At 39.5% G+C, this 144179-nt stretch overlaps 4 protein-coding genes and 1 non-coding gene across 7 annotated transcripts; 2 read left to right on the top strand and 3 right to left on the bottom strand.

Moving 5' to 3' along the window:
- Positions 1-37867: 37867 nt before the first annotated feature.
- LOC121849202 (small integral membrane protein 30-like) lies at positions 37868-39406 on the top strand. Its single transcript, XM_042335421.1, has one exon. The coding sequence runs from the start codon at positions 37922-37924 to the stop codon at positions 38105-38107; it is 186 nt and encodes a 61-aa protein (XP_042191355.1). The 5' UTR covers positions 37868-37921; the 3' UTR covers positions 38108-39406.
- Positions 39407-41388: 1982 nt separating this feature from the next.
- On the bottom strand, positions 41389-41461 carry trnaa-ugc. The gene has a single exon. It is a non-coding gene; the product is annotated as a tRNA-Ala (tRNA).
- A 3352-nt stretch (positions 41462-44813) lies between these two features.
- On the top strand, positions 44814-45974 carry gpr85 (G protein-coupled receptor 85). Its single transcript, XM_007894713.2, has one exon. The coding sequence runs from the start codon at positions 44827-44829 to the stop codon at positions 45952-45954; it is 1128 nt and encodes a 375-aa protein (XP_007892904.2). The 5' UTR covers positions 44814-44826; the 3' UTR covers positions 45955-45974.
- Positions 45975-58655: 12681 nt separating this feature from the next.
- Positions 58656-69740, bottom strand: tmem168b (transmembrane protein 168b). 3 transcript variants are annotated; one of them, XM_007894562.2, is made up of 6 exons: positions 69595-69740; positions 68955-69063; positions 65624-66910; positions 64162-64304; positions 63331-63605; positions 58656-60337 (listed from the first exon to the last, which is right to left on the bottom strand). In XM_007894562.2, the coding sequence occupies exons 3-6, from the start codon at positions 66758-66760 to the stop codon at positions 59790-59792; spliced, it is 2103 nt and encodes a 700-aa protein (XP_007892753.1). In that variant the 5' UTR covers positions 66761-66910; positions 68955-69063; positions 69595-69740; the 3' UTR covers positions 58656-59789. The 3 variants fall into 3 exon arrangements, with proteins under 3 accessions (XP_007892753.1, XP_007892755.1, XP_007892754.1); XM_007894564.2 differs by having other exon boundaries at positions 65624-66896; XM_007894563.2 differs by having other exon boundaries at positions 69607-69740.
- Positions 69741-75112: 5372 nt separating this feature from the next.
- bmt2 (base methyltransferase of 25S rRNA 2 homolog) lies at positions 75113-123044 on the bottom strand. Its single transcript, XM_007894561.2, has 5 exons — positions 122884-123044; positions 115917-116058; positions 105441-105611; positions 86039-86153; positions 75113-78676 (listed from the first exon to the last, which is right to left on the bottom strand). Exons 1-5 carry the CDS (start codon positions 123038-123040, stop codon positions 78047-78049), a joined length of 1215 nt encoding a protein of 404 aa, XP_007892752.1. The 5' UTR covers positions 123041-123044; the 3' UTR covers positions 75113-78046.
- Positions 123045-144179: the final 21135 nt, after the last annotated feature.

Here is a 144179-nt window from a genome sequence, read left to right as displayed (position 1 = left end):
AAACATTATTCCATTTTGATATCCAGCACAAAAACAAGAGTTTTTGAATGTCATAGATATACATAATATACATATTATAAACACACACATATACTATATATATACATACACACACCATAACTTACACCAAGGTAAATATATTACTTTTGGGAATCAGACCATTCCCCTAGGAAATAAGACTAGGAGGGGTTTGAAACCTATGAGAGTTTTTTGGGGGAAACAGGTTTAATGGCCTTTTCTCATTTCAATTATTCTTTTGCTATATTTCACCTTGTGTTGTCATCTTTTTAGTTGCAGTTGATCAGTTTTTGCTGATTTTTAGGTTGGCAAACGCAATATTGATCTTCAGTGGAGTATCTCTCCAGCCTCAAGCATACTACTGCTGCAGCAATACGCCTCTCACATATTCCACCCCTTCCCTGCAAGTGACAGTCATTGAGGTTTCTCAGGCCGCTTCTATTTGCTCAATTGGATATTTGGGAGGGGATTACAAGAGGTGGAGGTTGGAGTGGAGTATAAACACCATGGTGGATTAGGTGGGCCAAATGGCCCATTTTAATTCTCAACCATTCCATGTGATTTATTTAAATGTGCATTAATCCCCTTGCACAGTCACTCAGGAGCAGAGTGTCAATCTTGCCAGCAATCGTCAAGTGCGTCTCAATTGAATTTGCACCAGAAACCTTTGGCATTTCATGGACTTAATATTTGGTACTACTAGTAAGATCTGTGATCATAACGTATTTATGCTACATGTTGGTTGAGGATTTTCTCACAAATCCACAGAACAGTATCAACGTTCCCTCGGGTCCTCTCCCCCCCACACCACGCAAGCTGTTTTTTAACGTTGTAAAAAGTCAAACATGCAACCTTTAGGAATATTGAATAACAAAATGTCAATGCGAATGCAGAACATCAAATGTAGTCTGTTTACCAGAGAAGGGTGGTTCAGCCCTGATTTGAACAATGTGGAGCAGAAAGTGTAAACCAGGTTTCATGCGCTGTACCATTCAAAACACTATGGCTCCTGGGAGCAGAAACACAGCATTACTTTCAGACTGGTCTTTGGAAATCAGATCTTTCAAGATTTCACTGCATTTGTTTTCAAAAATAGATTTAAAGCAAACTATGTCTTAGCCAATAAGTACAAAGGTCCTTTGGTCTTCAAAGGTGCAGGCTCAATTACAGAGGCTGGCCTGGCTCCAATAAAAAAAGGCTGAAATCATCTAAAATTTGGATATTGTGTGCTCCCTACCACAGTCAGAGTTTGCATTTAAATAGTTTTGTATTAAATTTGGTAGGTAGCAAGATTGTTTTTCAATCACATTGGGTTTCTGAGATCATTTTACATTATTGTGCTGAGGGCAGAACTATATTGTTTATCAAAAATGACATTCACTTTTATTGTTCCGAGCTCCTTGAGGGGCTGGTATTAGGTGGAAAGGACAAGTGTACGAAACACACTGTTGGCAAATACAACAGCTACAGATCTATTTTCATTACAGAAATGAAAAGTCTTTGCTTTTTGAAACCTTTTTTTAATCTTTAATTTTAAACATTTTTAAATTCAGAACTCTAATGGTGAGGGGAGCACTGCATCTTTAAGATCTTTATAGATCCATCACTCGGTGAATTATTTTTCCAGCATGATTTCTCAGCTGCCCAGTGAGCTCATATTGCAATCCAACATCACATAAAAATAAAAAAAAGCACATCACATTAGCCGCTAACTGACCATAAACAATCAGGAACGTGGTTACAGATGAAAGCTGCTGTTATGGAAGACTTGTGTATTATGGTGAATGATCCGCAACACAAAAGAAATGTTAGCCACCACTATCTGAGATAAGGATTGGGGCAGAATCAATCACAGATATACTGATGAGCATTTGTTAAATATATACATGGCAAATTTACAGTCGTCTGAGGTTTGTTATTGAAAATAGAGCACCCGTAATATTTGCCCCAAGTTTTTAAGAAATCATGCAATAATAATAATACTTACATTTGATATAATATCTTATTGTTGTTGAGATGCAAGGATTTTAATGGTGTAGTGACTGTGTATCTGTAGGCAAATGAGGCAGTCAATTTTCCGCACAGCAATGTCCATAAACAGCTATGAAGCGAATAACCAATTTTATTTGGGAGATTGTTGGCCAACTGAGCCAGGCTGGTGTTTAACTAAGGCAGGGTGGCACATAATAAGAGCATAAAAATACACACACATATTAGACTATCAATTCTGTTCCTTCACCACCTATTTGATCAGCAACTTCAACCCAACTGATTATTCTTGCAGGGAACAGATTGTACACATTCCCAACGGTAATCAAGCAAACCTCCAGAAATATTCTTCCATTCCAATCTTTCCATTTTTCAAACTTGGTCCCTTCGCCTCTCGGACATGGTAAGGTTGTCCTCATCCAGCAGAACAGAAAACATTGTGTCCACAGAGAATTGGTTCACTCCAGAAAAGTCACAGTACCTGTCTGTGATTTGTACTGTCTCGACAATTGATGGCAAGAGGGGGAGAAGCTGAGCTGGTCCCATAGAAATCAGTCTGAATCTATCATAACCTGAAGGACAATAGGCCTTCAATCCAATAACAGAGGACCTCTGCAATCGATAACTCACATCAGATTTAACTGAATCATGGAGTTTCGTACAAGAATCTCTGGATCAACATCTCAGATACAAATTATGTTTTTGACTTAGTTCCCTGGTAAATATGCATTGGGATTTTCTTTTATATTAAATGTTTAAAATGATTTAAAAAATGATATGTTTTAAATATCTAGGGTCTGCAATGAAATGACATTCATCATGTACAACACCTTTGCCAGGACATCCACTGAATGGTTTCACCACAACTTCTCGCAGCTGAAAACACACACTGGAAAATTGCACACTGATCACATACACCTGGCAGATACCAGAAGCACAACCTATATAATAGGCGTTAAGTAATTTTGAATCCTTTGCACTTGTAAAACTGCTTGAAATTTGGCCAAGAAACATTTAATTTATCTCTCACAAATTCTTAAATAATTCCATATGCCCTAGGGCAACGTAACTGCGTTTTTAACCCTTGATAAAAAATTCCAATCTGTCATAAGTGGGAACAATCACATAAGAGGTAACATAAATAGAGGGGAGGAGCAACATGCTAGAAGCTGGAAACAGTAAGAGAGTGGTAAGAAGAGACATTGGATTATAGAAAGCAATTACAGTCTGTGATGTCTAGTTAGAAAATAGGTCACTCCAATCTAGTAGATCCAAAAATACAGGCAGAGATGTTCCTGTACAAGTTTCATCTTTATAACTGCCAAGAAGAGTGCAATTAGAATTCCACTCTACCTCCCATTGAACTAGCTGGAATCTCACTGTACTGAGGACAAAGGCAAATGGTGTGAATGTCAAAATAAACCAGGTCAGAGAGGTGTGATTTTATAATACCATCCAAAGTAAAGCAGATCGATGGAAAACGCAAACAGTGCACAACTGTACTCCATCAATCAAAGTGTTCAAAATGGAGGATCCTTTATTTGGAGAGCTTCACAATGGTAGCACAGATTGTTTTCCTTATTCTACATGAGCTGCAGCATGATTATTTGGTCTTTAAACATCAACATTGTTGACTCTTGTCAAAGTTCTTGTTCTTTGCATGTGATGTGAAATTACGCCAGCAGGCAGGCACAGTACTAAAGGAAGATTAATGCAAAAGTCCAATTGTGCAGCAGCCAGCTAGTGAATGGGCCCCGAATATTGGGTTTACACTGACTTTGAGGCTTTGCTAATAACAATGCCATTGAGGAGATGATTACAAAATGCTTGGGACATGTTAAATCAAGTGTGGGACATGTGTTGATCCTCGTCTAGCTACTTGAACAGCAGCAAAGAATGAATATGTATTTGGAAACTATCAGACATTTAGATGAGGTTTGTAGGATGTAGTCTTATTTTATTTTCTCAGCAGGAATGAACATTTAAGTCATTATATTTCAAGAAAAATGCTGATGGGCATGTCAGGGAGATGCTGCTTGTTAAAGAGTCTCTTGTCATTAATAATACATAAATACCAGTAATCCATTCTAATTTCTGACACATACACCTTTCTCCCAGTTACTTTATAATTAGTGTTGGGTCAACCGGAGCATGAGATTAATTCTAACATTTCCCTTCCAAAATAATTAATTGACATAATATTCAGCTGTACTACTGTACTTCTCCAATCACTCCACATAAATAATATTTGTCGGCTGGCTCAGTTGGTGGCACTCTTGCCTCTGAGCCAGAAGATTGCTGTTCAAGCCCCATGTCGGGACTTTGAACTCACAGATAAGACTGACAATGCAGTGCTAAGCTGAGGATGTATTGGATTGTCAGAGATGCCATCCTTTTTGGATGAGACGTTGAACCGAGGATCCCATCTATCTGTTCAGGCGGACATAAAAGATCTCACGGCACTGATTGAAAAGAGAAGGCAATATCTCCCAATGTTATGGCCAACATACCCCCAGATAAAACTGGTTATTAACTGGAGTCCTGTAGTTCAGTGGTTAGAGCACTCACCTCGCAAGTGAGTGCTCAAGCACTCGATCAGTTCCCGGCAGGGCGAATTCTTGGGCAAGTTTCCTTACTCCACTCGCCTAATAATAATCCATCAAGAAAAAAATATTAATAATAATTTGGTCACTCAATTGACAACTGTTTGTGGGACACTACTGTATGTAATTGGTTGCCGTGTTTCACCCACAAATATACAGTCAATTCACTTTACAGTATATTCTGTGAAGTGCTTTGAGACGTCTAGAAGACGTGAAAAGTGCTATATCAAATGCATGGATTATTATTATTCATTTCAGGCTGTTTGAGGACCTTACTGTGGGTTTCTTTAAACATGTTGGACCATTTCTATTATTCGAATGTTACATTCCTTGTTGCAGTGGAGATTAACTACTGCTCATTCTGACCAACCTATGTTGACACCAATTAAGATGCAGAAAATGCAACAAAAAGAACACAGATAACATAAAAAGTGCATATATTTTGTTATTCAGACTCCAAAACACAATACAATGCAATTTACATTCATACAGTGCCTTTCACATCAGGAGCACATCTCAATTGGTTGTGCTCCCTAGTTGGGTGGAGGAGCTGAAGAATGTGGGGTGGGAGAAAGACGCTAGAAAGTGTTGTCAAAGAGGTAGGTCTTGAGGGGGTCTTTGAGAGAGGGGGCAAGTTGTAGAGACTCTGGGTTAGAGTTCTAGAGAGCGGTGTCAAAATGTCCAAAGGTTCAGCCACTCATGGTGGAGCAGATAGGGTGAGGAACATGAAGCAGGTCAATATTTGCTGAACGAAGGGAGTGGGCAGGTTGGTAGTGTTATAAATGTTTGATTGCATGCAAAATTTTCCTTTAGTTTCTCTGGCAGGTTTTTTTGTTGCTTGTTTGCACCCAGTTAAGCAATTACTTTGTGACAGTGAAAAGATACAGCATAAACATATCACATCAGTCTGCACCTTCCCTTTCTATTAGTTTTGTTTGTAAACAAGTATTTGGAGGGAAACTTTTCAAACTAAACAGGAGAACTCCTGTGGCGAAGTGATTAATGCAGCTCTTGAAAACTTATTTACCAAGTCCACAGGAAGTATATTCTGGTTGAGGCGACATGCTGGGAAAGACGCAGAGAAATTAAAAAGAAAACACTCCTTCATATTAGTAGAAATAAAAGAAAAAACTGCAAACCTTGAACAAAGCCAAATAGCTGGAAATCCACAGCAGGTCAGTCAACATCTGAAAGAGAAAGCCCAGTTTAGACTGAGGCCATAGCTCTCACTTCAAATGAAGGACGATGCTCAAAGTGCCCATGTATTTTTCTCCCTTAGACACTGCGCTACCCGCTGAGCATACCCATCATTTCCATTTTTGTGTTTCATTCCCACTCTGTTAGTTCAGGCAACCTCCAGAGAGCAAGAGGAATCTCCCAGTTCTCATGCTAAAATATCTGAGTTGCCTTGTGCAATAAATGTTTAATTTTTTTGTGACTGCACATTACAGTCACCTGGGCTTCAAATGTGGCCCTCGCTACTCAGTGCTGGGTGTTTCAGACAGTGGGAAGAGTCGTGTGGATTGACAGTCGTTTCCTACAGAAATTTAGCTCTTCTAAAGTTGTGCTCCCGAACACCTTGACAAGTTTAAATTGGAAGTATCTCCTGCCACACACTGAAGGAGACATTTGATTTGGTTGTATTAGTTCAAATACCCAAAGGGATATTTTACTGAGTCTATTAGGCAGGGCACAGCACTGGTTCGTGCCATTCAAATAAATATAACACAATTCACATTCAAACAACGCCTTTCACGGAGGGAGGATGAATCAAACCACTTTAAAATATTCATAAATGTAATTTAAATCAATTTCCAACACACTTTTAAAAAATGTGCTTTGTGGTACTGCATAACAAAGTGCACATGATTAATAGGATGGCACAACCACCCCCAAACAGTATTAAAGTTCAATCAAAATTCTGTGTAAATGTTTAAATTTGCAAATAAATATCTACCTTTAAGGTACTTGAATGGCACCGGCCTCCTGCTTGTCCCTCACACCCTCCGCTGCACCACTGGAGGTTGCGCTTTCAGCTACTATGCCCCGAAACTATGGAACTCTCTCCCTCAATCCCTCCCTCCGCTTGCCCCCCTCTCCCCTTTTTCAAGTCCTGCCTGAAAACCTTCCTTTTACGATCACCTCCCCGCCCCGGAGTCAGGCTCTGACACTGTTAAAGGCTCCTAGACCCTACTCTGCGTGGAGGGTGCTATATAAGTGCAAGATGTTATTGTAACTTTAATGGCGTGATCTTTAATGTTCCTTCTTTATTTGAATGTGAGGAAAGCTCTTCAGTCAACCTGGAGAGTATTTCCACAACGGGAACAAAGCAGGGAAGATTCACTAATATGTCATCTGATTGGAGAAAATGGGTCCCCTAAATAAAAGCACTGTACCCATGGCTACAGCAATGATCTCAATGTCAAAGACAAATAGAAGTTTAGGCATTCTTAATGGGTTCCTCGCTATAAAAAGAAGGGCTAAGCAAAGACCCCATTCATTATAACTTCTGTGAACTAGGCAGCAATCCACGAGATGAAGAGAGAGGGAAGGAAGAAAAAGTGTTGCGAATATGAAACAGGTCGTTCTATCCTACTCAGTCAAAAAATCTGCTTGCCATCAAGTCGTAAGATAAGATAATAAGATGTGATACTCAGATGGTTTACTTCTTCCAATGCAGCACTGTAGGTCAAGTGGGGAAGACTCTGATTTAATATTTCTTCTTCAAGTTACTTCAATCACAAAAGCACTGAATTAAAAAATCATTATCAAAGGCGCTGTCATGTTAATTTTTTCTTTCCTGATGGCCTCATATTTAGATGCATATAATTTTAATGATGAACAAAGTAAGCTTATTACAGTTACAAAAAGTGCTCCTTACATATCTTATAGCACAGTTTTTAAATTATTTAACAGAAGATTACACGGGTTAAAATAAATACTTTTGCATTGTGGGCTGGAAGTAGTGAATTAGTGATATTCTAATATCAAATATTCTGATATTTGTAGTGATATTCTGTTCCCTTCAACAACAACTTGAATTTACATAGTGCCCTTCACACATGGTAGCATCTCAGAGTTAAGTTTAGTAAAGTAATTTATATGTGCTTATAAACAAATGGAATACAATTTAAAATTATATAGAATGACATTAAAAATGAAAAATTAAGCTACAAGTTTAGAAACATTACATCGCTTTAGAAGATCCCAGGGACAAATTCACTAAACTTAACTAATGGAGCAGAATAGTACACACCCCATATCAATAAATTTTCTGTACATAGGCAATGAAGCAAAACAACCACTTAATTACTGGATACATATTCTCGTGAACGGGAATTGGCCAAAATCTGAACATCTTAAGTATTTTTTATAATTTATTTTGAGACAGGGCTGCCAAGGCACATTTAAAATGTGTTCATTTTAATTTAAATCCTCTATCTTTGTGCTGCTGCACACATATCAGCCTATGCAGTCTGGAAGTAGATTAATGATTTATCCAAATATATGAATTATCTCTGCTTTTAAGAAGTTGATTTAGATTTAATGCTCCAAAGATTTGGACTTCCTGCTTTTGTTAATGCCTGATAAATACTGTCATTTTTCTTTTTAAACATATATCAAAAGGGAAGCTACCAACCAACATATGTTTATACCGTAGCTTTTTATACTAATGTATAACCGAAAAGTTCTGCAAATGAGCCCATTCTTTGCTTTTTGTAGCAAACTTATTCTAAACATCCTCAAGCCAAATGGAAACCCACAAAATTTAGTACTATTTGTAATCATGTTTTGTTAACTCACAATAATAGCATATAAGATAGTATGGTGCAAAAAAGGCTCTTCAACTCACCGTCAACTGAACTCTACAACCTGCACACCTATCATATTGCAGATCCCTCTTTAACCACTTTATTCCGCACAGACAATCCCTAATGTCCAATATCTTTTGTATATTCAACTATGAATATCTGCAGGGTTTAATGCTGGCCTACTTCTCTTCACAAATAACATTTCCCATCCTTACTAGTGCTCATAGCATAGAAATAATCACAGGCTTTTGAGTATTTGTTCAACTCAGTTGGAACCAACCTTGATCTTATTATAGAAGAACATTAGAGGCTACAGTTCAATATGTTCACTATTCAAAAGTGCTTTCCGTTTTGTAAGCTAAGAAACATGAACAAAATCAACAAACACACAGAGTTGGACAGTTTTCAAAATTGTATGTTTATTTACTTATTGTACTCAACACGAAAACATGTAATGCTACACCAAGAAATGTTCTGCCTTCGAGCTCTCATTTTGAAATCATTCAAAATCAATATTCTTGGATAGTGTTAGCAGTGATGTTGAATATCCCCAGAACGTTTAACACAGCCTGCAGGCATCAGAAGGCAATCTTAATGGAGGCAACTGAAGAATAATAGAGAAATATAACTTTTTTTTCACATAGAAGTACACAGATTGTTACAGCATTGAAACAGGCCATTTGGCCCAATTTGTGCATGACTGTATTGATGCTGAACACAAGCCACCACCCCTCATGATCCCCTCTCCCAAACAACCTCTATTACCTTTTCCCATATAGGCCTGACACTACCTTATTCTTTTGCTTCATGACACATCTTTTGATCAGTACACTGGTATCAGTGAGTGAAAGATTCACATCTCATGGAGCAGGGTGTGATGTAACATTTAAAATAAAAATAACTATCCTTACATTGTATATAGTGCCTTTCATGTCTCATAGTGGTTCACAGAATATACCATAAAGTGTCGTGACTGTGTATCTTGTGGGTGAACGTGGCAGCCAATTAGCGCACACCAATTAAGTGAATGAACGATTTTATTTGGAGAGCATTCAGGGACACAAAATATCATTTTTAGCTGACTTATTACACTGAAGATACATTAAAACTAATGATAGGACGGCACAAAGAGAACCATTGATTCCATTCAATACATTTCTGTTTGGAACAAATTATCTGCTACAAATCAGAAAATACACTGAAGCAGACAAGCATAATATAACTGCTGGAACATGGACACAAGAGTTAGTAATAGTAAGAAGATAAGGAAACGTACATGAGAAAAAGACCAACAAACCAACCACAATTTGTGCTGTTGAAGATTCTACTCAACAGAAAGAAAATAAAAATATAATAATAATCCTTGCATTTGATATAGCACATTTCATGTCTTTTTTTTTAGACGTCTCAAAGCGCTTCACAGAATAATAATATACTGTAAAGTGAATTGACTGTTTATTTGTGGGCAAAATGCAACAGTCAATTGCACACAGCAGTGTCCGACAAACAGTTGTGGATTGAAGTGACCAAATTATTATTGGTTTTGTTCTTGAGGGATTATTATCAGGCATGCGGAGTAAGAAAAATCTCTTGAGGGGGCGGTATAACCTCTAAGAAGTAGCTTCATGTCATTGTGTCTTCACATCAGTGACAGTATGAATCCTGCCTGTGGGACCCTTTTAATTACTTTTTTTCCCCCAATGCAGATCCAATCCTCACAACACTTGACAAATGCTTGTGGTATAAACATCATCAACATAATCTTGTACAGTTTGAAAATTGTGGTCAAATCAATCAGGCAGAGAAAAAGTCTGTAAAGGATTTTAAAGTTCAGAACGAATTTGCATAAAAACTTTTTGTTAAATTAGACAGGATCCGAGCAACCAATGTACAGTATCTTTTCAGAAATAATCCCTAAATGATTGTTTGTGGGACACTACGGATTGGCTGCCATGCAGGATCGCTGCTCTTTATAAAAAATGTGAAGCAAACATGTGGAAATCCATCATCACTGTAAAGCGCATCCAAACCAGACTGACTGACTGCCATCTACACAGAAATTTCCTTATGTCTGAAATGGAATTCATACGCTCTTCCTGGTGGGACGCACTCTCCTAATTCTGGAGATTATTAGGCACATGTTGGCGAGAACCAAGACTTGGAAACTCCAGAGTGTGTGTTAAGTTTCCTTTGGTGTTTAACCAGCTAATACTGCATAGCTTACCATTGGGACCGCTGTCTGACAAGCTTCCTGCTGGTCGTCTAGTTACCACCACCATATCCATTAAGAATTTGGCTTGCAGGATTAATAGGAGCTGGGTGGGAAGAATCCCTGTCTTCAGTGAATGATTTTACCCTCCAAGTCATGGTGATGAAACGGGATGGCTGCATTGGAGAACTGGAAACCTACTTAGCTCAGGAACCGGACTACCACAAAATATACAGTCAATTCACTTTACAGTATATTCTTGTGTGCCTTGAAATGTCTTGAAGATGTGATAAGGCGCTACATCAAATGCAAGAATTATTATTATTATTATTACTGAGAACACCACAGAGGATTGGCTTGATTCTGACATTCTGTTGTTAAGCGTGTCACTTTGGAGTCAGCTCAGCTCCAAGGAGACCAAACATACCTCACCCATTCCCCCCCGCCCACCTCATATCATTGCTGTAAAGATATTAATGCTTAGCTTCATGTTAGCTGATGGAAATATCCTGATTTAGCAGTTGATATTTCTACAACATGATAAGAACACACAAATAAAACCTGTGATAGAACTTCTGTACACAACGTGACTGATCTTAAGGGGAGGATAAAATCCAATGGGTGATGTGTGATATTTGGTGAACAATAACAAAGAATTTTGTGAAAAGTCCCCAGACATAAGCTAGAAGGCAAAAGGAGCACTCATGTATGTCAAGACACATCATTCTTCAATGAAAGGTAAGACTTCTGCTGATTTTTATTTTGAATGTGTTTATTTAACTTAGTAGCCACAGGTAAAATACTGTACAAGAGAGGCTCAAAATGCAAAAATCGAAAAACGAAAAAAGATTCCTTATTTTATGAAAACTTGTATTTTGTAGGCGAACAAAGTGGAAGTTGCTAAAATTAATTTGGTAGGATCTAATACAAAGTCAGATATGTTCAACACAGCACTTCTGATCCTTTTGTTGAGATAGTTGCTTTTTCTTTCTTGCCTTTTACTTGAAGTTTGGTTTACAAATTGCAATGATAAATAAAAAGGCTTACAGTATTGTTTAGATCTTAAATAGAGATTATATTCAGAATTGCTTTTTTCTGCTCAAAATTTGGCCATTATCCATAAAACTAATCCAACAATTTGAACCCTGGACCCTAAATACTGAAAAGCTGTGAAAGCTGGTGTTCTCTCCCAGACTATTAAAATAATCTATGTATCCCACTCCTTGTGATCTCTCAATGTCTTGCAAACTGCAAATTCAGCATTTCCTAGTCGGCTGACTGTGACGATTTTACTTCATTGGTAAACAGTTGCCCTCTTTTTGTTAATTTACAAAAGAGAAAGAGAAATGCTAACACTTCTTACAGTGTCTCTTATTGAAAATAAAATACCGTTTCAAGTTTTTTTTGAAACCCTTAAACAGTTTAACATTGAATGAGTGTCAACTGGAATCAGTTTAGACTGGCAAGTTATTTCTAGTTTGTTTTCTGGTACGTACATCTATTTATGCCAAAAAAATTACAAGTGTGGTCATTTGAATTTCCAATCAAATCATGTTTCAAATCAAATTCTGCAAAAATTCCTAAGAACTCTTAATAACTGTTACAGAAGCGAGTTGATGCTAAGTGAGTGTAGGGCTTATTATTAAACTGAGCTTTTATTTCCTCATAATAGATGTTCATTAGACCCGCAACTTTGTTCTTCCAGGTCTGGCCTCCTCCTTGTCCCCTGAGTCCTGTGCTCCACCCTCAGCGGCCGTGCCTTCAGCCACTATGCCCCAAGGCTCTGGAATTCCCTTCCTCACTCCCTTCGCCTCGTCCCCTCTCTTCCTATTTTCAAGTCTCTGCTGAAGACCTTTCTTTTCGACCGCGCCTTTAGTCACCTTCCTCCCCTTCCCCCTGGCTCAACCCCCAGATCCGTTACTGTGAAGCGCTCTGAGATGCCGTCCGGCGTGGAGGACGCTATATAAATCCAGGTTGTTGTTGTTGTTATAACATGACACTAACTGTTCAAAAATGGCAGTCACATTTGATGGTAATTGTCCATGAAGCTCTTTGAGATGTTGATAATAATAATTATCCTTGCATTTGATATAGCGTATTATCACGTCGTTGAGACATCTCAAAGCGCTTCACAATATATACTGTAAAGTGTATATTTTGTGGGTGAAATGCAGCAGCCAGTTGTGCACAGCAAAGTCCCACAAATAGCCATGGAGTGAATGACCAATTTTTTATTTGTGGGGATTATTGGCCTGGGCACATGTTAGTGTGATAAAATGGAAAAATAAACAAGAGATCTCATTATCTTATGATAGGATGTTATTGTGTATTAATAACTGGCTCAGCATCATGCTCTGCCACTGTCTAACACTCTTTGACCGTGCCTTCAGCTCCCCTCTCGACTCTCTACCTTCTCCTCCCGCCCTCCCTTCCCTCCCCTCATCCTGACCATTTCCCCCTTGCTCGGGTCCTGACCCAACTGTACAGCACCTTGGGACATTCTCCCGACGTGAAAGGCGCTCTATAAATGGAATCTTGTTGTTGTTGTTGTTGTTGGGATGCTACCCTGTTATTGTTATTTTACATTTCAACTCCCACCTTTTCAGTCATTTATTTTTCCAGGTTGGAAAGTGATCAGCAAGTTACTTGGGAACCTAGGTATTAAGGCATATGGAGAAATGTTAGGGTTTTTACATTGCAATTAAACCTGCAAACTGTCAATCCAAGAAAACACTGAATATTTTTTTTTCTCAGAATGCTTAATAGAGTCCACATGGCTACATTTTTCTTGCAAGAAAAATGATCTTCCCTTTCTGGGACCCATTCAAACAAAGTTAAGCCACTTACAAAAGCCATTTGTCAGATTGTTCATCGGCAGTACTTGCAGACTAGAAGTTAAAGGAATGGTGCAGACTCTTGGTATTCAGCAAACAAAGATCTGTAAATGTTTAGACGCCAACTTAAAAAGATCTATCTGAATTCTCTTGTCATGAATACAGCCTTTTTCCGCCATAGATTCTCCAATTCATTGTTAACTAACTGACACTGGATCCTAATCATCTATTGTACAGGAATTCCTCGGTTTAGTAAAAATCATAATCAAGTGTTTTGTTATTGTACAAACATGATGTGCAAAGATGAAACAAATGCATGAATAAACTGTTCAAAATGTTTTTGTTTTTTTGCTTTTCTACTGTGCAGACAAATGTCATTTGCCCTCATCCAGGTCTTGAGGTCTGACAAACAAGCTGATTTCTGTCAGCTTGTCTTTGAGACGTAAAGGTATGGATGAGCGCAGCTGAATGTCAACAAGATGGAAACCATACTCCTTGACTCTTGTCAACGTCTCCTGTCCTGTGACTCTGACGTCCTCACCCTCCCAGGTCTTTCCCTAAGACTTACAAACCTGAGCATTGGCAAATCTTTCCTTGTGCTGAACAACTTTTGCATAGCTTGACAAGTCACAGAGACACTCAGCTTGAATCTGCTATGCAACATTGTGCAAGCAGGGTCTCCTTTGAGCTGAACTGACTCAAGGTGACATGCCTGGCAATGGAATGTCGGAATCGAGCCAGCCCTCTGTGGCGGTCTCGGTAGTCCGGTTCCTGAGCCAAGTGGGTCAGTAGTATTCCAGGGCACTGCAGATGACAGCACAGCCAGCCTGGCTCATGGGCAGGACCAGGTATGGCAGACTGGGGGAAGGAAATCATCCCGCTCAGCTGCTGTTAACCCTGCAAGCCAAAGTCCTAACGGGTAGGGTGGTCCCAGCTGGATAAGCAGAGGAAAAGCTTGCCGGACAGCAATATCAATGGTAAGCTATGCAGTTTTAGCTGGTTATACTTCAGTACTACCCCAACACACACTCTGTGGGCCCCAAGCCTTGGCTCTTGCCAAACTGCGCCTAATAATTTCTGGAATTAGGTGAGCAGGATCCAGGGCGAGAGTGCGCATTCCATTCCAACAATCTATCTCTGGGATTTCCATGTGTAGGTGGGATGCATGGAATTCTCAGTTTCATTTGAATACTCTTAAGCATGGTGATGCATTTGTCAGCACACTGTGCTTGATTTATGTTACAAACCACCACCAATAAAATGAAATCAGATATATTTAAAGCAATGCACAGGAATCAGAGGTCCTCTAGAGATTTCAAGTGAAGCCTGCTGCCTGTGCAGAAGCAGAAACGTCTGAGATGTTGAGCAGATCACTCCAGACTAGGAAATTCATCCAAAGATCAAAGCAGAAATGTGTTATCGTAAACCCAACCAGCTTTGAGATTACAAATGAGATTGATTTAATCTCCAGGTCAAAAACAATGGGAAGTTTATTGAGAGATTTGATACTGTTCACAGGTGACTATGAGATCATTAGAAGGTACAATGGAATGTCCAATTCATTTGCCTTGGTTAGTAGCTGCTCAACTACTGATGCCAGATGCTTAGAAATGGAATTTGAGCAAGTGACCTGGTCCTGGAGTGATGTGATAGTAAGAACTTTGTTTAGAAACTTTAAAAACTGATCAAATTAAAACATTTTTTTGTGCAAATGCAGAAATGTAACCAGTTTTGAAACTAGGAGTAACACATGACAGTCAGATTTCTAATGAAGTATGCATAACCTCTGGTGTTAAAAACAGTTTACAATTCACTTTACAGTCTATTCTGTGAAGCGCTTTGAGAATTCGAGAAGACGTGAAAAGCGCTATATTAAATCCAAGGATTATTATTTAACCATACAAAAATACCTCACTTCTTCTTATAGTATTTGTGCCTCAATAAGTGTATAATCATTTGTCCTTGTGACTACAGCAGGTAGTAATATCGCACTTCTGTGCACCAAACTCATGGATTTGTTATGATAATAATAATTATCCTTACATTTCACCCACAAAACACACAGTCAATCCACTTAATCATATATTCCTATGGAGCACTTTGAGACATCACGACAATGTGATAATAAATGCAAGGATTATTATTTTTATTTGATATAACATTGTTAAGATGTGTCAAAGCTCTTGTTAGCATGAATACAAACCAAAGATTGCCTTTAGATTTCAGAATACTCCGATTTCAAGAATAATCAAAATGTTGTACCTCATTGAAATGGTTAACATTTTCATACATTCGAACTGTGCTTATTGTGGCTCAGTGCGTAACAGAACTGCATGGAAGATACAGTGATTAAATCTTTTATGGCAATAATTTGCTGAGCAGCATGGAATGACTTACGATAAGATAATCTTTATTTCCCCAATTCAATGTTGAGAGTTGTTTCAATGAAAAAATGTTTTAGATACAGTTACCATAAATATTCATCTTAACTTGATTATTTTTATTTGTGGGTCTTCACTTATGCAGAATAATAATCAAATCATTTACCCAGCAACGGAGGTGTTTGGTAAAGTGACTGTTACACACCATTTAACGTCAGGATAAAGATTTATCAGGGAATTCGGCAGCTTATGCAACAAAGAAATCTGCAATGAAATGGAAATGGTCTATGTTCTTTGCACTCCCCAACCCACGCTCCCCCACCGTCGTTTTGAATGATGTGACTAAAATGTACTTTCCACTACTTCACTTTTTCCTCTCCACAAAACCAACTCCTGTCTTATTTGGGAATTACCAAACTGTTCTGGAAGCTGTTCAAAGATACAGACTGTGCATAGGTACAGATGAATATTGTAAATTATTTCCTCTCTGATCATTGTGGAGTGTGCCACCTTAAAGCACCATCAAGAACCGGTAAAATTCCTCATGGTTTAAGTCCTCACTTTTGAAACTCATACTTCTCTGATGTATAATCTCTGGATGTGAAGCTTGATTGATGGGGGGTGGAGGGGGGGTGGAGGGTGGAGTCAGTAGGGTGGGTGTTCTGGAAGAATGAGATCAGATGGGCCGAAGGACCTTCTTCATCCGAACCAATCTTGTGAAGTGAACACTCATACAAGGACACCAGATGGCTATTTAAAACAAGGCATTCTAGATAGATGGATCAGACCGTCTTTCCTGACAGCAGATAGCTCAGATGAAATAAGATCCTGAATCACTCTGTGAAAGCTATTGTGCTGTGCAGCACAGACATTATTAGAGAGGCAGTGTGGTAGCTTGTCTACGTTCAGCACATTCACACGGAGTTGCACTATAGTCCACTGGCTAGGAGTCAAGTTCTGCAATGACACATTTAGTTGCTGCAGCAGATATGTTCTTTTGTTTCGTAATGGCATTGATGCACAAAAACGATAGTCAGCTAATCTATGTACGATTACATTTTTGATAGACGCTGTGAAGAAATTCAAAAGAAGCGACTGTCTAAAAGGGGTGAAATCATACTCAGACAAGATGAGGGTATGATTTTTGGTGGTTCTTTCAACACTGGGCGAACCTTAGAAGAATAAATAAAGCCATTTATTCAAAAATAGTTTGCCCCAGGAGTGCTGGAAGATACATATGGCAATAAAAGTGGAAAAGTGTTTCATTCAGCAGCACTGAAGACATTCACCTGGATGAGTATAAAATTGATTAAAAGACACAAATTTACCAAAATCTTGTGTGTAATCGGGATTCGCTAAATGCAACACTCATACTTGATTTTATTATCTCTCCTATTTCAGGTGCTATTATTTCTGCCAAAAGCCATTATTTACTTTATCAAAAACAGATCTAGGTTTTAAAATCTGCTTGGACCAGGTAGGATTATAGATGTTTGTAGCATTCCAGGTATCTGTAATAGGAACACAGCATAGACATTTCTCCATTTTCCCTAATTTCAATATGCTATGTTGTCTATTGCACATAATTATATCAGTCATCAGTATTCCCTCGTGAGACATTTGAACTACAAATGGCTGTTCTCAACAACTGCTAATCCATTTGTGGCTCAGCCTGGATCAGTTGGCAGCACTTTCGCAACATAGGTGGGTTAACCCTGAGCTTTAGAATGTTCTGCAATCTTATACAAAGCCACAAGGCTCAGTTGGTAGTACTGGTCTCTGAGACAGAAGGTTGTGGATTGAAGCCCAACGTTAGGACTTGGAACTCATATAATCGAAGCTATAATGTAGTGCTGGGCTATGCTTCGTTAGAGGTACCATCGTTCGGATGATTTAACTGAGGTCCCGTCTGTGCCCTGTTTAGGTGGACATTACAGTTCCCATGGCACTATTCAAAAATAGAAGGGAGTTGCTCTCTAATAACATCCTGGCAAACAATTCCCCAAATGAAATTGGTTATTCTCTTCATGGGTGTTTGCAGAACATTGCAGTGTTCAAATTGGCTGCCGCATTCACCTTCACAACACAGTCATTACAAATTATAATAATCCTGTGAAGCACTTTGGGATAACATCCTGATGTGAAAGGCGACCAAACATAAGCATTAGTATTTATTATTAATCTGCATTGCTTTAGATTGCAAGGAGTCTGAGTGATGAGAAAGTTTGCTTTTTGCATCTTGTCAAATGGCAATATTTTACCACTGGGCAGATATAAGATGTGTAGAATACTGATGAATACAGTGACAAGTAGCATTAAGGTTTCTCAAAGATTCCCACTCTTCTACCAGCTTTCTCTAGACATCCTTACTACATGTTTGCAAATAATAGATTATCAACCAAGAATCTGAAGGTATGCCTTCCTTCACATCAATATAATTTTATCTTAAAATTGTAAGTGTCAGCTTCTCAGAACATTCTGCGCCAGGCATTATCAAAGAAAGGCAAACTCCATGTAAAAACATTCAAAATGCATTATCAGAAGATTTATTAATGATAAAAGTAATATTTCTGTCATTTAAATTCGACTCGATGTGGAGAATGTCTTCAATCAAATAGAGCAGAAATACTTGACCTATTTAAAGGTGCTCTCAGTTCATAGCATTTCAGATAGATTGTCTTCCACTGGATAAACATAACAAAGTATTTATGAAAAGGTGATTTCTTTAACGTTAAATCTGAACAATGAAGCTCAGGTTCTCTACCCCATTTGGGAACTGTTAGGGTAACAATAAGTCATGCATTGACATACGGCAAAGGCAAGTGACTAATAACTGTGGTTCTATTTGGATGATTATTTTGTTATTTCTAATACATTTTCTTGATTGTCCTAGACCCACTGGGATTTACTTCATTATTTTTTCTCTCTCCCATAGAAACAGTAGGCCTCTACCTTCCCCATGCTATGTCTACTTTGGGAGATTCTGCTCTGATGTCTGAACACTCTAGGGTTTCCAAGCCTTGGCTCTTGCCAAATTGCATCTAACACTTTCCAGGTTTGGATCAGCAGGATGCGTCTCTCAGGAGAGAGAGTGCACATTACCTCACCAGATAAACAGAAAAGTCCACATATATTGGGAATTCACACTATTATGATTTGGATATTTATAAGCCTTTAGAACTCTTAAGCCTGGTGATGGGTGGTAAGTTTGTCAAAAAAAACTAACTTGGAAGGCAGAAAGGCAGGACCCCTCCAATGGTCCAACTGAGATGAGGACCTCATTGTGTAGTCAATCGGTTGCACAAACATCACTGCACATTAGCACAACAAGAAGCTCAACCATCAGTCACCCTTGGTTCAGGATTACTGGTGGGATATGAAGCCACATTGCTGCACTTCTTCATTCAAGCGGCCCAAAGATCATAGAGAAAATGTTAGCAACCCAGATTAGAATACAGTGAGTGTCATGGGGCTGGATTTTATTACCATATTCTACGCTGGCTTTGCTTTGGGACTTCAACTGGCATTAAGTTGATAAGTAGCTGATGATAACTCACAGGCAACTGGGAAAAACTCTTTAATGTCTAGTGACAGCCTTTCAACCAACCAGACTGGGGATTTACTCCAAGGTTTTAATCAACTCCAGTGGATAATTGCAATAAAAGATGTTCAAATGAGATGATTATGCAGGAGGAGAAGGAGGAGGAGAAGAAAGGAAGTAAAGGCCACATCACTACTCCTTCATTAGATGCAACACTTCAAATGAGTTAAAATTAAATCTCCCTATTGGGAGATATTTCAAATGGCGGCACATCCATTAAAAGGCCAGGTCAGATTCTGAGTGCCTGAATAATGACTTCAAAAAACAAAAAAAGTCGATCTCTTAAATCTAAAAAGACTTTGAACATTATGATTGAAACTTCAGACAAAATGAACTGACATCAAGATAATTTCTACAAAAAGGACTTCAGTTCTGAGACCTTATCATTTTAGGGTCCTTTGTTTACCTTTATCTGTCTCTTCACCACGAATTTAGGGTAAATCTTGAAACACGAACATCTATCACAAGAGATTTGTTGTGCAAAATGAACAGGTCCATGGTCCAAAGCTATCTTCTTAAAAGCCAGTCAGAAAATGGCAATCTGCAGTGACGTGGTGTGTGGTTCTTCTTTCAACTTTTCAATTGGGAGCAGAGCTCAGAGAGACTATAGAAATACAGACCGTGATGATGATGATAATAATAATAATATTAATAATCCTTGCAATTGATTTAGTGCCTTTCATGTTAGGTCAACATCTTAAAGCGTTTCATAGGATACTCTAATCTCTAAAGTGTAGTGACTGTGTATTTTGTAGGCAAATGCAGCAGCCAATTTGCATGCAGTAATGTAGCACAAATAGTCATGAAGTGAACTGGGGATTGTTGGCCAAGACATTGGAAGACATTCCCTTGACTTTTTGAATAATACCATAACATCCACCTGAACATGCAGACAGGTCCTTAGTTTTAGATCTCATCCAAAGGATGTGATCAATGCAGCACATCTCCAGCACTGCACTGGAGTGTCAGTCTAGATGACCTGAGTTCAATTTCCCGATGTGGAGCTTGAACCCACAACTTTTTGACTCAGAGGCGAGAATGCTACTTAATACCCAGGCTGACACCTTGTAGAAACTTGACTCAAGCAAAATTGAGAGTACCGAAGATATTTTGCTTTAATAGAGACTAAGTGTCATCATGATGAATTCAATCTTTCCCTGCTTAATCCACAGAAACAAATTAGGTTTTCTGTCTATGATTTATACCATGGATTAAAAGGTTAAGATTCTACATAATTTTATAGACCTGCTAAATCTGCTATTTTTTTCAAATTACCAGTCAATTACATAGCTCTCCTTGGTGCCCTACCCATGGAATGAATGCATTGTTATTTGGTGTAGGTGGCACGAGCTTTCACCAAGTACTTACGGTTAAATTCCCAACTAATTATATCTTGTAATGGAAGAATTACTTTCAAGATTCAACCAAAGGTCTTTACCCTGTTTGAATAACCTACATGCATAAAATATGCATTACAACTGTTCTCACGTATTTAATTTAGTTAAAGTGTAAAATTGGTTATTCTTGTCCGTTTCGACCCAGTCAAACACAAGGCATGGCTGCAACATGGCCCATGTTGAAATGTTGTAAAATGCGGAACCCAAGTTGAAAAGATCTGAAATCTTGTGTGACAAGAGCCCAGACTTAACATAAGGTGAAAGCTTCATGATTAGGACAAGGGCTAAACTCAATTCCCATCACTCTGATTAAGTTTGACACTTTTACACAGCAGGAAAGCTAGTTGATGTCAGTTACTTGGACACATGGTGCCCCTAGCATCTGCTTTGTGTGCACTGTTCACATGCATCAATATAATGGGAGAATTATGGGACAGGCTACTCAGCTCATACCCGGTCTGAATAAAATGTGAACATTTTCAGGAATAATTAATTATTTTACAGCAAGTTACAGGGAAATTTCAGTATAGGTCATATATAATAATATAATATGCAGTATATTCTGTGAAGCACTTTGAGACATCTCAACAATGTGATAAGGATTATTATTATTATTATAGGCTCAGCAGCCACATTATATATCGGGGGCGTGAAAAAATGTTATCAAGTCTCCCCTGACAGCACTCCTACATGTTTCACGTATACCATTAGAACAAATAATCCTTTCACTTGATATAGCACCTTGGACATCTTGACAACCTTATCATGTCGTCAAGATATCTCAAATTACCTCACAGGAATTGCTGTAGAGTGTAGTGACAGCGTATTTTGAAAACGAACATGGAAGTCAATTACCACACAACAATGTTGCACAAATAGCCATGAACAGAATGATCAATTTTATATGCAGGAAGCAGCACTGATGTGAGTGTCATAAGCAGTGCTTCTTGTGCATAATGAGCATGTGCAGCTTGCAGGAGGTGTCCTTAGCGGTGACCTGATAACCCAGAAGTCAGACATTTTTTGACTTTTCACTTATAGCAGAGCCACTGAGTCATTGGACCCAGCCAGCTCATCAGTCCTGGAAGCCAAATATCCCTCATTTTCAGTTAGTGTGGGTTCATAGTTGACCATCAATCACAACAAGTAAAGCAATGCTCTATTGAAGTGAACTGTAACAGGATTCACCTGTATTAATCCTGTTAACATCCAAATCCAAAACAATTGAGTTTTAACTTTAAGCAACTCTTTGTGCTATTAACAAACTTTACAAAGACAGGAAACTCCTCTGGACACTGGACATCTTTAATGATCTGCGTTTATAATGTAAATAGACCGTTTCAAGCCACTAAAGTTCATCTACATTTGATATAACTCCAACTACCCAAGAGATAGTGATCATATCCAACCAACAGATGTTATTCTATGATTTAGAGACTGATCCTTTGCAGTTAACTGTGGACAGACACATCACATGACACTTCAAGGAAGGAGAGAACAGAAGAATTTATTTACCTTACCACCAGAAAAAGAATTTCAGATTTAGGTCCATTATTAAACAAGCTGGTCATTGATACTGTAACTTCCACAATGTTTTCCCAGTTATGCAAAATACAACATCCATTGCACTGAAATCAGGTCTATATATAAATGTATGAATTGAAGCACACTTGATCAGAAGCATGTCTGTGCCAGTCTAGTCCTATTCAGGATGCACCAGCTATGCTACACTATCCCTCTAATCTGTTTGGTTATTCATTAGTATTCCACAGAAGTCAGCTAATAAACACCTTGTTATGAGGAACATTTAAACAGGCATAAATTACAACCCCCACCTCCTCCACACTCTCGTGGAAACCCAATGAACACATACAGATTCAAGTTCCTACCTCTTAAGTACCTTTCCTTGACTTCATTGTACCAAACATTACCATATTATTCTTTCATCAGATTTTGTGTACTTATTGCGGTAGACCTAGATCCAAAATGCCACAAAATGTTTAAATATTTATTACATGGCACATAACCTTAGAGCACGAGAATATACTATTTACAAATTCATTTCTAGCTTTCCATGCTATGAACATCACATTTATAAAGCATTTTATCAACCTGACCTCATCATTACAATATAAATTGCCGCTATTTGTTTCATTAACATTCCTATCTTAGTTTGTTGACAAACTCAATTCTGTTTCAAGCACTCCGGGCTGCTATCCTGTGTGAAAGGCGCTATATAAATGCAAGTTGTTCTTGTTTCTCTGCCCCTGAAAGATAACTAATGTGTGGATTGTCCTAGGGAGCCTGGGTGAACCAATTATTTAAAATACACTGTCCAATCACTTACTGTATACCTGCTTTCAGAGATAGGTTATTGACTTTTATTCTTGGGCATTTACAAGGCACATCACTTACAATTGAAATCGATACACATATCCTAAATGGTGTTTGCTTAATAGAAAAAATCAGATAAAATGAACGTTTTGCATGCCATGGCAGTGTTTCAATTAAGGGACTTTGATTGTATTACAAAGGCCATTTCAGATACATTGCATTCCTCACAGAAACTCCAAGAGCATTACACTGAAAGGTAACCATATCTTGTTTTTGCAGAGTTGCAGCGAATGAGGAGGGAAAATGATAACGCTGTGAATTTTGAAACAAATGCATCGCACTGATATCAGATCAGGGTAACTGTTTTCACTACAACCAACAGCAAATACCTTGAGGCAGTCCAATATAAATCTGATGTCCCTAATATTAAATTGCTTAGCATTGCCAAGAAATAGGATGTTTGTGAGATACTGCTATGCACAATTTGACTGCCAAGTTCCCCTACAAATACAATCAGTTCACTTAACAGCAAATCCTGTGAAGCTCTTTGAGACATCCTCATGACACGAAAGGCGCTATATCAAGTGTAAGGTTTATTATTAGGAATTCACTTTTCCGTAGAATAGGAGGAAGGAAAACTGCAATCGTCCTTGTACAGCTTTTGGGGATTACTTGCAGAGCAGCATTGTGATAAGACTGGACAATGCCTAACACTTTTTTTGGGGTCAGCCGGGTGTATGACACATGTGAAAATCCATCACCATGCTTAAGAGTATCCAAACCAAGATTTCCATGCATTGCACCTACACATGGAAATCCCAGAGATAGATTGTTGGAATGGAATGCGCACTCTCTCCTGGAGGGACACATTCTGCGTACCTACTTCCGGAAAGTATTAGGCATAGATTCGCAAGAGCCAAGGCTTGGGGACCCCAGAATGTGTGTTGCGTGTACTGCTGGAGTCTAACCAACTAAATCCGCATAGCTTACCATTGATATTGCCCAGCTAGGACCACCCTACCTTTTCGGGCTTTGGCTTGCAGGGTTAACAGGAGCTGAGTGGGATGACTTGTTGCCCCCAGGGACTGTTTTGCCCTTCTGGCCCTGGTTCAAGAACCGGACCTACTGAGACCGCCACAAAGGGCTGGTTCGATTCTAACATTCCGTTGCCAGGCATGTCACCTGGGAGATGAAGGAAACAAAAGAGAAGACAGAAAAATAAATGTCAATTGACTACTGCATTTGCATGGCTTCAACTGAGAGTTTCCTGAAATGTAAATTCTACTGCAAAAGAATTGCTGAGTTTAATAACTAAGTTTAATAACTGTTACATTTTCCTGCAGCCAAAGCCTTGATTTCTTGTGCGCAATTGGCTGCCTAGTTTCGACCTCAAATATACAGTCAATTAACTTTACAGTATATTCTATGAAGTGCTTTGAGACGTCTAGAAGACATGAAAAACGCTGTATCAAATGCAAGGATAATTATTATTTCTGTTTGCTGTTTAAAATCTACCAGCCTCGTAAGAGTTAAGTGTACCATGCTAAGATGCAACCAAAGTGCTTATAATTGTAAATTATTCAGAAAAAGTCAGCATATTAACACTCAACACGTGTGCACTAGTCCCACTGAGCATATGGCTTTGCCAGCTTCTGAATATATTATGCATGCAATTATACAGCCACAAATTTATATCAGTGTTCATTTTTAAAAATGTTTGATTGATTTTTCCTCTCTGAAAGTAAATCTCGGACAGTGCTTTCCCTCCCTCCCTCTCGCCCTCTCTTCCTCCTTTGTGTGAAGTGTCCACTCTCCAATGCGCACTTCACACTGTGGCAATAGCTGAAATAGGCACTTGGCCTCAGGGTATTGTTAATATAATACTGTCTGTTCCGTCGTCTTGTTCCAGCCACAAATCTTTTGTAGTAATTCAATATTCAGCTGAAGCCTTTCTTAACTTGTTTAAATTTCTAAATTTCTTAATTAAAAATAGGGACATCATTTGCAATATGTAGAGTTGCTTTCAACATTTGAAAAGTCACAATTGCTCTATTATTCACCATTACGTATATACTGTGACATTCTGGTCACTCATCTGGTAAGGTTTTTAAAAAAATATATTTCAACTACAACTAAATGTTAAGCTCAATTTTCCTAGAATTATGCTGCACAGAAACAGGACATTCAGCCCAACTACTCTGTGCTGGAAACATCTCAAAGAGCTTCACAGGTAATTGCTGTAAAGTGGATTTGTGGGAACAGGTATTTGTATGTTTAAAGGCTCATCGGTAGGACAACATCTCTGAGCCCCTCCAGCATCACAATGGATGTCCTCATGAGGGACTTGGATCAACAATCTTTTGAAGCAGAGGTGAGAGTGCTGCCAGCTGAGCTAGGCTGACACTTTCTTACTGTATACAATTCTTGTCGCATTATTACATTATGAACATCTTGGCATTGGAGTGGGTAGAGTCAAAGCAACTACATGGATAGCTGGAATTTAAATCCAGTTAACCATGTATCCACCTTTCATAGCCATCTTAAAGGCTATGGAAGATGGAAATGTTTACACTGAAGAAAAGAAGTCTCATGGAATATCTTATATTATAATAATAATAATCCTTGCATTTGATATAGCGCCTTATCACGTCTTCAAGATGTCTCAAAGCGCTTCACAGAATATACTGTTAAGTAACAAAAACAGAGAGAGCTGGAAAAACTCAGCAGGTCAGGTAGCATCTATGGAGAAAGGAAAGTGAGTCAACGTTTCAGGTCCACGACCCTTCATCAAAACCGTTACTGTTAAGCAAATTGACTATATTTTGTGGGCGAAATATAATAATGCTTGCATTTGATATAGCACTTTATCAAGTCACTAAAATGTCTCAAAGCCCTTCACAATATTTACTGTTAAGTGCAGTGACTGAAGTAATGTAATTTGGAAGCAAACAGCAGCCAATTTGCACACCATAATGTCCCACAAATAGCCAGGATGTGAACGATTAATGGCCAGGACTTTGGGAGAAATTCCCTTCTTATTTGGAATAGTGGTACAGGATCTTTAACGTCCACCTGAACAGGCAGATGAGAACTCAATTTAACATCTCATCTGAAGGGTGGCATTTATGACAATGCAACACTCCTCCAGGCTGCATTAGAGTGTCAGCCTGGACTGTAAACACAACATCCCAACATGGGGCTTGAACCAACAACATTCTGTCTCAGCAGTGAGATAACAGATCAAGAATTTACCAGGGAACACTGGCTGAACTCAGAAGGGAGAACGTGAATAGACTTTTTAAGATTTAATTTGTTTGCACAGTTTGATGAATACATGGAATGTATTACCCAGACAGGCAGTAGAAGCAGATTGTGTTAGCAAATTCAAGAGGGAATAAGCTAATGATTTGGCAAATGATTCAAATGAAGGATATGAAAGAGATAATATGGATAAAAATTAATATTTTTTTAAACAAAGGCATTGCCATATTGACCAACAACAACAGTTAACATTTATATAGCACCCCTTTCACAGCAAGGGGATAGCTCGAAGCACTTCACACAGCTGACCGGGAACTTAAGCTCTGAGTAGGTGGGGAAGGGGGGGTGTTCGGAAAGTGACTAAAAGCGTGGTTTTACAATAGTCTTTTACAGTTTTGTACATTCCTATGTAACGTGTTCTCATTAATCTGTTCAGGTGTACGTTAAACATCCCACACCACTATTCAAAAAGAGAATGGAGTCTCTCCCAGTGTTCTGGTCAACAATCCTCCAAATAAAATTGGTCACTCAGTTCATGGCTGTTTGTGGGACAGGACCCTACACAAATTGGCATCTGTGTTTGTCGACACACAAAAAAACACACAATGGCTGCACTTTTTACAGAATGTCCTGTGAAGCCCTTTGGGTCATCCGCCCAACATGAAAGACGCTATGACAAATGTAAGGATTATTATTATTAGGTTCTTTTTTCTTTGTACTAATCATGATGTGAGACATGTTAGAAAGTTGGCAGAAAGAAACATAAGTAGGGGAATAGGAAAGGATTGAAGTAGTTGTAAAACAATTCTTTGCTATGGAACTTACACTGAGATTTCTGGTTTGAGTAACAGTGAGTGGAGCTTACGAGCACTGGAGTGGGAAGAGCTGTATCAAATTGCATCTCAGATTTTTTCCAGTGAGATTCCAAATTATTTAATAGTTTGTGTATAGTATTGCATTCTAACAAAGTATTCATAAAGTATCGAGATTGAATTATTTGTTCATAATACACACATTGCAACAACACACTGCTACACAACTTGCATTTATATAGCGCTCCTCACACAGGGTAGGGTCCCAGAGCGCTTAACAGTAGCAGAGTACAACGCTGAGCCGGTGGGAGGTGACCATAGGCACGGTCAAAGAGGAAGGTCTTCAGACACAACCTGAGATGGGGAAGGAGGGGCGGGAGGGGGTAGCAAGGAAGAGGAATAGAGGACGAGTGTTCCAGAGTTTCGGGGCGTAGTGATTGAAAGTGTGATCCTTGCAATATTGTGATTGCAGAGGAAATGAGAGTCCCAGAAAAGATAGGCTCACTTTATAAATCAGTGCAAAAACTTAATGTAGCAAAAGTGTTACACTTTACACAGTATGAGATGAAATGTGCAGAAGAACCTTCTTCAACCGAACATTTTGTGATCCTGTGTAAAGTGCCAATATATTTTTTAAATGGTACATGTTAATAGTGCATGGCCCTCACTCGTCACAGCTTGCACTGTTTCATTCTACAGCTTTATGGCAAAAAGGAAAAAACTGAAGACTTACTGGGGAAAGAGCTGGAGAGTCAAATATATTGCTTTCTTTATATGATCACAAGTTTTTTTGGGGTTGTCTCAGAAAAACTGCCATTGTGGAACAGAACTGAAGTACAGATATGTCTTTCAGACGATATTTTCTTTTTCCCTTCAAAAACAGTAGCTACACTTGACAGTAATTACCTGAGAAGCACGATGATAAGTTTTGATAGATAAAATGTTATCAAATAGTAGCTTTCTTCTTTCTTTTTGAGTTATCTGTTGGTTTAAAAGTTAGGATTTGGTTCACTAGTCGGAACATTTTGTTTATTTTTGTTTTGATGCTTGCTTTGCCCAAGCACTGACCATGTTTGATGTGTTTCGGATTCTTTGTTCCAAATATGTTTCATTTGTTAGGTAAACTGTTCACTTTGTTAACTTTGTTAAATAAACAGGGAAGTATCTTGCTTACTAACTGGAAACAAATAGCTTTTGTAAATGTAATGATCAAGGCAACACATACAAACACCTAATACAGGTGAAATATTATTATAGCTCAATTAATTTAACTGCAACAGATGAAGAGTCTGCTAAACTTAGAAACAGACAGATGGCCTTATTCCATAACTTTAGATGATGTAACATCCCAATTTGTTTCCTCCACGAAATGCAACACAGATACAAACAGATGAAAACAACCGCAATGCTGTAGTGGAGGAGAAATCATAAGTGAAAATATGTACTGTAATCATAGTTTGTGCTTATTATTTGCCATTGTTTCGCCAAATAGGTGCTGATCTGTATCAGGCCAAATCCAGCCCCTACTAATTGTGGGCAATTGTTATACTAAAATAATAATGATCTTTGGATTTGATTTAGTGCCTTTCTTGCCTAAACTTCTTAAAGCGTTACACAGGATTTTGGTGCAAGTGTAGTGACTGTGTGTTTTGTAGGGGAATTTGACAACCAAATTGAGCATAGCAACATCTCCCAACAATGCATCAGTTGCCCAGCACGGTATTGGAGTGTCAGCCTACAGTCTGTCAGTTCAAAATCCCAATGTGGGGCTTGAATCTATTAACTTCTGACTCAGAAGCACAAGTGCAACCAACTGAGCCAGCTGCATACTGCTTGACTTGAAATGTCAAATGCCTCTAATTTCAAGGGAGGGGAAAATTCTAAAATGATTAATTACAGAAAATTAAATTACAATGCACAAATCAAAACATGCAAGTTTTCCAAATACCTTTTGGCTGACCCAAAAATTACAAGCTAATCACGCAATATTTTGGCTTTTGCTTTACAATTACATGTTATATGTTAGAATTTTAAATGAAAGTGTCACTTTTTTAAAAAAAATAATTAGAGAGTTGTCCAACCCAGGCATGGCGAAAAGAGTGTGCATTTTCTGAATCTAAAAGCATCAAACCAAATCACCCTGAGCACAGGCAGAAGCTTGGAAAGGATTCAGTGACTCAGATTAGAAAGATGTCAGTGCAAAGATGTATTACTATGGTACTATCAGAACGTCCTTCAGAGATCAATTACTACACTGCTGACGATGAAAAAGAAATAATACAATTTTTAGAATTAAGTTATATAAGGATATCACCACTATACCCCGAATATACCTCTGGAACTCCCTGCTACAATCCCTCTACCTTGCCCTCTCTTTGCCCATCTTCAGATTACACTTAAAGACTTTCCTCTTCAACTGTGCCTACGGTAACCTCCTCTTTCTTTCCAGTCTGGTATCAGACTATACCATTGTTAAGAGCTCCGACAAGCTACCTTTTATGAAGGGCTCTATATAAATGCAAGTTGTTGTATCATTGCTTTAAGATGGTTAGTGATCATGAAAATTCCTGATATGATGCCAACAAATACGGGAAAGCATGACAATCTAATTTTTACTCCCACCTCCAATCACAAAGTTCACTTAAAAAGTATAAGACCACTCTCACTGGTCTAGTTGGTAAAGTCACCAACATAGTATTACGACACACAAACCAGAAATTTGAAGATGCAAAACTGATCTGAGTTCCTTCATTTCAGTTGTGGCAGCAATTATGGCAGCAAACGGGTCAGGGAGGTGGAAATCACTCAAAGTGAAGGGAGTTTCTCCTGGTGTCCTGGCCAAGAATTCCCCAGATATCAATTGTTAATTCACTTTATGGCTTTTTGTGGGACATTGCTGTGTGCAAACTGGCTGCTGTTTTTGCCTACAAAATACACTCACCTAAACGTCACAATAAAATCCTGTTAAGCACTTTGAGATACCTTGACGACATGATAAATGCAAGGATTATTATTATAACATTGCTGCTCCTGATCACTAACCAATGATTTCTGCTGGAAGATATGGACTCTGACTGAGAATATAGCAGCATTGGATACAGAACACAGTAGCATTGGCTGTGATAACCCTGCAATTGATTAGCCTGTCAAGGCTCACTGTTGAGGCTCAATCATATATAAAGGTCACTTGGGAAACTCCCGGAAGGCAATAGCACTAATCATGCTCCAGTGAAAGAGGGAAAAGAGTCAAATACCATCAAGAGAGGATGGGAGGGGGTTATTGCAAATAATTTGTGGGAAATAAACATTAAATAAAAGAACCAGAAGTTTTTACAATACTAAATATTTTTGAGTTAAAAACTCCAAATCTTCAGCTATTTATTATACACCATTTTCCACAGGGAATATCTGGTTCCAGTGGGAGCTTTATCACTACAAACGGTTTAATAGAGTTGAGTTGGCCATCTTTGTTCTGGGTGCAGAAGAAATTATTTCATTTGTCAGATTAAATCTCATCAAATCAGATTCAACTATATTATTAATCCTTGCATTTGATAGGGCTCCTTATTACATCATTGAGATATCTCAAAGCTGCATGGATTTTAATGGGAAGTGTAGTTACCGTGTATTTGCAGGTGAACTCGGCAGCCAATTTTGTGCACAGCAATGCCCCACAAACAACCATCAAGTGAGTGACCAATTGTACCACATATGCTCACGATAGGAAGAAAGGTGATTTTAGCTGCAGTGCAGTGTGAGTGTCCAGGACTCTCTATCGGCTCTGCTCTGTGCACTTCAGAGCATCTTAGCAGTGAGGGAGTTAGAATTACCTTGCATACAGATCACGCAGGTTGTTTTGCTCAACTTCCATATGTTTTAATTGTGTGCCAGTCTCTGTAATGTTAAAAAAAATTAACTGTAACAAATGTGAAATTGCTAATCTCAAAAAAAACTCCTTGGCTTTTAAATCACCCACTAATACCTTGAATCATTGTCTGGTAATCGTAATATCCAGCAATCTATATAAAGTCATAAATATTAACTTGACTTCAGTCTAAAATAGAATCAGACTTTATTTGCCAGTTAACCTTTTCCCGTAACCGTGGGGAAAGTTTAAATAATAGAATGCTGATTATTTCTCAAATTAATTATGTTTTGAAATGCTTCCTCTACAATCTCCCACAAAAATAATTTCTGAAAATTGAATCATTATTTCAAATGATCTCACAGGTGCCAAGCAGAACCATTCAGCAGGATCAAATTACAGCAAGAGGCAAGATCAATCCCTACAATTCTTAGGTATACTTCAGGTAATTTCAATTGAGATGTACTTTCCAGCTATATACTCCTCACACTGGTAATGACAGCTGCATCTACCCTTAGAGAAGATATGGCAAAATCTATGACACAAGCTGGCAACACAACAAAAATCGAATAAATGGTCAAAATTGGGGCTATTCCACAATTCACTCCGGAAGAGCATAAGAGAGTCAAGAACAAGGTGTAAGGTGACTTTAAGATGTCAATAAATGTAACTCACTTTAACCATGTTAACCTGGTTAACAGGATTTTTTAATCTATGTGCACCTTGTCACAAGGTGCCAAATATTTTACCACTCACAACCCCAGCCTAAATGTGTTTTTATTGGGGGTGGAAGGGGGAGAACAGGTCTGAAAGCTAGACACAACCCATGTTACTTTAAGATATTTCCAAGTCAAATCAGAAGTACAATAGTTGGTACACCTGGGCTTGAATCTGCCTTTCGATGGAATGTAAGTCTGCTCTGACTGCCAGTTGTAAAGGGTTCAAACGAAAAGCGAACTTGAGTAGTCTCAGCCCATAAGTTATTGAGTTAACTGGATCTGTGAAAACATATAATGTTCTGATGCAATTTACAACAGCGAGTAATGTATTTCAAAAGCAATCTCCGTAAAAACTCTTAAAGAATAATAATTATCCTTGCATTTGATATAGCGCCTTGTCATGTTGTTGGGACGTCTCAAAGCACTTCACAGGATTGACTGTATATTTTATGGGTAAATCGACTGTATATTTTATGGGTAAATTGACTGTCGGCAAATTTGTAGGGAATATCTAAACGGATGGAATTAAGGTAAATATAACAAAAGTACAGATTCTGCAACATTGTATAAACAATCTTACAAAACATTCTGCAGTTGACAAAGCTGATTAGGATTTTATTTGTCGGCTGATTTAAATGTTCATCTTCACTTTATTTACTTGGACAGCTTATCAGTGCAAATCCTTTGGGTTGCATTTCATTTCAAAAGAAATTAGCTCGTCAAACATTTTGCTTGTCAAACAGTGATGATTAATTTAGAAATGTCTTTTGAGAACTTGCCTCCAGTTCTCTAACTTTCAATTTGCTCTGGTGAGCTACAACTCCAATCTAAATCGTTACCTGCACTGTCTGATGGCATGCAGGCATGAAAATGTACATTAGTCGTTGCATTCAAAGCACTGAAAACAGTATTTGAATTTGAAAAGGGGTTTATTTAAATATTGGCAAGCCTGTGCTAAAATAGGCAATTGCTTCATGGAGATCTCAGTAGGTTCAGTTTGAAGACTCTTAAGAATAGAAATAGATTTTTGTGTCTGTAAGACACCATGGTGACCAAAAAAAAACTAAGACAAAATGCTTTGTCTGTGAAAGATAACTTCAGTGCTCCAATGTAGCAAAAATGTTAGCATCTTTCACGTCAAGAAGATGTTTCAAAGAAATTAATAATAATAATAATCCTTGCATTTGATATAGCGCTTTTCACGTCTTCTAGACATCCCAAAGCGCTTCACAGAACACAGTGTAAAGTGAATTGACTGTATATTTGTGAGCGAACGCGGCAGCCAATTGCGCACAGCAATGTCCCACAAACAGTCGTAGATTAAAAATGACCAATTTTATTATTGTTTTTTGGAGGAATTATTATTAGGCGTGTGGAGTAAGGAAACTTGCCCAAGGTTTCGCCCTCTGCCTGGAATTGAACTCAGGTCTCTCGCTTGCAAAGCGAGTGCTCTAACCACTGAGCTACAGGACTCCACATGCTACTGTTTAAACTCTTGATCAGTAAATGCTGACTTTAAAGCTCAACCGCATGATATGCCAAAATTCGAATGTTTTTGTTATTCCACTAATAAACTTATACTTTGAAAAAAAATTAAAGGTTGCATTTATTTAACAACTTTTATTGAGCAACAATGTCCAAGAAAGCATTAGACAATACATTTGTTGAGACATATGATGAAAGCAATGGTTAGGAAAGGTGCAACCGAGTACATTGCCAATCAATATGGGAAGACTGACCTGCTAAGCTATCTGCTGGTCAGAGAACACAGTGACTTCTGAGAGCAACTAGCTTTCTGCGTATGTTGCTAACTGGACCTGCACAGCTTCTGGAAATAACAAAATCACTTCTTTTACATTACGCCTGATTCTCTGGAACTGCACCAATCTCACATTTTAGACTCTAGAACAGGTCCACGCAATCCACAACCGCTTTGCTCTTCTGTATCCGGTCAGAAAATAAGACAGCCAGTGAACCTAGTGGTAGTAGCGTAGTAGAGGAACATATTTGGGGTGATTCAAGAAAGTTCACAAAGAGCATGACAGAACAATTCAGTCACACTGACAATCTTTCTTGGATATCGCATCAACAACAAAAACAACAAATTACATTTGTGTAGTGGCTTTCAATTACAAGTGTTTTTTTTGGCCTTAGGTTAGTTACCGTTTTCTTCTTTGTTCATGAACATCACAATCTTGTGCGGGTGCTTTCGCATATAATAGCTTACACCATTTTGCAGCTCCCAACAAGCTCAAGCCAAGTACTTTGTTGTGATGCTAAGACAGTTTAGACAATGGTTAGACTGCTCCTGAAGTCCTTTGTTTTCCTTTCTATTTGAAAACTTACTATCACAGCATTGTAAATTTCATGTCTTTCCCATGATTAACCAAGAAAACGTTTTTTAAAAAAAACATATCAGAAGCATCAGCTTGAAGAACCTTCTCCAGAGGAAACACTTTCTCCTCTTTGCCCTAAGGCTGTTGAAGGGTATTGTCACAGCATATTCTTGTCTATTTGGGAACCAGACTTGGGGAACGTTTCCTCTCGTGGCTAGACTAGTTTCTTTTTAATTTTCACTGAATATTCCCTAAATCATCATTTAGGCTGTTTGTGGGAAATTGTTGCACACAAATTGGCTGCCATATTCACCTACAAGATTAGTCATTGCACTTTACAGTGAATCTTGTGAAGTGCTTTGAGACGTGCTCCCCATGTGAAAGGCGCTTTTTCAAATGCAGCGATTATTATTATTAATGCACAGGTAAAGAATGGGTTAAAAGTGTAAGATGGTATAGTAATCTCAACACACTGCAGGGAGGAGGAAGAGCGTGTAGGAATTTATAACACTTAGTAGAAGACATATTCTCCTTTAAGCTATCATATTAAACATAAGCACGTTATCTTCATTATAATAGAACTATCATTCTTGTGGATTTCATTAAACCTGTGATGAGCATTCCCCACTCTCCTCCTTTGAATATTATGGTGTTATCTATCAGAATTTGTTTTAAAGGGGCATCATACTGGCACAGATTTGAAGCTACAGCAACCTGTTCCAAAGGGTAGCAGGTTGCAAGTTCACTGTAAGCTGGAGTATTTATTTCAGATTTCTCAGTGGGAAAGGAAAGAAAATAGAATATTGATCACTTTCATGCAGTTTCTTGCAGCCCTTTATGCAGTGGCAGAGCCTGAGAGCAGGAAGTGGTGAACTGTGAAAGGCAACAAATGCTTAGTCTCCCCCACTGTTTCTTATTGGCATCAGACTCCCAACTGGAATTGGACATCAAGTTATGAACATGTGCAAAGTTGATAAGATTACTAGGGAACAATTTACTCATCATGTCCATACTAACTTTGTGCCTTATGATTTGACAACTTTGCACATGCAGGCAACAAGATATGCAAAGAAAAGCTTTTAATATTTTTGTGCATTGTAAGATTAATCAGAGAAAGGGACAGATTACACATAGAGGTGGAAAAAAATCACAAAGATAAAAATTTAGAAAGAGTGGGAGAGAGAAAGCAACAGTGAAGACAAGCCTCAAAAGCGCCTGGGACATTATTTTCATTTTCAGCCTCCCCTTTATTGAAGGCTTGAGCTGCACCTATACCCTCTCTGTTTGGGACTGACATGGGCAATTGAGTATCCAAAAGTGAGGAGGAGCAGGAAAAGAGTTTTCAGAATAGATTTGAAAAATCTAGTTGTTTACTTCATGTGAGGCCATCAGCTGTTCAAGTCTGGAAATTCCCAGTTGAGACTCATTTCCCCAACAACACTTCATGCCTGCAGCAGAGCAGCTAATTTCAGCAGAGCCTGTCTCCAATAGTACACTTGTGCAGCCCTCCAATTACGAACACAACAGGCCTGCCGATCACATCAGCTGCTTTCTGTCAGAAGCTATTTAAATTCTGTTGAATTAAACACCTCCTGGAAAGACCCTGGTTGTATGACTCTGTGCAAGGATCTGATGGTGGAATCATTCCACATCCCATGAATTGCAATTGGCCTCAACCCATTCACAAGGTCTTCCTCAGGATTGCATTACTGGTTGAGTTGTCGTGGAGTGGGACAGAGGGGTTTGTAATACATGTGCGAAAGATGTAAGATTCATGATCTAACCTCTTCCGCTTCTTTCTCCTTGAGTTCAGCTCTCTCAGCACTTTAACATATTAATGTGGCATTTCCAGGCTGAGTAGTATTTCTCCTTTTTCTGACAGACTCAACTGACATCACCCATTAAAAGCCATACCTCAAGACAGATCGAAACAGCTTGATTCTGTGGTGGGAGGGAGGCAGGGTGGGTGTTCTGGAAGAATGAGATCAGATGGAGTAAATTACAGGAGTATGTGCAAAAGGCATGTAAATGGAACAGAAAAGATTGCTCTTCAAAGGAGCAGTAGAGGCATGATGGGCTGAATGTGTTGTAAATTTATATGATTTCTGTGGGCCAAATGGCCTTTTACATCAGAACCAATCCTATGATCTGGTGAATAGCAGGTTTTCTTCATGTGGATATAAAAAAACCTATTGTCCAGAGATGTCTCATATATACTCCTTTGTGACTTTAGAAAGTCAAATTTCATATTTTTTTATTCACAAGATCACAAGATGGATGAAGGCCTTTTAAACCGATTTGACTTTATTCTTCCAGCATAACCACCTGAATGTCCTCCCATCACAGTATCCAAACAGATATTTTTGGCCAGCATCCTGGTTTCAACAACGCTTCCTGATAACCTACAAAATACACAATTACTGCACTTTACAGAATATCCTGTGAAATGCTTTGAGACATGCTCCTAACATGAAAGTGCTAAATTAAATAAAAGGATTATTATAATTTAACCTGCTCCAGTCATTAATTGCCCTCAGGCTAAAGAAATACTTCCTGGCATCTGTCCTGAAATTCCCTGTTGCTACCCTAAACCTGTATTCTTTTATTCCGCTGTCTTGATGCATCCAAAAGTGTACTCTGAGTTGATTTTCTCGATCCCATTCAAAATCTTACCCATCTCTACAAATCCCCTCTGAAATATCTCTTTTTGAGATTGAAAACCCAGCCCTTCTAACTCACCTCCTCCAGCAGAAGCAGACCTGTTTGTGCCACTCCCTTCTCCCCCTTATCACACAACAACTTCCTTTCACATATCCAATCTTGGGTCAAGAAAACAAAAGGGTTTATGGGCATGGCTGATGGGCAAGTTTTTTGACAAATCAAGTGACCACTCAAAGCGTCATGTTCAGACTGTGATTGATTATTGCATCTAAGAAAATGAACAATCTTACCAAGTTATCATAATTATAATCCTTACAGTTAATGTAGTGTCTTTCACAGGAGGATGTCTCAAAGCGCTTCACAGGATTCACTATAAAGTGCTGTATAGTGACTGTGTGTTTTGCGGGTGAACATGGCAGCCAATTTGCACGTAGCAATGCCCAACAAACAGCCATAAAGTGAATGACCAATTTTACGGAGGGGGCGGTGGGGTTTGGCCAGGACACGTGAAAAAGCACTTTTTTTAAAAAAAAAAGACTCGACGGTAAATATTTTGATGAAGGGCAATAACGACGCTTGACGCAGACAATAGCCCTCGCAATTGGGAATACGTTTGCAAGGTCCACATTCACGCCTTTTAAAGTATGACCGCCTCGGCAGGAAGGCAGAGAGCTGGTGTTCCAAAAAAAAAGACGCACCAACAGTGTCCCTTTAATAAAAAAAAGGGAGAAGAGGAGAGAGAGAGAGAGAGAGGAGAGGGCGAAGTGGAAGCATTTCACTGGCTCAGTGCCCTGCAATGTTGCATGTTGGTAAATTGTTAACAGCGGAACTAATAGCCACAGCCACAACGTGCTTTTTTTTTCTGCAAAGGCTTATTTTTAGATGGATAGATAGATAGATGGATAGATGGGCGTTTCTCCCTGAAATAAAGAGATAGAAAGAGAGAGAGAGAGAGAGAGCATTGGGTTGAAACAGCTGAGGTTAGGGCTTCCGAGGCGGAAGTCGTGGACGGATCATCTGATCGTCAGCAGCGGATCCAGTGGTCCCTCCCTCTCCCTCTCCCTCCCTCTCGTTTGCGAACTGTGCAACATGGCTTCCTGGTGGGACCGTCCGGCCGTGTGCGCGACCCTGACTTGCTTCCTTGGGCTGGTGCCGGCAGCCGAGGCTCTGGACGGAGGGGACGCGGTGGCGCTGCTGCTGGGGATAGCGGTCTGCACGGTGGGGGTGTGCGCGGGGCTGGGCTGGTACTCGCGCAAGAGGAACGGACAGTCGTAAAGAGAGAGAGAGAGAGAGAGACAAAAAGGAGGAGGAGGAGGAGGGGGGAAAGAAAAATATAACCGGTGGAGGAAGGGATCCAACCATCATCTCCTCCCTCCCTCCCTCCCCCCACCACCAAGTCTCACAGCCAGACTCTGCTCACACAGCCAGCAAACCCCCTCTGCAAACCCACCCACCCATCCACCCATCCACCCATCCAGGGTCTCCACAGATCAAGCCCGAGCATCTTCGCCTTTTAAGACTTTTGCACTTCAAAATAAAACACGACTGGATTGCAAACCTGCGGATGTTTTATATATATATATATCTTTTTTGGGGGGGCAATCGCTTATCAGCCTTCCCCCCCCACCACACCTACACCCACACCCGACCTAACGTTACTGGGTTCAACGTTTCGACCTGAAAAACTTTCTCCTCCCCCTCTCCCCCTCTCTCCTCTCCTCTCCCACCGTTTACAAGCAACTGGTTTCGTAGACCGTCCTGGATGTTGGATCAGCAACAGAGCATCTGGATCCCCACCACAGAGGAAAACCAACCCCCACCCCCCCTCCACCCCAAAAAAAACAACCCCCCACCACAGGCTGCTCTGCTCGACCTCTCTTGTGTTTTACAAGATCTTCAAACAAATGACTTGCGGGGGGGGCAGAAAAAGTGGAGAAAACGTTACAATCCGGAAGTGTTCGTCCTGCTGACACAGGCGTTTATTTCGTGTGGACAAGAAAAAAAACACCACCAAACATTCAACCGGTTCAGTTGTCCTCTCTCTCTCTCTCTCTCTCTGAGTTGAGAGCCGAGCGCCCAGACGCTGAATAAAAACCCCATCTTAAGCTGCTGAACTGTTTCCTGACATTCTGAGTTATTTCCAATGGTGATTATATTGCGCACATCTCTGTTACTGAGTCGCTCTTCTTTCGCTTTCTCTTTCTCACTCTCCCTCCCTCCACATAACACACACACACACACACACACACACGTTTATTGGCATCTAAGCTGCAAAAAGAGAGAGAGAAGCCTTTGTTCCTAACCGAGAAGTGCTCTTTCCCTGTGCATTTTTGTAGGTATTATTTTAATGTGAGATCTTACGTGTTTTTGTACCTACAGCATATTGCGAAAGGTTACAGAGAGTGTGGGGGAGGGAGAGGGAATTATTGTGGACCAACACACCAATGTAATGGCTGAAATGCAGTGCAGTTGGAAATGCAGCGAGACTTGTACTATTTCTGGATTTTTTTGGAACTATAAATCACTATGGATGTCGCCTGTGGTTTGTAATAAAATAAAGCTTAAATTTGTAAACGTGGTCTGTTATTTTTTTTACCAATAACTGCTTCTATAAACGCTGCACTCAAGTTTTTAACCCAAACACTAGTTGTAATGTTATTTTCTGTTACTGGTGATCTTACTGGATCACATTGCTTTTGCCATAGGCCCTCTGACTCACTGTTGCTAAGAAAAAAAAGCACAAAACTTGTGGAGTCACTTCCTCATTTTAAACACAAAACCACAGAAAATGTTATTAGAAATAATTCCTGCTATACAAAGGTTTATTGAATGAGATTGTATATATTTTTAAAAAGCTCAATTCAGATTTGCAATAAATAACTGATCTAACAGCACCTTTTCTCTACTTCGCCTACAATATAATTAATAATCCTTGCTGTCCACAAACATTTGAGTGGAAGTGAGTCCCCTCAACAATTACACAATATGATACATGAGTTTACTGTACAAATATGTTCCAAACCAATAAACAAAAATAGAACAGAAACAGGACACCAGGCCTATGAACTGTTTTTGTCTTCATTGTGTACATATATATTGTGTGTATATATATTTTTGGTCAGCTGGGTGTCTGACACATGCGGAAACCCACCTCCATATTTAAGAGTATCTAATCCAAACTGAGTATTATAATCCTATTAATCCTTGCATTTGATCCTTTCCTTGATCTCAGCAAACAGCTTCTCCTCCAGCCCTTGCACCATCTCGTGCTGTGTTCCTCAGGGCTCTGTCCTCGATCCCCTCCTCTTCACCCTCTACATGGTCCCCCTTGGTGACATCATCTGCAGACATGGGGTAAATTTCCACATGTATGAGGATGACAACCAACTCTCTCTCTGCCTCCACCCTCAACTCCAGGACCACTGGCACCCTGACCGACTGCCTGTCCGACATCAAGTCCTGGACGAGGGACAACTTACTTCAACTGAACGTCAGCAAGACCGAGGCCCACCTGATTCACTCGCGCCAGCACCTTTGGGTGCTGGCAGCATCAGCATCAACGGCTCCACACTCAACCTCACTAAGCCAGTCAGGAACCTGGGTGTCTTGTTTGACCCTGAATTGTTCTTTCTCCCCACATCTGCACGATGACCGGCACTGCCTCCCACCACCTCCACAACATGCCAGACTCGGCCACTGTCTCACCCCTCAGGCTGCTGAAACCCTTTCCCATGCATTCGTCACATCAAGGCTCGATTATGGAAACTCCTTCCTTATTGGCTTCCCCATCTCTTCACAAGCTGCAGATCATCCAAAACTCTTGTGCACTCTCACACACCAGGCTCTGTGACGCCATCACTCCTACACTCGCCTGACTCCACTGGCTCCACATCCCTCAGAGGATCGAATTCAAGATCCTCGTCCTCACTTTCAAGGCCATCCATGGCCTTGGCCCCTCCTACCTCTGACTTGCTGACTCCCTACCAACCTGCCCACCCACTCCGTTCAGCCTGCTCCATGTCTCCTGCCGACCCCCCCTACTATCGGTGGCCGGGCTTTCAGCCTCTCTGCCCCCACAATCTGGAACTCCATCCCACAGTCCCTTCACCTCGCTTCCTCCCTTACCTCCTTCAAGGCCGGTCTCAAGACCCTCCTCTTCGATCGTGCCTCCAGTCGCACTTCCACCTCTCGGCCATTCCTCACCCCTACCCCAACCCTCCCCCACGCTCGGGTCCTGACCCCCGACTGTCCAGCACCTTGGGACGTCCTCCCGACATAAAAGGCACTCTATAAATGTAATTTTGTTGTTGTTGATATTGCATCTTATCACGTCTTGGATGTCTCAGAATATACTGTAAAGTGAATTGACTGTATATTTTGTGGGCGAAATAGGTCAATGGCGCACAGCAGTGTCGCACAAACAGTTGTGGATTGAGTGACCAAATATTTTTAAAGGAATTATTACCCCCGGAAAAGCAATCTGCCAATCGATTAACAACTGGATTCCTACCTAGGGTAAACAGAGAGGTATGGAGTAAGGAAACTTGCTCAACTTTTCGCCCTGCCGGGAATTGAACCCAGGTCCTCTCGCTTGCAAGGCGAATGCTCTAACCACTAAGCTACAGGACTCCACAATTCCATGCATTCCACCTACACATGGAAATTCCAGAGATAGGTTGTTGGAATGGAATGTGCAATCTCTCTCTGGAGGGACCATCCCCTGCTTAGCTAATTCCAAAAAGTATTAGGCCCTCGTTGGCAAGAGCCAAGGCTTGGGAACACCAGAGTGCGGGGTTCCAACATTCCATTGGCAAGCATAAGCCCGCTTAATATGTTTGTATTATATCCCATTATTTTCTCAGAATAACATCACCTTATCCAAGTACTACAACACCCCAACGTTTCTCTTTAACGTTTGTACAATGGTTGTAAAATAAGGTTTCAGTAGCCTTGAAACCTGGAGTGGAGTTCATATATCTCTCTCCCACTTTATCTCAACACCTCCTCTCTCTGCATTAGAGAAATTATGTACTTTTTAATTAACTGGAAAATTATTTTTAATATAAAATAGTTTATTCATGTACCCTCACCCTATCCACCCCATCATTGGCTGGTAGGCTTTCAATCATTCTCCCCCCACTTTCTGGAATTCCATCCTGGGAGTCTCCCTAACTACCTCCCTCCCTCCCATCATTCAACATCCACCTCAAGACGTACTCTTTGACCATTCTTTCGGTCATCTTTCCTTCCCTGCTTCCTTCGGTTCCCAACCCCAACTTGGGTGCCCCAAGCCAACAGTGTCAAACACTTTGAGATGTTCTTCTGACGTGAAAGGCGCTGTATTAATATAAATTGTATGTCAGACTTGGTGCAGTGCTTCTGTCTCCAATTGGTTCTTCCATGATTCTGACCTGTTCCACAGCCTAGTTCGGTGCTGTACGGCCTCTTCCCGGGCACCCACAGCGAAACCCGTATCAAGTGTGCCTAGAAAATCATAAACTCGTTAAAAGGAGGCCCTTTGGCACTCCCGAAACCAGGTGTTCTTCTGGCAGAACAAGGGGGTGAGGGTCTGCCTCAGGCTCAAGCTCGCTAAGATCAGGGACTATATACCCAGGGACAAGCTGAAGTTCGGCTCAACCATGGCAAAGGCCAGATGGGGCCTGACCCCGGGCAGGAGCCACTCCTGCACAAACTGCTCAGGGCGCATCCACCGGGTAGCCCACAAGCACACCTAAAATTGACTGAAGTAAGGGTACAGAAGGATGCTCGAGATGTAACTAAAGAGCATCCTGAAAATGTATATACAGTAAACATGTGTGCCTATGGTGCACATCGGGGCGCCTTCTGGAAGCGGGAAGTGCACCTTATCAGGGGTGCACATGGATGTGGTGTACACAGGGGCCACTCTCGACCGTGTTGAAGGCAGCGTCCCCCCCAAAAAAACGTGTGCACAACCTATCTGAGGGGAAGGAATGTACCGCAAACAACGGAATGTTTTTTGTATCGGGAGAAGGGGGAAAAATTGTAACAGAAGACGTTGTGTTTGCGTTTGGATTTCTGTTGTACTAAATATTATGTTTATAAATAAATATATATTTTCTAAAATAAAGTTCCACGGGCTAGTTCTCCCTCTGGCCAGCACACGCCGGCATCATTACGATCGATATACTTATGGATTATTGTACGTGCATCGTGTATATCCCTCTTGCATGCATCTTGGGTCTAATTATACATTATAATAAACAAACCTTAATTACTTATGAGGTCGTTCAGCCAAGCTGCGAATTGCTGGTTGCAAGTATGGATCTAGATTGCGAATTAAAAAATCATTGATTCTGAGCAACTTCGCAAAACATTAACAACCCGCCGGAATACTAATAAAACAATACCATGGACGATTAAGGTAATGTGGCGTTAATAATGCCCCCGCGGAGCAGATGTGGTAAACGTCCAGGACGGTCTGGATGGACCAGTCCGGTGGGCACGGTGTGACAGGGGCGGGCGCGTCTGCGGTCCGTGCCGAGCAGACTGTTGCCACTCGCCATCGGTATCGGCATCGGCGGTTTAACTCACGGGGTTATTAACTACTTATGGCAGCGGAACGCATTGCAAGCAACTGATGGAGATGGGGGGGGGGGAAAGGGTAAGGTGGGATAAATGAGGTCTCTTGAGGCGCTGAAGGTTATCTCTTGCGTGAGGATGGGTACCGGCTGTTTGCTGGGAGGAAACGACATAAATTAGCGTGAAGCGTGTCCCCCACAGAGCGGGGTTGTTGAGGTGGGTGGTGGGGGGGGGGGGGGGGAGGTTTTTTTTTGCATATATGTGTCAGCGTGCGTGCTTGTCAGTGTATGTGTGTGTGTGTGAGAGAGAGAGAGAGAGAGAGATGCGACAGGAGAAGACGCGGCTTGGATTACAAATAGCCTCGGTGCGCAGTCTCGGGCTCAACCACTCTCACTCTACTCACTTCCCAACAAGGCGACCGACAGCAGGAAAAGAGAGAGAGAGAGAGAGGAGAGAGAGAGAGAGAGAGAGGGAGCGAGAGAAAGAAAGAAAGAGAAAGAGATATATGTGTATGTAGAGAGAGAGAGAGAGAGGACAAGCAAATCCTCGCTGCACAACAGCCCTTCCAACAACAAAAAAAAACACCCCACAGGTACGTGTTTTTTTTTCTCACCCCCCCCCCCCCACCCCACCGCCTTTTCCTCTCTGCAAATCAAGAGATCTTTGTTTGATGATAATAATACCAACCCCCCCCCAAAAAAAAAAACCCACCATAGGGGACAAATGCCCATTTTAACGCGGGTTTTTTTTTTGGGGGGGGGGTTGTTGTCGTGGATTTGTTGTATTCGAACATTGTAACGAGGGTGGGTGGGAGTGGTGGTGGTGGTGGGGGGGGGGGTCACCCTTTAGACGTGTGCAGGAAAAGAAGGAGTCTTGTGTGTATTGTGTGTATTGTGTTTGTGTGTCTTTTTGTTTAAGGTTATGTCTAATGGATGATGGATATTCATTTTTGCAGCCTCTTTCCCCCCCCCCCTCCCCCCCCACCCCTTCCTCACCCACCCCCTCCCTCCCTCCTCCTCCTCCTCCTCCTTCCTCCTCCTCCACACTGGGCAAATCATGCATCGAGTATCGCAATCGCTTGGTTATAAAGACGCCTGAAGTGCAATGATGTCCGGGTAGGTAGGGAGAGTTGGTGGGGTGGTGGTGGTGTGGTGGTGGTGTGGTGGTGGTGGTCGTGGTGTGTGAGGAGGAGGGTGGTGTGGGGGGAGATGGAGGAGATCATCAGCTGCTGCTGGATATTTTCTTCCCTGCATTTATATACCCACACGATAGGAGCTGGATGGTGTGTTTTGTGGTGTGTTGCCTCTCTGACTGGCGTTTATGTCTCCATCATGACATGATACCGCACGGCCGTGGCTGAGGCGAATTCCCTCCCCTCCCCCTCCCACCCCCACCCCCCCCCCCCCCAGGAGATCTCCATTGACACCACCTCCATGGCGAACCACAGCCACCCCGACCCCGGCAGCAGCGAGAACCTTCTGCAGACGGTGACTCCGTTGGCCACTTTCTTCAAGCTGACCTCCCTGGGCTTCATGATCGGGGTCGGGGTGGTGGGGAACCTCCTGATCTCCTTCTTGCTGATCAAGGACAAGACCCTGCACCGGGCGCCTTATTACTTCCTGCTGGACCTCTGCTCGTCGGACATCATCCGCTCGGCCGTCTGCTTCCCTTTCGTCTTCCTCTCGGTCAAGAACGGCTCGTCGTGGCCCTACGGCAGCCTGAGCTGCAAGGTGATCGCCTTCGTCGGGGTCCTGTCGTGCTTCCACGCCGTCTTCATGCTCTTCTGCGTGAGCGTCACCCGCTACGTGGCCATCGCCCACCACCGCTTCTACTCCAAGAGGTTGACTTTCTGGACCTGCCTGGCCGTCATCTGCATGGTCTGGACCCTGTCGGTGGCCATGGCGTTCCCCCCCGTCTTCGACGTGGGCACCTACACCTTCATCCGCGAGGAAGAGCAGTGCGTGTTCGAGCACCGCTACTTCAAAGTCAACGACTCGCTGGGCTTCATGCTCATGTTCGTGGTCATCGTCCTGGCCACCCACGTCGTGTACCTCAAGCTCATCTTCTTCGTCTACGACCGCCGCAAGATGAAGCCGGTCCAGCTGGTGCCGGCGGTCAGCCAGAACTGGACCTTCCACGGACCCGGGGCCACCGGCCAAGCGGCCGCCAACTGGATCGCGGGCTTCGGCCGGGGACCCACCCCGCCCACCCTGCTGGGCATCCGCCAAAACCCCCAGGGCCAGGGCATGAGGCGGCGGCTGCTGGTCATGGACGAGTTCAAGACCGAGAAGCGGATAGGCCGGATGTTCTACCTGATCACTTTTTTCTTCGTGGCCCTCTGGTGCCCGTACCTGGTGGCCTGTTACTGGCGGGTGTTTGTGAAGGGCCCGGCCGTGCCGCGTGGCTACCTGACGGCCGCCGTGTGGATGACCTTTGCCCAGGCCGGGGTCAACCCCTTCATCTGCATCTTCTCCAACCGGGAACTCAGGCGCTGCTTCAGCACCAACCTCCTGTACTGCCGGAAATCCAGGTTACCGAGGGAACCTTACTGCGTGATATGATCCCCCCCTCCCACTCCCCCTCCCCCGCCCTCCCCCCCGGGACTCCCGAAGGCCGCGTTCAGGACCGAGAGGAATGGGGGCGGAATCGAGATCGGCGGCTCCGTCCCTGCGCGCCGCGGCACCGCACCGGTGCCCGTGGGGTTGTTTTTTTTTCGGTGCTCTGGATCCGGGGCGGATTTACAAAAAGAGGCCGTTGATCGACGACGACGACGACGACCACCACGACCACGACGACGACGACGACGACAACAAACCCCCCCCCACCACCACCGCAAGAATCAATCCCGTCTTTTATTTTCGGTCGCCCGCACCCGCCCCCGTGTTAACATTCAAGGTATTTCGATGCAAAAAAAAGAGAGAGAAAAGAAAAGGAGAGAGGGAGAGAGAGTACAATGTGGATGTATATCATTGGTGTTTACCTGTTATTTTGGGGTTTCCCCCCCCCCCCCCATTCCGAAAAAAAACCCCACCAGATTTTTTTTTCCAGAAAGGCTGTGGTATTCGTGCAAAAGGTGAAGTCGTTGTATAAATACACTTTTTTTTCTTTTTCGAAGCCATCAGTCGAGTTCAGGCAAAAAATGTTTTTTTTTAAAAAAATCGGTTTTACGTTTTTTGACCCAATGGATAGCGACTCTCAATGCATCGTCGTCCCATCGTCCATCAGTTGGATGGGATACTCTCTGAACTCAACGCCTTGTCATTAGAGAGAGAGAGAGAGAGAATGATGGGGTTGGGGGGGGGGGAGTGGGGAGAATCCAGGTCTTTAACCTGGTGACTGGCATATATAATTGCAAGTGTGTAAAGCAGGTTATTTGTTTTAAAATGCCTCAAACTTGGAGAGAGCAACCTCCCTCCCTCCCTCCCTCCCTCTCCTCTTCACACAGACTGTGTGGATAGAGACGTGGAAGCGATCCCCGACCAAAAACAGATGGTCCTCCATTCGTCGGTTCCTTTAAAATAGGAAACATGGCAGGTTGAGAAGAGGAGGGAAGGGAAGGGGAAGACTTGGGAATAGGTGCAGACTGAGGTGAACCAATTGTGTGTGGCATAGCATAATCTGTGTGCTGCTGGGTGGGGCGCTGCTTTGGAGGGAAGGAGACGAGGGTTTATTAGTAGGGATGTGGGGATGGCTAAATATACTGAAGTTCTTGCTCGATTATCTTTTGGTGTTGAGGGAGTGGTAAGTTTTCCCAGAAAATGTAATGGGTGGGGACTGTGATTGTGTCAGCTTTAGGTGACTGTGGAAGGACTGGGCTGGATGGGGCTAAATGGCCTTTTCTTGCTCCATGCTTTCTCTTGTTTGTACGTCGGTGGGAATGCACTTACAAGTTAATGTTTGAATATGTACAAGTTCTTTCAATGTTTCCTTTAAAACTACCTTTTTTTTATTTGGAAGACACTCAAAATTGTTCCAGTATGTGTTTCCATGACGTCAAAGTGGTTAGATCTTCTGCCCGATCATATTTATGCAGAACAGCACACAGAATTGATGTCTGTTTCTATATATTTTTAGACAGCTGTCATGTCTGATGCAGAGCCTTAGTATCGAACCTTGCACAATTTGTGTAATATTAATTGTATGGATGCACACTATTACAATGTTTCTGTTTGCACATTGTTCAAATCTCGTCTTTTGTGTTCAAACTATGAGATTATTGTTCTATCACAATTCTCTCCAGGTTATAAAATAGGTGATATTGCAATCTATATGATTTGTTTAGTGTTAGCAGGTTGGGATTGTGTGTGAAATGAAATACAGCTGCATCTGCCAAAATATTTGTGTGGGATCTCTTATCAACATTTTGGAAATAAAATGTGTAACACTTATATAATAACCAATTTGCACAACTATAGCTGCTCTTTCTTGATGTCGAAACAATTTTTTTTAGAAGTTTACAAATATGAATAGAATTTCAACATTACTATTCTTTGTAATCAGTCTTCAGCAGTTAGCATCTGACAGAAGTAAATGAATGATTGATGGGAACCACAAAATTTACAAATGGCTGATACCAAAGGTACCCCTGTATAGTTTATCATCATTAACCTTTAGATAATGTAATATTCCTTAAATGTGTCCTGTAACTTGAAACAAAAATATTTTTTTCCTTATGAAAACAAAGAAATTAGAAACTGCTTTTGGGAATTGGGCATGCAGTTATACAAACACGTGCAAGAAATCAAACTCTAAATATATTGCAATTACGGGTAGCAGAACTTATATAATTTGTGACCTTCGACCTTATAGACAAGAGAATCTTCTTTCAATCGTTCTCATTTTTTAAAAAATTTGATCTGTATTTTATTCTTGGTTTGAAGACTGGGGTTTTGTATTCGCTTTTCCTTGTATTGGGCTTTAGGATTGTATAATCAACAATTGCCCTAAGCTATTCAATAACAACAGCAAAATTACATTTGTAAAGCGCCTTTCACGGTGGGAGGATGTCCCAAGGCGCTGAACAGTCAGGGATCAGTTGCCATGGTTCATGGGGGAGGAGTGGGGGACGGACGTGGTGAGCCAGTATGAGGATTGATTGAGCATTGATCGTGGAAGGGGAATTTCAGCCCAACTCAGTTGTGTTGTCCCTTGCCAACCACATGCACCAGCATGGGTTAGTGGGTAGCAATCAAGTAAGTGAAGAGTAAACAAACCTCTGGCTCTCTTTCCTGTTATCTGGGGCCAATAAGGCCAACCTCTAGTGATCTAAATGTCATCCTAGCTGAGAACAGCAAATTCAACAAACGTGATCAAAATCAGGACATTCCTGGTCTGGTTAGTTCAGCTCCTCACTGGGTGAATTCATTTTTTTAATATTGTTTGAAGTTCATTCGCTTATTTTCCTTGTTTATCACATATTTATTTTTATTCCTTTTCAACCAATTGCCCAAACAATGTCTTTGTTTTTAACTTTTTCTAATATTTGCCTATTCTTGTTTATTTGTTCACCAAATCTTTATTTCCTTTGTTTTACATTGTTTCTTTTCAATTGCCTATTGTAATTTTTTTTCAAAGTTTGCAAATTCCTTCATCCTCATGGTATTTTTTAGTTTGAATATTTTTCACTTGTTTTACTTGGGCAAAGACATTTTATTTCAAGGTAAATTACCAGACAAATAGTGACCTTTCATAATGACTAAACAATTTGCTTTTGATCCCAGTACAAATCAATAGTTCACCCCACCCCCCTTCCTGTAATAAATACTACAGTACTTTGGTGTCTACGATTTAAATCTTCAGAAGGGGTCAGTGGATGGCAATCAGATGATTGGAAAGTGAACAAAACATTTTAGGTTTCAAGCAGTGCTTAGCACATAAAAAGATTATCTGAGTTTAGATATCAATAGAATGGCCGAATGAAACAATGCATTCATAGAAGATTGTGGTCCCAATCCCAGTCTCCACTGAAACTTAAACTTGCTTCTCACATGAACGGTGAGTTATGTATTTCAGCAAGTTATCACAGGAGGGCAATAGCAAGTCAAAACAAAAATTATGCCCATGCATTTTATAAGTGTGAAGCACTGTTAAGTTTAATGCCAATTGCCTAGCTAGGAGCAACCTACACACAGGGCGTTGGTTGGATTGTGGAATTATATAAATCACCAAGTTTCAGAGATGAGCCAGGTCAACCATCACCAATGTCATAGATTATTGCAGAACTGCCTGGAATCATTTGTCATACCTTCTGGGATTGAGCTGAGCCACAGTGATGTCCCACTTATCTTTTCTCTCTAGCCTTCCCCTCTCGCTTCACAGGATACATATTATCCTGGATAATGATACTCATACCAACCTCAGAACGGTGAAGGCCTGAATCAACCTATCAATTAAGATGAACGGGTCACCAAGGAGGATATCCTCATAAAATTGCATTGCACTGGCTGGTACACACAAGAACTGTCGGGCTTCAAAAAAAGATTATCTGAGTAGAGAAGACATAGTTAAAGAAGAAATCAAGAATAAAATTAAAACTTGCAGAAATTAAATTAACAATTATTTTTAAGTTGGACAATACAATATATATACAAATCAAGGATCCCACTTATGTACTAAAATAAGGTACTTGCACAAAAGCTCACACTTATCAGATCAACTGCAGGAAAGAAGGCATGTAGGGGAGAAGTTTTATGGACCATTTATGAATTATATCCCTTGCCATCAAAGCAATGTATTTGATGGTCAAAGGTTGTGAATTAAGCTTGCTGTTAAATTGAGTCAGTTTCATAATTTAAGCTAAACCAGTCAGATTTATAGTTAATTTAAAACCATGACTGTCAGTAATTTAGACAACATTAAACACAAAAAGATGAAATTAAGCAAAACTGAAGAAAATGTACTTTTGCTTTTACCTTTTTAATATGTTTTATCTAATATTTCAATGTAGGCCTACAAAAGGCCCAAAGAAAAGGTAATTCCAATGTTAATTAGCAACCCACACTTAGAATTTAAAATGAATAAAAATGAGATATATTCTTTCACATTTCAATTCTGGTGTCATAAGTATTTCAGTACTTTTGAATTACTCATATCGGATATTAAAACCTTTAGGCTACCCCACTGCTAACTCTTTACATGGAGGTGAGATGTTGCTTGAATTAGAGCCAGATAAACATTACATTCAACACAAAACAACTGATTTTGTGAGAATGCCCAGAAGACAATTTAGGCTTTCTAATAAATATTTGAAATGCCATGACAAATTGTATGGAATCGACTGTACAGGTTTTGAATACTTATACTTGCGATTGGGGTTCCATATCATTATATCCAATATTATTATATGTTGTGATCTTAATTAATTATTAACAGATGGCTTGTCCTATTGCTTTGTAAAAACCCTTCACCACTAAAATTCATTATTTGACAAATTTAAATTACTTTGTCTAATAGAATGCATAATTTTACTTTTTGATTGTTTGAATATGAGAATGCTACATATCAAATGCAAGGATTATTATATAAAAGATATAGGACCCAATTTGAATATTGGTGAAGTTTTCAGAAATATTTGATAAAATTCATTGATTTAGTCTGCAGTTTGGTCCTTTATATGGTTTTATTTGAAAGCGATCATTCCTCTTTATTTATTTCTTTAACCCGAGCAAGAACACATCATTTTCAAGAGGGAATGGAGTACTGTCTGAGCTGTGTATTTTGACTTTCCAGTGTTGCACTATGATCAATCTACAGGAGTCGTGATTCTGCAAAATGTGACTTGCCTTTTTATTTCCCACCCCCTCCCCACCCTCCCTTCCCTTGAGATGGACTGGTCTCAAACATTGTAGCCTTCAATCTAGTGCCTGGCCAATAACTGATAAAAATTACTCAATAAAAAAAATGAGTTTGAGTGACACTCAAAACTGATATTCGAGTTCTCCATGCACTGATCTGAATTCTAACGCTGGAGGTTCTGTAATGCCAATCTATATATAGTTCAGAATGACAGTCGAAGTAAGCTAAAGGTTTAATATTTTCCATTACCTCTTCCTGCTGTTGGAAGAGCGACTGAATAGGCCATAGAACTTCTTCTTGGCTTCCCATCATCGGTACCAACAGATGGTGCACTTTTTAGTAATGCAGTGCAGGTGTCCATTTACTTAAGATGTCAGACTCATGCATTGTCTAATACCTTGGCAGATATCTTAAATCAAAATCATCACGCATGCATCTTGACAGATTCAAATGCCAGTCAAAGGCTAAAAAACGTTGCACCTGCAGCCAGAGTGTGAAAATAAACAATTTAAACGTTGTTATCAGTACACTGAGTAGTTACGTTATATTATTTGCTATCCCAGACCCTGCCATATTCCATACTTGTTTACATTAGGATACATTATGTAACACCAAGAATCTAAATGGGGAGGAGAGCAAGGGGATCTCGGGGTACAGATACACAAATCGTTAAACGTAGCGACGCAGGTTAGTAAAGCCATTAAAAAAAGCAAACAAAGTGTTGGGGTTCATTTCCAGTGGGATGGAAATGAAAAGCAGAAGTTATGTTAAACTTACATTGAACCTTGGATTGAGTGGATGCATCACTACACAAGGCTACCCTCACCATCAGCATTGGCAAACATTGTGTAAAAAAAAGTGTGTCCATGTGAAATTTAAGATCAAGTTTCACCTCCAACTATTTATGACAAAATTGTATATTTCACTCACATTACAGACCTGCAACGATTTGATCCTATTCATTTTCTATGCTGTAGCAATACCATCATTAACTCCATTGAGCTGCTATTACAAAAGAAAGGTTGGAAAAATTCAGTCGCCAAAGACTTTCAGGTGAGGTAAAAACCAACTAACCCTCCTGCAGTCTGCAGTTCACATCACCATATTGTTTATGCCTTCTTTCTCTGTTATGCCTCTGTTGCTTACTTTTCGCGACACACTGCAACTCTTCCCATTCCTTAAGTTCTCAGTGATAGCTAACGTACATCATATTCCACTTTTACACAAACATTTCTGCAATAAAATGATAACAACTTTTCACAAGTGAAAATTAGATTCATGCGAAAAATAAAATAAAGCATGCACAAAATAAATAGGAAATACATATTTCACTTACAGAAAATTGTCACTTACAGAAAATTGTCATGATTATTCATCCCACATTTCAATACTTGTGACTAAATTTACCATATATGCAATTACCAAAGCAATTCCCTAGTTATAATAGTTTTAGTGTTTTTTCATTTTTTTATGACTATTACGCAACACTTTGTCCTTGGACCAATAAATATAATGCAAATAAAGGATAAGGGGCCTCTGTTACAATACAACAACATACATTTACATTAATACAGTGCCTTATATGTCAGGAGGGTGTCCCAGGTGCTCGATAGTCAGTCCTGCCTTGGCACCAGAGATGGTGGGAGCCAAGGGCTGGGGGTTGAAGAGAAGAAAGATGACCAAAGGCTTGGTCAAGAGGAAGGTCTTGAGATGGACCTTGAAAGAAGTGAAGGAGGAGGCGAGTTGGAGTCACTCCATGATGGAGTGGGACAAATAGGCTGAAAGCCAACCATGATGGACTGACCATAATTCATTTGTTCTTGTGGTTTTTTTGAACTATATGATCACTTTTGTGAAGAAAAAAATTATACGTAACATGGCTGCATATTGTATGTTGCCGTGTATACGATTGCTGAGAAGTTGTTGAATGTGACATTTTCAAGAAACTTGTATGTATGTCAAAAAGCGTATTATTTCTTCAATAAACAGTAAATAAACAATTGTACAAAGCATAATATTGCCATTTCCCAAGATGTGGGACATGTAGAAATAACCATCAATAATGGTTAAAATCAGAATGAGGAAGAAAAATTTAGTAGCAACTTGATATAGATTAGATGCTATGTTTCTATAAGTTATATTTTAACAAGATCAATTGGCTGTATATCTATTTTCACTTCTCCTCTGGCTTATTTTGCAAAATGTCATTTATACCAACTTTGAAGTGTTTGGGAAATAGTTTTGCCGGTAGGGAACTGTTGCAAAATTGCACAATCCGATGGTCACTTTACCTGAAAGAGGAAAATCTAGGTCAATCTTACACCATTGCACATCCATTCAAGAGGCTCCAGTCTGCACTATCAACAGCTAGACTGAGAATCATAACCTAATACTTTAGAGTTACAACTCTCACTTCTATTTGATAACTATAGGTGGTGGTATGGGAGGAAGGAAAAACAATGAAAGGCTTACTAAAAGTAACAGCAATTTTGTTCTTACAGTTTGGAGATGCAACTTGAGAATATTAAAACTGTCAAATTTAGCAAAATAGTTGATAGGAGTGTAGCACATTTGCATCTGTGGTTCACAGCGATGTAGATTTTGATGATTTTAAGTAGATAGAAAAGGACAAACCCTCCTTCTCAAGCATGAAGTAAAATTGGAAGGTGAGTCACCCTAGATTGATATTCTGCATCCTCCTAACTAGATTAAGAGCAGTACTGGCAAAGGACTAAGCAAGTCCCTTGACTTCAGCCATTGAAAAATAATGCATGGTTTGGAAAGACGTAATCAAATTAAAGAACATTTAAAATAGATTTTATTAATTGAGGATTTTAAATAAGCTTCAGTTACATTAGGACAGAGGAACAAGGTGTTCCCAGTTTTTTTCAGTCTCAGAAAATCATTCATTTTCAAAATTCATTATAAATGGAAATGTATTTTTTCTCAGATGCACTAAAAAATTGTCACAAATACATTTGTAAATATTTTGAAGACTATTTCTAACAAATTTAACATTTCCGCTGAGCAGAGCATTTTTTGGTGTCAGCCAGGTGTCTGACACATGCGGAAACCCATCACCATGTTCAAGATCATCCAAATCAAACTGAGAATTCCATACATCCCACCTACACATGGAAATTCCAGAGATAGATTAAAGCAATTTCCAACACTTACATCAGTTCAAACTTAAAGATAACTCATGAAAAGTTTCAAATAAGTGATGCATTGCAGACAAATTGGTTAATATGTTACTTCAAATTTAGAAGGATGGCAGCGAATTTTGATCCAAAAGAGTTGCGGACAAACTTCTCTAAAAATCTGATTTTCATGTTTAAAGGTTAATTTTCACCGTCGCATGTTGCATTGCTTTGAGAGTAAAGTGCTGGGTAGATGAACAATGGGAAATGATGAACAATGGGAAAGACACATAGAACCCAGCAGGAAATACAAACAATTTATCATCTCATCCCACAGGAATAATTTGTAATCTGATTTGTTCGTGTGATGGTCATTTGATGCTGCAATGCTGCTGGCAGTACTCCAAAGTTTGGCAGAGACGCTGAAAGATAAATGAGATGGTACTGCGGCTTATGTAGGTGCCAAAAATTATAAAAGTAGGTATTTTGTGCCAATGGCTCCAGCGTCAGCAATGCAAGCAGAGACGTGTACTGCCTGCATTTACTTCCAAAACGCAAAAGGCTGAGCACCAGGCCACTTGGCTAACCTGCATGCCATGACCATTTGAAGCAGCTCAGTAATACATGCATCATAAGAGCTCAATATACTGTACTTCCCTATCTTGCCTCCTTTATGATACAAGTTTAAATGACTATAAAAGTACTGCTGCAGTTCTGTCCACAAATACCAGGTAAATATGGTATATGATTGGGAGGGGGGGGGAGGTGGTATTCTCCCCAGTTGCAATTTTGAATTTCATCCCTGGATCCCTCGTAAAATGTTCTTTAACTTTGTTACATCTTTCTATATCATGCGTCATTTCCATAGGTGAAATGATAGCCAAGAGACCTTCAAATCTACTTTATGCGACAGGTAAGATGCAATAATATGCAGCATCAAAGCCTTAATTGTGCACTGATGAGTTGTAATTGGGACATTCCATAACATATGCAGATGAATTTACTTCTGCTATGCATATTCAAGTGTCGTCTCCAATCCCCATTCTATGTAATCAATTTGAAATAAAAGTTTAAGAATCAGCTTGATCCTATCTTTCTGCATGGATAGTTCAGACAACTGCAATTTTTGAGGGTTTTATCCAACTTAAGAACAAGTTATTATATCAGTACTCATGCTCATCTTTGTGCCAGGTATGCTTGGGGTCAGACTCCACCACGATCAAGTGCTCCAGGACGCTACTCCGCATGAAGGACACTATATAAATGCAAGTTGTAAAGAACACATGGAAGTTAATGGTTTTGGATACTTGCTGCAGTTACGCCGAAATATTTCATCAACATTATTCTACATTTTATAAGCATTCTGAACTTTTTTTAACAAATAAATCAATTGTCATTAAATTGAGGGTTTTCAGTGCTATGAAATAAAGATTTATAAAAGTTGGGACATCTAGTGTCACCATCAAGCACTCCCTGCATGGTCCGATCTCAATCTGTTCTGCCTCAGTGTGTCTTACTCTTAGATCGTTATTCCCTTACCATAAAAGTATGAGATTTCCACCTCCCACATCATCTTGTTCATATGGCTTCTCTAATTAAGTTGCTAATTTGATGTCAATTTGTATTGAGTTGTGGGTAGTTTTATGAGCTTAGTCCTTGGCCCACTGAGTGTTATGTTGCAACTGCCAAAATTCATTTCACAAAGCATCGTTACAGCCAGCAGATAAACAATTAAATGTTCACACCATTATTCTGGGCCAGATGAAAGTCCAGATACCAGAAACAATGCATCACCCAATCGCTCCGCAGTTCTGCACTTTTACCACCATAGAATTAATACATTTTAGGTGCATTAAAACATTTAAAACATTGACCATATTTTTCCCTCCACCCTCCCTGATCACAACCCCGCCCCCGCACCCCTCAGCTCGTGTCTTAATCTCTGACTATGCAACACCTTGGGACCGCCTCCTGATGTGACAGGTGCTTTACAAATGTAATTTTGTATTGTATTGTATTTTATTCCCACTTCTCAGTTCATTCTAAATATAAAGAACATTTTTAAAAAATCCAAGAACCTCTCCAAATTGACTTCCCCCTCCACCCCCGCCCCACTCCTTCTAACATAGAGGCAATTTGTTTGAAAATTTAGCTCTCATCTTTGTTGAAAAGGATTGAAGCCTCCATACTCTTTCTTTAGAAAAGCATAATCTATTTTTTTCCAGATTACTGTGGCGATAAATTAATGCTTTTAATGACGTGACTCAAATGGATATGCTTCAGTGGAGAAAAGAACTGGGTTATTTTTGCGGCAGAGGTGGATTCAACCATGTAACATCACCAGCAAAGTTTTGGATTCAAAAAGATGGTAATTTGACCCTTAGTTTTGCCTTCATTTTATTTAAATATTCAGAATAATCTATTGATGGGAGTTGAAAGCTGCCTTAAAAGGTATGAAGGGAAAATAAATTATTCTGACCACGTAACAGATAATAATCCTTGCATTTGGTATTGCACATTTCACGTCAAGATATCCCAAAGCTTTCACAGGATTCACTGTGAAATGGTCTGACTGTATTTACAGACGAATGCATTAGCCAATTTGTGCACAGCAATGTTCCACAAACAGTCATGAAACAAATGACTAGCATTGTGATGGAGAACACTCTACCCAAAAAATATATAAGGAGCTTCAATACATTGATACTTGGTTTCTCAAAACAGGGAATTAATTGAAGTACAGCCACTATGCCCTCAGAGAATGTTTTTTTTATCCAATGATTCAACACAGGTGTGTTCTAACTTTGAAAGATTTTTTAAAACAATGCCAAGTAGCCATTAGCTCCTGGAGCTTTGCCAATTACTACAGACATAATTGACTACTCTATCTTGTTGGCCAATTTTCGTGAAAGAATCGACTCATGTTGAGAGTATGGTACTACAGATACAGGTCATTCATCTGTTTCCCACCCAAGTGAACAGCTTTCATGTTTGAGCCAAGATAATGAGTTTTGGCATTATCTGTGGAGGACATAGCTATGCACAATCTTTTTCTTGCCAGACATTCATTTGTACACACCATTCATCAGAGGTCACTGAACAGCAATCACGATTGCATTCTTGTCCTTTCTATCCTATCCGAGGGTTATAAATACAAACACAAGTTTCTATGTTTCAATGCAACAAATTGGAAATTAAACCGGCAACCTTCTTATTACTTGCTTGGCACATTTTCTCTCCAGTTGAGCTTAATTAAATTATTTTTCTAAATTCAGACACCATTCATACACAGGCTTTTTGATCGGTTTTAGTTTTGTACATTCTTCCTCAATAATCTGACAAAAGTGACATTGTTCTTTATTGACAGCACCACTGACTGCAAACTGTAAATTCCTCTGCATTGCACAGATTGGGCAGTCAATGAAAATATAGTGGTGAGGAGACGTCAATAAGTCTGTTCGCAAACATTGACCCAATATGCGATACTCTAGTCTAAAGCCCCATTCCAGGCAGAATCTATTATCTGCAAAACAGGAGAGATGTGGCCAAGCAATCAGACCTCCATAATGTCATGACCAAAGCAGCCTGTTTGTCTAAAGTTGCAGACACTCAAGTTATAACTCTACCTTTATGTCAGGAACATAAGTTTTGATCCTTGCCCTCGAATGTGCAATCTCTTACTTGTACATCTGTCTATCTGATTCCTTGTTGCAGCTAAGCATATCACATGGTATCTGACAAAACCATTTTACAGTTATCTGATGCACTAAGATTTCTTAATAGTTATATCCTGCCAGAATTTGGTTTGAAATTCTGATAGTATTACAGTCATAGAAGAGTTTAATCTTCTCTCTAATGACTCATCCTTCAATTTATCTACATTTCTTAACACTGAGCCAAAACAGAACTAGACAACAAGTGTATAATCGCTTGCAAGTCTTCCCTGTAATTCTTCAGTGACATCACATCTCATTTGGTAGTGTCCTGGTAAATAGGGTCAGTTAACCTATAACACCTTGCATTTATATATGCACCTCAGAGCTCTTAACCTAAGATTTGTTCAGTACTTCTTAGTAACTGCTCTCATATGGCAACATGACACTTGGAAATAAATTGCAGACATTCAGAATGGTATTCGGGGCGACTTAAAATACCAGAAGAAAATAGTTAGATACAGAAATGTTAAGGCCATTGCAGGCCCCATTTTTTTCATTCCATTACATGTGGAATAATTCAGTGCTGAACAAATGTTTTTTTTTAAAAGATGAACTTTGCAATTTACCATGCAATGAGCACAGACTCTGACGCCTCAAGGATTACAGAACCAATAAAATTAAATCATTTTTTATGTAGAGTTGATAAAAAACAAAGGACCAGAAAACAGATGGTTCTAAAAGAAAGTCTCATCATTACTTCCATACACAATATAGGGCATGTACAACATTTCGATACAGAACTGAATAACAAAATACAACAGTGTGGTATTACAATGGATTTAAGAAATCCCCACAAGGTAAGTAGCTGTAGTAAATATTTTAAATTCTGGAAACTAATGGGGGCACTTTGTTATACACCTTTTAAAAATGGTTAAAATACAGTGCAATAGGCCTTAAACTTCATATTGCTATGTTCCTGGCCATCAAACAAAGTATGACCTGTGGATGTTGTCATAACACAAATGTATTGCCAGGAGCAACATCAAAATGTTAATGACAGTGATGAATGCAGTACATTAGTATTGATGTAGCAAAATTTATCAAATATCAATACTGAAAGTCTTTGGAAGCTATTTTCATGCCAATCAATCTGGATACTCTCTCAGCATTATCATCAATCGCTGCTCCAGTCCACAGACTATTTGTTTACCTGCTAACCAAATTCAATTGAAAGCAATGAAATACATAAAACTGGACAACCAAATCGAAACAATACATTATAGATAGAGGTTTTGAACAGACGTTTTCATCAAAGGACACAAAAGTTAACAAAATTTCAAAAATACATTAGCTTGAGAATCAATTTTAAGGCTCAAAATATTTATTAATGTGTGCTCATCACTTTTCTTACTCCGCTCCCCTACCCAAAATATGTGGGCCATGACATTTTTAAATAATGTATAATTATACATCCACCATTTCCATTTTTGAATTGTTTTCAAATAATTACATGTGTTAGAAGTAACAGTGCGCTAAAAACAGTTAATAATGTTAATACAGCAGCTCCTTATTAACAGAAACACTGCTGTAGGTTAAATCAGCAATTTACAAAAAAAAACCTGTGTCAAGCCTCAATGAACCCTGAAATCATTTGAATTTTATAAACTCCGGCTCTGGGTAAACCAGTAGCTTTTTGGCAACTGCAACCCATTAGCTATTACAATTCTTTATGTCCAGAATCTTTGGGAGGGATGCCTGTTAAGTGCAAAAAAAGTCTCCTTTAGGCATTTGACATCTGAAGAAGTCTCATGATTTCACAAGTTTGAACCCTTGTCCTGTGTCCAGGACTGAGGGTGGGAACCATCTCATTTTCAATCTTTTGAAACATCTGAAGCAAATATTACAAATCCAAAAAAGGTTCAGCCCACCACACCAATCTGCCAAGTGCACGAGAGGATAGGTGATGCGAGGAAAGTATATCATCCAATGTTTGGCAACATCACTGCCTGATGGTAAATGGAGAGTATAGTCACTCCAGGATTTGGAGATGCCATAAACCGCCATTACTGTTCTTCCTTTATCGACCCAGTTGATGATGTTGTCGGAGTTGCAGTTGTACTCTACCCATTCTTTAGTGAAGTCACCTAATTGCGGAAGATCTGCTTCCTCGATATTTACATCTTTGGCCAGTTCTGCACCTTGTACTGCAACAAAATTTTCACTAACTCTTCTTACATCTTTAACCCATGGCAAAGAATTCTCACAGTCCAATACAATTATCAGACGGGAGCAGAAGCCTGCATTCTTCTCCTTCCACCATTCCAAGATTGTCTCCAGCCTCAATGTTTCTCCTCCTACATGCAAACAGGGCAAAACTCAGAATAAAATGAAATCTTGCTCAGAAACAGCACGTTTAACTGATCCCTGCTGAAATTCATCTCATTTTAATGCTGAATGGTGTTGCAACTTCAAGGTAATAATTTGAAAGTGCAAACAAAAGCTGTAATAACCCCACCTACTGCCTGGAAGGAGTGAGAATTGCTCCATCTGTTACTTTTATAAGTACATGACCCAAAATGCAATGTACATTATAACTTTCCACAGTAAAAACAAAAGGTTAACTCGATTATACAAAGGATTACAGCAGGTTGCCATTAGATTTATAAGCAAGCAATCTTTCCTGCATCTTTAACAATACACTTCAAAATGTGCGTGAGAAATTAATTCCAAATGTTGTATACTCTTCCTATTGGTTATGTGTTTCGGCAATCTAAATCTAAACTGGAGGTTAAATGTTCTACAGAAAAATAAACGAGATCTGCAAAACTCTGACTTCAAGCTTAGTTAAATATTAATGGGTTCTTCCTTCTATATATAGTATTATTTTTACAATACAGTAGTCTTATCAGAATAAATGCCTGTGCCAAGATAGATAAGAGATTAGAAATTGAAACTGGACCCAATTTGTTGCACTTAAAATGATGTCAGACACTGTTATCTCTTTATATCTGGCTAAGGGTTAGATAATACATTACAGATATGGGTGGGCAAACAGAAATCTAGAGAAGGAAAACCACACAACTTCAAGCTAAAATCCTACAAGATTTCTAACCTGCACTCTATCCTGCAAGTTTAGACTGACATCCATTTTAAGGATAACTTGTACTTTGGGTTCATATTTAATTAAAACTGTCAAGCTCAATTTACCTGCCATTCTTAATAAGCCTACAGAAAGAAGCAAAACCAACATTATTAGCCTGTATGTAAAACTTAAGACTCAAGGTTTGATATACACTGTATTACAGTTTTCTTTACTAGGGTAGTTGCCCACATGCATCTTTTGCCAGTCAGGTGGGAATGGTGGCCGAGTCATTGAACTCTCCACAATTGTCTATCTTGTCCAACAATTGGAAGCTTGTTTGCAATGGCAAGCTGCAAAGTTTTAGCTGGTTAAACTCTCCAGGAGTACGCCATTACAGTTCACCGCTTAACTCCAGCCCCTCCCACATGAGGATAGTGAGGATAGTTCAAATTCCCCATATGTGGTTTGAATCCACAAACTTCTGTCAATTGAGCCACATTGGGAATAAAGTCTTTCTTAAATCTCATTGGAGAAGCTTCTGTAACAATAGGAACAATGCAACTCTAACTGTCAATCAACTGAAAACTTATAGAAGGACAACCAAAATGCCTACATTCGTGCCTCCCCAAATATCAAATAGGTTGAAATTATCGTTATTCTCCACTGCAGCAACCAGACGCCCTTCACTCAACAGAAAGGAGAAAAAAATCAATATAAAATTTCAAAAATAAATCTTGTTGTGGTAGTTATTTTCTCGTTTTCTTGGCAGTCTGTCAATGCAGTTGTTGACCTTTGACATTTCAGTTTGGTCTAGACTGGAGTTTACATAATTTAAAATAATCCTTGCACTGGACGTCTCAAGGCGCTTCACAGAATATACTGTAAAGTAAATTGACTGTATGTTTTGTGGGCGAAACGCGGCAACCAATTGCGCACAACAGTGTCCCACAAATAGTTGTGGATTGAAGTGACCAATTTATTATTGTTTTTTTTTCTTGAGGGATTATTATCAGGCACGTGGAGTAAGGAAACTTCCCCAAGGTTTCACTCTGCCGAGTATCGAACCCAGGTCTCTTGCTTGCAAGGCAAGTACTCTAACCACTGAGCTACAGGACTCCGATTTTTTATGCAATTTAACTGCAGTGAATAGACAATCATAATCTTCCAACTATTAATCCCACTAATTTATTTTAAAAAAGCTTCAAATCTAAAATCAATACAATCAACCGTCAGGCCGCTGGGTTCTCATTTTTAAAAGCACGACATTGCTTATATTTTTCACAAGCTCTGGATTAATATCCTTAGTACAGTCATGCCTTTTATACTATAAAAAGGGACTATGTTTAATTAAAAAGGTGACTAATAGTTCTCTAATAATATTGGAATATAATATTAGTATGATTGTTGTGTTATAGTAAGGGCTATTTTTATTATTAACTGCTGTTTGAAGCTAACAGCCGCAAACTGCACGTAATGCTACACTTCATATAAAATAAGGGGTGGGGGGGGGGGGAGAAAGAAAGCTTTTTCAAAGATCATAATATTGAAGGGATTACAGTGTCCATCTGTCACACAACATCTGCAGAATTGCAGATGTGTATAATTCTTTTTGTAAAAAGTTCCATAATGTCACAATTTAATGAAGAGCTTTGTTTTTCTATGTGCCAATTTTCTCCAATCCTCTTCTCCTGAAGGAGTTGACCTCCAGCCTCAATGATCTGGGATGATTGTCTCATCACTAACCCTCAAGCCCAACTGTAGCGTTCTACTGCTGACCAGAGATCAACTAAATCAAAAAGACAGATTTGAACTTAGCTCTATGTCTTAGTGCTAGACTTATCAGTGTCTTAAACAACTGGGTCATTAAGAGATCTTTGAAGATTTGTCGAAAGCTGCATAAACCATGAGTTGTATGATACACAATTAAAACTATAAACTTTGCTTTATCACAGGTTGGCCAATAAGACAATACTACAGGTATGGGTGGGAGTCGCATCTCCCAGCAGAAATATAAAAACCTGAGGGCAAAACAACACAGGATATTCAATCATATCCATCAGTTATAGAATGGCACTATGAAAGGTCGAAGAGCCCCCTGTGTTCACTCAGATGAGGAGTGGAAGGGAGATTTTAAAAAAAGGTTTTCAGAAAAAACATTTGAAAGCAATTTATAGATAAATAAGTACAAGGATCAGTGGGATAAAGAAACAGAAATGCTAATTAACTTTCACAACAATCAAGGATAATGTCTTCCCCATACTGTACCTGCTAACGCCCATTCACCCGAGCTGTGAGAATGACCACTGTAATACAGGATGTAGGTATCATGTCTGGGTCCATCTTGTGTACGCAGATCAAGAAATCCCTTTACTTTTGACTGAAGTGTGTCCAAAGAAAGGCCACTGGTAGAGTAGTCACAGCCACAGGTCTCAATCATGTGAAAGGCAAAAAATCTCTGGATAGCGCTTAGCGTGGCTGTGGAACGAAGATTCAACTCTTGAACATGCTCAGGAGGAAGGAGTGTTGGCTGGCCATCAGGACTATTAGAAAAGAAAATAACGTGAGTAACTTCCTGCAAAAACTGTTCATAAGCTAATAAACCACCCACTAAGATGTATTAAGGGCACACTGGCTATTCTGCTTACGGGTTTGTTTAAAGTGGAACAAGACATTATATTGTTAACAACTGTATTCCCTAACTCAACAGCAGATATTCTAAAACAGAAAGACTTGTTTCTCCCACACGGGATCCACAGTAGGTAGGCACGTATCAGTATACAGATTACAATATGAGTGCGCACCAACATATGGTTCAGATCATATTGTAACATAGTTCATACAACTAAAATAGGCTTGACAAACATTCAATTGCAGTTATTGTGCATCCCAACACATTTTATATTAAAGAAAAGTAGCTGTGCAGCTCTAAGGCATTTCAGAGGTACCATTAATAGTACATACACGGCGATACAAATCTTCAATAAGTATAAGTAAAAGCAAAGTTTTAATATCTAGGTTCCTTAAGAAAAAAATTTGCTCAAATTATCTTAAGTGTTGCGATTGTGCATGAACAGTATATATAACAATATAATTTACCTGCAGTAATTTGTAGGGATTACAACAGCATATCCCACACATGTTCCTCCTAAACAATTGCCCAATTCATGAAACAGACCATGAGCTAACGACTCCAATGGTAAAACAACAAGGAACACGCTCATAAAGGTCCCATTTGTTGGCTGCAGTGTAAATAAACAGATGAAACATTTCAGTAAAAAGCACTATTTGATATTTAAAATACAATATGAATTTACATTTATATAGCACTTTTCACATGCTATATAAATGTAAATAGGCACCTTGAATGTCCCAAGCTGCCTAACAATCCGCCTTGGTACCCAATCTGGAGGTAGGAACTGAGGGGGCCTGGGGAGTCGAAAGCACTGTCAAAGAGGTAGGTCACGAAACTAGACCTTGAAAAAAGTGTAAAGGTATAAACCTGAATTCAGAAATGTGCCAATATGTTGTTTTTTTAAATAACAATTTCCCCATTATTTTCTCCCTTCTTAAGGATCCTTGGTTCCATTTGTTGATCAAAAGGACAAATGACAGCAGCCAATTTACTGGCTTTTGCCACTGTCATTTTCACTGGCCTCAAAGTATGATACAGAACAAAAACCCTTAGCGTTTCCTTCCCTGCTTGGAAGTGCAGTATTTCCTAAGTTTGATGAAAATTAATAGATAAATAAAAATACAAAATGTATTTTGTATTTGTAAATAAAAAGAATTCCCTCTATCTAAGTAAGTTCAATACACATTAAAGATGCTGTCCTTAATCCCATTGCATTGTTGTAATTTATTTATAACTAGGAAGCTATTGGTAGACATTCCAGAATGTTCAATATCGCAATTGCACTCTCTAATTTGAAAACTCTGTACCATGTCCCTCATTTCATAATGTATACCAGACCATTACTTTGCGTCATAATTAGGGCTGCAGATTTTTTTTGTAAAAAATGTGGAGCAGTCATGGTAAATAAAGTGAACGTCGCGCGTTTACAGGAATTATCTTGGGAGAAGTGATGGGTATGGAAATGGCAACTATATTTTGTAACTCCCAGCATTTCCAATGTCTAATAGGAAATCCTACTTGTGAGCGCAGGAAGTGGCTGGGCTGTGCGCACCGATCTGCGAGAACAATTTGAATTTCTCGCATTAATCTTGAGAGAGGCTGGCGCATGCGGGTTTTGGCACGAATAAATGAAAAAAAATCACAGTATTCGTGGCATTTTTCCACCATGATAAATCTGTAGCCCTAGTCACAATAAAGTGCTTACAACAACAACAAAATTACATTTGTATAGCGCCCTTCACACCAGGAGGACGTCCCAAGGTGCTGAAATTGCATTTATATACAAATGCATATGTGGTTCTCAACAAAGATTTATGAAAGGAATCCAGTTAAGACTTTGAACTTGTATGTCAAAGTTTTCTGGACATATATGTGGAAAAGAAAAAAAAAATCCTTAGACAAACCATAGCGCTGTTCATTACATACCTGCCAGGAGACTGCGCCCAAAATTGCTGTGGATAAAAGGCTAAAAAGGACCAATCGTTCAGAAATCAGACAAAAATGGCGCATTCCCTTGGATGCCATGACACAATCCAGACTCTTATTGTCTATTCTATGAGTTTGGTAGATCTTTTGGCAGTCATTGAGTTTTGTATGAAACCCCCAGAAGGTTATGAGAAATATTGTATGGCAGATCAACCAGAAGATTCCGAATATGGCAAACCCAGGTATCAAAAAGTACCAATAACCTAAGTCGTTCAGTTTTAATGCAGACAGGACAAAGAATATGAGTTCTACAGAAGCAACAGGAAGTATGGAAAGTCTTCTGCACAGTGTCCGGCCATACAGATAAGGCTTCCATCGTTCAGTAACAGATAAGCCACTGAAGTAAAGATCCAGCAGAGGGTCACAGATCAGGCGGCTGAAATAGCAAGCTAAGGCAAATGGGTTAGTACTAATGTCCAAAGATGGAAAAAACAACAGGGATGTAATCACTGCAAAGGCTATCAAATTTGGAACTGCCAGGAAAGACTTCATCCGTAGATCAATAATTAACATGGACAATGCCAAAACAAGCAAGATGACACTCATGCATTTAGGCATCAGCATGGCAGTGCTGGCTATGGCAAATCCAACTAGTTCCAGGAACTCCGCAGATGTTAAGAGTGCAGGTTGATGTCGGACACATCCACAAATTCTCTGCACCACTGCCCACAAAGTTCGAATCACAATGCTTGTCAGAAGTAAGTATTTGGTGGCTTCTTCCTTCACGTCATATTGAAATTTAGAATTATCTATAAAACTGAGAAGGCCCAGTAAAAATCCAAACCAGAGATGAGAAAGACTCAAGCTTGCTGTTTCCATGGAGAAGTAGTAGTACAATATGCTAGCAATGCCAAGCACAAAGAGTCCGAGGATGAAGATGACAAGCAGCAACAGATTTTCTGTCTTCTCCCATCTGACATACAGTCCCATACAAATGGCCACTAGCAAATTTATATTTGCTAGATAGCCAAGGTATCGTACCGAGGAATGCATATTTGTTTCTCTATTAAGTTCTTCCAGTCTTGTCATGACTGCATAAAGACAGTGGCTCACACAATAACGCAATGATTTACACATGTAATATGATTGTCAAGGGTCTGTCCAGATTCTGGTGATTTTAGATTTATGCAGGTCCGCAACATACAGTCCAGATGCTGTTCGTCGTCTACTGTTCCATTTTTCACGAATAAAGCTTCATTGAAGACTCAGACTCCTAAAAGTGAAAACCTTAAAATAAAACACCACAACTTTTAGAAATAGAAAATGCATATACAATAACCGTGAGTGAGCTGCAAGGCATTAACCACATCAAATGTTTTAAACAATAATAATAATCCTTGCATTTGATATCGTGCCTTATGTCTCCTAGACGTCTCAAAGCGCTTCACAGAATATACTGTAAAAAAATGTAGTGACTGTATGTTTTGTGGGCGAAACGCAGCAGCCAATTACGCACAGCAGTGCCCCACAAACAGTCATGGATTAAGTGACCAAATTATTATTATTTTATTGAAGTATCATTACCCCTGGAAATGCGATCCGCAAATCGACTAACAAACAGGTTCTAATTTCTCGTAGGTAAACACATGTGTGTGGAGTAAGGAAATATGCCCAAAGCTTCGCCCCACCCAGGAATCAAACCCAGATTCTCTCACTTGCGAAGCGAGTGCTCTAACCACTAAGCTACAGGACTCCTGTGTTATGGTTGAAATTTAAGTAATCTGTCACCCAATGAACGAGTCCCAGAATGTATCCTCATCAAAACAGCATTCAGTAAAATGATGTAGTTTAAGTTCTAGAGTACATATAATTTTTGAGAGTTCACATTGGCTCACTGAAAGTTTTACAATAATTCTTCAAAGTCAAGTTTACATCATCTCACTGAAAGTGTACAATCATGGTGATAGAAATTGAAGAACATTATTTCTGGGATTGAAGCTTTCCAGTTCATGGAATTATTACAAGATTTTCTAATCATAAATATGGAAGCTGGGCAGAAACCTTTTTTAAACCTTGAATTTGATTTTATTTTTGCTTGGCAATAAAGAATAGAATGACAATCATTGTAATATTAAGGCTGTTTTTTCACTTAGTTCCACGCAGGTTTACTAGAATGAATAAGGCTCGAATAGAATCAGTCAATTTGGATGCATTCTTAAATATATTAATTGGAATTGTGCAATGCTTCCCACTTCCAAACTAATTTAGGCTACTCGCTGACCATTCAAGATTGGCCACAATTACAATACACTGATGACATCTTCCATTCAAGATCTACAGCTGAGCATTGACTATGACTGGCACATTCACATTTCAGACAATGCACAGATCTTAAACCTAGATGTATAATTAGTGACAGAAGCACATCCACAGAAAGGAGGACTATACAATCACCATCTCTTCACCCACACTGATCCAAATAATATATTAGCTTTATTGTTGTATCATTTAATATGGCAATTTAGTTTTGAAACACAACTCAAATATGAAATAACACTGGACGACAAAATAACCTTTAAAAATACATTGTAGCTTTGTTGGGTTTGAAGAACAAAACTCTTGAATTACTATAGAATATGATAATAGCAACAAATGTAAAGTTTCAATAGTTGATCAAATAAATCAACTTCATGACATTAAGTTGTTCTGGTACTCTACATCTCTTAGATTTGGGCCACATCCCACACCCTCAATCCTCTTCCATCACTGTTGTCTTTTTGGACAGGAAACATTACTCAGATCTAAATTAAACCTTGCTTTTAAATTAAAAAAAATAAATATGTAAATATTTATCCTTTAACATGATTAAATATGAATTGGCATCACTGAGCCCAACATTTTTGTTGGGAGAGGGATAAGGAATGTAAGTAACCACATCCAATTTTATTCAGTTAGATAATATAAAATTTAACAGAATCTAAATCAAAGCACAGATTTCAGAGAAACTGGTGATTCAACGTGGAATATCCATCTTATTGCTATATTAGGACAGATTGCACTTCTGGCTCCACAAACTCCACTTGTTACAATTTCATGCTAAATTTTGAAACAGAAAAAGGTTCACCATATTTCTTAACGATCTCAGCACCATCAATCAGCTCCTTTTATCTACACGTTACCTAGAACTGATTGATAATCTTTTACCTGAAGTAAAATTGTTGCTCGGAAGCTACGCACAAAACAATACTACCCTGAGGAATATCAGCCCTTTCAAAAATGTATTCAGATGGCATCAATTCACAAAGCGAATTGAAATATGACCAGGACATACCTTTATGGGTCGGGCGGGGAGAGGAGGAGGAAGAGGAGAAGATAGTTCTTTCAGGCAATTTGTTCCATTCTTCTTTTAACGTCTTGTTTTATCCTCCATTAATAATGGACTATAGCGGATGGGGGGGAGGGATTAAAAAGAGGAAGGTGTCAGAAGTAATCCTGACTTTTGGGTGCATGTATTTTGTGGGTGAAACGCGGCAGCTAATTGCGCACAGCAATGTCCCACAAACAGTCATGGATTGAGTGACCAAAGTATCATTCTTTTGACGGGATTATTACTCCCTGGAAAGCGATCGGCCGACCGACTAACAACCGGTTCCCTATTTACTGCTACTTAAGCAGAGGCGTTTGGAGTCGGGAAACATGTGAGCAAAGCGAAGGGGCCACTGTCCCCCTGACCCAGGGCTCTGGTGTGGTTCGGCTGAGCCGGGGGGGGGTATGCCTGGGCTGAGGGCCCCGGGCTGAGGGCCCGGGCTGGGGGGCCCGGGCTGAGGGCCCTGGGCTGAGCCGGGGGGCCCTGGGCTGGGGGGCCTGGGCTGGGGGCCCTGGGCTGAGGGCCTCGGGCTGGGGGGCCTGGGCTGGGGGCCCGGGCTGGGGACCTGGGCTGAGTGAAGCCAGGGTCCGGGACGTCTCTTTACCTGTCTCCTGACCTGAAGAGGAGAAGGGCGAGGCGGCGATGTCGGGGCCGGGCCGGGCCGGGCCGGGGGTGTATCGGAGCCGCTGTTGGGAGCCGACCTTCAGCTTCACTCACGCCGCCGCCTCCTCACCAGCCGCCATCTTGTATCGGGGGGGAGGGGCCAGAAGTTAAAATCGTTTGTAGCCCAAACGTAGCCCAACGTGCGGCACCGCCTCGCCACTCCTGCGGGCAGCAGCACAGCGGGGCCAAGAGCCAAGTTAGGTCAGTGCTTTTGAAACTGCGGTCAGGAAAAAGTCTTCTAAGGAGGGGGGGGCGAAGGTTCTGCAGTTTTATTTTTTAAAAGAAACAAAGCGCCCAAAGCCGTTTGGTTCAGAGCCCCCAAGAAAACGCCCAATTGGGCGTGAAACCCGCCCAACCTGACAACGTTGCTCGGACAAACGCGCATGCGCGGCTCAGTGCCAGCTCTTTCTTGTGTCTGTGTCAGAGACAGTGACAGAGACTGTGACAGAGACTGTGACAGAGAGCTGCTCATCTTGTTCACCAGGGGGGTGAAGAGGTCCCTTCTTGATCAGAATCACACGGAACCACACTGCCCGGGCAACAGGCTATGCATTCCTCGCAACAATTTTTTTTAAAAAAAATTCACTTTGAAAAGTCTCGAAGATGTGATAAGGCGCTATATATATATATATGTATCAAATGCCAGGATTATTGTTGTTATTAACAAGCCTGTGCCTTGGTTATACTCCGCAGCAGCCCCCCCAACCCCTCTCACCCCCCATTTCCTTTCCCCAAATGTGTGCATCAGATTTCTTCTTAAATACACTGAATACTGTTTTTTTTTTGCTTCGACCACAGGTTCCGGCAGTAAGTTTCACATTATCACCACTCTCTGCATTATGAAGTTTCTCCTGAATTCCCTTTTTGGATGTGCTACGGGCCATCATACATGCCCTGTCCTATTAGCCTCACCAACAGCCCATTGACACCCAATTTATCATAATATTAATTTAAGAGGAGGTTGAACCTTTCACAGTGCAAAATAATCCTGCCTATCCTCCCAAATGTATCTGCCATTTTATGCAACTTGGTCTACTGCTTGTTCCTCTCTCTTTGTCCTACCATTGGTGAAAAAATCTTTGACACTTCTGATTGTTCCATTCTCTTCCTGCTTTCAAAACCCATTTTGACAATGCTTTGCTTAAATTCATCTTTCCGTCCTCATTGCTTGGCATTGCTGTGAAATGCTTTGAGATATCGTCCTACTTGAAGGTGTTATATAAGTGCAAGCTTTTTATTGTAATAAAAAAATGGGTATCCCTCTATCTCATCATTTCCTTTTGGAATAGGCTTTAGGAAACTAAGCAGCAAATTGAGTTTCTTACAAATCCTTGTGTGTATAAGTATCCAAGTAAGTTTAGATTACTTACTTACGATAAGTCTTCTTAACCTTTGAAAGTGGTTCAACCTCCACAGACGTGTAGCTCATAGCTATGATTATACTTGATTGATTCACTATTTCTTTCAGAAAAAAGCAATTTTACTGCTACTGTAATGTTTCTCCCTTGAGTCTCACAATTCCTTTCAGCAATCAAATAACTGAATGCTTATCTCACGTTTACGACAAAGCAAAAATAAGGAAGCACATCAATTTCTTAAGAGATAAACATCCCAGGTCGTTGTTGTCTCTGTTGGGAGGCATATTTCTGTGTGGTGATTCTACCACTGATAAAGATTCCTAAATTCTTAATTTTCATTTGATCTCAGTTTTGCTTAGATCAATTTCAAAATGTGACACTTAATTTTGCTTTTACTCTGAACACTGTTGAGCAATTGTGTTCTTGAAAGACAATACTGTACACAAGTACAATAGTTAATTTGAATCCCAATCCTGTATAATAATATTTTTGGATTATGGGAGTGTCAGCTTGGACTATGTGATTCCAAGTCCCGATGTGGGGCTTGAATCCATGACCTTCTGACTCAGAAGCGAGGATGCTACTACTGCGCCAGGTTGACAATAATTTCATCTGTAGTATTGAGGTTTGTCCTGTAGAATACCTGTAATCAGATATTAAAATCCGATTACAGGTATTCTACAGGACAAAACTTAATATTAGTTTTGCAATTCACCACTTAAAACTATTCCACAATCATCCTCTTGTAGTGTGTGTATTGTTGCGAGCATGTAGACAAGTTAACTTTCACCTCCAAAAATCTGAAGGCATAAGAAGTAATAATAATAATAGTAATCCTTGCATTTGAAATTGCGCTTTTCATGTCAGGAGGACGTCCCAAAGCGCTTCACAGAACACACTGTAAAGTGAATTGACTGTATATTTGTGGGCGAACGCGGCAGCCAATTGCGCACAGCAATGTCCCACAAACAGTCTTAGATTGAAAATGACCAATTTATTATTGTTTTTGGTTTTGGAGCGATTATTATTAGGCGTGTGGAGTAAGGAAACTTGCCCAAGGTTTCGCACTGCCTGGAATTGAACTCCGGTCTCTCGCTTGCAAAGCGAGTGCTCTAACCACTGAGCTACAGGACTCCACAAGTATTAACTGATCCACATTTAACAGCTGGTTAGTCACAGAAGTTGCACAACACAGGAACGTGTTTACCTTGTGACATTCAGTCAGATACACACACCTTTTGATCTCTAAAATAATGTGTTGAAACAAGCTGGGAACTATGAAAAAGCCACAAACTGCATTATCTGGTCAAAGAGGCCACTATTTAGTGATCAAAGATGCCAAGCAGCAATAGATTGTTGCAGAGGCATCTTTTTGCCACTATGGTGTTGTTTGAGGATAAGGTTCATTAGCCAGGAACGAAAAATGGGTAATTTGCTCACTGGAGCTAGGTGATGATTTTCTGCCATCTGATCCAAATAGGGTTTAGGGAGAAATCTGTTCAATCCGAATGTATCACAGAGACACTAGTTAAATAGTGATGAACATGCCTCTTTATAGTAAAACATTTTTAGTTAGATTCATTGCGACTGTTTTACAGAAGAAAATGCTGATACTAGTTTTAATCTGGATTTTTAGGTTATCCCAGCACTGCCAAAATCGGGTACTAACCATCACTTTCTCATCCCTCCCACACAAAGATTTGAGAAAGCTTGACGTAAACAAAATACCTTCTTCTCTAAGTGATATCTTGACAGGAAAATGTTTCTCGTCAGCCTCAGTAAGAGCAAGGAGGAATGTTGGGCATCCTGTAGTTTTAGTCAATTTCTGAAGTCTTCGTTACTGAACAATAATTTCCATTTTCTGCACAACTGAACTGGACCCCCTGAACTAAAACAGTCAGATTAGATGCTGTTTCTGCATGCTTACTCATTATAACCACTGGAGACCAGATTGAATTTCATTTTTCATTGCTGATGTGAATCATAGTATCTGCTGATTTTGAACTCAGGTCTTCAAAGACAAAAAAACCCATCAATTCAGCACAATGTAACAGACAGGACAAATAAATTTAGTTTACACATCTGGATTACAAACAAGGGTTTTATGTGTATACCTAAGGGTCATAAAAATGCAATTATCACAATGGTGTATGTGTCTTGTAAATTTCAGTTTATTGCCCTAGCAACTACACAGCCGAAACTCAGAAAATTGTAGTTCTGTCACAATGCAATTTTACCATTTTTAAGTGACTGTTACCAACAAGTATAATTTTAAGCACTTTCAGTATGAAAAATTAAGTTTACATACAATAGAAAAATCACATTCTTTTTTTAGTAGGGATGACATTGATCCTACAAACAAAAAGGTGCCACTGGACAGACATTCAGTGAAACTTCCCATCATGTGTCCAACAAATGTGTTGATATACAAATAATAGAAATAATAAAATGCATCAAGTACAAATGAAACAAAACAATGAATATATCTGAATATTTTAGCACCAACGACATCATTCAGCAGATCAACACTTGGGCATTTAGTGATAACAATAGGGTTCAATAGTTAACAAGATGTAACCGTTATATTATCTGCATAAATTATAGCCATCTTCAACTGTGTTTATTTGCCAATGATAGACAGCTTGACATCTAGCTTACATTTTGACCATTTGTGCAATTTTTATCTTTTTTGAAGTAATGTGGGTTAGCTTCTAATACCTTGTGCCTTAACAGGAGTATCTTAAAGAGCTTTCAATTGGTATTCTCTTCCTGACAGCTTACCCTCCAATTAAATAGAACAGCAGCAGTACTCCCCTGCCAATATGTGACAATTTAATTGATTCCAGAGTTCACCTGTAGATGTCATATTATTCAGTATAAGAGAACTATGAGCATTGAGGCATTTTCTGAGAATGTGAATTTCTTAGGAATAATAGTTTTCAATTTGTTGGTGATATAAAGATGTTTTAGATTTCAAAAGGGCTTACTGATGTAAAGTAAAATGATTTTTCCCAAGATGTTGAAAACTTAACAAATAATGTTACAGAACAAACCCAAGTGAACAAAACACCATTTCAGGATTAAACATCACCAGTGATCAATCTTCACAGTCTTTAAACAATAAGTAGAAACAATACAAAACCAGAAAAAATGAGATTACAAGACACTGAAGCAAAAGTGCAATTTCTTTTCATCTCTAATGTAGTCGAAAGCAACCAGAACAAAAACATAAATTCAAAGGATTAAAAGTTCAAAGTAAACTTAAATCAGAACAAATTGAGCAACAGCTGACTGAAATGCACTTAAAAGCAAAATAGTTGTATCCCAGGTTACAAGGCTTTAGTGCAAAACCTCATTATGAGGTAAACTTTCCACAAAATGCAACAGTCAGACACAATTCCACACAGTGGCATTCCTAAAACATGCCATTCTACCTGCTAACCTTTGGCTGGTGAATAGGATAACTTGCCAATTTCTTTTAAAAAAATATGCCGGCAAATGGAATCCCTTTACATTTTATTACAACGTTCAGATTTGCTGTAAATCCACACTATGAAAATCATGTAGAATTGTGCTTTCTGAGAAAAATGTGAATTAAAGATGCATTTTTAATAGATCACCTAACAACATCAGATCTAAATATAACCAGGAGACACACCATTCTGTTACTGAGTAGTTGTTTAATGCTTTTCAATTTAAGATTATGCAGTTTTTCTTTAAAAAAATGGAAATTAGTTAATAAGTAAGCAAACATTGTTATTTTTGTAGACCAAAAATATTGCTCCACATTTACTACTAAATGTTGCCAGTGGGCTTTTACCTGCAACTAAGATCACCTTTCATGAGCCACCAATGAGTCCACCTAAATTTGTACAGCAGTCTTTTCATTAGTCTGCACTTGTGTCTATGCCATCCAATTCTTTTGCATTAATACCTGATCATGCCATCCTTAACAGAAACGTAACAATGCATTGAAGTAGTAATTGAAACTGAACATGATCTTTTAAAGTACTTTCAGTATCAATTAGTTATTGAATTACCTGTACATGAATCCCTCCAAAACAATAATAAATTGGTCATTTTCAATCCACTGTTTGTGGGACACTGCTGTGCGCAATTGGTTGCCGCGTTTCGCCCACAAATAGTCAATTCACTTAACAGCATATTCTGTGAAGCGCTTTGAGATGTCTAGAAGACGTTAAAAGCGCTATATCAAATGCAAAGATTATTATTATTATTTTTGTACTGCAGGTTTCAATGTCCTCATGTCTGAATGCTGTCAATGTACCTGTGAATTTTGGAAATAGAAGTGCTGGAAGCTGGGAAGCCAGTAATATCTGACCATTAAGGATAAAGTGTGGGGGGTGGGGGGGGGGGGGGGGTGCAGGAGAGAGCAAATGAAAATGCCAATATTGTTGTGATCAACATTGTTCAAAACTCTAGAAAGTTGGGAGTTAAACCCTTTATGGAATGCACCAAAATGAAAACTATGATTTCAATTTAAATTGCCCAGAGATTGAGAATTATTGCTTTTTATAATTATACATTCTCTTATATAAAAATATTCAGTAAGAGAAATTTACAGAAATCTGCTAGATATTTAATAAAAGATGTGTTTTCTAAGTTGCATAAGTCATTCCATACACAAAGGGTTAGGGGTCAACTGGTGTAAATATAAATACCGAAGATGAATGTCAATCCAGGCCATCAAATCCAGATGCAGTAGGTTTCACAGATCATCATGAGAATTCACAGGATACTATTCTTGAGCCCACCAAAATAGGAAACGTAGATTACTCATCTTTTAGTATTATCATCGTTCTTTGATTATTTCATATACCTAGGTAGATTAAACAATCCCAAGGATCCATGTCTACTTGATTTTAGACCAAGTCAAGCAATGTTTTTTTTATCTATTTAAAAGCACCATCGATGATTGCATTAATTTAATTCTGACTATGGAATATCTCCAACGGAAACCTTAAGTATTCATTGGAGAGCCATAGAGAATATCTGTAAATCAAACACTAGACATCAATGCTGAGCATGCTAGAACATGGTAAGATTGGAATGACTCATGCGACTTGAAAATACTGCAATGTTGGTATATGCAGGCCATTAAAACCACACACTAGAATAGAAAGCCATTTCTAGATCAAGATTGGCAATATGTAAATTAATGGTACAGAGCTCTGTATGTACCGTTTGGCAGTCTATCACTGGGGATTTCAATGCAAGTTGAAGATTTCTGACTGTTATGTTACATATAACCATTTACAACTTTCTTATAACTAATTGTTCCTGAGTGTTAATGCCACTATTTTGAAACAATTTATTTCCAAAAAAGGTTAATGTCATGTCAATAAGGTATTTAATAAGTTTGAATGCAAGTTATTTTCTGATTTGAAAGCAACCTTATCGTTAATTGAAAAGTGGCCCATCTACTATAAGCAACAAAGCATTTACTATTTTATATTGTACACAAATAATGCATAACCCAATTAAGAAAAAGTCAAGCTTTCAAATTTCATTTTCTTCATAAATGTTTACTTTGCAACCACAGATTTTTCACTCAAGTACCATTCTCTAATAACTGGTCAATATGCATGCATTCCACCTTCCTTGTTTAATGTGCTAGAAAATAACATAACCCTAGGCATTTCAGTAAGAAAAATCTACCAACTATTCACTGATCTATGGAGACAAAGACATCAGAGACACATTTCAGGTATCTGCCCTTGCTTGAGGCCAAGAATGAAGCATATTGGTTTGATTTCCTGTTTTGTTCCTCAATTTACTTGTAAACTTCTTTACCGATGTTGACCACAGACCAAGCAATATTGAATTCAGTTTTGTGCAAGGTCATCATTTTCAGCCAAAGGTCACAAGGACTACATGGCATATTCCTTTCAACAGAATCAATACCAGTTTGTTCAAAAACTGAACAGAGCAAACTGTTCATTAATAAAATGTAACATTGAATTTTGTGAGGCTAACTGCATAATTGTTTGCAGAAATAGTGCGAAATACAGCTTAACTATAGGCAGCAAGTAATGTTCACCTTCTTAAAATAAGTTTGTTTTACTTCCTTACAAATTTGCTATTGCAACAAAATTAGGGGATAAAAACAATAGTTTCAAATTCACTATCTGTCTAAGTAATGTCCCTGGGGGCAACCTGGCTGATAATGGGAACTACATAGGGATAAAATAATGAGCATTATGATAAAACTTGTTATGATCATATATGTAAGTACCATCTTTTTATTTGACTTTGGCAGATTTATGCTGCTGCATGTTTTCCTACCTTTTTGTTTCTATAAATTTGAAATATGTTATTAGGTCTAAAATGCAATCACAATTGATGTGTTAATTGTGTCCAAAGGTTTGCAAATATCAGATTGTGAAATTGATGGTGAAATACACCAAAACAGAGAACCTGAAACTAACAGTGTGAAAAAAGCTGATGAGAAAAACTGCTAATGTTTTCCTTATTGGCCTATTTTCAATTTTGGTCATTTGGGGATTTGCAATTTCCTTGTTGGCGAATCTTGTAATCCAACACATAAAGTTGGAATTAACACAACAGATCAAGTTTGTGAATTTCACATCTTGTACCTCATTGTCCTGCAGTTAACAATTTCATGGCACTGCCACGACTGAAACACTGCAACTATATAGTGGGTAGTGAATTCACATAGATAATAAAACACAAGCATCAGTTACATAGTCTGTGAATTATTTGGTCAGCTTTTTTCTTATTTATGGCGATTTATACTGCTGGGAATACGCGCAACATACTAATGGAGATGCTTCCTTGAGGACATTACCAAGTGTTCCATTTGTTGCATACCCCTAAAATACTTTTATTTTTCCAACATGGGTTGTAGAAAATAAAGTTACCCATTTTGTAAACTCTTCACATTTTCTATGTGCAAACTGTACTGCATGTTCTGCATACAATACAAGAATTAATGCAGCAGAATTATTTTGGCAACACAGCAGCTCTAGTAGCAAATGCAATGGAAGTCTGAAGTTAGCTTAAAAGCAACACTGGGTCTTCCAACTCATGGAACGGGATGGAGCTTGACTGACTCTCTCCTGAGTCTGAGTCATATGGTGCATCAGGTAACTCCATAAAACTGTAAGCTATCTGGTCATCTTCCAATTCAGAACGGACTTGGCAAGTGGTGTCTGTGTATTCCTCTTCATCCATATTATTGAAATCCTGTGGAATATAGAGCATCTCCGGATAATTTCTGCTGACGAGATCACTTGTTGTCTGCAGAGATATTTTCCGAAAAGCCAAAAGGTGCATGTGGGAGAACTTCACATACTTGTACCTTTTGAATCCCAGAGACTCAATAGCAGTCTTCCAGCTCTTAATCATAAAGGCATGCCTGTTTTGGTGAGAGGAATCTGGGGTGATTATAAGAAGCAAGCCATTAAGTGCCAGAAGTTCATGGGCTTTCTTACAGCAGATCCAACGTTGATAAGGGGCAGGGAAGTAAGACAGCAGAAGAGAAAACACAACTATATGGAACAGCTCTCCTGGAAGGGAGTCGATTGGATCTTTTAGCCGCTTGAGAAAGGCATCTATAGTATCTTGAGCAAGCTGAAGAGGTTGCTGCAACTGGAGGTTGAGAAAATCACATTTATAGACACTCTGGAAAACAAAATGAACAATTTGATTATTGTAATTATGATGTAGAAAGTTAAACAATTTTGTAAGGTAGTACATGACACTTAATGTAACAGTAGTGTAAATAGGTTAAATGTGCCATGTAGCTGAATTGTAATTACAGTAAATGTGCCATTAATAAATACTGTTGTAACTCAGTCGACTGGCTCAAATATCTATGAGGCTGATTTATAATTAAGCCTAAAATGATTTCTTCTGCGTTGTCTGTTTGCTGCTGACATAATGTGGAAATGGCACTGATGGCACTTCTTTTGAAAAGTGATTCCAGCAGTACTTCCTGCACAATAGCAGTAACTTGATGACCCAGACATTGGCTATTTTGTAGCTCAGGAAGCTGGTTAGATAGCACTAGACGTTGGATGTGCTTTGCTTCCAGTATAGTACAGATCCTCAGTAGACTCAACGAGGGCAGGTTCTAACTGGGCCACCCTGTGTTATGTTGGCAGTCCAAAGAAATTCCCTGAGATCCTAACGGAAGGCCTTTAAGAGTGGCAGAATTTAATATTTAGATGAAGGGCTATGCCCCAAAGAATAACCTATCATTCTTTTTCAGGTGTTGGCTGACTTGCTGTGGATTTCTTTCATTTCTGCTTTTGTTTTCAGATTACTAGCATTTGTATTTTCCTTTTTGTCATGTAAAAAATACACACAAGGTTACCAAACTTACCAATACCGAGTACACAGTGAGTCGTATTATCCAAACATATTATAGTATGTCAACAGGACAATGCTCACACAGAGAGGACACATTAATATATAGTATTTCCATTTCCATTCAATAGTTGACAATTTCCATTTAGTATTTGATACAGTATTCTGGATGTGTTAAACTAGAACTAAAATGCAAATAGGGTGAGAAAATGTCTAAATATAAAATTCAAGAATATTAGTTTGCAAACTTCCAATAAGAAATTCTAATGTTCACCTTGCAGATCTGTTCTAAACCTAGCTATTGAAAAAAGTCTTCACATAATAATGCTTGCATTTGATATAGCGCTTTTCACACCTTCTAAACATCTCAAAGCGCTTCACAGAATAAACTGTAAAGTGAATTGACACAGCAGTGTCCCACGAACAGCCGTGGATTGAAGTGACAATTTATTATTGTTTTTTTTCTTGAGGGATTATTATTATATTTCTGTTGCAAAACCCAAGCATTGTAAGCACTGTACCAGGTGAAAACGTCACAAAGGGTGTAAGTCATTGTGTATTTGTAGGCAAACACGGGAGCCAGTTTGCAGACAGTAATGTCCCACAAACAGGCAATTTTTTTCTGCGAGTGTGTGTATCTGGGCACACATTAGCAATATTAGGAATATTTGCAATAACTTTCAAAGATGCAATATTTTTTCTTTAGATTTTTTCTAATTATGTTGAATGTTATAGTGCTTTTCAGAACATTTGAGAGTCTACCATTTGCTGATCACTAAAATGAATAATTTACTTATTTATAATGTGAAATCCATTTGCAACCTTTGGAGCATGATAGATACCCTTGGTTTGAAGCATAAAAAATATCAATATCCAACCTGGGCTGCTTATTTATTTTGAAAGGTAGAAAGCAAAAGGAAGAAACATCCAAATAATTAATGGAGGAGGGGTTAAATTCACAAGAAAATTAAGCCTTTTTCAGTAAAGTAGGAGGTTAGCTTCTCAACCTTTTCATTAAATAAAGGAAGTACAGTGTACTGTGAATTTAGAATGGTTCCATTAAAATAATTGATTTTGTACTGCTCTGTTTAATCACACTGCCCCATAAAAGACGCGTTGATTAACCTAATTGATTAAACATTTCAGGATCGTGAAAACGGCTTTATTAATTAACTATTATATTAAACTATAATAAAAGGAGTTACTACTTATTGGTTAAATGTGCAATCAGCATTCAAATGTTGATGCTGGGGTATGTTAAATGGGCCTCTTTCCTCCAGATTGCATTTTTCTGCTAAGATAGACATCAACGTTCGAGCTCATGAATAAACTAGAATTGACAAGTCTGTTTCTATGTACAGCCACATATTAGCATGTTGGTTAGAGCACTTTCCTCGCAAGCGAGAAGACCTGGGTTCGATTCCCAAGCAGGGCAAAACCTTAGGCAAGTTTTCTTACTCCACACGCCTCTGTTTACCAAGTGGTAAGTAGGAGCTAGGTTGTTCAGTCGATTGGTGATTCACTTTACGGGGTAATAATCCCTCCAAAAAANTAATTTGGTCAATCAATCCACAACTGTTTGTGGGACACTGTTGTGTGCAATTGGCCGTCACGTTTCACCCACAAAATATACAGTCAATTCATTTTATGATATATTCTGTGAAGTGCTTTGAGATATCTCAAGAACGTGATAACGTGCTATATTAAATCCAAGGATTGTTCTAAAAATCACAGATCATTGTGATAATGACTGGACAGAATAGACCGAGAAAAATTACAGCAAAAAACAAAAATTTTAGTTGCTAGATTATTTGCACCACTTTCTAATTGCTGGGTGGTCAGTGTTGTGTGCAATAATGTTTGCACAGCGGTCCTAGGCTGTGAATATATATGTCTAAATGATTACTGAGAAAATAAAAGTGAGCCAAGCTGGCATTTGACAGAAATTTTAGCAAACACAATGGTTGCTTGGAGAGATTTAAAAATGTTCAGTGACATTTCACTGGCTTTGAATTAAAAAAAAACTTCAAAAGGTCAAAATTGTAAATCGGTCGCAAATCTGTGAAGAAGCCAATCTTCATTTTGAAACCAAGTTTCCGACAAGTAATAGCATTTTCTGAATGGTGATTGTGGAATTATGTTTTGGGGGACAAAATCAATGTACAAGGTGGAAAAATCTTGCCATTTGTTTAAAACTCATAGGAACACTAAATATACTAGTTTGTTATCTACTGACATTTGAATATTATATATACACACACACAATTGCAGCATATTAGATTTTATAGTATATTTCATATACTTCATATTTTCAAGCTTATCCCAATTTGAAGTAAGATGGAGCTTTGCACATGCAAAATGTAATTGGTGGTGTTCGATGTTGTCATGATGTGGAAGCTCTGACCAACGATCACATCCCGTTATAAGACTGGTCGGAATTTTATGGATCCCAACAACCGCATTGTACTGCACTATAGTAAGGTCTACTGTGGTAAGACCAAAAAAAATCAGTATCACTACAATTACTGTATCACTACAATTACAAGGCCATTCTTCAGCCTCCCAATGTGTGAGCAAAATGCATTAAAAATGCTCTGCCTTGGATACAAGCTTGCTGGATAAACCAGTGCAAAAAGGGTTAAACATTCCGACACCCACATAGGTACAAAAATGTATTCAGAACATTCAGTTCAGCCTTTATGTTAATACATGTTGTTCTCAGAATCAAGTGAGAAGATATGGAGTTTGCATGTTGTTTCCAATTAAAGGCAAAAGAATGAGTCAACAACTCAGTAAAGAATATTCAATATGAGGCTCAAATTACTACATCAGAAATGAAATTAATTTGTCCAATGATCCAGCAAAATAATGTCGAATTTCTGTACAACCAACAGAGTTGGCAAAGATCTGCTGTTGATTACAGAACTTCCCCACTCTCTGTTCAGTTATTGATTTAGTATTCAGAAGTTGCATTGTCAAAATTATAAATACAGACCAGTGAACAGAAAAAGGCAATAATGAGGGGAAAATCTAACAGAGAGGGGTCAGAAGAAGTCACATTTATGAAAGTGAAATTCAAGCAATCTATAACTAGCATTTCATTGCACCATTACAATATAGGTGAATCAATGGCCAACCCTTAGGTTCTGTTTAAGAGTAAAGAACAGCAGGCGAGGCCAGGAAGGATGATCACTGTTCCTGCTCAGCTTCATCACAGCCAGTGGTAGAACTGATGCATGAATCAATTCCATTGAGTCTTTTTCAACTGGGAGAACAGTCATGGCAGATCTCCATGATGCTTAATGTTTTCCTGATAAAACTTCAAATAAATTGTCCTCTCTTCCCCCTCCTGTATTTTTTCTTGGGGGCATACTTTATATTTAAAGCTCATCCCCTGCACAGAGTGTTGCTTTATGATCAATAAAATAATTGCATATTACAGGAATATTCTACACACTGTGCAAATAATTTCCCCTGCAACGGCTGCTGTCGAGTGAGCAGTTTGAAAGCTATAAACACATCTTTTGATTTCAATATTAAAAGAAAATACTGTGCAAAAATCTTCACAGGGCAGGCACACTGTGTTTTCAAGCTCTGTGAAACTGAAGACAGATTAATTTGCTTTTTCTAGGGTAAGCCTTTAATCTATTTTAAAACCATTTATGCAAGATCTTTTGGTGTAATGCTATAAGAATTCTAGCACAAACAGAACAGCTTTATGAGGTTCCTCAGTTCCACAGATGATTATTTCCCATGAAAGATCAAATTTCAAGTAACACATGTGAAGATATTATTATGCATTTTAGGGGCTATTCTTTGCTGCCAGATCAAATGGTGTAGAATGCATGACATGCTTTGACAGCACTCCCTGTTCTGAGTGGCAGCCCGCCCTGTAGTGTGTCCATCTGGTATCCAATGTAATGTTGTTCTCAATCATTGGAAATGCTCAGCTCTCAATTTTGCTTATCAAATTATGGATCAAATATAAATGTACACATGCCCCAATCAGCTACAAATGTACACGTGCAGAGTGTGAATATCAGTTCACAGAAACAGCTGGATGTCAGGATTCGCAAGACCCGTTTCAGCTAGGTGGAACGGGAAGACTTAGTGGTAATACAGTTAAGTAGAAATATTTGGATGGGGGAGAAAGAGGAAGACCCTTAACCTTGCTGCGCAAATGAAAAGCAATGTTTGCATTGCACAAATAATTACTGTCAAGAGGAGTGACTGTTTTTGTAAGCAAATGAGACAGCTATTTGCATCAGTAGTTTTAAGATTTCAGTCGAAACAGATTAAAGTCAGAGTTTAAATTCAGATACCTTAATGCACAAGCAAATCTCAGTATGAAATGTCATCTTTTAAACATGGATTTAACTACTGAATGTATTACACATCATAAAGTATACAAAATTGCTTAAAATAAAATCTAGTTAATCACTGCACTATCAATTCTCTAAGACATTTAATTTAATAATAATAATAATCCTTGCATTTGATATAGCGCTTTTCACGTCTTCTAGACGTCCCAAAGCGCTTCACAGAATATACTGTAAAGTGAATTGACTGTATATTTGTGGGCGAACGCGGCAGCCAATTGCGCACAGCAATGTCCCACAAACAGTCGTGGATTGAAAATGACCAATTTATTATTGTTTTTGGTTTTTTGGAGGGATTATTATTAGGCGTGTGGAGTAAGGAAACTTGCCCAAGGTTTCGCCCTGCCTGGAATTGAACTCAAGGTCTCTCACTTGCAAAGCGAGTGCTCTAACCACTGAACTACAGGACTCCACAATTTCTAGACAGTTTAACGTTTAGAACACATAACTACATAAGAAACAATATGTATTCATTGCTTGGAAGACCAATGTACCTTTTATATTTTGCTGTGTTAGCAAAAAACTGATTATTTCTCTCTCTCTGGCAGACGTGGCTGTAATTTCATGTATCATTTAGCCAAATCATTCTGAACTCCCTCACAGCATTTCTCATCATGCATCATTGTTACTTCTTGGTTCTTAACAACTGCAATAAATCTCATGGACTTGAAAGAAAAAAGTTCTGTAATATCTTCGGCAGATGTAATATTTTTCCAATTTGACATGGGGGAGGGGGGGTGGAAATGAGAGTTAGATAACTAGGGCACCGCTGAGTTGGGAAACAAAGCCACCCTTGAACGAAGATCACTAGTTCTGGGCAGGTTTATTTGTGTTTCTGCTGTTTATCTCATCTAGGGTACTGAACAACTGGCTTTGCAACTCTGGACAGATTGAGCTGTTTTTGGAGCTGTATTAGAGACTGTATTTAGAAATGATTGGCTTTTCTTTAAGTCGTATTTCCTTCTTTCACTTCTTAAAGACATTGATTGTTGCTGGGATACAATTGCATGGGAGCTAACAGCACTCCAGTAGCTCACCCAAGAAGACATTTGTCATAGGCGAGCTTAAATAGTTAAGTGTTAGTAGGTTATCAGATGGGGGTATTATCCCTGGGCTCTAAATGATCCTTATGCAACATCCACATCAGGACACTTAGCAGGAGGATAATTGGGGTTAGAAGCCAGAGATATCCTGAAGAGACACAGGTTGTACTTCTGATTTGACATAATTATTAGAGCTTAGATGGTACAGAAGGTACAACTAGTGCTGAATTTGCAGAAGAAATGAAGTTTGCTGCTAAAACTAAATATGGAATATGATCTCACTATAACTCTCTTCCATGAGGTTAACACAAGACACAGTTGTCACAATAGGTGCAATGCAGTTTTGGAAATTTATTGCTGATCATTTTGCACAAAATGCACATCTATTATTTACCTAATTAACCAACAGAAACTGCTGCAGAGGATGCAGTAATCAAACTTGCCTCTGTGGGCCAAATTAATTAGGCCTCTCCGTATTACAAAAGCAACACAAAGCTGCATCCATAAATCTATTCACTAGTCTGACCAGAAATAAAAACATTCACTATTGTTTGCATAAGACTCTCATAATCTTACAGTGACAGATCTTCACACCATTGGGTGATAACTATGTAATAAATAGTTAGTTAAAATAAAGAGAATTAACACAAAGCATCTCAATATGTTCCTCTTACTGGAAGACATGACAGTATATATATTTTTATATATATATATATGTATATACAGGTCCTATCTCAGAGAACAACAGGATTTAGGTCTGAGATGGATAGTAGCTATTGAATTTAGGCCTGAGATGGATAATACACCAAATAGAAGTATCTTAAAATATATATTTTAAATAGTCTTTAAGGTTAGAATTGTTAGTAGCTCCCTTGATTGTAAAAGGTGTAAAAGCATGGGCTTATGTCGCACTAAGACTTGTTGATTTGAATCTGTGTTTAGTTAGCTTACTCCAGCTGGGGTGGTTGCAGCATTCAGTATTCCCTGAGCTATGGAAAAGGGAGGAAAAAGCATGAAATCACTGATGTGAAAGGCCAAATGTAATTTTGTTGTTGTTGAAATCATGTGGGGGTGAGGATAGTATCAAACTTGGATGCAATAGGTCCCACCAGCCCTCTCACAGCTGGATAGTTTCCCAAAGTTCACTGGGCAAAATAGCTTAGAAAAATGCTTCTTAAATCTTGCAGTAAATTTAATATACTTGGTGTACCAACTAAAATTGCTCAGTGTTTTGTACAACTAACATCACATACCTCTACAGCAGGTACAATGTCAATACCAACTGCCAGAAATTCGTCAAACTTTACAAATGGGTTGAAACAGCTTCCGACATCCAGGAGTCTGATTTTTCCTGAAAGACGCACTAACCTGGAAAAGGAAACAGGTATATTGGATAATTAAAAGCATCAAGATTTCTTTATAATCCCTGCATTTGATATAGCACATATTCTAGACATTTCAAAGCGCTTCACAGAATATACTGTAAAGTGAATTGACTGTATATTTGTGGGCAAAATGCAGCAGCCAATTGCACACAGCAGTGTCCCACAAACAGTCATGGATTGAGTGGCCAAATTCTTATTGTTTTTTTNCTTGAGGGATTATCATCAGGCATGTGGAGTAAGGAAACTTGCCCAAGGTTTCGCCCTGCTGGGAATCAAACCCAGGTTTCTTGCTTGCAAGGTGAGTGGTCTAACACTAAACTACAGGACTCCACAAATTATATTATTATTATGACTTCATTGCATAACTTTGCAACTTATCTCACTATTAAAAGTCAATGTTCATGGGTTAGGTTATTCCGATTCTCCACTCGGTTTGGGAATACAGTGGTAATATAAGAAAAATGGCATTGATACATAGGATAAAAAACAAGTGCTTGTTTTTCACTAAAACTGAGGGTTCTAATGGGATACTCGTGGATAGATCATTGAAACCATCAGGACAAGCAAAGAAGGCAACCTCACTTGGAATACTATGCACAATTTTGGTCACTGCATTACAGTGTAATAGGGAGGGTGTAGGGAAGGGCAACAGGATTGATAGCAGGATTTAGTTACCCAAGTTCTTAGGACAGGCTACAAAAGCTAGGAATGGTCACACTAACGAGAATGCTTTGGGGAGATCTCACCTGGGTATTCAAGATTCTAAAATGGTATAAATAAGCTGAACACAATAATTATTATGTGACATCAAGTCACCCAAGCTACTTCAAACTAAATGTAGGCATTAAACCTTGCCAGTATAGAACAACATAGCTCCAAACTAGCCCAATCTTTCTGCTGCCTGTTGGCCCCTACCCCGTTTGTGGTAGCAGTCCCCAAGAGCTTGACCAATATCCCAACTGAGGCTGATAAGGAACACAAGCTACTACAGTACTCCCGTAACATTTCTGAGTGGTCCAATGCAGCAGTTGGGAGTCGCCTTGCACTGCATCAAATTGAGGATTTATTGTTATAGGAAAAGATGCTGAGAATATTTTTTCTATTTTTAGTAGGTGTACTTGGAACAAAGAGTACTCCCTTTGGACTTCATTTCTTCCCTAATTTCACTATAATTGCAAGGATTATTTTCTGTTCACGCACAAATGAACATATCTTATTAGTGTAATCAAATGTCAACTGCAGGCAAAAAAATTATAGATGCAGTTAGAAATAAATCAAATTCCAGCAACCAAGTTCTGAACATTCCATTTCCCACTTTTGAAATGCAGCCAAAAGATGAAATTTCACACATCAAACCTTCCTAATGGTCTGGATAAAAGTGATCTATGATGAAACATAAAATTAGCAGTTTGGAATCTTCTTAGTTTTATACCCACTAAATGCATTTATATAATGTGCTATAACCTGAAATATAATATGGCTACTAAAAAAAACGACAACTATAGTGCACTGAACCCACTATTCCATTTTATTATGAAGTTGCAATATATAGAGTAAAGCAAATAAATGGATCTGAAGATTAAAAAAAACTAATTTAAAGGGTCAGAGATTACAAAGTTCCTGGGAAACTTAAACCCTCTTGGCCCTTTTAAAGCAGACCCATAATAATTCTCTGCACCATGAGACCTGCGTCCTTTTTTAACCAGATGCAGTACGTCTGTATACTATATTTGTCACAAATGCGTGTGAATCTATGCTACACCAAGAGTTTCATCCAGTATCCCGATCAACAATCTCTCCCCCTTCCCCCCTCTCAATCCCTCGCTCTCCCAATCAGCCGCGCAGTTCACTATCTGCAATGGCAGGAGCTGTTGGTTGATTGTGCTTGCAGTCCCACTCCCTCTGCCCCTGGCTTGTTGTCAGACTCTGCCACTGTGAAGCGCTCCAGGACGCTACCCAGCGTGAAGGGTACTATATAAATGCAAGTTGTTGTTGTTGAATAAGGAGACGCACTTGTCGTCCTGACAGACTGCAGTAACGGCCGATATTATTTTTCTGCCGCTGCCATGGGAGAATGTTGACCAGGGAGAGAGGGAGCGGAAGTTGCAATGTTGGAAATGGTCTCAGGCCGGATAAAATCACCCACCAGGCCAGCTGCGGCCCGCCAGCTAGACCACTCGGTTGTAGACAAACCAGCACATTTCTGATTCCATTCCCCAGGTTATCAGCAATAATGTTATGTTCCATAAACTGGGCACAATCAATGTGAATTTTAAGCAACTCATATCATCAATGAACCAGAAAAACAAGGTAATTACTTTTCTGTGAAATATGTTCACAAGGGAACAAACTGATACAATAAGGATAATTATAGCCTGCCAAAAACTACGTACATGAAAAAGTTGTAAAAATAGCTGTCACAGAAAAGCAAGGTTGTTCGTATTAGTCATTATTTGACATGCTAAATTAATTGAAAGTTACTTTTCAATTCCCACTAATTTCCATAGAATATTACAGCACAGAAGGAGGCTATTCAGCCCATCGTGCCCGTGCTTTAGCTTCAGTTACAATCTAATTTGCTGATTGCATTCTTGAAAGCTATTCGCACCTACGTTAAACATCATAGTTGATTTTTAACGGCTTGGACTTCTTGATGGTGTTTCAAACTGAATTAAAATCCAAGAAATGTTGGTCCCTGCTTCTTCATGAAGGTCCAGATAAAAATCACACCACTGCACTAAGAGGCCTTATCTAGCGTTTACTGTCAGTTACATGTTGCACATTCTGATTTATTTCTAATAATGAAAATACTTCTTCAAGAGGCACTGAAATAGGTACAGTAGATTTCCAATCATGCAGAGAATTGCATCAGTTTGGATAACTAAAACACTGTATTTTGTCATCATCAAAGAAGCCACTTTGCTCACAAACAATTTCTCACAAATAATTTCATAATTTCACTGGCTGGAAACACTGTCTTTTACATTTCCATAAAGTTCAGAAGTGCTGCCACTCAAATTGTACCTAACCTCACTCAGGCAGTGAGGATGGTGTGATAGCTTTGATATCAAATTTCCATGTTTACAATGACTCCAATATGAATCATAAGACTATTTTCACCACCAAATGAAAGAAAATAACAATTTCGATATAAATTGCATTTAGAATGTGAAACTAATTTTGTTTCCTTAAAGTTGATTGTGAATTAATCTGTACAGCCGTGCATTTGCATATGTACACTCACTATGTGTTGCAGAGAAGACCTGCAAACCTCTAGGTTTGCCTGTGTTATGGAATATAACCATTTACACTGTGAGCTACAATCCATAGCACCCGCAGCAATACACACCTAACAACTGAACATAAAACAACAACAAATTGCATTTATATAGCAACTTTCCTTGGAATGACTTCCATGGCACTGGACAATCAAGGTTTGTACCCAAGCTTGGATACAAGAGGGGTGGGAACCAAGGTGGGAGGGGGTGGGAAGATAACCAAAGGAGCACAAATAAAATATTATTCAAAAATGAAACAAATATTCAAGACTGTTTTTTTCCTTTTGCACTAACATTAATTCCCATCTTTAATCTTTACTGACCAGCTTTTGGAAAAAAAACACTGAGCCAGCCTATAGCTGGGTGATTGCCCGCCACCAAGGAATGATAGCCTCCTGGTCCAGAGGAAAAGCACCTTAGGATGGTTGGAGTCCAACTTAAGCAACAGCTTCATTACTTTTTAAAACTTTGAGCAACTCATTAACTTTTTGGCACTGTCACTGAAGTCCAACTGCTGTAAATAGCAGCTTGCAAGCAAGTAAATACCACACTAGACCCCATCCAGTCAAAGCCTCAGGAGAAAAGGAAAACCATAGATGACATGGAGTGATATGGTATGGAAACCGACTATTTGTCCCAATTAGTCAGTGCTGGTGTTTACAATTCAAACAAGGTCCCACCCCTCTTATTCCCTTCTCCTACACCCACATCATTCCCTTTTCCTTGTTGAATTTCCTTTTAAATATCAATGCTTTTTGCTTCAACCACAGCTTTCAGCAGTGAGTTCCACGTTGTCACCAGCCTCTGCATGAAGTTATATTTATGGCTTCTTGTTTTGGACTCACAAACAAGTGGAAATAGTCTCTCAATGTCCACCTTATCGAATCCTTTCATAATCACAAACGTTTCTATCAGGTCCCCTCTCAATTGTTTCAACTCTACAACTAAATGCTCCAACCCGTCAAATCTGTCTTGATTCTTGGTAACACCTTGTAAATCTAAGCTGGACATATATCCAGAAATGTGCAGCCTCACCTCACTTGAAGAACAAAGATTATTATGTATAAAGGTAAGTAATTGACATGACTTCTTCATTCATCATTCTATGTACTATAGGCTGCTTGAGCTGCAGAATCAACACACAGTGAAGTAACATCTCTTCAGTATTGAGTGTGGGAAAAAAAGCAACGCTGGAAGAACAAAATCTGTTGACACAAAGTGGGCAGTTTTCAAATGTGTTAAATAATCTGATTACTGCCTGTAAACTTTCAGGGAGGCAGAAGTTATTTAAAATATCCCAGCTCATTTATTACACATGCACCTTAATGAAAAAGTCTCTTCAGGCATGTAACAGCTGCTGTAGAAATTTTCTGTCAAATTCTAATTGGAATCAAAAGAATTAAGTATAAAGAGTCATAGAGTATCTCTTAATTTGCAATAATCTGGGAACAAATAACATGACTTGATCTTTAATAATAATAATTTATTATTTAATGGTAATGCTGGCAGATAGTACATATGCTAGCAAAATTACCAGTTAAAGCTGAAATTTGTGCCAGAACATTTTTATAGCTATAGGAGATAATTTAATGAACTGTTTATACAGTTTAGGCATGTATGTAGGTTCGACAATAACAACAAAATTACATTTATAGAGTGCCTTTCACATCGGGAGGACGGCCCAAAGCGCGGACAGTCAGGGATCAGGACCCGAGCATGGGAGAGGGGTGGGGTAGGGGTGAGGGAAGGCAGAGAGGTGGGAGGGCGACCGAAGGTATGATCGAAGAGGAGGGTCTTGAGACCGGCCTTGAAGAAGGCAAGGGAGGAAGCGAGGCGAAGGGACTGTGGGATGGAGTTCCAGAGTGCGGGGGCAGAGAGGCTGAAAGCTCGGCCACTGATGGTAGTGCGGGTTGGGCAGGAGACATGGAACAGTTCGGGGTCAAACAAGACACCCAGGTTCCTGACTGGCTTAGTGAGGTTGAGTGTGCAGCCATGGATGCTGATGCTGCCAGCGCCCGAGGTGCAGAGGTGCTGCCACGAGACAATCAGGAAGGCCTCGGTCTCGTTGACGTTCAGCTGGAGAAAGTTGGCCCTCGTTCAGGACTTGATGTCGGACAGGCAGTTGGTCAGGATGCCAGTAGTCCTGGAGTTGAGGGTGGAGGCAGAGATAGAGTTGGGTGTCATCCGCATGCACGTGGAAATTTACCCCATGTCTGCGGATGATGTCACCAAGGGGGAGCATGTAGAGGATGAAGAGGAGGGGATTGAGGACAGAGCCCTGAGGAACGCCGCACGAGACGGTGCGGGGGCTGGAGGAGAAGCCGTGAGCTGAGAGAAAGTGGAGGCAGTGCGAATGGGAAGACCTGAACCAGTCAAGGACAGAACCTTGGAGGTTGAGGTAGGAGGAGAGGCGGTGGAGGAGGAATGAATGCTCCATAGTGTCAAAAGCGGCGGAGAAGTCGAGGAGGATGAGGGAGCCCTGGTCACACATGGTCAGGATGTCATTTGTGACCTTGACCAAAGCAGTTTCCGTGCTGTGGGCAGCACAGAAATCCGATTGGAGGGGCTCATTGAGAGAGTGGGAGGAGAGGAAAGAGCGAAGCTGGGAGGCAACGGCTCTCTAAAGGACCTTGGACAGAAAAGGGAGGTTGGAGATGGGCCGGTAGCTAGATAGCTGTATTGGGTCAAGGGAAGGTTTCTTCAAGGTGGGGGTGATAGTGGCTGTTTTGAGGGGAGTAGGAACAGTGCCAGATGACAAGGAGAGGTTGATATGTCAGCAAGTAGCGGGGCAAGGAGGTGGAGCTGGGATTTAAGGATGGGGTCCAAGGAGCAGGTGGTGGGCTTCATGGATGATATGGTGGTGATGATAGAGGAAGGGGTGACAGGATCATAAAAAAAAAACTTAAATTGAGGATAATATTTTAGGCATTAAGTACATTATCAGAAGTGTTGTCCTTCAGATGAAACATGAAACCAAATTCTTCTCAGTTTGTACAGATGGATATTAAAGATCGCATGGCACTATTCAAAAACAGAAGGAAGTTTATCTCTCTGTCCTGGCTTGCAAATCCTAAAAGAAAAACAATTGGTCATTCACGGCATGGCTGATGGCGGGCCATTGCTGTGTGGCAAATTGGCTGACGTGTTCACTCACAAATATAATGTAATTGCAAAAAAAACACTGCAATCAATGCTTGTTGTGATGTGATAAGGTGCTATAATCAAATCCAGGTATTACAATATTATAATGATTATATTGTCAATTGTGCCAGCATATTTTTGCCCATCCTGAACAAGCAGAGTTAGTCATTTATATTCTGATTCTAGAATGATAAACCTACAGGCAATTTATAGCATTGTTTTCAACCTAACCCCGTCTTTTTTCTTCTTTCCTTGATGTATTTAGTTAAAAAAGTGCAAATCAGCGCAAGTAATTTATTTTGGTAACGCAAATCAAATGCACTGAACCCAAACTTGCACCCAGCTGGAAGCACAGTGCAGCAGCGGACTCTATCAATGTTCCAAGATTCAGAGTTGTGCTGGAATGACTGGCTTTTGAGCTCACCAATAAAAAAAAAGTAGATGATCTTGAATTTATAACAATGGTATAGCAACAATAAAAATTATTGCATTTGATATAGCTTCTGTTCACATCATCGAGACATCTCAAAGCACTTCATAGGACTTACTGTAAAGTGTAGTGACTGGGTATTTGTAAGCTAAACAAGGCAGCGAATATGTGCACAGCAATGTCCAACAAAGAGCCATGAGCTCAAAGTCACAACGTGGAGCTTGAACTAATAACCTACAGACTCAGATGCAAGAATGCTTCCCACGGAACCAGGCTGCCACCTACAATAAGCAGACAACTAAAACTGCTTAAAAAAGTCACATCTCCAGTGTAATCCCAGAGTAGTTTATGACAGCGGAAAAGATGACACTCACCTTCTAAACTCTGGTTGTCATTCTGCTAAACCTGCAAGCATATCAGTAACAAGTGAAGCAATTGTGCCATGACAAAGTATAAATTGACTCTGCTTTTCCAATACAATAGTAAAAGCCAACCACTAACTTATTATTCTGCTATCCATCCTGCTTGAATGTCAAAAGATTGCCAAAAGATTAAAAAAACACTAATCGCTATCCTGAGCAAGAGATGACAGAACTCCCCTGGATGCAAGTTCCAAAGGGGTTGTGAGCAACACTGACGACAGTTGTCTCACCAGCAACAAAAATTATTGAAAATTCTAACTGAGTACATACCACAAGCACTTCACTGTACGTAGACTTATTTTCAATTGTCCACTGAAGTGAAAGGGCATTGCTTTCTTTTTAAATACTGTCACAGTTAGTGGCACAACATGGGATATGAATGCTGGTGGTGTAAGGCAGGGTTGTCCAATATGTTAGCCACTAGACACATGTGGTTAATTTGGAATCCAGATGTGGCTAAATTGCATTTTGGATTAGTAAATAAAAATGAACAATAGTTAGGCATGTGTTCTCAACACTCATATTCGCACGACATATGCAAGTGTACTTTGACTGTTTTGTGCGTTTGTTGTCGATATGGTAAGAAGAAAAGTTTGAGTGTTTTTTGAGTGTGTCCTCTTATTTCTCTGGTTACTGCTAATTGGTTATCTGCTAAACTTGTGTGTTACACAAGTGAAAATCTGGCACATCTCTGGAAAGAAAAAGATCCGCCCCTGCTCTCCATCCAGAACCGGAAGTTTGATGAAGTCAAAATACCATTTGGAACTGCTGGACACAAACCTAGAAGCTGCACTAAGATTTGCTGTGTCTGGAAAATTCATTCCTTAATTCCAAACTTTGGTTAAAGAGAAAGACTGCAATGTTTTGCACTGATTGGTGGTGGATGTCTGTTAAGTAGATGTTTGGTATGCAAAGTACCTTTACCTGTATTGTGTGAATGTGTGTAAGGCGCTTTCTACTAAAATTAGTGCACATTGCTAAACTGGTGTCATCGTAGCCACACCTGTGGCTAGTCAGCAATTTCTGTTGGATAACAATGGTACAAGGCATAAAGAGGTATTGGAATCTTAAACAATAAAATTCCCATTTGATTCAAGTAGAAATGTGTGTATACTGAAAAGAATTTGCATTCTAAATATAGTAACTGATTAAACCATTTGTATGAAAATAGGTTATCACAGTAGAAGGAGGCTATAAGTTCTGGTAGAGAGATCCATGTACTGTTGCTAAACAAGGAGCAGCAACTGTGCATAAAACAATTCAGTAACAAAGAAAGAGTACCTCATTACAATAAACACTAAAAAAAATGCTAATGCACAATTTTACTCCCAATAGTTGCTGGGACAATACTGTATGTGACACAGGAAACAGAAAATGCATTTAAAGAATTTGCAAAGATGCATTACCTTTCAAATACTGAAAATCATTCATTCAAAACAACTGAACATATCCATAAAACTAAAAAGCGTACCAATTATTTGTTTAAAAGTTAAAGAGTTTGTCATCATTACATAGTGGTGTCTGTCAAGCAACATTCTGCACTGCAGAACTTAAACTCCACAGCAAGCGATACCTTCTATGAATTATTCATCATCTCATATTCTCCTGCTATTTTGTTGATTTCTACATGCTGCATCCCAAGCACATCTTAGTCCTTTATTGAAAAATTGTACAGCAAATGCTGGCATCAGTCGAGTTTGAGTGGATAAATACAGATTACAAAATCTCTCAATCTTCTGGCTGCAATTTTTGCCCTAAAATGCAATTGTTACTGTCTGTAACTGAAAAATGAACACTGAAGTGAAAAGGCACATACATTTACATTGCATTTTGTCTTTGCATTGGACAGTGCAACACTGAAATTCCAGCTAGCATGACAAAGTGGAACTTCATTTGCAAAAAATGTTGATTTATTCACAAAAATAAGAGCAACTGAGTAATCATGTGGGTGGAGGTGGGTACAAAACAACCACGGTTCTCTGCTTCTTTTTGCTAACCAGTAACTCCCAACTAGAAAGTATTTGAGTGCTCACGTTAGACAAGGTTAATATCAGTTAAATGGCTTAGTTACATTACTACACCTCACAAATCCCTTCATAAACCCCCCTTCGAGAAATCTCTTTTCAAGACTGCAAAACCACAAGCTTATTCAGTTGTTCTTAATTGCTAATTCCTCTAACAGCCAGGTTATTCTCTTGCTTCAATGTCTTTGGAGCCGGGGTACCATTCTCATTTCTCCAAAGGAGAACTTTACAGGAATTCTCATTTTCTTTGGCATTCCAGTTAAGATAATAAACTCCGAAAATGTAATAACTGCCGCTCCTCTGATGGGCGGGAAAGTACTGTACTGTACTTTGCAGCGAAATAAAGGTAAATATATTTCAGTGAATTCTGTGAGAGCATTTTAACTTTAACTGGTTAATTAACATTACTTCGAGTGAAACAATATTTTTATATATTATTATACGGCGGCGGCACTCCTCTACTGGGCGGGAATGGTATTTCGGCTAACCTCAGACACCACTTAAGATGGACAAAACATCCGTCCCCGATGTGTCCAGTGTCCTTACACTGTATATTATGCAAAAGCAACAAAATCTCCACTGTACTACACTAAGCAGGCAACTCGGCAAAACACTTGTGGTTCAGTTGGCCACATTCACTTGGGCAGTAATGATTATTTTTAAGCAATATTCTTTGTAGTCACATCCCAAGCCCCAGCTCAGGTCCGAAATACTTACTGTCCAGCGTCTTAGGACATCTTCCCGACGTGAAAGGGCCTATACAATGCAATTTTGTTGTTGTTGTTGAAAACTTCAGCTCAGTAACCTATAGATGCACAATGCTATATTATTATATGCTATACTATTGTGGTCTGTTGCAACACTTCCCTACTTTATGCCCACCAATAGAATTAATTTTCTCCAGTCATAGTTCGATCTACAGTAGGAAATGAAAAATTACCTTAAAGGAGTTTAAAAGTGGTACTTTATTCGCCAAATGGTAATTATATTTTCCTGCAGGCAGTTAACAAACACATATGATCACCACAGAGAGATTTGACAGTGGTGATGAATTAAACATTGGGCCTCGATCTTCACGACACGTGGAAACTCAAGTTAGTAGCACTGCTATAATCAGTACAATAAGCTTTCACAGCAGTGATGAATTATTCCCCCTCATCTTCACCTCCCTTGGAAACGACACAGCTGCAATCATTTAAATAAATATTTATATTATATATGTATATATTATAAAATACAATATAAAATATAAAATGATATAATATAATACTTAAATTTTAAAAAAATTCAGCACAATCGCTGGTTTACTTTACAAGCCTATAATTGGCACGGTAAGAAATTAGTGCTATGTGTCAAGGCAGTGATTTGCAGTATCGAGCACTGCATAATAAGCCATATGAAGGATCTGATGCAAGGTGCAACCTATTGTACAATGCCAACAATGCAGCACCGTCCGAAAAGAATAGACCACCAAAAATGTCACTGTCTCCGATTATGGAAATTCCCTCCTCATCAGCCTTTCCAACTCTTCCCTTCACAAGCTGCAGATCATCCAAAACTCTGCAGCTCGTGTACTCTCATGCACCAGGCTCCGTGACCCCATCACTCCCACCTTCGCCCGACTCCACTGGCTCCCCATCACTCAGAGGATAGAATTCAAGATCCCTCACTTTCAAGGCCATCCATGGCCTTACCCCCTCATACCTCTCTGACCTGCTGACCCCCTACCAACTTGCCCGCTCCCTCCATTCAGCAGGCTCTGGCCTGCTCCATGTCACCCCCCCAACCCGCCCTACCATTGATGGCCGAGCTTTCAGCCTCTCTGCCCCACACCCTGGAACTCCATCCCATAGTCCCTGCGCCTCGCTTCAAGACCCTCCTCTTCGATCATGCCTTCGGTCGCTCTCCCACCTCTCTGCCTTCCATCACCCCTACCCCACCCTTCCCCTATGCTCGGGTCCTGACCCGACTGTCCAGCGCCTTGGGACATCTTCCTGACGTGAAAGGCGCTCTATAACTGTAATTTTGTTGTTCTCATGTTAATTCACTTTTCCATCTGTACAAATTAGGGTAACTGAGTATTTATATCCATCAGGAATAAAATAGATTACCCAAAAAACACTTGATGAATGAAGAAACAAGCTGTACATTTCCATTCTTCTTCCAATCGCATCATTGAGTTTCCAACCGTAAACATATTTTATAAAATCACCACCATGTAAAGCTTCACTTGGTAAAAAAAAGTAAACGGTCAAATAATAAGTCACTGGTGTATATATTTAATATATATTTGAAACACTTTGTTCTGTTTTGAAGTACTTCAACAATTCCCAAGAGTGCTACAGAAAAATTATCTTTTATCAAATGATGTCCAATATATTTAAGCTATTTAATATCCCTGCTGAGTAACAACCAAATGTTCAGTACTCCATAGAAAATGAGACTAGCCTAGTGGTGCATTTAAAATAATATTCCTTATGAAATTCAACCGTGAAGAGGAGCTAAGGGAACATTTAATCACCTCGGCAAAAATATCCTGGTATATCAAATAAAAACAACGAGTAGCTCCAAAGAGAAAGGTTATCCAATTTTCAAGGAGACAAACCATAAAAAGTCAAGTAACAGCAATCCTCCCCTGTGATTTCTATTTCACTCATGCCTCTCCCTCTGCATGAATTCTTTCGGTTGCTTAAAACAAATGTCGCTAAGTAGGAATAGATGGCAAACAGCATACCACCCATACATATTTTCCTATGTACTAAAAAGCAGTGGTTTACTTAGAATATAAAAAACTTATTTCCACAAAACTGGCATAAAACCATTTTGTGTATTCTCTCCCTGGAGGGACACAGCCTGCTTACTTTATTCCTGAGAGCATTAGGCACATGTTGGCAAGGGGAAAAACTTCTGGACTGTGCATTAGGGTACTGTTGGAGTCTAACCACCTAAAACAGCATAGCTTGTCGTTGAGAGAATTGTCTGAGAAGCTTCCCACAGCTTATCCAGCTTGGACCACCCTACCCATTAGGCCTTTGGGTTGCAGGCTTAACTTGAGCTGAGTGCAAAAAAGAACTTGCAGCACATATGTGTTTGAAGAGTGTAGTGAATGAGCTGAGAATGGGTTGCGAGAAAATTGCCGAGACAGGGCGGTGAGGGATTTAAAAGCCAGTACGATTTTCAACATCTTATTTGGAATATGCTTATAGAATATATTTTTGAGAATATAAAATATGCAGCATACTTCCACACAATTAATGGAATACTATCCTAAGAAAATCTACTCCACATTAAGGTGATTACAATAACACTGCACACAAAAGGGTTGTGTCTAATGACATGTAATAATGTTCTTATCTAAGAAAGGATATATTCGCCTTAGAGGGGATGCAACGTAGGTTCACTTGATTGGTTCCTGGGATGAGGGGGTTGACCTCCGTGGAGAGGTTGAGTAGACTAGGCCTATATTCTCTAGAATATAGAAGAATTGGAGGTGATCTTATAGAAACCTATAAGATTCTTGAGGTCTTGACAGGATAGATAGTGTGAGACTGATTCCCCTGGTTGGAGAATCTAAAACTAGGGGTGATAGTCTCAGGATTAAAGGTCAGCCCTTTAGAACTGAATTGAGAAAACATTTCTTCACTCAGCGGGTAGTGAATTTATGGAATTCTCTACCCCAGAAGGCTGTGGATGCTCAGTCATTGAAAATATTCAAAGCTGAGAACAATAGATTTTTAAAAACTACAGGGATTAAGGGATATGGGGATAGGGCAGGTAAATGGAATTAGCTTAGAAAATCAGCCATGATCTTATTAAATGGCGGGTCAGGCTCGAGGGGCCGAACGGTCTCCTCCTGCTCCTATTTCTTATGTTTTTACGTAATGTTATTTTGGCTTATACATAGAATGTATTGTATGGCTGTCTTAGGACAAATGTATTGACTGAGATGGTGTTTAGCTTCAAGCAGGCCATTAGCTTGGTTATAAATTGTAGTTAGTTGTTTCAATGAAGCTTTGTCAGCTTTCTACAGAGACAAATATCATCCTTCATGCAATATCTTCCATCTGTCAACGTTTCATTGGTTTGGATGGGATGAATTACTTCCTTCAAGTATATCCATATCACTAGCCTTAACTTCTGTGATATTTGTGTTGATAGTGAATTCCATTATTTGTTCCAGATTCCTAAAGATATTAGTATAATTATTAAATTCATTGTGTGCATCATATATAAATGTTTTTGTTTAAGCAGAGCATTTTGGAGTCTGAGTTGTGGGCTTCACAATTATTGAATCCTGGCTGTGTTGCAGCAAACCCTCTAGAAGCTTGCTCAGACACCAACAGATCAGAGTTCAGCAGCTCAACAAATCTCGCAAATTAGACCCATTGTAAAATTACTTCCACTTCCCTGCAGTCCTCTTTCAATGTACTGCCTCCATTTCTCAAGTGCGGCTCACGAAGCAACATGGTGGAGGAAACTGTTGAATTGAGGGTTTCCCCTCCATCCCCAAAAGGAAACAGAATGCAAATATAAAAATCTCTCAAGTTATTGTGCGGAAGCATTGAAAACAGATGCAAGCCTATGCATCCAAAATCTTAAGGAAATATTGCAGCTTCCAATAGAGCTGCATGTGTCACAGGATTGCTCAGCTATCTACTGAATTAATGCAACTTTGTTCAAAAGTTATCGTTTCTGAGGCTAGACAAAAAGCAATATGCTGCAGATTGCTATCCAATTATAAAGACAATTGTTTCACAGAATGTGTTGATGTACTGAAAATGGAGCATTGCCAACGCAAAAATAATTTGACAGTGTATAAATGTCAAATGAAGGACAGCTCACTGTATCACAGTCATCTGGGTGAATACCTTGAAGGTCGGGTTATAAACAGAGTTTGAAAAATTTCTGATTTCTGGATTGTAATGGTGTAACTTCCTGTGTGTTGCATGCCTGCACCGTATTCACAGGAAATGCTGTTGATATTGCGTCCTTCACAAAGTGTTGTAAACAGCATATCAACAGCGTTTCTTGTGCATAGTGCTGTAATCAAAGCAGCTCTATACCAAGAGAAGGTGGGGAATAAGAGGGGTATGTCATAATAATAATCCTTGTATTTGGTAAAGTGCCTCATCGCGTCAGCAAGATGTCTCAAATCGCCTCACAGGAATTACTGTGAAATGGATTGACTATGTATTTGTAGGCAAATACGGCAGTACAATTACACACTGCAATGTCCCACAAATAGTTATGAAACAAGTGACCAGTTTTATTTGGGGGCTTGTTGGCCAGTGCCCCCATTTCCAAGTATTCAGTACAAATTAGCTTTTAGATTAGCAGTATTGATCCACTATTAACTGGAGCACCATTAATTAGAGTTTAAGATTTTTTTCCCCAATTGCACCTTAATTAGTTTGCTAAACCATAAACCTTTTCAGGCCATACCCAAATCTGTGCAAATCGAACACAGGCACAAAACGCAGAAGCAGCATTACCCTGTGATGTCAATCAGCTCACTGCTGTTAACATAATGAGGTGTTTGCAGGCATCTACAAATAAATCTCTCGAAGTTCAACTCCAAAATGTTAAGAGACCAAACAACACAACTGGTGAAACATGCTGGAGTCTGAAGAAATTCTATTGCAGTCACATTCATTTCCAAGTAGTTGATTCAGGCTTCAAATGCAGCATGAAAACGACACATTAAAATTAAAAAATGATCTTGGTCAGACACCCAAAAAATTCAGTTAGCTCTCAAAAATGTAGATAAAGTGGACGTCTGTCCTGTGTTTGGGATAAAAGGTGCTCTTGTAAAAGGAATTATACCGACAATCTGCTTAGCCTTTCCCTTTTCCTCAGATGGAATACCCCACCTCCATTGGGTAGTGCACCCAGGACTGCAACCAAGAACTGCCAACACTCATTAATATCCCAACAGCTTTACGACTCTAAACCATGACAATCTGTTCCCAAAGCTATCTGCTGTCAACACAATCAGACAACTACTGTATTAATGTTGTCAAAATTTAGTCTGGCAGTAACTGTAACAGAACACTCAAGTGTCTAACCAAGGACACAAGGGAATGAAATGAGTCATTCTGGATAAAAATATACACCAACTTACATATGCTCTGGAAACTCGTTTCTGCAAAACAAATGTATTTTCATATTGCTCGTCAAATCAGCCGAATTGACCTTTCAAGGAGATTTTAAACTTAGTTAGTTCTACTTGTTTCAATAAATGCAACTTTTGTCATATGAAAGACTTAAAAGCAAATCTAAAAGTAAAATTGTTCACTCACTCCATGGTTGTTTGTGGAACACTGCTGTGCGCCAATTTGTCTGCCACATTTCACCCACAAAATACACAGTCAATCCACCTTACAGTATATCCTTTGAAGCGCTTTGCGATGTTTTGACGATGTCAAATGCAACGTTTATTGTTATACATAAGTAATGCTGAATGTCAGTTGTTTTATAAAACTATAATCAATTCAGTTGGGATCTATGCTTAAATTTTCAGCTTATCTTTCATCTAAGGTGCCAACACTAAAAAAAAAGCACATTGAGAAACATGTGAAACAAGGAAATTATTTCTTCTAAATAGAAGATATATAATAGGCCCATCTGGTTGTGACTGGTCTGCCTCATTAAAACGCAAGAACCAATTCCATAAAATTTCCAAGAATTGAAAATTGCTAATTGCTAGTTTGGTAAATCTAGTTACATACCAATTATTTTCATTACTTTTAAGTGCAAACTAAGGCATCAAACAAAATAGAAAATATTGAAAGATTCAGAGTAGGTCAATCAGCGTGAGTGAGAAACAGTTTACGGTTTCCTAGGACCTCATCAATGCTTGATTTACATTAATGGTTTGCTTAGTTATTGCCGGGGTACTCTGCAGCTCCACAGTTGGATTGAGCACATGGACCAGTCAGCTTCCCGCACGCATCCTCAGTGACTTCACCATTCATGTCGCAATGTGGAAGCACTGACCAGCGGTCGCACTTGTTATTGGGCTCGATGGGAATTTATAGATTCGACTACTACCTTATAACAGAGTTCTACGGTATCTAGTTTCTTACATATATGCGAATCATGAATCCAAGTGATTTATGATTTGGATTTGTCTCAACTTTACCTTTCCAAACCACAGGATTTTTCTTCTCAATAAATAACACAAATAACAATAAAATATATATATTTTGCACACACACATACATACATACTCATTCAGTTTGCCAGAACAGTTTGAGTAAGACTCCAACTCATTTGTTAAAATGTCAGACTTGCTGGTATCAATACCAGACATTTTCAGCATAATTTTTCAGTACATAATATCAGTTAGTAAAATGCCCATTCTTTGCCTGTCAAAATGAATCACAGCTGCAGATTATGCTTGGCAACATTCAAGTGCCATCGCAGCAGGCCACAATACAGTGAGACTTGTTTCTGCTAGACCCACAATATATCTTACAGAACGATGCTGCAGAGTCACAGCAGCACTCTTTAGACTGACTAGCACATTACTTACAGAAGGTGGCCATTCATGGAGCTGCATTCTAATTATTATTGGTTTGCTTAATTTTCTTGGTCACTTAACGTTATCAAGGCTAAAAGTAAACAGATTATCCCTGAGATTTACAACATAAATGAGGAGAATCACAACTTCAGAAGATTGTATATCAACGAAACCTAGATGTAAATGTACATAATGAAGGGAGAAACAGAGACAGAGAGAGAGAGACTGTAACAGAAGAGAGGCCAAGAAAGAGCGATAGAGACAGAGAGAAAATGTATTAAAGGAGTCTTCCTACTGAATCCTCCCAAAAGGAGTCCTCCCAGCTAAGTATAGATAAAGACGAAATGTCCGTTTGTGTATGTGTCTGTGTGTCAATCTACATTCCATTCTGAATCCTTTGGTTGCAAGCGAAACTGCAATGGGTACAGCTAGTTTACAATAAATTGGTTTACTGACATAATAAATCTAGCTCCCTTCTTTCTGAAGCAAAAAAAAGAGCCATTTTGCTGCAACATCGAGAAAACAATACACCAGTTAAGTTCAAATAAATAATAAAGTTCCAATAAATACATACTTCTCACTGAATCCACTTGCTCAGCACTTTTAGATTGGAGCCCACTACAAAAGTCTTCCAGAAAAACTTGGAAATACAAGGCACATGCTTTCTAAAATGTAAAACATACTTGCACAGCAAGTGCTGGATGCTGAGGAATTTCTTCAGATACTTCCATCACCATCATCCATATATGAAAATCAATAAATTGCAATCAGAAATTACCCATATATTTTGCATACAATCAGTATGAGTCCTTAAACATTGCCGCTACCTTATTGCACCTTGTTGATTCCTATCTCTCTCACCGTCTCCACTTTGTTGCCTCTAATAGTTTCTCCTCTGTCACGTCTGGTGTCCCCCGGGGCTCTGTCCTTGGTCCTCTCCTTTTCAATAGCTACATGCTCCCCCTTGGTGACATCATCTGCAGACATGGGGTCAACTTCCATATGCATACGGATAACACCCAACTCTTATCTTTCTGCCTCCACCCTCAACTCCAGGACCACTGTTGTCCTGACAGACTGCCTGTCGAACATTAAGTCCTGGATGAGGGCAAACTTCCTACAGTTGAATGTGAACAAGACTGAGGCCCTCCTGATTGACTCAGCACCTCAGGCTCTGGCAGCATCAATTTCCATGGTTGCACACAACAACTCACCAAGCCAGTCAGGAACCTAGGTGTCTTGTTCGACCCTCAACTGTCTTTTCTTCCCCACATTCAAGCCATGACCCGCTCTGCCTTCCCTCAACTCCGTAACATCGCCCGACTCCACCACTACCTCACTCCTCAGGCCACTGAAACTCTTGTTCATGCCTTCATCACCTCCAGGCTCGACTATGCAAATGCCCTGCTTGTCGGCCTTCCCAACTCCTCCCTCCACAGGTTACAGATAATCCAGAACTCTGCAGCCCGTGTCCTCTCACGCATCAAACTCGGTGACCCCATCTCACCCATTCTCGCCCGACTCCATTGGCGCCCTATCCTTCAGAGGATCCAGTTCAAAATCCTGGTCCTCACCTACAAAGCCCTCAGTGGTCTCGCCTCACCCTATCTCTGTGACCTCCTAACCCCTTACCAGGGCGAAACCTTGGGCAAGTTTCCTTACTCCACACGCGTAATAATAATTCCTCCAGAAAACAAAACAATAATAACTTGGTCATTTTCAATCTACGACTGTTTGTGGGACATTGCTGTGTGCAATTGGCTGCCGCATTCGCCCACAAATATACAGTCAATTCACTTTACAGTATATTCTGTGAAGCGCTTTGAGACGTCTAGAAGACGTGAAAAGCACTGTATCAAATGCAAGGATTATTATTATTATTAACAACCCGCCCGCTCCCTCTGCTCAGCCGGCTCTGGCCTGCTCCACGTCCCCCAACCCACCCGACCCACCGTTGGCGGGAGAGCCTTCAGCCACTCTGCCCCCAACCTCTGGAGCTCCATCCCCCAATCACTCCGCCTTGCCCCCTCCTTAGCCTCCTTCAAGTCCCGCCTCAAAACCCTCCTCTTCAACCATGCCATTGGTCACCCCCCTTCCCTTCCCTTCTCCCCCCTGACCCCAGCTCGGGTCTGAAATGCTGTACACTGTCCAGCGCCTTGGGACCTCCTCCCGACGTGAAAGGCGCTATACAAATGTAATCTTGTTGTTATTGTTGCACCCTTGTGATTGACTTTGGCTCTAATAATATGTGCTGGATAGGTGGGGAGAGACAATGTTGAAGTAGTCCTTCCGCTACAACCTCCCACACGGTGCATAATTACTTTCTATTATCCATCGATTTCTCACCAATCCTAATATTGGTGAATGTAGTTTGAAGCAATGTTCCATAATTTTAATTTCTTAGTGGAAGTGCAATATGTTTAAAATACATGTTGACTGTTTTTGGCACCTACCTTGCATCCAAACTAGTTAATATGCCGTTGGATGAGAGATAATCATCATTCCTCTCAGTTGATTGCACATTCAGGACTGGAGTAGCCATAGAAATTGCAAGTCGGGCTCTTTTCTCATCCTTTTCAAGCACTCTCTTCATTCCACCATTCAGGAAATATTCTTGGCAAACACTGTAAAAGAAATAAAATTGCTGCTATAACATCTCCACAATGTACATTTGTAAATAAAAACTCCCTAACAGTCTGCATGAATAGCAAGCAAGTTTGAGAAAATAAATATTACCAATTTCCACCTGAACTAGTTGATCAAGTCAAACTGAACCAAGGGATGTATTTGATTATTTCAAATCACAAAAGTCACAGTAGATACAGTATCAATATTCAACTCCATTTAAATTGTGTCTGTCGGCAACAAAGGAATGATGCCGACAGCAGAATTGAAGATTACCTCAGTGAAGACAGAATTGAGAAACAAGTACCAATTATTTTGAGGTAGATATTGAGATATATGCAGTAATGTCCTTCACTATTCAATTCATGCAGCAAATGAATTCTACACATTCAACAGAACAGATCAAACCTTCACACCTAATTTAAAGATATACACAAATCAGATGCCCCCTCAGACAAATTTGTGGAATCTCAATATTCTGCAACATTGAGAAAGTAGTTGGATCCCCTCAACTGCCCAACTCATTTGTCCCTGACCACAGAGCCTACTCACTGGCTGAAATGGTTATGCATGTATAGAAACTCTGTCTGGTTTCAATACTCTTAAGAATGGTGATAGTTTCTGTGTGTGTAAGACACATGGCCCACCACAAAAACTTCTGTAAATTCAACAGTGCAATGAGATATCAGGTGAATTCCATTTTGACAAGGAATTTTATAAGCAATTGAAAAGGATTGCGGTAAAAGACGAGTCTGTTGCTCTTTAAACATCATGATAGAGAAACCTCCAAAGGGGCAATCACAAGATATAGAATCGTCCTGAAAAATCTAAAATTCAGAATCTTTGATTGGGAGCAACTTGGGTTTATGGTACTCTTAATCCTTTGCTCACTACTTGTTAATGACTCAAAATATGGATTATCATCCAATTACAGGGAGATGGGTTTGTGTGAAAATTGCCACAATTGTCACAACTACAGGAGGAGTTTGGGATAACATCAAGCTCCATGCTCCAGCTCAGTGGTGGCCAATCTTTATGGATGTCCAACAAAATAAATGTTCTTGATTGATTTATGGCATAAATCAATAAATATTCAATCGAGAAAAAACTGAAAACGCATTACGGATTGGACATGGACTTACCTAAACTCGTGCAAATGTTTGGGTGGGAGGAGGGGGCTTCTTTATGGCCCCACAGGCAGGCGACAGGTTGCTCTCGCTCACCACTACTCTAGTTACTCATCAAATTAAAGATGCTCATGTTAAACCACAGAACATAAAATCTGAAGAGTAGGTATTTTATCGATGGTTTATATTGTTTTTTTCTCTTGGAGACTCAACCAATCATAAACCATGTAGACAACAACAACAACAAATTACATTTGTTTAGCGCCTTTCACGTCAGGAGGATGTCCCAAAGCGCTGGACAGTCAGGGATCCGCACCCGAGCTGGTGGTTGGAATCAGAAGGAGTGGAGGGCGGGGAGGGTAGGGGTGGTAGGATGACCAAAGGAATGGTTGAAGAAGAGGGTCTTGAGACAGGTCTTGAAGGAGGCAAGACCAAATAATCAAATAATTTAATCAAATAAGAAATAATCAATTTATTTGATTTGTTGTCTTAGCCTAAGGTATTGAAATTCTAGTTCCACATTATGCAATGGTCAACGTATTGAACAGAACACTAAGATTCTTAATCAATAAGGCTGATTAATATTCTTCAGATGTTTGAGTCACCCGTGATTCATAGCTCAGCTCTTCTGGCTTATCTCAAAATATTTACATTCATGAAATGCAAAGAAATAATTTCCTTCCTTTTATCTGCTCACTTCACACTCTCACCCTCTCACCCAGAAGGTTGGTATGGTTGATACATATACCTTTCCATGACTGTCAATGGCAGATGATTAAAATACGTTTATCCTCAAAGCAAAATATCTGACTTCTGGTGGAGAAATTAGAATAAGAATTGCAATCGCTATAAATGTTGAGGCATACCGAGACACTGTGAGTAATATCTATTGCCTTCTGTAAATTATACACGTCTGCATAGACAAAGCTGGTGTAAAGAAACTGTAGGTTGGAATTTAACTTTACAAGTATGCGAAGACAAAACTAAGTGGGGGTAATGAAATACAGCATGGTCAAAGAGAAGAGAATACAGAATTTTCTCCAATTGGTTAAGTTTTCTTTTTAAGTTTCACTTTGTCAGCCACAATGATAGAGGGTGCATAGACATCTATTTCTTGGCTGGCAGGTACTACTGCAATCCTAAGGGCGTTAGTGACAAAGCGGCTGTGAATTTCATTTTCAAAGTGAATTACATTGCAAATGAGAAGTATGCAAATTTACAAATCACAATGATGTATTTTTGACAGCATACAAGTCAAATTGAGGGGGAAGTCTGCAAGAATTTGCAAGAGGGGAAAGGCATGGTGGAGGAAGATGAGGAGATTTCACAGAGATGACAGTGAAATAGAATGTAATTTAATCAACACAACAGAATGATCAACTTTCATGCAACATTCCTTGTTTTTTTTAACAAAGGAAAAGACAGGGAGGGCATTTTTCAAGTATACTTCAATAAATATTAGAAATTGAGTCACAATTTTGCAAGGGTTTTAATAAGTATAGTTCTTCAAAAGTTCAAAGTGCATTAGTCATGAAACAGCATATTGCTGAGCTTTTTAAAAAATATTTTCGCAATACAAATTTGTTTTACCTTTTTTTATTACCCAAATAATTTATACTTATATTATTTATAATTTATACTCAGCATCACCATGCAGGGATGCACACTCCACCTCACCGTGCCTGTCTAGAACCCTGATGTCTTGTTTGACCCTCAACTGTCCTTTCTGCCCCACATCCGTGCCATGACCCGCTCTGCCTTTGTGAGATTGTAGAAAAACCTTTTATACCTAGGAATAATTTTATACCTTTTAACCAACTATTAGATGAACAAAAGCAAGTCCTGGGAAACGCAGACTCGGCAATGCCAGCTGCATCCTTATCTGGGCATTTCACAGAAGCAGGGAAGCAGTAACTTCTGCAAACCTTGAAATGAATAAGACATTGTCTGACACAAACACCATCTGGAGATAAGCTTATGCCTCAAACGTCCCTGAATCATCCCCTAACCTGGGCCCCCTTCCTTCATTAGTACTTACTCTGTGTTATAAGTTTAAAGGTTACATTCTTGTTAGATAGCTTGAGAATATATCTTGTGTACTTTAGACAACGGTATCAATCAGGTACATACTCTATGACAATTGTATTTTCTTGACTCTTCAAAGAATAATAATCAGCATGAATAGAGACTAATTAGTAGACGACATTTAATTTTGTTAAGAGATATGGATTGATTGACGTCACCATTGGAATAGTTGTTGGAGCCACATGATTGATAATACCAATTAAACTGCCCTTGTATGTATTACAACCTTCAGCACTTTTTGGGGATAAAAAGGCTGCTTTAACTGACCATCGGCAGCTCATTCTTTTGACTGTCCGGTGCTCTTCTTGGAGACTGTTGACTGCTCTTGAATCAGCTCTTGCAATTGCAATTAAATCTTACTTTGGATATATCCACGGTGCATGGTCTGTTTGTAAGACGACGGTTGGGACGAACGAAAGAGTTACAACTCTACACCTTCCCCCACCTCTGCCACTGCCTCACCCTTCAGGCCACCAAAACCCTCATCCATGCATTCATTACATCTAGACTCGACTACACTAACTTTCTGCTTGTATACTTCTGATTTTCACTAAACACTTTTATGGCAATTGTGCTAATCTCAAACATTGGGTCCTTCACTGAAGTACGATACCTTAGTCATAAAGATCCTTGTGTCTAGTATCAAGGCTTAAACACATTGGTTATCATAGCAGGTATTATGTAAGATTTTAATATGCTTCCTGTTTCACAAAGCTCAAATCAAATGAAGCAAGGAATGAGACATTATCATTCAGGACTCCAAGCTAGCTTCCAATGTAGACCTTGTCCAACTTTCTCTTGTATCACCAATGCACTCAATATCCTGAGGGATCTAGACAACCACACATAAAACCTCAAACATAACATTTCTGATGACTTTCAAAAGTAATGGATTGCAATACCAAGATGTTGACCTCCACCCTTAAACCCCCAAGACTCAACTCTGAACAGTTGTATTCACAATGTAACCTCTACGGTCCAAGCAAATGTGTTTTAAAAAGTACTAGCTTATCCTAAAACTATATGTATTATTTATTTTAGTTAAAAATACATTAAATTCTTTTGTAAGCAGCTTAGCGATCCAATACACTACTCCAAGATTAGAAATCAGCATCCTGTAAATATTACAAATCATAGCCATATCAACAACGTAGTGTTCTCAAATTCTTGGATGCAAACAAAAAACATCAAAAGGTAGACAAGTGTCACTTCAGGTTTAATTATAAAAGAATAGTAAAAGAGGCAAATACAAATAGAGAATATCATTTTCACAAATCATATTTGTATAAAAAAATGAAAATTATACCTACACAGCAGCATTAATCTATTATTTATTACAAATAATGGCATTGTTTTTCCAACATTGTTGCTTTTAGATTGCAAGTGCTGTGAAAAAATAGGATTTTACCCCTTCTTAAGGCTTGTCCTGCTTTTCTGGCTATGAACAGCTGAATAATGTTTGCATTTTTCATCAAAGTTAATTTGTTTACTATATCTTCCAGTCTGAAGAAAAATCTTTGCTGGCTCTTTTAGCAGCAGAGAATTCACTCACTCGATTCTTAACTAGAGATTTAGGTCACAAGCTCTCAAATTCCAGTTGTGAAGGACATTCAAAACTCACTTGTCCTCAACGAGAGCTTCACCAGTTTGTGTCCAATTCACTTTAGGAAGTGTTGTTCAGGAAGATGGTGCACCATTGGAGAGAGAATGGGAAAACTGGCAGAACCAGTCCCTCCCTGTAGAAATGCACCTCCTGTTGGCTAATCAAAAAAGCAGCAATGACAGGCAACATTAGACATCCAGGATATGGACTGTCGCTCACTCCCAGTTAAAGGAGATTGTGTGGGAGCAGGTGAAATAATGGGCAAACCTAAAGAGGAAAGGAGCAAAAGTTGTAAATCTCTAAAATGTGTTTTCTTAACACGGATTTTCAAATAGCCATTAACATAGGAAATCGTATTATATTAGGAAAGAGCAAAATAAATCACCCAAGCAACTGCCATACAATACTCTGGAAACATTAGCAAAATAAAAACCCTAGCCTAATGCTTTTTAAGTGTGGTTGAAAATGCTTCACTATTGTATTGCTACGCTCTGGTATGCATTAAGACATTTCAACTGTTATATCTGAACATGAACAATTGGTGCAATACATTGCTCCATGTTGAACTGTAGGCTACTAAGGATATCAGATGGATTAAAATAAATATAAATAAAGGCGACTTTGTTTTTTTTAAATTCTCCTGAAACTTATTTCGTCCACCATTGGAGTACAATACAATTTACATATTGAGTTTTGTTTGGGGAGACAAGAGAAGATGGGATTGTTCTCCTTAAACCAAAGAAGGTAAAGGGGAGATTTAATAAAATTGTTTAAAATTCTGAGGGGCTTTGATAGAGTAAATAAGGGAAACAGTTTTCACTGGTGGTTGAGTCAGAGGATCAGAGTAATCAGAGGACACAGATTTAAGATAATTACCAAAAGAATCAGAGGGGAGATGAGGAGAAATGTTTTTATGTAGCGAGGTTTTAAAATCTGGAATGCACTGCCTGAAAGGGTGGTTCAAAAATATTTTTCAAAAAAAAATTCCAACAGCTGAGATCAATGAACTACATAGACATGGGTTCAAACCTGCAGCTTTCTGGTCGGATAACAAGTGTGAACCTTTTTTTGTGCTGAACCAGGCAGTGCCTTTATTTACCAGCTTATTTTGGGGAGCGGATTCAGTTTCATTAACCCGCCGTGCATTTCCTGCTTTTGGGCTGGATTTGCAAGGGAGCAACAGCTCAGTTTATTGATAAGTTGACTGGACTTGCCATTCACAAGAAATGCAATTTTAATGTCACATCAAGCTTAAAGGAATGGCAGAGCTGAGACAAGTTAAGACTACAAAAATAAACATTCACCATCCAAGTGAGGGTATAAATGAAGAGGGATGATAATAAATAAAATGCAGGAGGAGGGAATCCTTGAAATTGTGCACAATATTAGAGAAGCCTTATTTATGCAATACAAGCGTCACTGAAATCTGGCACTAGCCTTGCTCTACAGCTGTCTGAGACACTATCCTGCATAATGTGTGCTATACAAATGCAAACTGTTATATACCCAGTGCTATTTTTTCTCAATTTCAAAGTTACCTGCACATTGCATGCAAAGCAGAATTTTCTACAAATACATGGTATCTGTGTTTTAACTCTTCCTAGTTTTTGTACTGCTTAAATATTTGAAATTTTGACATCAGGCAATCAATGCAGAAGTTAAATTAATTTTTCAAAGTGAATAACCTTGGCAGGAGTAGTTTGTTGTCTTTCAAGTGAATGTCTGCTTTTGTTTTTAAAATCAAACATTGTATGCATGCAGTCCATATATAGTGTTCTCAAGTTACTATGGTGTTAAATACAAGGCTAACTTGGAAGCTAGTAAGTGTATGTCTGATGTAAATTTCAAATGTGTTGTCAAATAATCAGTGTCCTGGTATTGATACAAGTTAGGTCTTTCTTTAACTGTGGTTTGGTGCAATGATTGGATGGTTAAATTCAAACTGAGAAATGAGGGGTGGGGGGGTAAGATATTAAAAATTGACCTCGTGTGGGTTTGTCCAAACGGTCATATTAACTTGCTTTCTTCCTCAAATTATCCAACAACAAGCAAAACATTATTGTTTATAAAAAAAATTAAGAGCAAAACAGAGCAGATCATAAGGCATAATTTGCAGCAGTTACACCACTTGCTTGTTAAGGAGTATTCTCAGACCTAGGACTGAACAAAATCCAACTTCTTGGAAGTTACTGAAATAGAACCCATCTGTTTCAGGCCTATTGGTTCCCTCTTCAATCACTGGGGTCCTCAACAGCATCTGTGTCCACAAGACTGTTTCTCTAACCTTGAACAAACCCTTAAATCCTCTGATTTTCCATCAGTCCACAGAAAATTACACTGTTCTGATCCAATGTAAAGTAGAATAATACAAATGAGTGCCTCCAAAATAGCTAAGATAGGAGCTGTGAAGAGCTGGACTTGATCTCTCGGGACAAAGTTTAGTAACCGCCCGTGTCACAGTCTTGAGGTTTTGTTATTCCTTGTACCTTTCAACAGAATCTCAAGCTAACCCTCCCACAGTTGAAGAATATTTCACTGCATTGTGCAGAAGTAGACCAGATAGTCAAGACAGAGTAAATACAAGAAATTATCCGGTCCTCTCAACTGCAAACCTGACAATTTCAATGAGATCTTCAATCCATGGGAAGAATATGTCCGTACAACAAATTAGATATTTTGTGATATGCAATGTGGTGCAAAAAAACAATTATCCTTCAATTGCTAAACTTAATATTTAGTCAGCTGGACCATTGACTGAATCTAAGCCACTTTGTACATTAACATTTTACTCACTTTGCCTCATTCATTCAAATATGGGAAATGAGAATCCTGCCTATAGGCCCAGGTAGTTCTAATTGGTATATATTAAAAAAATGTTTTTCAAACAAGGTCTTTCATCAGAACTGAAACTATGGGCTGGGAGAGGAACCCTTAAATGAATATAGATGGCAAGTCAAGAAACAAAAGACTTTAACAAACTTTAAAAGTAATGAGATGCACCAAGAGGTGGAAAATAAAAAATAAATATTTGCAAAATGTTCTTTTCTTCACTTCACTTTCCAACTCTATACTCAGAACACAGTGGCAGCCAACATTTTAAACTAATTTTTAACCCTGACCAATTGCATTCAAATATTTCATGAACTTCCTGGATGATTTCCATACATTTTTACACTCCAGTCAGCAAAAATCTGTTTTCTAATGTGCCACACTTTTGAATTGCAACTTCGGTTAAATGAGTAAATTGATTCATTTTTCCTTTTACATGAATCCAAAGAATACACAACCCCCCCCTTTCATCCCGAACCCCAAAAAACACATAGCTCCCTAACGTACCGAGTTTAAAAAACATCCAACTAGCCCTCCGTCCCTACATTCCGAATTGCAAAAATACCCACTGCTCTCCCCTTACATCTCAAGTCGAATAGCTAAACAACACCACCCCCTTTACGTATTGAGAAGAAAAAACACGCAAATACCACCCCACCCCTCCCGCCCACGCTAAGTTGCTCGTGCGAAAATTCGCTGAGCGGTTCCAATGCGCGGCACGGCTGGTGATCGGTACTAATTTGTTCCAATGATATGCCCGATACTTACTGAGATGTATGGGTGCAACTTTAATTGTTATAAGCGAGTGATAAAATAAATCCTTATTCACATTTTGTATGGGAAGCAGCCAGGATATTGACAATATAATGGTATAAGCCATGTGATAATATAGGATAGGGTCTTATTATCAGGAGTTCACTTAATTTTCCCTTTAATTTAATCTCTTAGTTTCATACTTTGTCCAATTACATAAGCAAAGTTTTTTTTTAAATTGATCAATGAAAATTTATAGGCAACTCTTGGGTGATATAATATTAAAAGAGTTAAGATTTATGCCTCATGAAAGTCACATAAGATTTTAAACTTCTTTCACAATGCTTCCTAGCTCTCATACAATAATGATACAGCCATGGATGATGACCAGAAAGCTAACAAATTTAAGGGAGATATGCCAATAATAAGAAAGACAGTGGTAGATAATTTCCAGTTAGAACTAATCAAGATTTTCTAAGCCCTTGTTTTATTATTTCCATTCGCAGCATTAGTTAGAATTTTAAAAATACTAATTATTTTACCTAGCAGTGATTTTGGCCATTGACTATTATTATTACTGACCACACAACATAGAGGTGCTTCCAACATTAGGTCAGAAATGGTAGGTCACCCTCCCACCCCTACCTTCCCCTCCCTCCACCCCTACTGATCCCAACCACCAGCACATTGGGACGTCCTCCTGAAAGGCACTATACAAATTAGTGTTTGTGTTGTTGGGCAGATATCAACAACAGATGACCTGCCTGCTATCTGATCATGTATCTGAAGGAATGAAAGAAAAAGGAAACCTGCAATATATAAGCTTTTGCATTTTGTCATTCCAGCCAACCCAGAAAAAATGCTGGAAACCAACAAGACAGACTGTGTTAGGAAAGCTATTGTGCATTTTAATATGAGAGTAAACGTAAGAGGGAAATTTCCTCTGTAAGAAACATTAAAGCTGTTTTATTTCTAATTGCAGCATCCTGAAATAGATCACCTACCTCAAAATCTTCCTCATTCTTTGAACAAACTCCATTGTTCCTGTACCAATGGAATTTCTAGTTGTCTAATGGGAGAAATATCCTCCAAAGGACCATGCAACTTCTTAATTAAGAAGAGGCTCTTCTTAATTCTGTCCATCAGCATTGAATGCTCAGTTCTCAGAGACATTTCGTTGAGAGCAGTTGCTCCAAGAGGTTAGTTTTGTAGTTCTACTGCACATTTTGAGATGTTTAGCCATGTCTGCATGTGAAACAAAATACTTTTGACTGTCTCCTTGATTCATATCAAAAGTATCCTTGGGAAGCAGTAGTTTGGCTATTCGGACAATGTCAACTGTTGGGATAAAGGCTTTCACACTATCTGATGTGAGTAACTTTTAATAATAAAATGTGCTTCAAATAAATAACATGCTTGCTCAAATGTTTTTATCTGAGAGTCCAATTTTCTTTTCTGAAGTCTTGTAAGGGTTTCCTATATTGAGTATTTGCCAAACTGAATTTGTACTTGAAAGCACAGGAAAATAACTTATAAGCTGTTATGTTCTGTATCCAGTCTGCAAATTGCCCTGAGCATTCTTATACTGTTTTTATGAAGGGGAAAGAAAATGAAAACCTGAGAAGGTATACGATATGTCTAAGTCCACCTAGTCCAAAATGAAACCTCTGCTAGGTTCTATTACAAGCAGAAGAAGAGTACCCGATGCATGTATGACAAAAGATATTAAGGGGCAGTTTCCCCCTATTGTTTTCCTTTAAGATGACAACAATTTTGCATTTGTATTTGCATTGAATGAGGAAGAATGCAGAATATGAACAATATTATAATATTTCTGAACAAAATCAGTTATTTGTTTTTATCCTTAAAAAGAAACCTAATTTATTGCAATTTGTTTTGAATCATACCTTCGACACCACTCAATCCGCCCTTCGCCCTCACAGCTTTTGGACCAATGATTATCCGCCAAGTTCTTCATTGCAACCGCATATTCACTCAGTGTTTCTTCATCTTCACAATGTTCACGCCATATCTTGTCAAAATCTCCCACTGCGAGGAAGGAAGGCAAATTTTAGATGGTCAGGAGAAAGAGGAATTCGAAATTCGAAGCTCTTACTTCGAAACATTCTGAAGGCAAAAAAAACATGACTTGCCAAGACCCAAACACATTTCAGGCATAAAAAGAACTTTTGTCGTCTTTGGCCCAGTTCATATTTTAGCTGTAAGAATGTGGATTCCACATGCAGTTCAACTTGATATCACCTGCCAACAAATGTGTTCAAATATCTGTAAGGTTTCTACCAACCGAAAGAAATAATGCAACAACAACAAATTACATTTGTATAGCACCTTTCACATCGGGAGGATGTCCCAAGATGCTGAACAGTCAGGGATTTGGACCTGATCGGGGGGTGGGGAAACTGACTTTGTACTTGAAAGCACAGGAGGGAAAGGGGTAGGAGGGCAGCTGAAGGCGCAGTCGAAGAAGAGGGTCTTGAGATGTGCCTTGAAGGAGGCAACAGAGGGAGCAAGGTGAAGGGACTGTGGGATGGAGTTCCAAAGGGTAGGGGCAGAGAGGCTGAAGGCTCAAACGCCAAAGTCCTCACAGAACACATTTTAATCCTTAGCTCCTTTCTTTATTTTCAATATAGTTTAACTTGAATCTACACAACAGTGAGCATGTTCTTCACTAGGCATAACGAGTCTTAACATTTATCCCTTGTACTTCGTTTCTCATTGATTTTCTGAGCAGCCTTGAATGAGTCCATATACTATACATCTCTTAATTTTTCAACCCCCATCTTGAGAGCTGCACGATTTTGAGTCAGGAGGAGTTATGCTCATCCTACATTGCTACAAATGATTCCCAATAAACCAGGCTTATGACATAAAATATTAGTATAAAAGAATAAAATGGCACACTGTACTTTTAAATCCCTCCACCCCCCAGCAGCTCCTTATATCTCTGCAACCTTTTCCTACCCAACTCCACTGCTTAGCAAATTTCGTCTTATTGCAAATCCCCTGGGTTCACTGTGCCACTATTGATAGCCAATCCTTCATATATTATGCCCCAAACCTCTAGAATTCCCTCCCTCTATCCGTATGTCTCACCCCATCTCTATGTCCTTAAATCCTGCCTTGAAACCCACCACTTCAAATTAGCCTCTGGCCAGCTCCCCCTTCTGTTGGAAGTGTACTTGCAAATGTCTGGATCGATCCAATCCCCTGCAGTCAGTCAGTGAGTTATTCAGTCAAGCCCGCTGACACTCAGTTAAAGTTCATACATGAATTTTAAAAAAGGCCAATTGGGCAAGGTACCTAAGGGCCACGCAACAATCATGAAACTGCATCACAATATTCCAGATTAATTAAGTCATTCACCTCATGGCTGCTTGTGGGGTTTAGCTGTGTGCAAGACAGATGCCACATTTGCCAACAAAAAAGTCACTACACTTGACAAGAATTCCTGTAAAGCGCCTCGAAATATTTTGACATACAAAGAAGGCTCTATAACCATACAAGATAATTTCTTTCTTACCTCAGCCAAACCTCAACCTCAGTAAAAAGGAGTGAAATACAGTAGTCCTAAAAATGAATAATGGTGTTTGGGAAAGGTACTGGGAGAAAATAGGAACCATAGCCCAAAAACAAGGATTCAGACAGCCTTCTGAAGGGACGAAATTGGAGGAGAAAAATTGGTGAAACAGATTATTTAATCTTTCTTCTGCCCACACTTAATGATTTTTCTCCCCAATAGATTTTTATTTTATTTCTGACTAAGCACACAATGTTTTTCAAGAACAAGTTGGTATTCAAACAATTCAGAGCCAGGTGTGCAGGCTAATGAGGCTCAAATAGCATTTGAAGAAAAACTCAATACAAAAGGGAATAAACTGAACAGAGTTGTCTTGATCAGCAAAAAACAATTGGAGATGTAAATCGAATACGTGAAAAATGCAGCAACAAATGCCGAAGAACAAAGGTATGAAAAAATAGTGATATAATGAATAGATGCATTATTACACTGTCAAAGGGAGTGACCAATTAGTTTCCTTAAAAACAAAACACTGAACACTTGGGAGAGCAAACGTCTGAACAGTTAAAAATGAATCAGTGGAAAATGATCGGAGACATCAGCATTAGAGATCATTAAGATAATGAAATGCTTCTTAAATATTCTTGACAAAGCAACATTATGTGACCCATTGAACGGTACCACAGTACAAGAACTCCGGGGGGGGGGGGGGGGGGGGGAGGTGGGGGCTGAAAAATGTACATGACTAAACTGCATCTTTTAAATTATATGCTGCTCTGGATTTTTTTCCCCTCAGCTCACTTACAATGCTGAAAGCATCAAATGGAACAATGGTTCTGCATGTAATTTTAGTCAGGCTGCACATATCATTATCTATGTAAAATAATAAATGGTGAATTGGCTTTTTGAAACAAAATCATCATTTTGATCAGTCGAACAAAAGCGACTGAGCCCTGAAGTCCCAGTTAGAACAATATTTTGTTCAAGTCCAGGGCAAAGAGGATTCAAATGCATTCACTTCAGCTGACTACATATTTCATCAGTTCTCAGTCAAGCCTGCACCTGGCTCCACAGACAAGTACAAGAGTTTTATTTTAAAGGAGTGCGAAATTTACCTTTAAAAAAAATTGACATAAGCAAATGCCAATGTCATCTAAATTTAAGAGATTCAATATTGAACCAAAAATGAAACTTTTTTTAAAAAAAGTGCAAGTGTGGTATTTTTAAATTTGCTTTATCGTGGAAGCAAGCATTTTCATCACACATTTTCATAGTTTTTAGAAGTATATATACTTTATATATTTTAATGTCTTCCCTTTAAAAAAGGGGAAGGAATAGTTACCGTGGTCAGAGAAGACCTGGCGGATTAAAAAAACAAGCAAGGATATTGAACCCAAACCTTTCCTTCAATGAGGCTGGGAAATATAGAAAGTACAAACTAAAAACTAAAAAGGCAAAACTTGGGGAAGTTGGGAAATTAGCATGCAGTTGTAATGAAAGTCAGGACCCAAGGGAAGAGTCTCTGATAGTCAAACTCACAAAATAAGAAAGTGCATTACATTTATTGAAATCATACCTCTAAAGATGGTCACCGTCTATAATGAACAGCAAGCATGAACAGTGATCAATCTCCAATCACAGAGGGTGAATGTTCATTAATAGATTGGACATAAGGGACTGATGTCAATTCCTTCACAAAGGTATTTATTCAGAAGATCTACAGGTGTCTTAGATTGAAGGGTTCTTTACTGATGACAAAAATACAAGAGATCCATTGTGGGAATAACCAGAAATGCATATTTTGGTCATCAGTTTTTTTGCAAGGAAAATGGCAAAAAAAAACAAGTGCAGTAGTATTACTGTCCAAAATTGAAGATAACCTCCTTTGCAGTTCTATTGCAATGCACTGATAGACAGACTTAGCATCTACAGTTGGAGCTGATGGATCAGAGCCAAACAACACTTGGAAAAGTGCCACTGCCAAATAAAGGAACAATAAGGAATTGGTACCATCCATCATCAGTTGATGCTAATGATTTTCAAGTGCACAACAGTGTTGAACAATTTTTCAAAGTTATTGCTAAAATTTTGGTTCAGACAGTTTTCCACCATCTTAGGCACTTGATTGAGATCTTTGTTTCTGAAACAGATTGATAATAATAATAATTCTTGAATTTGATCCTTTACAAAATGCTTCACAGAATATACTGTAAAGTGAATTGTCTGTATAAATTTTGAGGGCAAAACACGGCAGCCAATTGCACACAGCAGTCCTACAAACAGTCGTGAATTGAGTCATCAATTTATTTTAACCGATTATTAGCTGAAAGTTCTGTGGGGATGCATTTAAAAACACTTGCAGAGTTTTGATACTCGAATGACAGTGAATTCTGTTAATGTTAGTAAAATGGGATCTGTCTTGTCTTTTTGCTGACATTAAAAATGTAGAAGTGGCCAACTACATTAAATTTAAAAATTTGACCAACTCATACAGAGACTACTGGTATGATACTGCAGCTCAGAAGTCGTCTCCCAGCAAAAGCCACAAACAAGCTGAGTACACACCAGTTTGGCTGCAGTTCGATTTACAATTTTTCACTATGTGAAGCCTTCAATCAAATTAAGAAGTTTAAATCACGTGTTATTTTTAGCAGTGAACTCAACCTGCTTATGAGTTTTGAAAGGCTTTGCAGCACCACAGTAAAGTTTATACAAAGAATGTTTTGCTGCTGTAAATGCCATTACAAAAAAAATGAAATAGGTATTCACAATGTCTACTACGTTCTTTATACAGGTTGGCATTCTAAACTATTTCTGTGTATTGCTGTGAAAGAAGACTAATGATTCAGAATTAATTAATTGAATCCATCATTACAAAGAAGTTCCTTAAGTATCTGCAGGATTTTATAAGTATGGCACAGTTCATCCTTAGCCCTGAACTACTACACAAAGTAACAAACTGAAAAACCACACACATATATGCACATACAAAACGCAGCTAGCACGTTTGTGGTTGAAAAACTTTAAATTTCTCTAAACTGAAATCGTCCTGTCATCTTCAACTTGAATCTAAAGACCTTCCACTTTGAGTACCCCTCTTTCCCCGGCTTGACGCAAGCTCTGGTACTCTTAAGCATTCCGACGTGCTACCCTGCCTGAAGGATGCTATACAAATGTTGTTGTTATTGAGTTACCACCTTCAAACAAAAGGAAGATAAAATTGTGGTGTGCGTATACATGGAGGCATGGTTGAAAGGAATGAGGAATCTCTACCCCAATGAAAAGCCATATTCAAGTCACAATTTTTTTTATCCAAAAGGGATACCCAGTGGAGATTTACATGTGAGGAAAATACTGAAATTAATATTATGCTCAATAATTCGGAGTGGCATATTTTCAATACACATTGTTGTTCTTTCAGCATCTTGGGACGTCCTCCCGGCGTGAAAGGCGCGATACAAATATAATCTTCTTGTTGTTGTTATCTTAAAAGTCATTTGGTTTTGCAAGGAACCTGACACTAATTAGCATACATAAGGACCTAAAGAAACCTGGAATGAGAAGACTATTCAGCTCATCAACCCGTTCAGTTTTTCATCAAAGCTTAGACAAGACATGACAACTCTCCCTCCCTACTTTCGATCTGCTAACTTAAAAGGTGCCTTTCAAGTCCCCACGACTATCCTTATAACTGTCAATTGCCTTTCTCAACAGATATTGATCTACCAACTCTTAAAATAGTTTAAACAACTTGTAACTATGACATGACAAGAATGGGCATAATATAGTACCTTTGCACAGGAAAACCACTCAAATCACTTCACAGAGAGGGACTGGAAACCCAAGTAATGTGGTAAAATGGGTAAGGAGAGAGTTGACCAAAGGCACAGTGAAATGAGTAGGCATTTAAGAAGGGTTTTTGAAAGAGGTGAAGTGGCTGACAGTGTACATAACATTTGGAAAAAAAATTAACACTTGTCAGATAAACCACGACATGCACATTCATGAGTTATCAGATTACACACTACTCTGGTCATGACACTCACTGTCTGTGTAGCATATAGATAGCTCCTGTTGTTCTTAAAGATCCAACATATTTTTAAAGCAGAAAAGTAAATATTTTGGATTACTTTAACATCAGATACTGGAAATTCACAATAGGCCAAACACCATCTCACACAAATAATATAAATGCTACGCTTTCAAGACAGAACCTTCAGATGACAAAAGGGCAGCGATGGAATTACTGTAAATGCTTCAAAATCAATTCAGCACCGTTTCTATGTTTGGTTTCTTAGGAAATCAAATGGTTACAGAGGAGAAGCAACTGATGTACAGCAACAAAACAATCAGAGTGAGATGACAATCTCAGATACAGTGCACAGATTCATAGGCTGCACAGTGCACAGATTCACAGTGCACAGATTCATAGGCTGCACAGTGCACAGATTCACAGCTGCTCTGCTTTGCTCAATGTGCTGTTCATTTCCTGCAATGGAAGACTGCAAATGCAAGTTGCTTTCCTCTTCCAGTCTCCTACTCTCGGGGTCTCTCCCCCCAACCCTAACCCCCGCCCCCCAGGATCTCTTGGCTCTTTTCTCTACCCTTCTCCCTCCCCTTCCCCCCCCTCATTTCTCACCCCTCTCTCTCTACACACCCCTTCTCCTTTCTCCCCCCTCTCTCCTTCCCTCCCTCTCTCTTACACCCCCCCCCTCTCCTCCCCCTCTCTCTCTCTCACCCCCCCCCCCCTGTCTCCTCTCTCTCTCCTCTCCCCCATCTCTCTCTCACCCCCCCCCTCTCTCTCCTCTCTTTCCCCCCACCCCTCTCTCTCTCCCCGCGGGGGGGGGGGGGGGGGCGATCGCTCTCTCTCTTTCTCCCCCCCCTCTCTCTCTCCCCCCCCCACCCCTCTCTCTCTCCCCGGGTGGGGGGGGGGGGGGGGCGATCGCTCTCTCTCTCCTCCCCCCCTCTCTCTCCCCCCCCCCTCTCTCTCCCCCCCCTCTCTCTCTCCCCCCTCTCTCTCTCTCCCCCCCTCTCTCTCTCCCCTCCCCCCCTCTCTCTCTCCCCCCCCCACCCCTCTCTCTCTCCCCGGGTGGGGGGGGGGGGGGGGGGCGATCGCTCTCTCTCTCCTCCCCCCCTCTCTCTCTCCCCCCCCTCTCTCCCCCCCTCTCTCTCTCCCCCCACCCCTCTCTCTCTCTCCCCCCCCCACCCTCTCTCTCTCCCCCCCCACACCCCTCTCTCTCTCCCCCCGCGGGGTGGGGGTGGGGTGGGGGGATCGCTCTCTCTCTCTCTCCCCCCCCGGGGGGGGGTGTGGGAGGGTTCTGTTAAGCCACGTTTACCTTCTCGGTATTTCTTGCGCAGTTTCCTGTGGACGTTCTTGACCACCCCGGAGAGCTTCTCCTGCTCCCGCTTCCTCTGCCGGTCACCCTCCTCGGAGGCCGGGAGCTGGGCTGTGAGTGGGGCCGGGGCCTGAGCTGAGGCCTTGTCCTCCTCCATTGCTGGGGCTCCGCTCGGCGCAGCCTCAGTCAGGCGCTGGCTATTACCAGCCCGTGTCAACACAGTTTGTAGCCCAAAGTCCTGCAAACACTAGCCCAAAAATAGCCCAATAGGATGCCCCGCCTCTCCCCAGGGGTAATCCTCATCCTAATCATAATAATAATAATAATAATAATATATCATCATCCCTGCATTCGATCGAGAGCCTCATCAGGTCTTCGAGGCGGTCTCAACAGCGCTTCACGGAAGCTACTGTAAAGTGTAGTGACTGTGTGTTTGGTGGGCGAAGCCCGGCGGCCAACGGAGCGCGTGCAGCACCTCGCGAGCAGCCGCGGATCGAAGTGACCAAATTATTATTTTTATTATTGCTGTTGCTGTTGTTGTTGTTGCTGTTGAGCTGCAGCACAGTGGTCCAGTGTAGGCCAGCGCCTTTGAAACTGTGCAAGAAAAGGGGGAAGTAAAAGGTTTTTCGGGTTTCAATAAAAAAATTAAAAAGTCGGGGTCGGGCCCCCCCCCCCCGCCCGAAGCTGTTTTTTCATGTGCAGTTACAACAATAAACAACAACAAACAAACCAACAAACAAACGCCTCATTTGGCTGCTCTGCAGCACCTGTGTTAATGTGGATCCTGTCCCCAGCTGGACAAGCAGCTATGCCATGGGGTGGCCTCTGCTATACAAGCACCCATAGCATAGTTTGGCCCTCGTTGGACCAGCACCCCATGGTAAAGGCAAGAAATAAGATTATAAATTCTGCCATGCTCAAATAAACTGGCGAATCCAGTTCAATAGGCTGAAAGCGCTCCTCCTTGTTCCTTTGTAAATGCATTTTAAAATAACATTAGCATCTAATGCAATATTTTGCATGGATGTATGTCCATGTACACCATGGATGTACGTCGTTAGCTCTTTGGAACGTCCTTCTGACGTGAAGGGTGGTATACAAATGTAATTTTGTATTGTATTGTACAGAATCCCACAGTATTTTGGTATTGACATAATGCTCCATCTACATTCAATATACCTAACTCAACCTTAATTCAATTCCAATGTGCCAGAGAACATCCGATTCATTGCTCTGGTGTATTGATTCAGGCCTAGAATTTCAATACAACACTCTGATATGATTTCACGTATAAAGGCAGAACAAATAAAATCAGATCTGGTCTCCAATTTCCTTTAGCAAGAGGAGCACAATTTCAAAACTAATCAGGTTTTTGCAAATTATGTGTGGTTCAGTATGTTCTACTGTTTTTGTTGACATTAAAATGTTGAACTAACGTATTGAAATCCTGAATCACATCGTGATTCAAAAGCAATATTTCACAGCAAATGGGGAATGTCACAAGAGTCATCACAATGACATTGCACCCAAGTGATACAACACAATAAATGTCATTACTGCACCTCAAAAATTGCTTTCCAGTCTTTTGTTCATGCAGATACTCCTCTTATAAACTCTACTTTTACAAGTAGATAGAAGTAATGCCCGGTTATTTTTTGCTTCACAGATTATACACTAGAATGATACTAATAAGTACTTTGCTTTTACTGTTAATTTTTTTTTTAAATTTCCTCTGCTTTCTGATTTCAATTATTATTTTCCAATTCAATTTTCTGGGTTCTTTTCTTCTCTTATTATTCCTTTCATACTTTCAAATAAATGTGGAACAAATAAAACATGCATTTAATATTCTTTTCATGTTTTTTTATAGTTATACATCAAAGTGAAAGATGCTTGCACCAGGGAATGGAACACATTTCCATTTCAGGCACCCAATTTTGGATGAACTACAGAAAACCAACTTCAAAAATTATGTCTGAATTCAAGTTATTTCTAACATTTATGCACAATCTTAAATTTGGAGACAAAAGGCCATTAAAATAGGATTTTCATAATATTTTATACTCACAATGTGAAGTAGAACATATCTCAAACTGCTAAATAACTATAAAGCAGCAAAGATTAAAATTCATGCCCATGTCAGCAAAACATAAAATGGACAGCTGAACATTGGGGGAAAAAAGGCTGCAACCTACTATTGACTAAAGGACCATCACAATACACTAAAAATTACAATTTCATATTTGAATCAGTACATTTAAGAATAGGTATTACCAATTAAATTATTCATGTCACCTTCCACTATTTTTGCAGTTATTATATTCTTCACCAGTCTCCATGCAGACAAGCAATGCTGCACTTCACAGTTTCACACTGAGCACTAATGGAGCACAAGTAAAGTTGTGAATGACAAGGGAGCATTGCTCTCTGTACTATTAGCAGAGTGAAAAACAGGCAAAGTTTCAGGTGTGAAAGAATGAAACACTTTATCTCTGGGCAAAGTTCAGTCACCGCTCGAGAATAGAGAGTAGGGCAGCATTTGAGTTCTCTCTCGTATCGTATAGGCATCAACCAACTGGGGCACAATCTCGCATTCTCTGTCAGCGGCATATTCAGCCAGGTATGCTCAGTGGTTCCACATCCCTAATGTAGGCAGGACAACTGGGTCACCAAACTAATATTAGTTTTGTCTAATTTTCTCTCCTCTTGAATTTACTAACTCCTGCGGGGAAACATTTCTCCAGCACTAGTAACCTCCCGATAACTCACTTAAATGTCTATTTTTTCCATTTGTGTGTCAGTCTGGCTCAGTGGTAGCACTCTCGCCTCTGAATCAGAAGGTGGCGGGTTCAAGCCCCAGACCAGGACTTGAGCTCACCTTGTCTATGCTGACACTCCAATGCAATGCTGGGAGTGGGGGGATGCTACAATGTCAGAGGTGCTAAAGTCCTATCTCCCTATTCAGATGAACAATAAAGAAGATCCCATGGCACTATTCAAAAAAGGGAAGGAAGTTTATCCTAGTATCCTGGGCAACAATCCCCCAAATTAAAGTTGTCACTCACTTCATGACTGTTGTGGGATATTGCTGTGCAAAAATTGCCTGCGGGCTTGGCCCACCAAACGGTCACTACATTTCGCAGTATGTCCTGTAAAGTGCTTTGGGACATGCTCCTGACGTGAAAGGTGCTATACCAAATGCAAGTATTTTATTTATGAACTTGAGCAGCAAATGAGGCAAAGAGTTTTCAACTGTGAAGGGCATCTCAATCAAAGCTGATCTTGTTCTCGCCTGACCTGCATGCAGATACACTTTCTATCAAGGATGTCGGTCTTACGTTCAAGAGCTCTGATGTATGGTTTTATCCTCCCGAGTCAAGGGCTACTGAAGACAATTTCAGTACCTAAACTGCAGCTAAGTCCGCTCACAGAGTACAGACTGAGAACCAAGCATTTGACCTTCTGTAAAGCTAAGCGCTGAAATGACTTTTTGAAATCATTGGGTCATTAATAGCCAGGTCTTCAATTAACCAGCGGAGCAATTGAACTGAGATTCCTATTTTATTGGACAATATTAGAAGAATAGCAGCAAATGAGTGGGCGTCAGGAGCTGAAAGTTTCCCCAGTACAAGATAAGTAATGCTGTGTCATGATGACATAGCATTTTCTCATTCACTGACCCAGGGTATCTTTGGGTAGCAGTGAATCACAGGTCATTTTGCAAACAAGTGATTTAAACTAATTTTGAAGGGGGGAAGGGAATCAGGATGTAACATTTGAGAGGACAAACAAGTTACATAAAGGGCTGGGAGTGACGAATAACAATGTAATAAGGAGTAATCCAAATAAAAAGAGGAATTAGACTGGGGAGAAATGCAGAAAAGACTTAGGTCAGTGTTGGAGTGCAAATGCATAAATGCACAGAGTGTGACAAATAAGATTGGTGAGCTGCCGGTTCAAGTTGCCACATGGGTTTATAATGTAATGGCAATAACAGAGACCTGACTCAAACAAGACCAGGAATGGGAGCTGAATATTCCGGGCTACAATCCATTCAGGAGGGATAGGGAAGGGAAAAAAGGAGGGAGGTGGCAATATTGATTAAAGGTAAGTGGAGCAGGTTTCAGTAGGAGAGCATCTGGACAACAGTGATCACAACATCATTAGGTTTAGAGTACTTATGGAAAGGAGCAATCAAAGGTAAAGATACTCAACTGGAAGAGGGCTAATTTCAGTGAGTTAAAAAGGGACCTGGCAAAGGTGGACTGGAAAGAAAGATTGGCGGGTAAAACAGCTAACGAGTAATGGAAGGCCTTCAAGGAGGAGACAGTTCGGGGTTGGAACAAATATATTCCCACAAAGGGGAAAGGTAGGGCATCCAAACCTTCCTGGTTGACAAAGGAAATTGGGATTAAAATAAAACAGAAAAAGGAGGCTTACGATAAATGTCATGTCCAAAATACAGAAAATAATCAAATAGAATATAGAAAGTATAGAGGAGAACTGAAAAAGGGAATAAGAGGAGCAAAGAGATTGTATAAGAAAAGATTAGCAGGTAACATACCTTAGGGAACCCTAAGGTATTTTATAAGCATATAAAGAATAAAAGGTTAGTCAAAGGTAGGGTGGGTCCAATTAGGGACTAAAGAGGAAATCTTCTTGTGGAGGCAGAGGGCATGGCTGACGTACTGAATGAGTACTTTGCATCTGTCTTCATAAAAGAAGAGGATGCAGCCAATGTCACAGTATCGGAGGAGAGGGTAGAGGAATTGGATAAGATAAGAATAAACTGAGAGCAGACGCTAAAAAGGTTGTTGGTGCTCAAGGTAGATAAGTCACCCAGTCCGAACAGGATGCATCCTAGGTTACTAAGGGAAGTAAGGGTGGAAATAGCGGCAGCTCTGGCCACAATCTTTCAATCCTCCATGGACGCCGTGGTGGTGCCAGAGGACTGAAGGGTTGGAAATGTTACTCCCCTGTACAAAAAGGGGCAGAAGGATAAACCTGGGAACGACAGGCCAATCAGCCTAACGTCAGTAGTGGGGAAACTTCTAGAGATTATAATCCGGGACAAAATAAATTTTCACTTAGAAAAATATGGATTAATAAAGGACAGCCAACACAGATTTGTTAAAGGCAAGGCATGTCTCACAAACCAGATAGAGTTTTTTGATGAAGTAATGGAGAGGGTGGATGAAGGTAGGGCAGTTGAGGTAGTTTATATGGATTTTCAAAAGGCATTTGATAAAATGTCACATAGGGGACTTGTAAGCAAAACAGAAGCTCACAGTATCAATGGGACAGTGGCAGCATGGATACTGAACTGGCTGGAAGACAGAAAACCGAGAGTGGTGGTGAATGGTTGTTTTTCTGACTGGAGGGAATCGTGCAGTGGTGGTCTCCAGGGGTCAATATTGGGACCACTGCTGTTTTTGATCGATATAAATGACCTGAACTTGGGTATAGGGAGTACAATTTCCAAGTTTGGAGATGATACTAAGCTAGGAAAAGTAGTAAACAGTGAGGAGTATAGTATGCAAGAGGACAAAGACAGACTGGTAAACTGGGCAGACATGTGGCAGATGAATTTTAATGTGGAGAAATGCAAAATGAATCATTTTGGGAGGAGGAATGAGGAGAGGTAATATAAACTAGATGGTAGAATCTTAAAGAGGGTGAAGGAACAAAGGGACCTGGAGGTTCATATAAGTAAATCTTGAAGGTGGTAGGACAGGTAGATAAAGCTGTTAAAAAAGCACACAGGTTACTAGGCTTTATAAATAGGGGCATAGAATACAAAAGTCAGGAAGTTATGATGAACCTTTATAAAACACTGGTTAGGACTCAGCTAGAGTACTGGGTGCATTTCTGGGCACCACACTTTAGGAAGGATGTCAAGGCATTGAAGAGGTTGCAAAGGAGATTTACCAGGATGGTACCAGGAATGAGGGACTTCTGTTATCAGGCGAGGCTAGAGAAGCTAGGATTATTCTCCTTGGAGCAGAGAAGGTTAAGAGGAGACTTAGTAGAAGTTTTGAAAATTATGAGGGGATTTGATAGGGTGAACAAGGAGAAATTATTTCCACTGGGGGCTGGGGCGATAACCCGAGGACACCGATTTAAAATAGTTGTAAAAAGAAACAGATGGGAGGTGAGGAGAAATTCTTATCACACAGAGAATTGTTCGGATCTGGAATACATTGCTGAAAGGGTGGTGGAAGCCGATTCGATAACAACTTTTAAGAGAGAAGTAGATAATTATTTGAGGAGGACAAGTTTGCAGGACTATGGGGAGAAAGCGGGGAATAGGATTTGATTTGGATAGAATGTCTGTGCCGGCTCTTTTCAAAGAGCCGGCACAGACATGATGGGCCGAATGGCCTCCTTCTGTGCTACATAATTCTATAAAAGTCAGGCTGCCATCGTCGAAGGGTAGATAGCCACAAGGATAACAAACATTCTGATTTTCTTTCATGTTTCATCCTTTTACGGATGTATTTACAAATGCAGATCCTGCCCAAACAATGATCTCTGTGCAATCTGTACTGAGGAAAAAAACAAATGAGTTGTGCAAGTAACCATTAATGCTGTTGTTATACTGGACTTTTGGCGCTGGTGATATGCCAAGATTTTTTTTGCGCTTGTGCGGTACAACACAATCACTGTTGACATGATCTTGAAAGTATTGACATGAGCAGGAGTATCTCCGAGAGTCCTGCAGAGATTTTGTGGCGTAAATGCAGCCAACACAAACCTTGCCTTTTTTAAAAAAAAAGTCAGACTCCTGTACTTCCATTCTGTTTTCTGCTGATTGATAATGATAGCAATCCTTGCAGTTGATATAGTCAGATTCATGTCAGATGCATTTTTCGAAGCACTTAAGGGTATTTACTCTTGAGTGTTGTGACTATATTTGTAGGTAAATCCGGCAATCAATTTACACAAAGTAATGTTCCACAGACAGCCATGAAGTGAACTTTACTTGGGGGATTGTTGGCCAGGCCACCAGGAGAAACTCCTATCTCTTTTTGAATAGTGCAATGGGATCATTAACATCCACCTGAACAGGCAGAGAGAACCTTGGTTTAACATCTCATCCGAAGGACAATATTTCCGACCGTACAGTGCACCCCCGGCATTGCACTCGAATGTCAACCTAGGCTATGGAAGTTCGAAGTTAGAAAAGAGTTCAATCAACAACAACAATTGATATTTGGAAGCACTTTTCACAGAGGGAGGATGTTTCATAGCCCTTCACATGGCTGATTGGGCATCCGAACTGGGAGGGAAAGCTGAGATAGGTGGGGAGGCGGAAGATGACTGAGAGTACAACCAAAATAACAGGTCTTTAGATGGGCTTCAAAGGTGGCACTATCAGAGTTGTTTAAGCAGCAGATAATTCACAAGCAATACCAGAGAATGCTAAATTACACATGGCTGTGCTCTGCATGTGTCTCTTTTGTGGTGCAAATATGCACTGTGAATGGCACAGCAGTCAAACTATACATATTATTGGCAGTACGTGACTGGTGCTGAGATCAAAGATCTCAGATGGGCCTTCAGTGAAGTATTACAATTTATCTCAGCCCTCCTGAAACAGGGAGGGAAAAAAATCAGCCAGGGTTCACATTACTGTTACTTATCAAATAAGCCCTGCTGGATACACAAGAGATCAGAAACTAACAAAAAATGATTTAAGGCACAAATTTAAACCTGTCATTCATTGAGGTGCTCATGGGGAGTGAAGTGTATCAGTTTGGAACTTTTCCCTGAGAGATAGAGTGGGAGGGCTGACAGGCCCAATGGCAATTTTTCATTGTGTATTCTGATGTCTGTAATACATTACGTCTTGGGGACAAAATGATCTCAGGACAAAGATATCAATGTACTGAAAAAACTGAAGGTCATTAAGCTTCATAAACGTTAAAATTCCCGAACAATAATTGTCATATACCTCTGTGATAACAGGCATTGTATAAATTAGGTACTCTATTTCTTTGATTTTTCTTAATTTACACACATTGTTCAAAAAAACTTCCTTGAAGATTCAGAACACTATATATTCATTCCTTAAATTTTGTGGTGTTGCTCTTGGATTCATATATGGTAGCCCTGACATCTCATCAACTCCAGGGGACAAGCTTTTATACCATCAGAATATATCTTGTTTCAGCAATAAATACAACATAGGATAGCTATGAGAACTAGTTTCACGGTGCATCAACTGGATCCATATAATTGCAAACATTATCGATTATGGTTTAATCTGCAAATAATGGAACAAAGGAGCCTTTTTTACAATTTCTACACAGATATTAAAATGCAACGTGGACTGTGCACAATGCATTTATTATAATTCTTGCATTTTACATGGCACTTTTCACACTGGATGTCTCAAAGCGCTTCACAGAACATATTGTAAAGTGGATAATAATAATAATAATTCTTGCATTTGATATAGCGCTTATCACGTCTTCTAGACGTCCCAAAGTGCTTCACAGAATATACTGTAAAGTGAATTGACTGTATATTTGTGGGCGAACGCGACAGCCAATTGCGCACAGCAACGTCCCACAACAGTCATAGATTGAAAATGACCAATTTATTATTGTTTTGTTTTGGAGGGATTATTATTAGGCTGTGTGGAGTAAGGAAACTTGCCCAAGGTTTCGCCCTGCCTGGAATTGAACTCGGGTCTCTCGCTTGCAAAGCGAGTGCTCTAACCACTGAGCTACAGGATTGACTGTCTGCTTTGCAGCTGAAACAGATGCTTGGAACAGAGACATGGAAAACACAAATACCCAATGCAAAGCATGATTGAGAAGTAATTATCACATATGGCAGTAGCTCTGATAATATAATAGATTCAGATAGAATGGGTCATCACATGGAATGAATATATTCTATATCCCTTACATTACAGCAAGAAATTACAAGAAGAGTTATGCATTCAGATTTATGGAAAATGTTGATATAATGATTAAGACAGATAGTCTACATTAAGATTGATTTTATTTTTCCTCCAGTTTTCTTCCAGTGTTGTTTTCCTGGAACAAATCTAGCGATCATGATTTGTGGCATATTGAGTGCAATCTGTCAATAAAGAGTAAGCGATTTGGAATCACTCGGAATCACTTGACAGAAACGCTTAGATTAGCCAAGGAAATTTTTTTCTTTCATTTTAATGTGAAAATTATTCCAGAATTCTAATGCATTAGTCCTTCTATTTATTTCTCTGCGATAAATATTCAATTTATCATTTCTAATATTTGAACATTAATAATAACTGCTCTTTACGGAATGATCTAAAACACCTACATCAACAATTATAATTTGAAATATTATGGATTACTGGTTTAATGGAGAGATTACTCGTGTATTTGAACATAGTTAACCCGGTTATATTTGAATACAATTATTTCAATTGGAATGTTGTACATTTTGCGACATTGTTGTGCGCATATTAACTGCCACGTTTCACATGCAGAATATGCAGTCACTCCACTTTACAATATATACCGTGAAGCACTTTGAGTCATCCTTCCAACATGAAAGATGCTATATTAAATGTAAGGATTATTATTAATATTGTATATTTCTACAATTAAAAAGCAGTGAAAAAAATTCCACATTTACATTTTACTGCCTAAGAAAATAACACATTGACAGTCACATTGATACACTCTGTTTTCTCAACGGGTACTTATGATCCATTTCTGACAGACAGCTTCATGCTGAATTAAAACAGATCTCTAAAAACAGTGTTCACAGAGCATCAACCCAAAGGAGTAATTTAACATTTTCTATGTACATAAGCATGGTGAATGGTATTCTTCCAAACAAATTGCATATTCATAGAATGCTCTTGTGTTGTGATATATTCATTGCTCTAATGCACTCAGTGTATTTAGATAAACATAGAATGTTGCTATAGTAATATGCAGATTGTTGCTGTATCTGTGCAGGCACAGGTAACTACTTTAGTATAAATATTCACAGAAATTATTTTTCTCTCTTTTAAATTGGCACCTAAAACATAAAAAGCTCTATGAAAGCATGCAATCACCAAATGATGCAAACCAGTTGTATCCAGAAGTGTTACTGTATGTAAATCATAGAATACATCTATATTCAAACAGTCGCAGAAGACTTCAATGTACCAAAGAGACAGCATCTGTAGTTAAACACCAACTAAAGTGCTAATGCATACAGTGCTGATCCATGCTATTTTCACAAACTATGATGCAATGTAAATCAAATGAATACAACTTCAGATCTTTTGCATTATACTTCAAAATATAATGCAAAAAGTACTTTAAATTTCAAATGGTGTCATGAGAAAATATGGCATTAGAAAATAATTAGGAATCAGATTATTCAATGACGTGTATTCCGGAAATTTTGGAGACGGAACATTTCCCCATTAAAATGTATTGCTTTGATGATTTTAAAATAATAAGCTTAAATATGGTGAATTCTGTTTATATACTTATAATTATATTTTTTATCATCAAAGAAACTATGTGAGAAAAACACTTGAATAGTTTCTCCCAGAATTGCTGCTTTTGAGTGTTGTGCCTATAATATTTTCAGGTCAGACTTTAAACTTACAGAAAGACATATTTATTTACACTAGAAATATGCTTAATTTGGGCTTTTATAGGTTATGGTCTTTGCTTAAATATTTATATCTTATTCATGATTAGCACTGTTATGCAGTACCATTGAAATTAAACAAGCTTTGCTAAGTAACATTTAAAGTTCTCTAGATAATCCTTCACGATACGTGTGCTGCTTTATTTTGTGTATCAACATTTCTATGATTCAATGTAAGGGTTTAACTGTTATTTTTAATTCATTTGTTGGTATCTCTGTTTTCTCTTGTCCACTCAGAACTAAACTCCAGTGGTTCCTTTGTTTTTAGTTTGGCTCCCAGATGGTAATGATAACATAGCATTTGCTCCCTAAAAAGCCATTGGTTCCTTGGCTGACAAAATTCAATGATTTGGTAATGGCACATCCAGGAACTGCAGGAAGTGTTTACAAAGATCTGTAGTACGCCACTGCATCAAAAACTATTTTTGCTGTCAATGACAGTGCTTTTATTTGTTTCTCTATACTATTGATTTCCAATTGACTGATGCACATTATCAATGGTCATCGTTTGCTTTCCTCCCCCATTACATCGCAATATCAAACTTTTTACACCATTCACTACTTTTCTATAAAACGACTAAATGTTTCGTTCTTACACATACACACGTTAATATATATCATTTGATAGACTCCAATTGACTACCTAGACTCATTGTCCAAGCTACACTTTATAGCAAGACAGACGAAGTGGGGGGGGGAGGGAGAAGAGTTAAAAAGAAAAATTGTCAAGAAGAAAAAAAAATGCAATGGTTAGCACAAGCCTTACAGTTTTAATGTTACTTAATATTTTATGGTACGAGCTGTCCAAGTGAAATTGTTCAGATGGCAAGCATTATATTTTAGCTAATGGGTACAGCAGTGTAACTTGCAAATTATCCAAGCAAGTTACATCTGTTCAACTTACTCTGCAATGTCTTAAACGTATATTTGTTCCATATGCATAATGCCAAACCACTATAACGATGGATAATATGTAATAGAACCGTTCCATACAAGAATGGACTTATTACAAAGCTGATTGAGCTCATGGATAGTCAGTAAGAGATGACTACTGGTGTATGAGGACATCATGTCATGCTATTGATGGAATTACTGAAAAATGGGGGATGTAAGTCTAATCAACTATTATATAGAAGCAGGCAATATGAATTATATGGGAGAAACTGCTACTGATAGTAGCCCAAGCAACAAGACAAACAAGGAATCTGAGGCTCCTGTGGGTAATGATACTGATGCTCCATATATTGAACACATTGCTAATTAGGCTCTTAGTGATCAAGGCAATAAATCAGAAGATATAGGAATGGACTGTGCATGAGAAAGTAGCGTTGTTGAAAATTCTTTGATAAACTTTGAGTTTGTAAACACGTATTGAGATAAGCGAAGGTCTGCAGGGTGAACATCCATTCATCAGTAAAGTTTATTACTCAGATGTAATTCTTGGTGTGTAATAGACCCGATGCAAATTAAATCCCAACCACTTAGGGGAGGGGCCTGCAGCAGAGGAACTTAATGGATAAAATAGGCTTTTTCCATGCTTGTTCTCCTGTGTTCCTATGATATAATAATAATAATCCTTGCATTTGATATAGCGCCTTTTCATATGATTGAGGTGTTTCAAAGTCCTGTCTGTCCAGTCAAAGTGAATTGACTGTATATTTTGTGGATAAAACATGTGTGCGTATATTTTGTGATCAAAAGCAGAAAATACCACACATCTTTCTCCAGACAGTGGGCAGGCACCCCAGACACATAAGCTAATTTACAGAGAGAACTACATAGGCAGATGTTCTAATTAGACCAAAACATGCCATCTTCAAACCCTGAAATGTATCCTACTGTTCAAATTGAAGCAGGTGTAACATGGCTGCTGTGGGTGTTGACAGAATCACAAGATCTACAGCATTTGCATGACAGCTCATTTATTGCAATGGATATTTTGAGATCAGTGTACTTGTGTCAAACGAACTGCGTGGATTTATTCCCAGTGGGAAATCATAACGATAGTAAGGTTATTGATAAAACATCCAGATTATTAGAAATAGAAAGTTAGATTTTACCACATAGCTGCAGATCTAGCTTGAGTCAAAACATTAAGGCCTTTGATTGGACAGATACTGTAAGCACAGCAGACTGTAACACTGTGAAGATATAACTTGAAGGTGCTGTATTTGGAGTTAGCTGCTGACCATCACTTTTAACACATATGAATCAAACTATTGTTATAAAAGGGGCATGCTACTTTCAAGAAGCATGGTTAAAAGAAGCGTAGGTAAATTGTAAAGCGTCAGTTGCTTGATATGTTCATAAAATCAATTGAGGAGGCAGTTCTGGCATTTAATTATTGTTTTCCAATACAGTATGTAACATCTCAGTGACAGATTTCAGGAAGAATGCAAATTGTTTTGAGAAAGTCAGTGGACCTTCGGCCTAACCGATTGGATCAACACTGACTCTTCAGACATGTAGGAGGCAAACTTTACAATAACCCTTCCAAACTTGGCCAGAACAATAACAATAAATACACTGATCTTAAGATAGCCATTGCAATAAACGAGCTGTAATGCAAATGCTGTACATCTTGTGCTTACCACTTACCATTGTTCAGCAATGCAACAAAGGAAACCATCTGTTTGTTCATAAGTCTGTGTGTGCCTTTAGGTTTGTTGTCAATGTTACATAAATTCAAGTTGTCGTTGTTGATTCAATTGAAAGCTTTGTGTTTCTATAAATTGCTTCTTTTGACTGAAAATAGCATCCAAGGATGACAGTGAAAAAACTGTTACAATTACACAAAATAATATTATCCAACATTTCACTGTATTCCAAACCCTATCTCAAATGTTTTCTTGACCTTAACTGCATTCAAACAAAATAATGTCCAGACTTATGATGAAATGGGGGTTTTGTTGCATACAATGTTAATCCCAGGTTTCTTTTCCTGAACTCAGCAATTCTAATGCATAGGCTCTGTTGCCATTCAATGCTTGGGTTAAGTAGAAAAACAGGATGTTTCCAAGGTTATATCATTAAAGTTGCTTTGTGCAATGGCAATTTGGAAATATCCACATGTTCAGAAGCAGGCATGGACTTTCATCTGTTTTCTGATCTGCTGGCGATCACTCACTTTCAGCCGACACTCATAGCCTTCCAAATACTTGGGACATGCCATAATCATAACACTCACATTGTACATTTAATGCAACTTTACAGTGTGATTAAGTTTCACACAAAAACATGAGAAATCATTACATACCATAACAGTTTATGAAATTATGGCTCTTTTGACCTAATTCCATAACCCATTTTCTTCTGGTAGTCTCAGATGAAATGTTGCTGCTTGACTGCATTTTACAGCTATCAGTCCCCTGCTGGGAATGTCCTATATACTGTGTTTTCATTCTTTGCTTTTTGACAGTAAAAGATAGATTGGAGATGCTCATTCATTTATTGCCTTTAATCTTTGTGGCGTATTCCCGAAGAGTGATTCCATAGCTGGAAAAGATTGTTGCCAGTCAAACATACTGTTGTGTCAAAGCAAAGGAGCTCCCTCTGCTGACTGAGGTGTCCGTGGGTTTCGGCTCCTAAGCTCAGAGCTCGGCTCAGAAAGAAACCCCTGGGAAAAGTCACATTTTGCCAGCATAGCTGGAATCCTCTACACATCTGCCCTGTGTTCAAACAGATCCAATGCAATCATTAATGCCTGTGTAGCTCTCTCAGTAACACTCGTATGTAAAACAAAAAAGACAATTACTTGCAGCTTAAGAAAAGTTTTGCATAAATCACTCAATTAATAGGAGTCTGAAAACCACAGTAGGTGCTGTTTTGCCATCTGTTTATTGATCTAAAAAGTTCTGGTACAGAAAGGAGTAAATTATAAAGCTAATTATGTAATTCCCAAAGTGGAATTTTATTTGTGGAGCTAAGAATCTGCTAATTTATAGAAGTCAAAGGCTTTACTTCTTCTCCCTCTGAATCCATTTTCTGATCTGACTGATTAGCTGATGTTTGAAGCAAAATAACTACAGTATTTATAATTCATTGCTCACTACCTTTTATATGTACCAAGATGTGCTCACTCTCACTTGTAAGGAATCTCCTTTAGCCTTTATATACAGTTTTTTTTCAATTGTATATCTGCTTTATTCATGCTCAGGAATAAAATGTATTTTATCCATTAATTGTGTTCAACCTGAAGGCACACACAGACCTGTTAATTAACATATATCCAATGTTTTACTCATTATAAAAACATATATAATAGAGTATGTCCTTCCTCTATCATTTTCCTTCTTCCTCATTTAATAGTTGCACATCAACACTTAACTACAGGTTTCAATTAATGCATAACCAACCTAGGCATATGCCCTGGGCACCAAAGGAAGGGAGAGGGCAGGCTATAAATAATTGGTGGATTTTTTTGACAATCTGAGACTCGCTTGTATTTTTTGCAAAGTAAATATCTAGAGTTGTTTTCAAAAGAACAGGGACAGTTTTCTCTTCTGGGTGTTGGTCCACTTAACTGAATACTTCATGGATTTTATGGCAATTTACTTGCAGAATCTGCTTAATTGCAATGACCTAAGACCTTGTTTCTATGTTGTTTCTTATGAATTAATAAAATCTTAACTCCTGTCTGGTTGTGGTTTCATTCTCACTGTGGAAGTTCTTTCCTTTATACCAAAGTCTTTGGTGGAAATTAAAGATCCCATGGCACTATTCAAAAAGAGAAGGGAATTGTCCAAGAGATGCCACATCTTAAACAATAAACTGGTCATTCACTTCATGGCTGTTTGTGTTTGCTGTGTAGAAACCATTACCCTGTAGAAGATTTACTGCCACATTTGCCTACAAATACATAGCCACTATACTTTACAGAAAAACCTTATGAACTGCTTGAGACATTCTGACATGATATGATGCTATATCAAATGCAAGGATTTTATGATAGAAGTACTGTTGAACCCTTTTGTGTGATGAGATGCAATCATTTAATGTTTCAATATACTGCAAAAACAACTTTGCAGTAGTGGAAATCACGTCATTTTCGTTGCATGTTTCTGCTTCAATAATCACTTTTTTGGGAAGAAAATTTGTCCAATCTAACAACCTGCCAGACTAACACAGAAAAAAAACTTAATAAAGCTGAAATGTTTTTTAGTATAGAAATTCATTGTGGAGCTTGTATGTTTTCAAAATAAGATTTTTATTTGCTTTTTCTTAGAGCCAATCAATTGATGTTAATTTGCTAAATGTATCCTCACATTACTTGACCTATTTCCTTTCCTTCTGGTATTATTTGTTCCACGTGGTTGCACTTTCTCTACTGTCTGCATGTGATATGACTTGAAGTGAAATAAGCTATTTCATTTGCTGCCAAATGTAAATATCTAGGCTTTTTGTTTTAAATATCATTGAGACAAAAATAATTAAAAATTTACTTTTAAATGTACTTTATATCTACTTTATTAGCTTCATACATCTTGTTACCAAACCAATATTGTCAAAATGTAATGTAAGGGAGATCAAATAATAATAATAATAATAATAATAATAATCCTTGCATTTGATATAGCGCTTTTCACGTCGGGAGGACGTCCCAAAGCGCTTCACAGAACACACTGTAAAGTGAATTGACTGTATATTTGTGGGCGAACGCGGCAGCCAATTGCGCATAGCAATGTCCCACAAACAGTCGTAGATTGAAAATGACCAATTTATTATTGTTTTTGGTTTTGGAGGGATCATTATTAGGCTCTGTGTGGAGTAAGGAAACTTGCCCAAGGTTTCGCCCTCTGCCTGGAATTGAACTCAGGTCTCTCACTTGTAAGGGAGGCACTGTTTGAATATGAATTGACCAGGAGAAGTGCATAATGAATGACATAAAATATATTAATAATAATAATCCTTGCATTTGATATAGTGCCTTATCATGTCTTCGAGACATCTCAAAGCATTTTACAGAATATACTGTAAAGTGAATTGACTGTATATTTTGTGAGCCAAGCAATATATTGTCTTATACTGCTATGTAAGGTAACTTCCTTTTAAGTTTTTAGCTTTAAAATTCTTTCATTTGCTTTTTAAATTTGGTTGAGTTCCTTATATGTTTTTTCAGTCATCAATATAAGATATGCCTCCAGACTTCCTCTCCCCCAAATTCACATCCCTTGTCAGAAAATTTCAAAACAAAATCCATGCAGTTGCATATCATCACTCAGGACTATGCCTTTTTCAGTGAATTTTCTGAAGTTCTGCAATTTTACTTTCAGTTATGTGCTATATTGTCTTTCCTCCATCATTTTCCTCGAACCCACTATTCAGTCTTAAAATGTGAGGTGTCAGATTATAAACATAACCCAGCCCTCAAAGTGCCAAGGAAATGATTTGTCCAGGAACATGTCTCAGAGACTTCTCACAACTTCTTCAAAAACCAATCGATTTTGATTTCCTTTATCCATTTTTTTGCTAAATTGAAGGACAAGGGAAGGATGTGTGGTTCAAATTACTAATAGAGACTTAAACATCGATCAGTATTCCCTGAAATAGTTTTGATTACTGGTTTATTGGTTTGATTATGAACTAAGAATTAAACATAATTATCAGAGTTCCTCTTTCTTTCTTGAATCCTGAAATACTTGCCTCAAATATTTACTTTGGCATCTTAAACTATACTTGGAATGTTGATTTGAAAATGAGTTTGATGGAATTCAGGCACTGCAATTTTTTGCTCTGCTCAGAGCCAGATAAATATTTAATCTGGGATTGGTTAACTGTGAACAGCAATGATGCCATCTGTGTTAATGGAGTTTCCTTCCCTTGCAAGAGGACCAACTAAGAGCCAAGGACCTGACAATTTCTTCCTTGCAATTGCTCGGACTATTCTCTGTGCTTCTTATTGCAACATCTGTTCACTTTATGAGGCCGGTATCAGCCATGTACTGAGTCATCTTGTATATCACCCTTCAGTGATCCATGACGTGTCTTATATCAGCTTTAAAGACTTGTATTCAATAGTTTATATAAATCATCTCTAGAAATTATAATAATCCTTGCATTGATATATTGCTTTATCATGTCTTTGAGACATCTCAAAGCGCTTCACAGATATACTGTAAAGTGAATTGACTGTATATTTTGTGGAGCAAAACATAGCAATGTCCCACAAACAGTCGTGGATTGAGTGACCAAATTTACAGGATCATAGAATCATACAGCACAGAAGGAGGCCACTTGGCCTATCGTGTCTGTGCCGGCTCTTTAAAAAGAACTATCCAATTCAATCCCGCTCCCCGCTCTCTCCCCATAGCCCTGCAAACTTGCCCTCCCCACAGCGAGAACAGAATGGGCAGATTGCAAATGAGCGTCTAAGTGGTTCTAAAATATTTGACAAGGTTGCCACTGTGCAAACGCTGCATGATTGACCAACGAAGCACAGCTGCCACTGATCCCTGCAAAGATCGTTTTGAATGAACTCCATTTACTATTCAAATAGGAAAATGTAAGGCACCCGTGTCAGAAGGGAGGAAGGCACAAGTTAAACATATTCAAACCCAACCAGCTTTGCCCCTATGTGAATTTGGACTGGCTTTGAAAAAGGAACCACCTGCTGCGGTACTTTTCACAAATTAATGGCAGTAAGTCTGTTCCAGAGGGCACAAGTTTAGTAACAATTTAATTACACCACAGAAACCATGTAACACTACACAGCAAGTGAGAACAGCGAAACATTTTTTCAAACTACATTTTCCTCTTGTAAACTCTGGTATTTAAAAAATGGTTGGTATCACGTTCCCAAAGCTGCAACACATTTTTTTGCATAATATAATGTAAAAACACTATTATTAGTGGAATGACTATGTGCATGCTGCAGTGACAATAACACAGGATCAAACACTGAAATGTAGAAGGGTTAAATCCTCAGTAAATCTGCTACCAGTTTACGCTATTGCCTCTGAATTGGTCTTAATAATAATAATAATAATCCTTGCATTTGATATAGCACTTTTCACGTCTTCTAGCTATCTCAAAGCGCTTCACAGAATATACTGTAAAGTGAATTGACTGTATATTTGTGGGCGAACGCGGCAGCCAATTGCGCACAGCAATGTCCCACAAACAATCGTAGATTGAAAATGACCAATTTATTATTGTTTTTTTTTGGAGGGATTATTATTAGGCGTGTGGAGTAAGGAAACTTGCCCAAGGTTTCGCCCTCTGCCTGGAATTGAACTCAGGTCTCTCGCTTGCAAAGCGAGTGCTCTAACCACTGAGCTACAGGACAGTCTTAGAGTGTACATAAGAACGTAAAAACATAAGAATTTGCAAAGCTAAAGACTCCCAAGGTTCATCTACAACAACAACAACAACAAGATTCCATTTATAAAGCGCCTTTCACGTCAGGAGGACGTCCCAAGGCGCTGCACAGTTGGGTCATGACCCGAGCAGGGGGGAAATGGTCAGGGTGAGGGGAGGGGAGGGAGCGAGGAGGGGGAAATGGTCAGGGTGAGGGGAGGGAAGGGAGGGAGCGAGAAGGGGGAAGAGAGTCGAGAGGGGAGCTGAAGGCTCGGTCAAAGAGAAAGGTTTTGAGACCGGCCTTGAAGGAGGAAAGGGAGGAAGCAAGGCGAAGGCACTGGGGGATGGAGTTCCAGAGCCTCGGGGCTGAGAGGCTGAAGGCCCGACCACCGATGGTAGGGCGGTTGGGGCGGGGGACGTGGAGCAGACCGGAGCCAGAGGAACGGAGGGTACGGGCAGGTAGGTAGGGGGATAGTAGGTTGGAGAGGTAGGAGGGAGCAAGGCCGTGAATGGCCTTGTAGGTGAGGATGAGGATCTTGAAATCAATCCTCTGGGGGATGGGGAGCCAGTGGAGGCGAGCGAGGGTGGGAGTGATGTGGTCCCGAAGCCTGGTGCGGGACAGTACACGAGCTGCAGAGTTCTGAATGACCTGCAGCTTGTGGAGGGAGGTGGCGGGAAGGCCGGCGAGGAGAGAGTTCCCATAGTCCAGCCTTGAGGTGACAAAGGCGTGAACCAGGGTTTCAGCAGCGTGAGGGGTGAGGTAATGCCGTAGTCTGGCGATGTTCCGGAGGTGATGGAAGGCGGTGCCAGTTGTGGTGCGGATGTGAGGGAGAAAGGACAGCTCAGGGTCGAACAAAACGCCGAGGTTCCTGACTGGCTTTGAGAGGTGGAGAGTGCAGCCTTGGATGCTGATGGTGTCAGCGCCTGAGGTGCGGAGGCGCTGACGTGAGCCAATCAGGAGGGCCTCGGTTTTTCGCACGTTGAGCTGAAGAAAGTTGTCTCTCGTCCAGGACTCGATGTCGGACAGGCAGGCTGTCAGGACATCGGTGGTCGTGGAGTTGAGAGTAGAGGAGGAAAGGTAGAGTTGGGTGTCATCCGCATACATGTGGAAGTTAACTCCATGTCTGCGGATGATGTCACCAAGGGGGAGCATATAGAGGGTGAAGAGGAGGGGACCGAGGACAGAGCCCTGAGGGACACCACATGAGACAGTACGGGGGTTGGAGGAGAAGCCATTCGTCGAGACAAAGTGAAGACGGTGAGAAAGGTACGACCTAAACCATTCAAGGACAGTGCCTTGAAGGTTGAGGTGGGAGGACAAGCGGTGGAGTAGGATAGCGTGGTCGACCGTATCGAATGCTGCCGATAGGTCGAGGAGGACGAGGAGGCAGAGGGAGCCCTGGTCACAGATGGTCAGGATATCATTGGTGACCTTGACCAGGGCAGTTTCTGTGCTATGGGCAGCACGGAAACCTGACTGAAGGGGTTCGAAAAGAGAATGGGTGGAAAGGAAAGAGCGCAGTTGGGAGGCGACAACTCTTTCCAAGACCTTGGAGAGAAAGGGGAGGTTGGAGATGGGCCGGTAGCTTGATAGCTGCGACGCATCAAGGGAGGGTTTTTTCAGGGTGGGCGTGATGATGGCAGTTTTTAAGGGAATGGGGACAGAGCCAGAGGAGAGGGACAGGTTGATGATGTCAGTGATATGTGGGGCAAGAAAGTGGAGCTGGGAGATAAGGAGTGGAGTGGGGATGGGGTCAAGGGAGCAGGTGGTTGGTTTTAGGGATAGGATGAGTTTAGTGACAGAGGGTGGGGAAACGGGTACGAAGGTGTGTAGGGGAGGATGGGTAGGAGTCGGAGTGTGGGAGGGAGGGGGTGGGGGTGGTGGAAGTTGGAGGGGAAGTGACCGCGGAGCGAATTCCCTTGATCTTGGATTCAAGGAAATCCAGCATCTCCTCGCAGTGAAGGTTGGAGGAGATGACCTGCGCGGGGTGGCGGGGGGGACGGAGGAGTCGGGTTGTGGTGGAAAACAGTAGCCTGGGGTTGTTCTTCGCCTCCAGGATTATCCTGGAGTAGAAGGACGACTTGGCCGAGGCTAGAGTGGAGCGGTAAATTTTGAGGAGGTCCAGCCAGATTTGTCGGTGGACCGTTAGGCCAGATTTGACACAGGTGCGTTCAGCAGCCCGCACCTGGCTTTTCAGTGAGCGGAGGTGGGTGGTGTACCAGGGGGAGGAGCGGGAGTAGGAGACAGTGCGGGAAGTGATGGGGGCAAGAGTATCGAGTGTGGAGGAGAGGGTATTGTGGAGGAGGGAGAGAGGAGAAGAGGGGTCGGTGAGGGTTGAAGGCCA

Source organism: Callorhinchus milii, unplaced genomic scaffold (assembly GCF_018977255.1).
Source record: "Callorhinchus milii isolate IMCB2004 unplaced genomic scaffold, IMCB_Cmil_1.0 Scaffold5, whole genome shotgun sequence".
Classification (NCBI taxonomy): domain Eukaryota; kingdom Metazoa; phylum Chordata; class Chondrichthyes; order Chimaeriformes; family Callorhinchidae; genus Callorhinchus; species Callorhinchus milii.
This window is presented reverse-complemented; position numbering and strand designations above follow the sequence as displayed.

Excerpts from the sequence above, each read along its gene's own strand:
- bmt2 (XM_007894561.2), bottom strand. The coding sequence starts at position 123,040 with ATGGAGGAGGACAAGGCCTCAGCTCAGGCCCCGGCCCCACTCACAGCC. Across the intron at positions 105,612-115,916 it reads CGGATTGAGTGGTGTCGAAG|TGTTTGCCAAGAATATTTCC; the intron begins GTATGATTCAAA and ends TTTCTTTTACAG. Across the intron at positions 86,154-105,440 it reads TTAACTAGTTTGGATGCAAG|GTTAGTGCGTCTTTCAGGAA; the intron begins GTAGGTGCCAAA and ends TTCCTTTTCCAG.
- tmem168b (XM_007894562.2), bottom strand. The coding sequence starts at position 66,760 with ATGTGTAAATCATTGCGTTATTGTGTGAGCCACTGTCTTTATGCAGTC. Across the intron at positions 63,606-64,161 it reads ATCCCTACAAATTACTGCAG|TCCTGATGGCCAGCCAACAC; the intron begins GTAAATTATATT and ends CTTTTCTAATAG. Across the intron at positions 60,338-63,330 it reads GGGTGAATGGGCGTTAGCAG|GAGGAGAAACATTGAGGCTG; the intron begins GTACAGTATGGG and ends GTTTGCATGTAG.
- gpr85 (XM_007894713.2), top strand. The coding sequence starts at position 44,827 with ATGGCGAACCACAGCCACCCCGACCCCGGCAGCAGCGAGAACCTTCTG.
- LOC121849202 (XM_042335421.1), top strand. The coding sequence starts at position 37,922 with ATGGCTTCCTGGTGGGACCGTCCGGCCGTGTGCGCGACCCTGACTTGC.